This window comes from Pseudophryne corroboree, unplaced genomic scaffold (genome assembly GCF_028390025.1).
Source record: "Pseudophryne corroboree isolate aPseCor3 unplaced genomic scaffold, aPseCor3.hap2 scaffold_497, whole genome shotgun sequence".
In the NCBI taxonomy this organism is placed as follows: domain Eukaryota; kingdom Metazoa; phylum Chordata; class Amphibia; order Anura; family Myobatrachidae; genus Pseudophryne; species Pseudophryne corroboree.
The window spans coordinates 1-139,761 of NW_026970103.1; the positions used below are offsets into that span (position 1 = coordinate 1).

The 139,761-nt window shown below is 43.7% G+C and overlaps 40 non-coding genes and 3 pseudogenes across 40 annotated transcripts; 27 read left to right on the forward strand and 16 right to left on the reverse strand.

The window, feature by feature from the left end:
- Positions 1–2,809: 2,809 nt before the first annotated feature.
- On the forward strand, positions 2,810–2,883 carry TRNAN-AUU (transfer RNA asparagine (anticodon AUU)). Its single transcript has one exon. It is a non-coding gene; the product is annotated as a tRNA-Asn (tRNA).
- Positions 2,884–4,264: 1,381 nt separating this feature from the next.
- Positions 4,265–4,428, forward strand: LOC135030181 (U1 spliceosomal RNA). The gene has a single exon (XR_010226229.1). It is a non-coding gene; the product is annotated as a U1 spliceosomal RNA (small nuclear RNA).
- Positions 4,429–4,580: 152 nt separating this feature from the next.
- LOC135030264 (U1 spliceosomal RNA) lies at positions 4,581–4,743 on the forward strand. Its single transcript, XR_010226300.1, has one exon. It is a non-coding gene; the product is annotated as a U1 spliceosomal RNA (small nuclear RNA).
- Positions 4,744–5,417: 674 nt separating this feature from the next.
- Positions 5,418–5,581, forward strand: LOC135030190 (U1 spliceosomal RNA). The gene has a single exon (XR_010226238.1). It is a non-coding gene; the product is annotated as a U1 spliceosomal RNA (small nuclear RNA).
- Positions 5,582–5,733: 152 nt separating this feature from the next.
- LOC135030227 (U1 spliceosomal RNA) lies at positions 5,734–5,896 on the forward strand. Its single transcript, XR_010226272.1, has one exon. It is a non-coding gene; the product is annotated as a U1 spliceosomal RNA (small nuclear RNA).
- Positions 5,897–6,551: 655 nt separating this feature from the next.
- On the forward strand, positions 6,552–6,715 carry LOC135030395 (U1 spliceosomal RNA). Its single transcript, XR_010226415.1, has one exon. It is a non-coding gene; the product is annotated as a U1 spliceosomal RNA (small nuclear RNA).
- Positions 6,716–16,459: 9,744 nt separating this feature from the next.
- On the reverse strand, positions 16,460–16,622 carry LOC135030276 (U1 spliceosomal RNA). The gene has a single exon (XR_010226310.1). It is a non-coding gene; the product is annotated as a U1 spliceosomal RNA (small nuclear RNA).
- Positions 16,623–16,774: 152 nt separating this feature from the next.
- Positions 16,775–16,938, reverse strand: LOC135030206 (U1 spliceosomal RNA). Its single transcript, XR_010226253.1, has one exon. It is a non-coding gene; the product is annotated as a U1 spliceosomal RNA (small nuclear RNA).
- Positions 16,939–17,613: 675 nt separating this feature from the next.
- Positions 17,614–17,776, reverse strand: LOC135030280 (U1 spliceosomal RNA). Its single transcript, XR_010226313.1, has one exon. It is a non-coding gene; the product is annotated as a U1 spliceosomal RNA (small nuclear RNA).
- Positions 17,777–17,928: 152 nt separating this feature from the next.
- LOC135030376 (U1 spliceosomal RNA) lies at positions 17,929–18,092 on the reverse strand. Its single transcript, XR_010226397.1, has one exon. It is a non-coding gene; the product is annotated as a U1 spliceosomal RNA (small nuclear RNA).
- A 674-nt stretch (positions 18,093–18,766) lies between these two features.
- Positions 18,767–18,929, reverse strand: LOC135030236 (U1 spliceosomal RNA). Its single transcript, XR_010226281.1, has one exon. It is a non-coding gene; the product is annotated as a U1 spliceosomal RNA (small nuclear RNA).
- Positions 18,930–19,081: 152 nt separating this feature from the next.
- Positions 19,082–19,245, reverse strand: LOC135030394 (U1 spliceosomal RNA). The gene has a single exon (XR_010226414.1). It is a non-coding gene; the product is annotated as a U1 spliceosomal RNA (small nuclear RNA).
- A 593-nt stretch (positions 19,246–19,838) lies between these two features.
- Positions 19,839–19,966, reverse strand: LOC135030318 (U1 spliceosomal RNA; annotated as a pseudogene).
- A 144-nt stretch (positions 19,967–20,110) lies between these two features.
- Positions 20,111–20,226, forward strand: LOC135030349 (U5 spliceosomal RNA). The gene has a single exon (XR_010226370.1). It is a non-coding gene; the product is annotated as a U5 spliceosomal RNA (small nuclear RNA).
- Positions 20,227–20,508: 282 nt separating this feature from the next.
- On the forward strand, positions 20,509–20,624 carry LOC135030352 (U5 spliceosomal RNA). Its single transcript, XR_010226373.1, has one exon. It is a non-coding gene; the product is annotated as a U5 spliceosomal RNA (small nuclear RNA).
- Positions 20,625–20,910: 286 nt separating this feature from the next.
- Positions 20,911–21,026, forward strand: LOC135030358 (U5 spliceosomal RNA). The gene has a single exon (XR_010226379.1). It is a non-coding gene; the product is annotated as a U5 spliceosomal RNA (small nuclear RNA).
- A 6,748-nt stretch (positions 21,027–27,774) lies between these two features.
- Positions 27,775–27,938, forward strand: LOC135030330 (U1 spliceosomal RNA). The gene has a single exon (XR_010226352.1). It is a non-coding gene; the product is annotated as a U1 spliceosomal RNA (small nuclear RNA).
- Positions 27,939–28,090: 152 nt separating this feature from the next.
- On the forward strand, positions 28,091–28,232 carry LOC135030249 (U1 spliceosomal RNA; annotated as a pseudogene).
- A 695-nt stretch (positions 28,233–28,927) lies between these two features.
- LOC135030238 (U1 spliceosomal RNA) lies at positions 28,928–29,091 on the forward strand. The gene has a single exon (XR_010226283.1). It is a non-coding gene; the product is annotated as a U1 spliceosomal RNA (small nuclear RNA).
- A 152-nt stretch (positions 29,092–29,243) lies between these two features.
- LOC135030260 (U1 spliceosomal RNA) lies at positions 29,244–29,406 on the forward strand. The gene has a single exon (XR_010226297.1). It is a non-coding gene; the product is annotated as a U1 spliceosomal RNA (small nuclear RNA).
- An 8,079-nt stretch (positions 29,407–37,485) lies between these two features.
- On the reverse strand, positions 37,486–37,649 carry LOC135030396 (U1 spliceosomal RNA). The gene has a single exon (XR_010226416.1). It is a non-coding gene; the product is annotated as a U1 spliceosomal RNA (small nuclear RNA).
- A 655-nt stretch (positions 37,650–38,304) lies between these two features.
- On the reverse strand, positions 38,305–38,467 carry LOC135030229 (U1 spliceosomal RNA). Its single transcript, XR_010226274.1, has one exon. It is a non-coding gene; the product is annotated as a U1 spliceosomal RNA (small nuclear RNA).
- A 152-nt stretch (positions 38,468–38,619) lies between these two features.
- On the reverse strand, positions 38,620–38,783 carry LOC135030191 (U1 spliceosomal RNA). Its single transcript, XR_010226239.1, has one exon. It is a non-coding gene; the product is annotated as a U1 spliceosomal RNA (small nuclear RNA).
- Positions 38,784–39,457: 674 nt separating this feature from the next.
- Positions 39,458–39,620, reverse strand: LOC135030265 (U1 spliceosomal RNA). Its single transcript, XR_010226301.1, has one exon. It is a non-coding gene; the product is annotated as a U1 spliceosomal RNA (small nuclear RNA).
- Positions 39,621–39,772: 152 nt separating this feature from the next.
- Positions 39,773–39,936, reverse strand: LOC135030183 (U1 spliceosomal RNA). Its single transcript, XR_010226231.1, has one exon. It is a non-coding gene; the product is annotated as a U1 spliceosomal RNA (small nuclear RNA).
- A 1,381-nt stretch (positions 39,937–41,317) lies between these two features.
- Positions 41,318–41,391, reverse strand: TRNAN-AUU (transfer RNA asparagine (anticodon AUU)). The gene has a single exon. It is a non-coding gene; the product is annotated as a tRNA-Asn (tRNA).
- Positions 41,392–48,170: 6,779 nt separating this feature from the next.
- LOC135030184 (U1 spliceosomal RNA) lies at positions 48,171–48,334 on the forward strand. The gene has a single exon (XR_010226232.1). It is a non-coding gene; the product is annotated as a U1 spliceosomal RNA (small nuclear RNA).
- A 152-nt stretch (positions 48,335–48,486) lies between these two features.
- On the forward strand, positions 48,487–48,649 carry LOC135030266 (U1 spliceosomal RNA). The gene has a single exon (XR_010226302.1). It is a non-coding gene; the product is annotated as a U1 spliceosomal RNA (small nuclear RNA).
- Positions 48,650–49,322: 673 nt separating this feature from the next.
- Positions 49,323–49,486, forward strand: LOC135030192 (U1 spliceosomal RNA). The gene has a single exon (XR_010226240.1). It is a non-coding gene; the product is annotated as a U1 spliceosomal RNA (small nuclear RNA).
- A 152-nt stretch (positions 49,487–49,638) lies between these two features.
- On the forward strand, positions 49,639–49,801 carry LOC135030230 (U1 spliceosomal RNA). Its single transcript, XR_010226275.1, has one exon. It is a non-coding gene; the product is annotated as a U1 spliceosomal RNA (small nuclear RNA).
- A 655-nt stretch (positions 49,802–50,456) lies between these two features.
- Positions 50,457–50,620, forward strand: LOC135030398 (U1 spliceosomal RNA). Its single transcript, XR_010226417.1, has one exon. It is a non-coding gene; the product is annotated as a U1 spliceosomal RNA (small nuclear RNA).
- Positions 50,621–54,201: 3,581 nt separating this feature from the next.
- LOC135030301 (U1 spliceosomal RNA) lies at positions 54,202–54,364 on the reverse strand. Its single transcript, XR_010226330.1, has one exon. It is a non-coding gene; the product is annotated as a U1 spliceosomal RNA (small nuclear RNA).
- Positions 54,365–54,516: 152 nt separating this feature from the next.
- LOC135030246 (U1 spliceosomal RNA) lies at positions 54,517–54,680 on the reverse strand. Its single transcript, XR_010226291.1, has one exon. It is a non-coding gene; the product is annotated as a U1 spliceosomal RNA (small nuclear RNA).
- Positions 54,681–55,354: 674 nt separating this feature from the next.
- LOC135030323 (U1 spliceosomal RNA) lies at positions 55,355–55,510 on the reverse strand. Its single transcript, XR_010226345.1, has one exon. It is a non-coding gene; the product is annotated as a U1 spliceosomal RNA (small nuclear RNA).
- A 2,361-nt stretch (positions 55,511–57,871) lies between these two features.
- Positions 57,872–58,035, forward strand: LOC135030209 (U1 spliceosomal RNA). Its single transcript, XR_010226256.1, has one exon. It is a non-coding gene; the product is annotated as a U1 spliceosomal RNA (small nuclear RNA).
- Positions 58,036–58,187: 152 nt separating this feature from the next.
- Positions 58,188–58,322, forward strand: LOC135030306 (U1 spliceosomal RNA; annotated as a pseudogene).
- Positions 58,323–59,024: 702 nt separating this feature from the next.
- On the forward strand, positions 59,025–59,188 carry LOC135030391 (U1 spliceosomal RNA). The gene has a single exon (XR_010226411.1). It is a non-coding gene; the product is annotated as a U1 spliceosomal RNA (small nuclear RNA).
- Positions 59,189–59,340: 152 nt separating this feature from the next.
- Positions 59,341–59,503, forward strand: LOC135030312 (U1 spliceosomal RNA). The gene has a single exon (XR_010226338.1). It is a non-coding gene; the product is annotated as a U1 spliceosomal RNA (small nuclear RNA).
- A 670-nt stretch (positions 59,504–60,173) lies between these two features.
- Positions 60,174–60,337, forward strand: LOC135030384 (U1 spliceosomal RNA). Its single transcript, XR_010226404.1, has one exon. It is a non-coding gene; the product is annotated as a U1 spliceosomal RNA (small nuclear RNA).
- Positions 60,338–60,489: 152 nt separating this feature from the next.
- LOC135030283 (U1 spliceosomal RNA) lies at positions 60,490–60,653 on the forward strand. Its single transcript, XR_010226316.1, has one exon. It is a non-coding gene; the product is annotated as a U1 spliceosomal RNA (small nuclear RNA).
- A 668-nt stretch (positions 60,654–61,321) lies between these two features.
- On the forward strand, positions 61,322–61,485 carry LOC135030199 (U1 spliceosomal RNA). Its single transcript, XR_010226246.1, has one exon. It is a non-coding gene; the product is annotated as a U1 spliceosomal RNA (small nuclear RNA).
- Positions 61,486–61,637: 152 nt separating this feature from the next.
- LOC135030313 (U1 spliceosomal RNA) lies at positions 61,638–61,800 on the forward strand. The gene has a single exon (XR_010226339.1). It is a non-coding gene; the product is annotated as a U1 spliceosomal RNA (small nuclear RNA).
- Positions 61,801–62,471: 671 nt separating this feature from the next.
- On the forward strand, positions 62,472–62,635 carry LOC135030163 (U1 spliceosomal RNA). The gene has a single exon (XR_010226213.1). It is a non-coding gene; the product is annotated as a U1 spliceosomal RNA (small nuclear RNA).
- The last annotated feature ends 77,126 nt before the right edge of the window (positions 62,636–139,761 follow it).

Sequence of the window (139,761 nt, forward strand, 5' to 3'; positions counted from 1 at the left end):
CAAGCCCTGAGTGTTTGCCCTTGTGACTTGTTGATCATCATAGCGAAGCAGATGCTTACAGAAAACTGCAGGGGCTTAGATTGAAAATAAAAAAAATTGATGGGTATAAGGTAGAGAGGAGCGGGTTCGGTTCTCCGAGAACCGAATTCCCCACGAACTCCACGTGGTTTACACTGGTCTGAGGCAGGCTCGGTTGTTCCCGCCTGACTCGGAAAACCTGAACAAGGGAAAATGTCATCATCCCGCTGTCGGATTCTCGCGAGATTCGGATATTATATATAGAGCTGCGCGTTGCCGCCATTTTTACTCGTGCATTGAAGAGAGAGCGGAGAGGACGTGGCTATGTTCTCTCAGTGGAAATCTCAATATCAGTGCTCAGTATCAGTGGTTACTTATTGCTGCTCAGTAATACTAGTAGTGTGTCTCTCCTGCTCAGTGTCAGTTCTCAGTAGTATCCTCATCAGTGCTCAGTATCACTGCTCATTGTCTTGTGCTGCATTGTGGTGCTCAGCATACTACAGTACATTACTAATAGTCCAGTGCTGCATCTTGCTGCTCAGTGTCAGTTCTAGTATCCTCATCAGTGCTCACTATCACTGCTCATTGCATTGTGGTGTTCTGTATACTACAGTAATATAGTAACATATAGTAACATAGTTTTTGAGGTTGAATAGAGGCAAATTGCCCATCGTGTTCAACCTGTTTTAAGTTGTGATGATTCTACATACTTGCTGAATAATGTTTTATGACTAGTTAACTACTATAACTCATGTTACCCCCGGATTAACCATGTTGATATTTTAAGTATTATAACCTTGGATAGCTTTTTCATTCAGAAATGTATCCATTCCTTTTTTAAATCCAATTACAGAGTCCGCCATTACCACCTTCCCTGGCAGGGAATTCCACATCCTGATTGCCCTAACAGTGAAGAACCCTTTCCTCCATTGCATTCTGAATTTCCTCCAGTCGCAGCGAGTGACCACGTGTTCTTTTATTAAATAATTCCTCTGATAACTCTTTGTTATGTATCTTTACATATTTGAAGATATTAATAATATCTCCTCTTAGGCACCTCTTTTCTAGTGTATACATATTCAGCCTAGTAAGTCTTGGGTATGGGTGAAGATGTTTCTCACAAAATTGTTGCACCAAAGCATCATTGAAATTCAAGCTGGAAAGATGATTTTAATATATCACTTGTACATTTTGTACTGCTCTTCTGGTGACAATGTAGTTTGTTTTTGTCAATTACCATTTTAATAATAGGGTAAAGAAAATTAAGTGGATTTTTGAAAGAAAACAATACTGTCAATATACTATTAAAACAAATTAAAATGGTAAAAGTTATTGTACTTTAAGTAAAAATAAAAGAGCCAAAATATCAATCCCAGTTTTGGATTACTTTAATTAACAAAAAACAATGCATATAGCAGAGGATAGTTTCAATCTGCCTACCTCTGGGTTATGGGCCCAGCATGCTTCCGTTGCAGTACTCTGCTGCTCATGTAAGTGCAAGAGATCCTGAAGCACTCACTCATCATGGGAAAGTACCAATGTGTTTCTTACAAAAACTCTCCAGATTATTGACTTTTTAAAGTTTTTCTAGGAAACGTTCTAGATGAATGCTTATTAGCCTTTGTCAGTATATACTTTTACGAGGTGTCTCTGTGGTGCAATCGGTTAGCATGTTTGGCTATTAACCAAAAGGTTGGTGGTTCAATCCCACCCATGGATGTAATTGACCTTGTGATTAGATTTTGGTAATCTTTAAGTAGACAAGTCAAAATGTCAAACTCCCTTTTATGGTGTAGGGTACCTGGCCTTCTCTGATGTAATCAGAGTTAGATTTGATTAAGTGATTTTATAAAAAACAGCTAGGAAGCACAATTTAGCAGTGGGTTGCAGAGAAAAAAAACTATGCTGGCAGAAAAGTCCAATTGAGTGATTAAACAGCTCTTCATTTTCTGATTTTATGTTTATGCTAACAAATTTGCTCTCTGAAAAGTGTCCACAAAGTAAAGTCTCTGATTAACACCTTTGTAGGAATGGTTTTTCACCTATTACTGAATTAAACTTGCTTCATTGGAAAGGCAGCAAGATGCATCCTCATTTCAATGTCTACTGAAATAATACAGGTTGACACCAGGAAACATAAACGTCACTGCATCCTTGCTGCTTCCTCATGGGGAAGTCTGTTTAATGTGAAAACAAGGTGATATCTAATCAGCACACAGGTAAGGAATTAAGAAAATCTTTCTTTATGGGTGAAGATGTTTCTCACAAAATTGTTGCACCAAAGCATCATTGAAATTCAAGCTGGAATGATGATTTTAATATATCACTTGTACATTTTGTACTGCTCTTCTGGTGACAATGTAGTTTGTTTTTGTCAATTACCATTTTAATAATAGGGTAAAGAAAATTAAGTGGATTTTTGAAAGAAAACAATACTGTCAATATACTATTAAAACAAATTAAAATGGTAAAAGTTATTGTACTTTAAGTAAAAATAAAAGAGCCAAAATATCAATCCCAGTTTTGGATTACTTTAATTAACAAAAAACAATGCATATAGCAGAAGATAGTTTCAATCTGCCTACCTCTGGGTTATGGGCCCAGCATGCTTCCGTTGCAGTACTCTGCTGCTCATGTAAGTGCAAGAGATCCTGAAGCACTCACTCATCATGGGAAAGTAGCAATGTGTTTCTTACAAAAACTCTCCAGATTATTGACTTTTTAAAGTTTTTCTAGGAAACGTTCTAGATGAATGCTTATTAGCCTTTGTCAGAATGGACTTTTACGAGGTGTCTCTGTGGTGCAATCGGTTAGCATGTTTGGCTATTAACCAAAAGGTTGGTGGTTCAATCCCACCCAGGGATGTAATTGACCTTGTGATCAGATTTTGGTGATCTTTAAGTAGACAAGTCAAAATTTCAAACCCCCTCTTATGGTGTAGGGTACCTGGCCTTCTCTGATGTAATCAGAGTTAGATTTGATTAAGTGATTTTATAAAAAACAGCTAGGAAGCACAATTTAGCAGTGGGTTGCAGAGAAAAAAAAATTATGCTGGCAGAAAAGTCCAATTGAGTGATTAAACAGCTCTTCATTTTCTGACTTTATTTTTATGCTAACAAATTTGCTCTCTGAAAAGTGTCCACAAAGCCAAGTCTCTGATTAACACCTTTGTAGGAATGTTTTTTCACCTATTACTGAATTAAACTTGCTACATTGGAAAGGCAGCAAGATGCATCCTCATTTCAATGTCTACTGAAATAATACAGGTTGACACCAGGAAACATAAACGTTACTGCATCCTTGCTGCTTTCTCATGTGGAAGTCTGTTTAATGTGAAAACAAGGTAATATCTAATCAGCACACAGATAAGGAATTAAGAAAATCTTTCTTTATGGGTGAAGATGTTTCTCACAAAATTGTTGTCCCAATGCATCATTGAAATTCAAGATGGAAGATGATTTTAATATATCACTTGTACATTTTGCATTGCTCTTCTGGTGACAGATTTCCCCAAATGTGGGAAACTTGACTGCATAATTTGTGTTTCCCCTGGTCGGCTCTCGTATAATTCAGATCTCTTTGTCTCAGGTCTCTCTCCAGCCTAGTTTGCTGTCTGTTTCCACTTCTCTTTTCTTGAGCTGCTCCCTTCTATGCCCTTGCGCACTATCCTGACTTCTCCCGTCTGCTTACTTTGTGCCTTCCAATGCACAATGCAAACTACAGGTAGTGCTGCAGGGCCCACACCCTTTTACTTGCCGTACAGAGCAGCTCTAGAGCTGTTACAGTGCCCAGCTGCTGCAAGAAATCAGCTTGTATGCTTCAGGGGCTGGGGCATAGCCAACATGAGCCCCACACCGAAGGAGGGTGGAGGTGTTTAATGCGAACTAGGGGTCATCCAAGCGCCGCAAAAGGCCGCCATGCCCTGCACGCTCCTTTTCTCTTTTCATATGCAGACGAGGGTTGAAGCCAACTTTGACCCACTGCTTGGATGACATCACCATATGCAAATCCATCTGCTGCAGGCCTTCCCCCAGGAATGCTTGCACTAGTTGTTGCATTTGGTTTGTTGTTTGGGGGTGCTTCAGTATTAGGCAGCCTTCTTCCCTCCCATGTTCATCTGAAAATATGTGTTCTCCCTGCAGTTGTTGTCCCCAGATGAGAGTTCCCTTGTGCTGCCTCAGTTGAATCTCCTTTACTTGACAGAGATGTGCCTGAGCAGCGGCCCTCCCCAGCCCTATCCCAAATCATACTTATTTTGCATAGGAGATACCATGGTCATGAAGATTGTTCTCCCAGGGTGAGGTTCATTCATTGCATTCTGGGTATGCTGACCCCTGTGATTTCCCCAAATGTGGGTAACTCGACTGCATTATTTGTTGTAGTGGGGGACTGTGTTTGTGTTTTCCTCTGGTCAGCTCTGGTAAAAGTCAGATTTCTTTGTCTCAGATCTTCCTCTAGCCTTGTTCTTCTTTCGAGAGTTCCCTTGTGCTGCCTCAGTTGGATCTCCTTCACTTGACAGGGGGGTGCCCGAGCAGCGACCCTCCACAGCTCTAGCCCAACTCCTACTTACCTGCCAGGTGAGATACTATGATCATGAAGGTGCTTCTCCCAGGGCAAGGCTCACCCATTGCACTCTGGGTGTGCTGCCCCTGCGATTTCCCCAAATGTGGGAAACTTGACTGCAGAATTTGTGTTTCCCCTGGTCGGCTCTCGTATAATTCAGATCTCTTTGTCTCAGGTCTCTCTACAGCCTAGTTTGCTGTCTGTTTCCACTTCTTTTTTCTTGAGCCCCTCCCTTTTATACCCTTGTGCACTATCCTGACTTCTCCTCCTGTCTGCTTACTTTGTGCCTTCCAATGCACAATGCAAACTACAGGTAGTGCTGCAGGGCCCACACCCTTTTACTTGCCTTACAGAGCAGCTCTGGAGCTGTTACAGTGCCATGCTGCTGCAAGAAATCAGCTTGAATGCTTCAGGGGCTGGGGCATGGCCAACATGAGACCCACACCGAAGGAGGGTGGGGGTGTTTAATGCAAACTAAGGGTCATCCAAGCACCGCAAAAGGCCGCCATGCCCTGCACGCCCCTTTTCTCTTTTCATATGCAGACGAAGGTTGTAGCCAACTTTGACCCACTGCTTGGATGACATCACCATATGCAAATCCATCTGCGGCAGGCCTTCCCCCAGGAATGCTTGCACTAGTTGTTGCATTTGGTTTGTTGTTTGGGGGTGCTTCAGTATTAGGCAGCCTTCTGCCCTCCCATGTTCATCTGAAAATATGTGTTCTCCCTGCAGTTGTTGTCCCCAGATGAGAGTTCCCTTGTGCTGCCTCAGTTGAATCTCCTTTACTTGACAGAGATGTGCCTGAGCAGCGGCCCTCCCCAGCCCTATCCCAAATCATACTTATTTTGCATAGGAGATACCATGGTCATGAAGATTATTCTCCCAGGGTGAGGTTCATTCATTGCATTCTGGGTATGCTGACCCCTGTGATTTCCCCAAATGTGGGTAACTCGACTGCATTATTTGTGGTAGTGGGGGACTGTGTTTGTGTTTTCCTCTGGTCAGCTCTGGTAAAAGTCAGATTTCTTTGTTTCAGATCTTCCTCTAGCCTTGTTCTTCTTTCGAGAGTTCCCTTGTGCTGCCTCAGTTGGATCTCCTTCACTTGACAGGGGGGTGCCCGAGCAGCGACCCTCCCCAGCTCAAGCCCAACTCCTACTTACCTGCCAGGTGAGATACTATGATCATGAAGGTGCTTCTCCCAGGGCAAGGCTCACCCATTGCACTCTGGGTGTGCTGCCCCTGCGATTTCCCCAAATGTGGGAAACTTGACTGCATAATTTGTGTTTCCCCTGGTCGGCTCTCGTATAATTCAGATCTCTTTGTCTCAGGTCTCTCTCCAGCCTAGTTTGCTGTCTGTTTCCACTTCTTTTTTCTTGAGCCCCTCCCTTTTATACCCTTGTGCACTATCCTGACTTCTCCTCCTGTCTGCTTACTTTGTGCCTTCCAATGCACAATGCAAACTACACACCCTTTTACTTGCCTTACAGAGCAGCTCTGGAGCTGTTACAGTGCCAAGCTGCTGTAAGAAATCAGCTTGAATGCTTCAGGGGCTGGGGCATTGTCAACATGAGCCCCACACCGAAGGAGGGTGGGGGTGTTTAATGCGAACTAAGGGTCATCCAAGCGCCGCAAAAGGCCGCCATGCCCTGCATACCCCTTTTCTCTTTTCATATGCAGATGAGGGTTCCAGACAACTTTGGCCCACTGCTTGGATGACATCACCGTATGCAAATCCGTCTTCTGCAGAACTTCCCCCAGGAATGCTTGTACTAGTTGTTGCATTTGGTTTGTTGTTTGGGGGTGCTTCAGTATTAGGCAGCCTTCTGCCCTCCCATGTTCATCTGAAAATATGTGTTCTCCCTGCAGTTGTTGTCCCCAGATGAGAGTTCCCTTGTGCTGCCTCAGTTGAATCTCCTTTACTTGACAGAGATGTGCCTGAGCAGCGGCCCTCCCCAGCCCTATCCCAAATCATACTTATTTTGCATAGGCGATACCATGGTCATGAAGATTGTTCTCCCAGGGTGAGGTTCATTCATTGCATTCTGGGTATGCTGACCCCTGTGATTTCCCCAAATGTGGGAAACTCGACTGCATTATTTGTGGTAGTGGGGGACTGTGTTTGTGCTTTCCTCTGGTCAGCTCTGGTAAAAGTCAGATTTCTTTGTCTCAGATCTTCCTCTAGCCTTGTTCTTCTTTCGAGAGTTCCCTTGTGCTGCCTCAGTTGGATCTCCTTCACTTGACAGGGGGTGCCCGAGCAGCAATCCTCCACAGCTCTGGCCCAACTCCTACTTACCTGCCAGGTGAAATACTATGATCTTCACTGTTAGGGCAATCAGGATGTGGAATTCCCTGCCAGGGAAGGTGGTAATGGCGGACTCTGTAATTGGATTTAAAAAAGGAATGGATACATTTCTGAATGAAAAAGCTATCCAAGGTTATAATACTTAAAATATCAATATGGTTAATCCGGGGGTAACATGAGTTGTAGTAGCTAACTAGTCATAAAACATTATTCAGCAAGTATGTAGAATCATCACAACTTAAAACAGGTTGAACACGATGGGCAATTTGCCTCTATTCAACCTCAAAAACTATGTTACTATATGTTACTATATTACTATGTTACTGTAGTATACAGAACACCACAATGCAATGAGCAGTGATAGTGAGCACTGATGAGGATACTAGAACTGACACTGAGCAGCAAGATGCAGCACTGGACTATTAGTAATGTACTGTAGTATGCTGAGCACAACAATGCAGCACAAGACAATGAGCAGTGATACTGAGCACTGATGAGGATACTACTGAGAACTGACACTGAGCAGGAGAGACACACTACTAGTATTACTGAGCAGCAATAAGTATCCACTGATACTGAGCACTGATATTGAGATTTCCACTGAGAGAACATAGCCACGTCCTCTCCGCTCTCTCTTCAATGCACGAGTAAAAATGGCGGCAACGCGCAGCTCTTTATATGGAATCCGAATCTCGCGAGAATCCGACAGCGGGATGATGACATTTTCCCTTGTTCAGGTTTTCCGAGTCAGGCGGGAACAACCGAGCCTACCTCGTACCAGTGTAAACCACGTGGAGTTCGTGGGGAATTCGGTTCTCGGAGAACCGAACCCGCTCCTCTCTACCTTATACCCATCAATTTTTTTTATTTTCAATCTAAGCCCCTGCAGTTTTCTGTAAGCATCTGCTTTGCTATGATGATCAACAAGTCACAAGGGCAAACACTCAGGGCTTGAGGCGTAGATCTTAGGACCAGCTGCTACAAGCATGGCAGAGGTGTCACTATCACTGGTGACACCCAGAGAGGTGGCGAGGGAGATTGTAATGCAGTGCGCGCAGATAAGCAGCGCAATGGTAAAAAGGAGGCATGGTTTCATAGGTAGGGGCGTGGCCTGGTGGCCTGAATCTACATTTTGTTGCTCCGGGTGTCCCGGGGGTTGGGGGCTGCACCGGAGACTAGTGTGTGAGCGGTGCTGGCTCCTGCACAGTGACATGGCATGGCCACTAGAGATGTGCACCGGAAATTTTTCGGGTTTTGTGTTTTGGTTTTGGGTTCGGTTCCGCGGCCGTGTTTTGGGTTCGAACGCGTTTTGGCTAAACCTCACCGAATTTTTTTTGTCGGATTCGGGTGTGTTTTGGATTCGGGTGTTTTTTTCAAAAAACCCTAAAAAACAGCTTAAATCATAGAATTTGGGAGTCATTTTGATCCCAAAGTATTATTAACCTCAATAACCATAATTTCCACTCATTTTCAGTCTATTCTTAACACCTCACACCTCACAATATTATTTTTAGTCCTAAAATTTGCACCGAGGTCGCTGGATGACTAAGCTCAGTGACCCAAGTGGCCGACACAAACACCTGGCCCATCTAGGAGTGGCACTGCAGTGTCACGCATGATGGCCCTTCCAAAAAACACTCCCCAAACAGCACATGACGCAAAGAAAAAAAGAGGCGCAATGAGGTAGCTGTGTGACTAAGCTCAGCGACCCAAGTGGCCGACACAAACACCTGGCCCATCTAGGAGTGGCACTGCAGTGTCACGCAGGATGGCCCTTCCAAAAAACACTCCCCAAACAGCACATGACGCAAAGAAAAAAAGAGGTGCAATGAGGTAGCTGTGTGACTAAGCTCAGCGACCCAAGTGGCCGACACAAACACCTGGCCCATCTAGGAGTGGCACTGCAGTGTCACGCAGGATGGCCCTTCCAAAAACACTCCCCAAACAGCACATGACGCAAAGAAAAAAAGAGGCGCAATGAGGTAGCTGTGTGACTAAGCTCAGCGACCCAAGTGGCCGACACAAACACCTGGCCCATCTAGGAGTGGCACTGCAGTGTCACGCAGGATGGCCCTTCCAAAAAACACTCCCCAAACAGCACATGACGCAAAGAAAAAAAGAGGCGCAATGAGGTAGCTGTGTGACTAAGCTCAGCGACCCAAGTGGACGACACAAACACCTGGCCCATCTAGGAGTGTCACTGCAGTGTCACGCAGGATGGCCCTTCCAAAAAACACTCCCCAAACAGCACATGACGCAAAGAAAAAAAGAGGCGCAATGAGGTAGCTGTGTGACTAAGCTCAGCGACCCAAGTGGCCGACACAAACACCTGGCCCATCTAGGAGTGGCACTGCAGTGTCACGCAGGATGGCCCTTCCAAAAAACACTCCCCAAACAGCACATGACGCAAAGAAAAATAAAAGAAAAAAGAGGTGCAAGGTGGAATTGCCTTGGGCCCTCCCACCCACCCTTATGTTGTATAAACAGGACATGCACACTTTAACCAACCCATCATTTCAGTGACAGGGTCTGCCACACGACTGTGACTGAAATGACGGGTTGGTTTGGACCCCCACCAAAAAAGAAGCAATTAATCTCTCCTTGCACAAACTGGCTCTATAGAGGCAAGATGTCCACCTCATCATCATCCTCCGATTCATCACCGTGTACATCCCCCTCCTCACAGATTATCAATTCGTCCCCACTGGAATCCACCATCTCAGCTTCCTGTGTACTTTGTGGAGGCAATTGCTGCTGGTCAATGTCTCCACGGAGAAATTGATTATAATTCATTTTAATGAACATCATCTTCTCCACATTTTCTGGAAGTAACCTCGTACGCCGATTGCTGACAAGGTGAGCGGCGGCACTAAACACTCTTTCGGAGTACACACTTGTGGGAGGGCAACTTAGGTAGAATAAAGCCAGTTTGTGCAAGGGCCTCCAAATTGCCTCTTTTTCCTGCCAGTATACGTACGGACTGTCTGACATGCCTACTTGGATGCGGTCACTCATATAATCCTCCACCATTCTTTCAATGGTGAGAGAATCATATGCAGTGACAGTAGACGACATGTCCGTAATCGTTGGCAGGTCCTTCAGTCCGGACCAGATGTCAGCATCAGCAGTCGCTCCAGACTGCCCTGCATCACCGCCAGCGGGTGGGCTCGGAATTCTGAGCCTTTTCCTCGCACCCCCAATTGCGGGAGAATGTGAAGGAGGAGCTGTTGACCGATCAAGTTCCGCTTGACTTGATAATTTTCTCACCAGCAGGTCTTTGAACCCCTGCAGACTTGTGTCTGCCGGAAAGAGAGATACAACGTAGGTTTTAAATCTAGGATCGAGCACGGTGGCCAAAATGTAGTGCTCTGATTTCAACAGATTGACCACCCGTGAATCCTGGTTAAGCGAATGAAGGGCTCCATCCACAAGTCCCACATGCCTAGCGGAATCGCTCTGTCTTAGCTCCTCCTTCAATGTCTCCAGCTTCTTCTGCAAAAGCCTGATGACGGGAATGACCTGACTCAGGCTGGCAGTGTCTGAACTGACTTCACGTGTGGCAAGTTCAAAAGGTTGCAGAACCTTGCACAACGTTGAAATCATTCTCCACTGCGCTTGAGACAGGTGCATTCCACCTCCTATATCGTGGTCAGATGTATAGGCTTGAATGGCCTTTTGCTGCTCCTCCATCCTCTGAAGCATATAGAGGGTTGAATTCCACCTCGTTACCACTTCTTGCTTCAGATGATGGCAGGGCAGGTTCAGGCGTTTTTGGTGTTGCTCCAGTCTTCTGTACGTGGTGCCTGTACGCCGAAAGTGTCCCGCAATTCTTGTGGCCACCGACAGCATCTCTTGCACGCCCCTGTCGTTTTTTAAATAATTCTGCACCACCAAATTCAAGGTATGTGCAAAACATGGGACGTGCTGGAATTTGCCCAGATATAATGCACGCACAATATTGCTGGCGTTGTCCGATGCCACAAATCCACAGGAGAGTCCAATTGGGGTAAGCCATTCTGTGATGATCTTCCTTAGTTGCCGTAAGAGGTTTTCAGCTGTGTGCGTATTCTGGAAAGCGGTGATACAAAGCGTAGCCTGCCTAGGAAAGAGTTGGCGTTTGCGAGATGCTGCTACTGGTGCCGCCGCTGCTGTTCTTGCGGCGGGAGTCAATACATCTACCCAGTGGGCTGTCACAGTCATATAGTCCTGAGTCTGCCCTGCTCCACTTGTCCACATGTCCGTGGTTAAGTGGACATTGGGTACAACTGCATTTTTTAGGACACTGGTGAGTCTTTTTCTGAGGTCTGTGTACATTTTCGGTATCGCCTGCCTAGAGAAATGGAACCTAGATGGTATTTGGTACCGGGGACACAGTACCTCAATCAAGTCTATAGTTGGCTCTGAAGTAATGATGGATACCGGAACCACGTTTCTCACTGCCCAGGATGCCAAGGCCTCAGTTATCCGCTTTGCAGCAGGATGACTGCTGTGATATTTCATCTTCCTTGCAAAGGACTGTTGGACAGTCAATTGCTTGGTGGAAGTAGTAAAAGTGGTCTTACGACTTCCCCTCTGGGATGACCATCGACTCCCAGCAGCAACAACAGCAGCGCCAGCAGCAGTAGGCGTTACACTCAAGGATGCATCGGAGGAATCCCAGGCAGGAGAGAACTCGTCAGAATTGCCAGTGACATGGCCTGCAGGACTATTGGCATTCCTGGGGAAGGAGGAAATTGACACTGAGGGAGTTGGTGGGGTGGTTTGCGTGAGCTTGGTTACAAGAGGAAGGGATTTACTGGTCAGTGGACTGCTTCCGCTGTCGCCCAAAGTTTTTGAACTTGTCACTGACTTATGATGAATGCGCTGCAGGTGACGTATAAGGGAGGATGTTCCGAGGTGGTTAACGTCCTTACCCCTACTTATTACAGCTTGACAAAGGCAACACACGGCTTGACACCTGTTGTCCGCATTTCTGTTGAAATACTTCCACACCGAAGAGCTGATTTTTTTGGTATTTTCACCAGGCATGTCAATGGCCATATTCCTCCCACGGACAACAGGTGTCTCGCCGGGTGCCTGACTTAAACAAACCACCTCACCATCAGAATCCTCCTTGTCAATTTCCTCCCCAGCGCCAGCAACACCCATATCCTCCTCATCCTGGTGTACTTCAACACTGACATCTTCAATCTGACTATCAGGAACTGGACTGCGGGTGCTCCTTCCAGCACTTGCAGGGGGCGTGCAAATGGTGGAAGGTGCATGCTCTTCACGTCCAGTGTTGGGAAGGTCAGGCATCGCAACCGACACAATTGGACTCTCCTTGTGGATTTGTGATTTTGAAGAACGCACAGTTCTTTGCTGTGCTTTTGCCAGCTTAAGTCTTTTCATTTTTCTAGCGAGAGGCTGAGTGCTTCCATCCTCATGTGAAGCTGAACCACTAGCCATGAACATAGGCCAGGGCCTCAGCCGTTCCTTGCCACTCCGTGTGGTAAATGGCATATTGGCAAGTTTACGCTTCTCCTCCGACGATTTTTATTTAGATTTTTGAGTCCATTTTTTACTGATCTTTTGTGTTTTGGATTTTACATGCTCTGTACTATGACATTGGGCATCGGCCTTGGCAGACGACGTTGATGGAATTTCATCGTCTCGGCCATGACTAGTGGCAGCAGCTTCAGCACGAGGTGGAAGTGGATCTTGATCTTTCCCTATTTTTGGAACCTCAACATTTTTGTTCTCCATATTTTAATAGGCACAACTAAAAGGCACCTCAGGTAAACAATGGAGATGGATGGATACTAGTATACTTATGGATGACGAGTGACTGACGACACAGAGGTAGCTACAGCCGTGGACTACCGTACTGCGTCTGCTAGTATAGAGATGATAATTAATGATATAAAAAAATATATATATAACTACTGTAGGTATATATAATATAATGACGGACCTGGTGGACACTGTCAGCAGACTGCTAAACTACTAGTATGAAGAAGATAGAAAAAAACTTGCACCACAGGTAGGTAGGTATACAATTATGGACGAGCACTGACGACACAGAGATAGCCACAGCCGTGGCCTACCGTACTGCGTCTGCTAGTATAGAGATGATAATTAATGATATAAAAAAAAATATATATAACTACTGTAGGTATATATAATATAATGATGGACCTGGTGGACACTGTCAGCAGACTGCTAAACTACTAGTATGAAGAAGATAGAAAAAAAAACCCACCACAGTTAGGTATACAATTATGGACGAGTGACGACACAGAGGTAGGTACAGCCGTGCACTACCGTACTGCGTCTGCTAGTATAGATAATATACTAAATATATTACTACTGTAGGTATATAATATAATGACGGACCTGGTGGACACTGTCAGCAGACTCCTAAACTACTAGTATGAAGAAGATAGAAAAAAAAACCCCACCACAGGTAGGTATACAATTATGGACGAGCACTGACGACACAGAGGTAGGTACAGCCGTGGACTACCGTACTGCGTCTGCTAGTATAGATAATATAATAAATATATTACTACTGTAGGTATATAATATAATGACGGACCTGGTGGACACTGTCAGCAGACTGCTAAACTACTAGTATGAAGAAGATAAAAAAAAAACCCCACCACAGGTAGGTAGGTATACAATTATGGACGAGCACTGACGACACAGAGATAGCCACAGCCGTGGACTACCGTACTGCGTCTGCTAGTATAGATAATATAATAAATATATTACTACTGTAGGTATATAATATAATGATGGACCTGGTGGACACTGTCAGTAGACTCCTAAACTACTAGTATGAAGAAGATAGAAAAAAAAAAACCACCACAGGTAGGTAGGTATACAATTATGGACGAGCACTGACGACACAGAGATAGCCACAGCCGTGGACTACCGTACTGCGTCTGCTAATATAGAGATGATAAAGATGAAAAAAAAAATATAACACTACTGCAGATAAATATTTATATAATATATGTATGACGGACCTGCTGGACACTGTCAGCAGAATGCGTTTATAGAATAAAAAAAAAAACACCACAGGAGTGTTTAACTTTTTCAGGCAGACAATATACTGGTGGTCACACTGGCAGCAAAAGTGTGCACTGTACTCCTGCTATAACTGCTCCCCAGTCTCCCCCACAATTAAGCTGTGTGAGCAGTGAGCACTCAGCACAGTCAGATATACATAGATGATATATCATGCAGCACACTGAGGCTGAGCACAGATATGGTATGTGTATCGTTTTTTTTCAGGCAGAGAACGGATTATAAATAATAAAACTGGTGGTCACTATCAGCAAAACTCTGCACTACTGAGTACTCCTGACAAGTTCAACTGCTCCCCAAATTAGTAGTAAATCAAATGTCACTCGTCTCTATCTTCTAATCTAAACGGAGAGGACGCCAGCCACGTCCTCTCCCTATCAATCTCAATGCACGTGTGAAAATGGCGGCGACGCGCGGCTCCTTATATAGAATCCAAGTCTCGTGAGAATCCGACAGCGGGATGATGACGTTCGGGCGCGCTCGGGTTAACCGAGCAAGGCGGGAGGATCCGAGTCTGCTCGGACCCGTGCAAAAAAGGGTGAAGTTCGGGCGGGTTCGGATTCCGAGGAACCGAACCCGCTCATCTCTTATGGCCACCCAGCATGACGCCTCCCTTCTTGACCATGCTGTAATTGCAGTCGCACTGCAGTTCAGCGTGATCATAAAAAATGGTGTAGCCTCCTGCTGGTGCAGACTGTATGTGCGCGCAGGAAGCCGCCACCATTTTTGTGATCACAGCGGCTGAATGTGATGTCATACAGCCGCTGTGACCACGCCCCCTGTGTCTCCTCCATTGCAGACCCCATTTTGAAGCCTTGCCCCCGCACCGCTCCATCCCTGACTTGGAAATGGAGTGTTGCTGACCCCCCTCTCCCCCCCTGCCCCGATTGACAGGCAGAGGCGATCGCATTCTCTGCGGGGTGCCGCAGAAAATGCAGGCACATGCGTATGCTCTTAGCAATTTTTGCAGTTGGATCACTTATTGTGATTGCAATCCAACCTGAATCAGGCCCTATTACCTATCACAATGCGCTGCGGGCAGTACAAAATTGGTTTAATATAGGAGAAAAACCCCCAGACCTGTGCTCCTTAACTGTACCTGGTGGCTAGTGGAGCGGCTGCCCAGTAATCAGTGTCCACGCCAGTGCGCACACGGTCCACCCCCTACGGCCACGCTCCCCTTCATCAGCGGCCTCGTGATCCGGAAGGGCGGTGTGTGTGTGACTGACCTTAGGAAGAAACCGGAGCCTCCGCTGCAGTGACCCAGCAACCAGGGCACGGGAGTATACAGCGCCGCTGGGAGTGATGAAGCTGCAGTAAAGATGTCTATTAGACCTAGCCTGCTGCAGCCCTTGTAGATTCTCATAAAACAAGTTCTTCTTTTCTTGTCAAAATGAATAGCTAAGAATAGGCTGCCTGAGGCAGGCCCCTGTTAAGTGGCCTGCTACTGAAGGCACCAACTACAAACTGAGCTCCCTGTTCATGGAAGCGGAGTTATAGAGGAGGATGCACTGAGCATCTTGGGAACAGTCAAAAGCTTTGAGCCGGTTGGTGCCTCAGATCAAGATCCTACTCTACACCCCAATGTGAATCCTTGTGGAGTCCTGTGTACCCCACAGAAGAAATTAATGTGTCACACCCATTGGCAGCAACCTTAGAATAGCTGCTGATGGGCACAATTGAGAAAGGAAGGGGGGGGGGGACATTTGAATCCAGCACATAGATGCAATTCAAATATGTAATTTGTACCTTCCTATTTTAAAATATAATGGATGAACTTCACCCTGTGAGAACAATCTTCATGATCAAGAGATCTCATATGCAAAATAAGTATGAGTTGGGATAGGGCTGGGGAGGGTGGCTGCTCGGCCCCTCCCCCGTCAAGTTAAGGAGATTCAACTGAGGAAGCACAAGGGAACTCTCGTCTGGGGACAACAACTGCAGGGAGACCACATCTTTTCAGATGAACATGGGAGGGCAGAAGGCTGCCTAATACTGAAGCACCATCAAATATCAAACCATATGCAACAACTAGTACAAGCATTCCTGGGGGAAGGTCTGCAGCAGACGGATTTGCATACGGTGATGTCATCCAAGCAGTGGGCCAAAGTTGGCTGGAACCCTCATTTGCATATGAAAAGAGAAAAGGGGCATGCAGGGCATGGCGGCCTTTTGCGGTGCTTGGATGACCCCTAGTTCGCATTAAACACCCCCACCCTCCTTTGGTGTTGGGCTCATGTTGGCTATGCCCCAGCCCCTGAAGCATTCAAGCTGATTTCTTGCAGCAGCTGGGCACTGTAACAGCTCCAGAGCTGCTCTGTAAGGCAACTAAAAGGGTGTGGGCCCTGCAGCACTACCTGTAGTTCGCATTGTGTGTTGGAAGGCACAAAGTAAGCAGACGGGAGAAGTCAGGATAGTGCGCAAGGGCATAGAAGGCAGTGGCTCCAGAAAAGAGAAGTGGAAACAGACAGCAAACTAGGCTGGAGAGAGACCTGAGACAAAGAGATCTGAATTATACGAGAGCCGACCAGGGGAAACACAAATTATGCAATCAAGTTTCCCACATTTGGGGAAATCGCAGGAGCAGCACACCCAGAGTGCAATGGGTGAGCCTAGCCCTGGGAGAAGCACCTTCATGATCATAGTATCTCACCTGGCAGGTAAGTAGGAGTTGGGCTAGAGCTGGGGAGGGTCACTGCTCGGGCACCCCCCTGTCAAGTGAAGGAGATCCAACTGAGGCAGCACAAGGGAACTCTCGAAAGAAGAACAAGGCTAGAGGAATATATGAGACAAAGAAATCTGACTTTTACCAGAGCTGACCAGAGGAAAACACAAACACAGTCCCCCACTACCACAAAAAATGCAGGCGAGTTTCCCACATTTGGGGAAATCACAGGGGTCAGCATACCCAGAATGCAATGAATGAACCTCACCCTGGGTGAACAATCTTCATGACCATGGTGTCTCCTATGCAAAATAAGTATGATTTGGGATAGGGCTGGGAGGGCCGCTGCTCAGGCACATCTCTGTCAAGTAAAGGAGATTCAACTGAGGCAGCACAAGGGAACTCTCATCTGGGGACAACAACTGCAGGGAGAACACATATTTTCAGATGAACATGGGAGGGCAGAAGGCTGCCTAAAACTGAAGCACCCCCAAACAACAAACCAAATGCAACAACTAGTGCAAGCATTCCTGGGGGAAGGCCTGCCGCAGATGGATTTGCATATGGTGATGTCATCCAAGCAGTGGGTCAAAGTTGGCTTCAACCCTCATCTGCATATGAAAAGAGAAAAGGGGCGTGCAGGGCATGGCGGCCTTTTGCGGTGCTTGGATGACCCCTAGTTCGCATTAAACACCCCCACCCACCTTTGGTGTGGGGCTCATGTTGGCCATGCCCCATCCCCTGAAGCATTCAAGCTGATTTCTTGCAGCAGCTGGGCACTGTAACAGCTCCAGAGCTGCTCTGTAAGGCAAGTAAAAGATTGTGTGGGCCCTGCAGCACTACCTGTAGTTTGCATTGTGCATTGGAAGGCACAAAGTAAGCAGACGGGAGGAGAAGTCAGGATAGTGCACAAGGGTATAGAAGGGAGGGGCTCAAGATAAAAGAAGTGGAAACAGACAGCAAACTAGGCTGGAGAAAGACCTGAGACAAAGAGATCTGAATTATACGAGAGCCGACCAGAGGAAACACAAATTATGCAGTCAAGTGTCCCACATTTGGGGAAATCGTAGGAGCAGCACACCCAGAGTGCAATGGGTGAGCCTTGCCCTGGGAGAAGCAACTTCCTGATCATAGTATCTCACCTGGCAGGTAAGTAGGAGTTGGGCTAGAGCTGGGGAGGGTCGCTGCTCGGGCACCCCCCTGTCAAGTGAAGGAGATCCAACTGAGGCAGCACAAAGAAACTCTCGAAAGAAGAACAAGGCTAGAGGAAGATCTGAGACAAAGAAATCTGACTTTTACCAGAGCTGACCAGAGGAAAGCACAAACACAGTCCCCCACTACCACAAATAATGCAGTCGAGTTTCCCACATTTGGGGAAATCACAGGGGTCAGCATACCCAGAATGCAATGAATGAACCTCACCCTGGGAGAACAATCTTCATGACCATGGTAACTCCTATGCAAAATAAGTATGATTTGGGATAGGGCTGGGGAGGGCCGCTGCTCAGGCACATCTCTGTCAAGTAAAGGAGATTCAACTGAGGCAGCACAAGGGAACTCTCATCTGGGTACAACAACTGCAGGGAGAACACATATTTTCAGATGAACATGGGAGGGCAGAAGGCTGCCTAATACTGAAGCATCCCCAAACAACAAACCAAATGCAACAACTAGTAAAAGCATTCCAGGGTGAAGGTCTGCAGAAGACGGATTTGCATACGGTGATGTCATCCAAGCAGTGGGCCAAAGTTGGCTGGAACCCTCATCTGCATATAAAAAGAGAAAAGGGTTATGCAGGGCATGGCGGCCTTTTGCGGCACTTGGATGACCCCTAGTTTGCATTAAACACCTCCACCCTCCTTCGGTGTGGGGCTCATGTTGGCTATGCCCCAGCCCCTGAAGCATTCAAGCTGATTTCTTGCAGCAGCTGGGCACTGTAACAGCTCCAGAGCTGCTCTGTAAGGCAAGTAAAAGGGTGTGGGCCCTGCAGCACTACCTATAGTTCGCATTGTGCGTTGGAAGGCACAAAGTAAGCAGAAAGGAGGAGAAGTCAGGATAGTGCGCAAGGGCATAGAAGGGAGCGGCTCAAGAAAAGAGAAGTGGAAACAGACAGCAAACTAGGCTGGAGAGAGACCTGAGACAAAGAGATCTGAATTATACGAGAGCCGACCAGGGGAAACACAAATTATGCAGTCAAGTTTCCCACATTTGGGGAAATCGCAGGAGCAGCACACCCAGAGTGCAATGGGTGAGCCTTGCCCTGGGAGAAGCACCTTCATGATCATAGTATCTCACCTGGCAGGTAAGTAGGAGTTGGGCGAGAGCTGGGGAGGGTCGCTGCTCGGGTACTTCCCTGTAAAGTGAAGGAGATCCAACTGAGGCAGCACAAGGGAACTCTCGAAAGAAGAACAAGGCTAGAGGAAAATCTGAGACAAAGAAATCTGAGTTTTACCAGAGCTGACCAGAGGAAAGCACAAACACAGTCCCCCACTACCACAAATAATGCAGTTGAGTTTCCCACATTTGGGTAAATCACAGGGGTCAGCATACCCAAAATGCAATGAATGAACCTCACCCTGGGAGAACAATCTTCATGACCATGGTATCTCCTATGCAAAATAAGTATGATTTGGGATAGGGCTGGGGAGGGCCGCTGCTCATGCACATCTCTGTCAAGTAAAGGAGATTCAACTGAGGCAGCACAAGGGAACTCTCATCTGGGGACAACAACTGCAGGGAGAACACATTTTTTCAGATGAACATGGGAGGGCAGAAGGCTGCCTAATACTGAAGCACCCCCAAACAACAAACCAAATGCAACAACTAGTACAAGCATTCCTGGGGGAAGTTCTGCAGAAGACGGATTTGCATACGGTGATGTCATCCAAGCAGTGGGCCAAAGTTGGCTGGAACCCTCATCTGCATATGAAAAGAGAAAAGGGGTGTGCAGGGCATGGCGGCCTTTTGCGGCGCTTGGATGACCCTTAGTTCGCATTAAACACCCCCACCCTCCTTCGGTGTGGGGCTCATGTTGGCCATGCCCCATCCCCTGAAGCATTCAAGCTGATTTCTTGCAGCAGCTTGGCACTGTAACAGCTCCAGAGCTGCTCTGTAAGGCAAGTAAAAGGGTGTGGGCCCTGCAGCACTACCTGTAGTTTGCATTGTGCATTGGAAGGCACAAAGTAAGCAGACAGGAGGAGAAGTCAGGATAGTGCACAAGGGTATAAAAGCGAGTTTCCCACATTTGGGAAAATCACAGGGGTCAGCATACCCAGAATGCAATGAATGAACCTCACCCTGGGAGAACAATCTTCATGACCATGGTATCTCCTATGCAAAATAAGTATGATTTGGGATAGGGCTGGGGAGGGCCGCTGCTCAGGCACATCTCTGTCAAGTAAAGGAGATTCAACTGAGGCAGCACAAGGGAACTCTCATCTGGGGACAACAACTGCAGGGAGAACACATATTTTCAGATGAAAATCTTGGTCATGCTCTGGTTTCTCTTCAGAACGAACAAATCTTTCGCCTTTTACTAAAGATTTCTGTGGAGAGGAGCAAAACCGAGTTTTATCTCAATCTTTGCATGCCCCATATTATTGGGGTTTCTTTTATCAGTTTAAAGACAGAACGAGTGTGCTTTCTTGTTAGCTTTAATGTAAGCTCATTTGCATAGAAATGACAGTAAATGTTTGTTTCTTTTCAAACAGAACTTTCTTGACCATGCTACTTGCTTGAAAGATCTGGGAGCACATGGAATACAGTACAAACCATGCTTATAGCAAGGAGAAGCCAGGTGAGAAATCTGCTTTCTTTCAAGTTGGGCGCTCACTTTGATCTGAATGAGGACTGCTGGCACAGCATTTAGGCGACAGGTGGAATCTTGGTCATGCTCTGGTTTCTCTTCAGAACGAACAAATCTTTCGCCTTTTATTAAAGATTTCTGTGGAGAGGAGCAAAACTGAGTTTTATCTCAATTTTTGCATGCCCCATATTATTGGGGTTTCTTTTATCAGTTTAAAGACAGAACGAGTGTGCTTTCTTGTTAGCTTTAATGTAAGTTTATTTGCATAACAATGACTATAAATGTCTGTTTCTTTTCAAGCAGAACTTTCTTGACCATACTAATTGCTTGAAAGATCTGGGAGCACATGGAAAAGAGTACAAACCATGTTTATAGCAAGGGGAAGCCTGGTGAGAAATCTGCTTTCTTTCATTCAAATTGGGTGCTCACTTTGATCTGAATGAGAACTGCTGGCATGGCACTCAGGCGACAGGTGGAATCTTGGTCATGCTCTGGTTTCTCTTCAGAACTAACAAATATTTCGCCTTTTATTAAAGATTTCCGTGGAGAGGAGCAAAACTGAGTTTTATCTCAATTTTTGCATGCCCCATATTATTGGGGTTTCTTTTATCAGTTTAAAGACAGAACGAGTGTGCTTTCTTGTTAGCTTTAATGTAAGTTTATTTGCATAACAATGACAGTAAATGTTTGTTTCTTTTCAAACAGAACTTTCTTGACCATGCTACTTGCTTGAAAGATCTGGGAGCACATGGAAAACAGTACAAACCATGCAGTATCACAAGAGCCTTTATTTGATCTTTCATGAAGATAGAGCAGAATTGAGGACACGTCAACAATTTCTGCCGAAGGTGGTTCATCTTTCCACATGGTGCCTTTGGCCACTGACACCTTCGTTGAGTCAAAGTCTCTGGCTGTGGTCAGAACTTTGAAAATTTATGTCACCAGAACGGTTCAGATTAGGAAAACAGAGGCTCTGTTTGTCCTGTATGCTCCCATCAGGATTGGGTGTCCTGCTTCCATGTAGACCATTATGCGCTGGATCTGTGGTAAGATTCAGCATGCTCGTTCCACGGCAGGATTGCCGTTACTGAAGTAGGTGAAGACCCATTCTACTAGAAAGGTGGGTTCATCCTTGGCAGCTGGTCGGGGAGTCTCGGCATTGCAACTTTGCCGAGCAGCTATTTAGTAAACACTTTTGCTAAGTTTTACAAGTTTGATACCTTGGCTGATGATAACCTTAAGTTGGGTCATTCGGTGCTGCAGAGTCGTACGCACTCTCCCACCCGTTCAAGAGCTTTGGTATAACCCCATGGTTCTTAATGTGACCCCAGCATCCTCTAGGTCGTATGAGAAAATAGGATTTTAATACCTACCGGTAAATCCTTTTCTCTTAGTCTGTAGAGGATGCTGGGCACCCGTCCCAGTCCATACTGTGTCTGCAGTTATTACTTGTGGTTATACACATGTTGTGTTATGGTTCTGGTCAGCTTTTTGCTGCAATTGTTCATGCCGTTGGCTTGTGTTCTGTTGAATGCCACTTTCTGCGGCATGCTTAAGGTGTGAGCTGGTAAGATGCTCACCTTAGTTTAACAATAAATCCTTTCCTCGAAATGTCCGTCTCCCTGGGCACAGTTCCTATAACTGGAGTCTGGAGGAGGGGCATAGAGGGAGGAGCCAGTTCACACCCTTTGAAAGTCTTAAAGTGCCCATGTCTCTTGCGGATCCCGTCTATACCCCATGGTTCTTAATGTGACCCCAGCATCCTCTACGGACTAAGAGAAAAGAATGCCCTTGCGCACTATCCTGACTTCTCCTCCCGTCTGCTTACTTTGTGCCTTCCAACGCACAATGCGAACTACAGGTGGTGCTGCAGGGCCCACACCCTTTTACTTGCCTTACAGAACAGCTCTGGAGCTGTTACAGTGCCCAGCTGCTGCAAGAAATCAGCTTGAATGCTTCAGGGGATGGGGCATGGCCAACATGAGCCCCACACCAAAGGAGGGTGGGGGTGTTTAATGTGAACTAGGGGTCATCCAAGCACTGCAAAAGGCCGCCATGCCCTGCATGCCCTTTTTCTCTTTTCATATGCAGATGAGGGTTCCAGTCAACTTTGGCCCACTGCTTGGATAACATCACCGTATGCAAATCCGTCTGCTGCAGACCTTCCCCCAGGAATGCTTGTACTAGTTGTTGCATATGGTGCTTCAGTATTAGGCAGCCTTCCGCCCTCCCATGTTCATCTGAAAAGATGTGGTCTCCCTGCAGTTGTTGTCCCCAGACGAGAGTTCCCTTGTGCTTCCTCAGTTGAATCTCCTTAACTTGACGGGGGAGGGGCTGCCCGAGCAGCCACCCTCCCCAGCCCTATCCCAACTCATCCTTATTTTGCATATGAGATCTCTTGATCATGAAGATTGTTCTCACAGGGTGAGGTTCATCCATTATATTTTAAAATAGGAAGGTACAAATTACATATTTGAATTGCATCTATGTGCTGGATTCAAATGTCCCCCCCCCCCTTCCTTTCTCAATTGTGCCCGTCAGCAGCTATTCTAAGGTTGCTGCCAATGGGTGTGACATATTAATTTCTTCTGTGGGGTACACTGGACTCCACAAGGATTCACATTGGGGTGTAGAGTAGGATCTTGATCTGAGGCACCAACCGGCTCAAAGCTTTTGACTGTTCCCAAGAAGCTCAGTGCATTCTCCTCTATAACCCCGCTTCCATGAACAGGGAGCTCAGTTTGTAGTTGGTGCCTTCAGTAGCAGGCCGCTTAACAGGGGCCTGCCTCAGGCAGCCTATTCTTAGCTATTAATTTTGACAAGAAAAGAAGAACTTGTTTTATGAGAATCTACAAGGGCTGCAGCAGGCTAGGTCTAATAGACATCTTTACTGCAGCTTCATCACTCCCAGCGGCGCTGTATACTCCCGTGCCCTGGTTGCTGGGTCACTGCAGCGGAGGCTCCGGTTTCATCCTAAGGTCAGTCACACACACACCACCCTTCCGGATCACGAGGCCGCTGATGAAGGGGAGCGAGGCCGTAGGGGGTGGGCCGTGTGCGCACTGCGGTGGATACTGATTACTGGGCAGCCGCTCCACTAGCCACCAGGTACAGTTAAGGAGCACAGGTCTGGGGGTTTTTCTCCTATATTAACCCAATTTTGTACTGCCCGCAGCGCATTGTGATAGGTAATAGGGCCTGATTCAGGTTGGATTGCAATCACAATAAGCGATCCAACTGCAAAAATTGCTAAGAGCATACGCATGTGCCTGCATTTTCTGCGGCACCCCGCAGAGAATGTGATCGCCTCTGCCTGTCAATCGGGGCGGGGAAGGGGGGGAGAGGTGGGTCAGCAACACTCCATTTCCAAGTCAGAGATGGAGCGGTGCGGGGGCAAGGCTTCAAAATGGGGTCTGCAACAGAGGAGACACAGGAGGCATGGTCACAGCGGCTGTATGACATCACATTCAGCCGCTGTGATCACAAAAATGGTGGCGGCTTCCTGCGCGCACATACAGTCTGCCCCAGCAGGAGCCTACACCATTTTTTATGATCACGCTGAACTGCAGTGCGACTGCAATTACAGCATGGTCAAGAAGGGAGGCGTCATGCTGGGTGGCCATGCCCTGTCACTGTGCAGGAGCCAGCACCGCTCACACACTAGTCCCCGGGTGCAGCCCCCAACCCCCGGGACACCCGGAGCAACAAAATGTAGATTCAGGCCACCAGGCCACGCCCCTACCTATGAAACCATGCCTCCTTTTTACCATTGCGCTGCTTATCTGCGCGCACTGCATTACAATCTCCCTCGCCACCTCTCTGGGTGTCACCAGTGATAGTGACACCTCTGCCATGCTTGTAGCAGCTGGTCCTAAGATCTACGCCTCAAACCCTGAGTGTTTGCCCTTGTGACTTGTTGATCATCATAGCGAAGCAGATGCTTACAGAAAACTGCAGGGGCTTAGATTGAAAATAAAAAAATTGATGGGTATAAGGTAGAGAGGAGCAGGTTCGGTTCTCCGAGAACCGAATTCCCCACAAACTCCACGTGGTTTACACTGGTCCAAGGCAGGCTCGGTTGTTCCCGCCTGACTCGGAAAACCTGAACAAGGGAAAATGTCATCATCCCGCTGTCGGATTCTCGCGAGATTCGGATTCCATATAAAGAGCTGCGCGTTGCTGCCATTTTTACTCGTGCATTGAAGAGAGAGCGGAGAGGACGTGGCTATGTTCTCTCAGTGGAAATCTCAATATCAGTGCTCAGTATCAGTGGTTACTTATTGCTGCTCAGTAATACTAGTAGTGTGTCTCTCCTGCTCAGTGTCAGTTCTCAGTAGTATCCTCATCAGTGCTCAGTATCACTGCTCATTGTCTTGTGCTGCATTGTGGTGCTCAGCATACTACAGTACATTACTAATAGTCCAGTGCTGCATCTTGCTGCTCAGTGTCAGTTCTAGTATCCTCATCAGTGCTCACTATCACTGCTCATTGCATTGTGGTGTTCTGTATACTACAATAACATAGTAATATAGTAACATAGTTTTTGAGGTTGAATAGAGGCAAATTGCCCATCGTGTTCAACCTGTTTTAAGTTGTGATGATTCTACATACTTGCTGAATAATGTTTTATGACTAGTTAGCTACTATAACTCATGTTACCCCCGGATTAACCATGTTGATATTTTAAGTATTATAACCTTGGATAGCTTTTTCATTCAGAAATGTATCCATTCCTTTTTTAAATCCAATTACAGAGTCCGCCATTACCACCTTCCCTGGCAGGGAATTCCACATCCTGATTGCCCTAACAGTGAAGAATCCTTTCCTCCATTGCGTTCTGAACTTTCCTCCAGTCGCAGCGAGTGACCACGTGTTCTTTTAATAAATAATTCCTCTGATAACTCTTTGTTATGTATCTTTACATATTTGAAGATATTAATAATATCTCCTCTTAGGCACCTCTTTTCTAGTGTATAAATATTCAGCCTAGTAAGTCTTTCCTTATAGTCAAGTACTTTTAGGCCTTTAATCAATTTAGTCTTCAGGATCTCTTACACTTCCATGAGCAGCAGAGTAGTGCAATGGAAGCATGCTGGGCCCATACCCCAGAGGTCGATTGATCGAAACTATCCTCTGCTATGTGCATTTTTTTTTTTATAATTAAAGTAATCAAAAACTGGGATTGATATTTTGGCTCTTTTATTTTTACTTAAAGTACAATAACTTTTATCATTTTAATTTGTTTTAATAGTATATTGACAGCATTGTTTTCTTTAAAAAATCCACTTAATTTTCTTTACCCTATTACTGAAATGGTAATTGACAAAAACAAACTACATTGTCACCAGAAGAGCAATGCAAAATGTACAAGTGATATATGAAAATCATCTTCCATCTTGAATTTCAATGATGCATTGGGACAACAATTTGTGAGAAACATCTTCACCCATAAAGAAAGATTTTCTTAATTCCTTACCTGTGTGCTGATTAGATATCACCTTGTTTTCACATTAAACAGACTTCCCCATGAGGAAGCAGCAATGATGCAGTGACGTTTCCTGGTGTCAACCTGTATTATTTCAGTAGACATTGAAATGAGGATGCATCTTTGATGCCTTTCCAATGAAGCAAGTTTAATTCAGTAATAGGTGAAAAACCATTCCTACAAAGGTGTTAATCAGAGACTTGGCTTTGTGGACACTTTTCAGAGAGCAAATTTGTTAGCATAAACATAAAATCAGAAAATGAAGAGCTGTTTAATCACTCAATTGTACTTTTCTGCCAGCATAATTTTTTTTCTCTGCAACCCACTGCTAAATTGTGCTTCCTAGCTGTTTTTTTATAAAATCACTTAATCAAATCTAACTCTGATTACATCAGAGAAGGCCAGGTACCCTACACCATAAGGGGGGTTTTTGAAATTTTGACTTGTCTACTTAAAGATCACCAAAATCTGATTACAAGGTCAATTACATCCCTGGGTGGGATTGAACCACCAACCTTTTGGTTAATAGCCAAACATGCTAACCGATTGCGCCACAGAGACACCTTGCAAAAGTCAATACTGACAAAGGCTAATAAGCATTCATCTAGAACGTTTCCTAGAAAAACTTTAAAAAGTCAATAATCTGGAGAATTTTTGTAAGAAACACATTGGTACTTTCCCATGATGAGTGAGTGCTTCAGGATTTCTTGCACTTACATGGGCTATTAACCAAAAGGTTGGTGGTTCAATCCCACCCAGGGATGTAATTGACCTTGTCAACAGATTTTGGTGATCTTTAAGAAGACAAGTCAAAATTTCATACCCCCTCTTATGGTGTAGGGTACCTGGCCTTCTCTGACGTAATCAGAGTTAGATTTAATTAAGTGATTTTATAAAAAACAGCTAGGAAGCACAATTTAGCAGTGGGTTGCAGAGAAAAAAATAACATTTTAAACCTACCGGTAATTTTTTTTTCTCGTAGTCCGTAGAGGATGATGGGGACTCCGTAAGGACCATGGGGGATAGACGGGCTCCGCAGCAGACATGGGCACTTTAAGAAAGACTTTTGATCTGGGTGTGCACTGGCTCCTCCCTCTATGCCCCTCCTCCATACCTCAGTTAGAGAAACTGTGCCCAGAGGAGACGGACAGTACGAGGAAAGGATTTTTGTTAATCCAAGGTCAAGATTCATACCAGCCACACCAATCACACCGTATAACTTGTGATATACTACCCAGTTAACAGTATGAAAACAACATAGCATCAGTCCAAGACCGATGAAAACTAACATATAACCCTTATGTAAGCAATAACTATATACAAGTCTTGCAGAAGTAGACCGCACTTGGGACGGGCACCCAGCATCCTCTACGGACTACGAGAAAAAGATTTACCGGTAGGTTTAAAATCTTATTTTCTCTTACGTCCTAGAGGATGCTGGGGACTCCGTAAGGACCATGGGGATTATACCAAAGCTCCCAAACGGGCAGGAGAGTGCGGATGACTCTGCAGCACTGATTGAGCAAACAGGAGGTCCTCCTCAGCCAGGGTATCAAACTTATAGAACTTTGCAAAGGTGTTTGAACCAACTTTGACCCACTGCATGGATGACATCACCATATGCAAATCCATCTGCGGCAGGCCTTCCCCCAGGAATGCTTGAACTAGTTGTTGCATTTGGTTTGTTGTTTGGGGGTGCTTCAGTATTAGGCAGCCTTCTGCCCTCCCATGTTCATCTGAAAATATGTGTTCTCCCTGCAGTTGTTGTCCCCAGATGAGAGTTCCCTTGTGCTGCCTCAGTTGAATCTCCTTTACTTGACAGAGATGTGCCTGAGCAGCGGCCCTCCCCAGCCCTATCCCAAATCATACTTATTTTGCATAGGAGATACCATGGTCATGAAGATTGTTCTCCCAGGGTTAGGTTCATTCATTGCATTCTGGGTATGCTGACCCCTGTGATTTCCCCAAATGTGGGAAACTCAACTGCATTATTTGTGGTAGTGGGGGACTGTGTTTGTGCTTTCCTCTGGTCAGCTCTGGTAAAAGTCAGATTTCTTTGTCTCAGATCTTCCTCTAGCCTTGTTCTTCTTTCGAGAGTTCCCTTGTGCTGCCTCAGTTGGATCTCCTTCACTTGACAGGGGGGTGCCCGAGCAGCGACCCTCCCCAGCTCTAGCCCAACTCCTACTTACCTGCCAGGTGAGATACTATGATCATGAAGATGCTTCTCCCAGGGCAAGGCTCACCCATTGCACTCTGGGTGTGCTGCCCCTGCGATTTCCCCAAATGTGGGAAACTTGACTGCATAATTTGTGTTTCCCCTGGTCGGCTCTCATATAATTCAGATCTCTTTGTCTCAGGTCTCTCTCCAGCCTAGTTTGCTGTCTGTTTCCACTTCTTTTTTCTTGAGCCCCTCCCTTCTATACCCTTGTGCACTATCCTGACTTCTCCTCCCGTCTGCTTACTTTGTGCCTTCCAATGCACAATGCAAACTACAGGTAGTGCTGCAGGGCCCACACCCTTTTACTTGCCTTACAGAGCAGCTCTGGAGCTGTTACAATGCCCAGCTGCTGCAAGAAATCAGCTTGAATGCTTCATGGGATGGGGCATGGCCAACATGAGCCCCACACCAAAGGAGGGTGGGGGTGTTTAATGCGATCTAGGGGTCATCCAAGCACCGCAAAAGGCTGCCATGCCCTGCACGCCCCTTTTCTCTTTTCATAAGCAGATGAGGGTTGAAGCCAACTTTGACCCACTGCTTGGATAACATCACCATATGCAAATCCATCTGCTGCAGGCCTTCCCCCAGGAATGCTTGCACTAGTTGTTGCATTTGGTTTGTTGTTTGGGGGTGCTTCAGTATTAGGCAGCCTTCTGCCCTCCCATGTTCATCTGAAAATATGTGTTCTCCCTGCAGTTGTTGTCCCCAGATGAGAGTTCCCTTGTGCTGCCTCAGTTGAATCTCCTTTACTTGACAGAGATGTGCCTGAGCAGCGGCCCTCCCCAGCCCTATCCCAAATCATACTTATTTTGCATAGGAGACACCATGGTCATGAAAATTGTTCACCCAGGGTGAGTTTCATTCATTGCATTCTGGGTATGCTGACCCCTGTGATTTCCCCAAATGTGGGAAACTCGCCTGCATTATTTGTGGTAGTGGGGTACTGTGTTTGTGTTTTCCGCTGGTCAGCTCTGGTAAAAGTCAGATTTCTTTGTCTCAGATCTTCCTCTAGCCTTGTTCTTCTTTCGAGAGTTCCATTGTGCTGCCTCAGTTGGATCTCCTTCACTTGACAGGGGGGTGCCCGAGCAGCGACCCTCCCCAGCTCTAGCCCAACTCCTACTTACCTGCCAGGTGAGATACTATGATCTTGAAGGTGCTTCTCCCAGGGCAAGGCTCACCCATTGCACTCTGGGTGTGCTGCCCCTGCGATTTCCCCAAATGTGGGAAACTTGACTGCATAATTTGTGTTTCCCCTGGTCGGCTCTCGTATAATTCAGATCTCTTTGTCTCAGGTCTCTCTCCAGCCTAGTTTGCTGTCTGTTTCCACTTCTCTTTTCTTGAGCCGCTCCCTTCTATGCCCTTGCGCACTATCCTGACTTCTCCCGTCTGCTTACTTTGTGCCTTCCAACGCACAATGCGAACTACAGGTAGTGCTGCAGGGCCCACACCCTTTTATTTGCCTTACAGAGCAGCTCTGGAGCTGTTACAGTGCCCAGCTGCTGCAAGAAATCAGCTTGAATGCTTCAGGGGCTGGGGCATAGCCAACATGAGCCCCACACCGAAGGAGGGTGGAGGTGTTTAATGCGAACTAGGGGTCATCCAAGCGCCGCAAAAGGCCGCCATGCCCTGCATAACCCTTTTCTCTTTTCATATGCAGATGAGGGTACCAGCCAACTTTGGCCCACTGCTTGGATGACATCACCGTATGCAAATTCGTCTCCTGCAGACCTTCCCCCAGGAATGCTTGTACTAGTTATTGCATATGGTTTGATATTTGATGGTGCTTCAGTATTAGGCAGCCTTCCGCCCTCCCATGTTCATCTGAAAAGATGTGGTCTCCCTGCAGTTGTTGTCCCCAGACGAGAGTTCCCTTGTGCTTCCTCAGTTGAATCTCCTTAACTTGACGGGGGAGGGGCTTGCCCGAGCAGCCACCCTCCCCAGCCCTATCCCAACTCATGCTTATTTTGCATATGAGATCTCTATATCATGAAGATTGTTCTCACAGGGTGAGGTTCATCCATTATATTTTAAAATAGGAAGGTTCAAATTACATATTTGAATTGCATCTATGTGCTGGATTCAAATGTTCCTCCCCTTCCTTTCTCAATTGTGCCCGTCAGCAGCTATTCTAAGGTTGCTGCCAATGGGTGTGACACATTAATTTCTTCTGTGGGGTACACTGGACTCCACAAGGATTCACATTGGGGTGTAGAGTAGGATCTTGATCTGAGGCACCAACCGGCTCAAAGCTTTTGACTGTTCCCAAGATGCTCAGCGCATTCTCCTCTATAACCCCGCTTCCATGAACAGGGAGCTCAGTTTGTAGTTGGTGCCTTCAGTAGCAGGCCACTTAACAGGGGCCTGCCTCAGGCAGCCTATTCTTAGCTATTAATTTTGACAAGAAAATAAGAACTTTTTTTATGAGAATCTACAAGGGCTGCAGCAGGCTAGGTCTAATAGACATCTTTACTGCAGCTTCATCACTCCCAGCGGCGCTGTATACTCCCGTGCCCTGGTTGCTGGGTCACTGCAGCGGAGGCTCCGGTTTCTTCCTAAGGTCAGTCACACACACACCGCCCTTCCGGATCACGAGGCCGCTGATGAAGGGGAGCGTGGCCGTAGGGGGTGGACCGTGTGCGCACTGGCGTGGACACTGATTACTGGGCAGCCGCTCCACAAGCCACCAGGTACAGTTAAGGAGCACAGGTCTGGGGGTTTTTCTCCCATATTAAACCAATTTTGTACTGCCCGCAGCGCATTGCGATAGGTAATAGGGCCTGATTCAGGTTGGATTGCAATCACAATAAGCGATCCAACTGCAAAAATTGCTAAGAGCATACGCAAGTGCCTGCATTTTCTGCGGCACCCCGCAGAGAATGCGATCGCCTCTGCCTGTCAATCGGGGCAGGGGGGGAGAGGGGGGTCAGCAAAACTCCATTTCCAAGTCAGGGATGGAGCGGTGCGGGGGCAAGGCTTCAAAATGGGGTCTGCAACGGAGGAGACACAGGGGGCGTGGTCACAGCGGCTGTATGACATCACATTCAGCCGCTGTGATCACAAAAATGGTGGCGGCTTCCTGCGCGCACATACAGTCTGCACCAGCAGAAGGCTACACCATTTTTTATGATCACGCTGAACTGCAGTGCGACTGCAATTACAGCATGGTCAAGAAGGGAGGCGTCATGCTGGGTGGCCATGTCCTGTCACTGTGCAGGAGCCAGCACCGCTCACACACTAGTCCCCGGGTGCAGCCCCCAACCCCCGGGACACCCGGAGCAACAAAATGTAGATTCAGGCCACCAGGCCACGCCCCTACCTATGAAACCATGCCTCCTTTTTACCATTGCGCTGCTTATCTGCGCGCACTGCATTACAATCTCCTTCGCCACCTCTCTGGGTGTCACCAGTGATAGTGACACCTCTGCCATGCTTGTAGCAGCTGGTCCTAAGATCTACGCCTCAAGCCCTGAGTGTTTGCCCTTGTGACTTGTTGATCATCATAGCGAAGCAGATGCTTACAGAAAACTGCAGGGGCTTAGATTGAAAATAAAAAAAATTATGGGTATAAGGTAGAGAGGAGCGGGTTCGGTTCTCCGAGAACCGAATTCCCCACGAACTCCACGTGGTTTACACTGGTCCGAGGCAGGCTCGGTTGTTCCCGCCTGACTCGGAAAACCTGAACAAGGGAAAATGTCATCATCCCGCTGTCGGATTCTCGCGAGATTCGGATTTCATATAAAGAGCTGCGCGTTGCCGCCATTTTTACTCGTGCATTGAAGAGAGAGCGGAGAGGACGTGGCTATGTTCTCTCAGTGGAAATCTCAATATCAGTGCTCATTATCAGTGGTTACTTATTGCTGCTCAGTAATACTAGTAGTGTGTCTCTCCTGCTCAGTGTCAGTTCTCAGTAGTATCCTCATCAGTGCTCAGTATCACTGCTCATTGTCTTGTGCTGCATTGTGGTGCTCAGCATACTACAGTACATTACTAATAGTCCAGTGCTGCATCTTGCTGCTCAGTGTCAGTTCTAGTATCCTCATCAGTGCTCACTATCACTGCTCATTACATTGTGGTGTTCTGTATACTACAGTAACATAGTAATATAGTAACATATAGTAATATAGTTTTTGAGGTTGAAAAGAGGCAAATTGCCCATCGTGTTCAACCTGTTTTAAGTTGTGATGATTCTACATACTTGCTGAATAATGTTTTATGACTGGGAGTTTTTTTAAGGTCAGTGCGCTTAGTCTCGCGTCCAAATATTCCTTTAAAGCAAAGGGTCGTCAAACAGGTTCTACTGTTTGGATTCAGTCAGTTGTGGATGCTCCGTCAGAAAACACCTCTCCAAACTTCTTTGGTGGCTGCTCAGTTCTTCAGAATATGACTTGGGTATGTTCAGTCATGAAATTCTGTGAAGGCAGAGGAGAAGAACAAGCGCCATATGGTGTAGTATTTTGAATAAATTGGAGTGATAGATAGGTATATACGAAGTAAGTACCGGATAGATTCTTGAGATTAGGCCTGTCTGTCTCACTAAATTCTTTGTGGCTGTTCCCCACCTAGGAGACAAAAGATCATCGCCATATGGTGTAGTAACCTCAGATATATCTTGGGGTACCCTCCCCTCTATTTCATGCGTACCAAAAGGAAAATTCAATATAGCATATAGGATATATTTATATCCAGGTAGATCAAGTCGGTCCAATATGATGTAATGGCTGAATCAGTCGACTGTTGCTGCCTTATATAGTATTATCAATAAAAAATTTTAATCCACAAAATAATAATACAAATTCAGATAAAAAATAAATAAAACAAATCAGAAAATCTTAGCTGATTGGTGTAGGCAGTAGTTAGGTCAGTCTCAACGCGTTTCGCCTCCAGGGCTTCCTCAGGAGAATACATCATATCAAAAGATACACATATTTATAGTGCTTTCCACTTAACCACGGACATGTGGACAAGTGGAGCAGGGCAGACTCAGGACTATATGACTGTGACAGCCCACTGGGTAGATGTATTGACTCCCGCCGCAAGAACAGCAGCGGCGGCACCAGTAGCAGCATCTCGCAAACGCCAACTCTTTCCTAGGCAGGCTACGCTTTGTATCACCGCTTTCCAGAATACGCACACAGCTGAAAACCTCTTACGGCAACTAAGGAAGATCATCACAGAATGGCTTACCCCAATTGGACTCTCCTGTGGATTTGTGGCATCGGACAACGCCAGCAATATTGTGCGTGCATTATATCTGGGCAAATTCCAGCACGTCCCATGTTTTGCACATACCTTGAATTTGGTGGTGCAGAATTATTTAAAAAACGACAGGGGCGTGCAAGAGATGCTGTCGGTGGCCACAAGAATTGCGGGACACTTTCGGCGTACAGGCACCACGTACAGAAGACTGGAGCAACACCAAAAACGCCTGAACCTGCCCTGCCATCATCTGAAGCAAGAAGTGGTAACGAGGTGGAATTCAACCCTCTATATGCTTCAGAGGATGGAGGAGCAGCAAAAGGCCATTCAAGCCTATACATCTGACCACGATATAGGAGGTGGAATGCACCTGTCTCAAGCGCAGTGGAGAATGATTTCAACGTTGTGCAAGGTTCTGCAACCTTTTGAACTTGCCACACGTGAAGTCAGTTCAGACACTGCCAGCCTGAGTCAGGTCATTCCCGTCATCAGGCTTTTGCAGAAGAAGCTGGAGACATTGAAGGAGGAGCTAAGACAGAGCGATTCCGCTAGGCATGTGGGACTTGTGGATGGAGCCCTTCATTCGCTTAACCAGGATTCATGGGTGGTCAATCTGTTGAAATCAGAGCACTACATTTTGGCCACCGTGCTCGATCCTAGATTTAAAACCTACGTTGTATCTCTCTTTCCGGCAGACACAAGTCTGCAGGGGTTCAAAGACCTGCTGGTGAGAAAATTATCAAGTCAAGCGGAACTTGATCGGTCAACAGCTCCTCCTTCACATTCTCCCGCAATTGGGGGTGCGAGGAAAAGGCTCAGAATTCCGAGCCCACCCGCTGGCGGTGATGCAGGGCAGTCTGGAGCGACTGCTGATGCTGACATCTGGTCCGGACTGAAGGACCTGCCAACGATTACGGACATGTCGTCTACTGTCACTGCATATGATTCTCTCACCATTGAAAGAATGGTGGAGGATTATATGAGTGACCGCATCCAAGTAGGCATGTCAGACAGTCCGTACGTATACTGGCAGGAAAAAGAGGCAATTTGGAGGCCCTTGCACAAACTGGCTTTATTCTACCTAAGTTGCCCTCCCACAAGTGTGTACTCCGAAAGAGTGTTTAGTGCCGCCGCTCACCTTGTCAGCAATCGGCGTACGAGGTTACTTCCAGAAAATGTGGAGAAGATGATGTTCATTAAAATGAATTATAATCAATTTCTCCGTGGAGACATTGACCAGCAGCAATTGCCTCCACAAAGTACACAGGAAGCTGAGATGGTGGATTCCAGTGGGGACGAATTGATAATCTGTGAGGAGGGGGATGTACACGGTGATGAATCGGAGGATGATGATGAGGTGGACATCTTGCCTCTATAGAGCCAGTTTGTGCAAGGAGAGATTAATTGCTTCTTTTTTGGTGGGGGTCCAAACCAACCCGTCATTTCAGTCACAGTCGTGTGGCAGACCCTGTCACTGAAATGATGGGTTGGTTAAAGTGTGCATGTCCTGTTTATACAACATAAGGGTGGGTGGGAGGGCCCAAGGCAATTCCACCTTGCACCTCTTTTTTCTTTTATTTTTCTTTGCGTCATGTGCTGTTTGGGGAGTGTTTTTTGGAAGGGCCATCCTGCGTGACACTGCAGTGCCACTCCTAGATGGGCCAGGTGTTTGTGTCGGCCACTTGGGTCGCTGAGCTTAGTCACACAGCTACCTCATTGCGCCTCTTTTTTTCTTTGCGTCATGTGCTGTTTGGGGAGTGTTTTTTGGAAGGGCCATCCTGCGTGACACTGCAGTGACACTCCTAGATGGGCCAGGTGTTTGTGTCGTCCACTTGGGTCGCTGAGCTTAGTCACACAGCTACCTCATTGCGCCTCTTTTTTTCTTTGCGTCATGTGCTGTTTGGGGAGTGTTTTTTGGAAGGGCCATCCTGCGTGACACTGCAGTGCCACTCCTAGATGGGCCAGGTGTTTGTGTCGGCCACTTGGGTCGCTGAGCTTAGTCACACAGCTACCTCATTGCGCCTCTTTTTTTCTTTGCGTCATGTGCTGTTTGGGGAGTGTTTTTGGAAGGGCCATCCTGCGTGACACTGCAGTGCCACTCCTAGATGGGCCAGGTGTTTGTGTCGGCCACTTGGGTCGCTGAGCTTAGTCACACAGCTACCTCATTGCACCTCTTTTTTTCTTTGCGTCATGTGCTGTTTGGGGAGTGTTTTTTGGAAGGGCCATCCTGCGTGACACTGCAGTGCCACTCCTAGATGGGCCAGGTGTTTGTGTCGGCCACTTGGGTCGCTGAGCTTAGTCACACAGCTACCTCATTGCGCCTCTTTTTTTCTTTGCGTCATGTGCTGTTTGGGGAGTGTTTTTTGGAAGGGCCATCATGCGTGACACTGCAGTGCCACTCCTAGATGGGCCAGGTGTTTGTGTCGGCCACTTGGGTCACTGAGCTTAGTCATCCAGCGACCTCGGTGCAAATTTTAGGACTAAAAATAATATTGTGAGGTGTGAGGTGTTAAGAATAGACTGAAAATGAGTGGAAATTATGGTTATTGAGGTTAATAATACTTTGGGATCAAAATGACTCCCAAATTCTATGATTTAAGCTGTTTTTTAGGGTTTTTTGAAAAAAACACCCGAATCCAAAACACACCCGAATCCGACAAAAAAAATTCGGTGAGGTTTAGCCAAAACGCGTTCGAACCCAAAACACGGCCGCGGAACCGAACCCAAAACCAAAACACAAAACCCGAAAAATTTCCGGTGCACATCTCTAGTGGCCATGCCATGTCACTGTGCAGGAGCCAGCACCGCTCACACACTAGTCTCCGGTGCAGCCCCCAACCCCCGGGACACCCGGAGCAACAAAATGTAGATTCAGGCCACCAGGCCACGCCCCTACCTATGAAACCATGCCTCCTTTTTACCATTGCGCTGCTTATCTGCGCGCACTGCATTACAATCTCCCTCGCCACCTCTCTGGGTGTCACCAGTGATAGTGACACCTCTGCCATGCTTGTAGCAGCTGGTCCTAAGATCTACGCCTCAAGCCCTGAGTGTTTGCCCTTGTGACTTGTTGATCATCATAGCAAAGCAGATGCTTACAGAAAACTGCAGGGGCTTAGGTTGAAAATAAAAAAAATTGATGGGTATAAGGTAGAGAGGAGCGGGTTCGGTTCTCCGAGAACCGAATTCCCCACGAACTCCACGTGGTTTACACTGGTACGAGGTAGGCTCGGTTGTTCCCGCCTGACTCGGAAAACCTGAACAAGGGAAAATGTCATCATCCCGCTGTCGGATTCTCGCGAGATTCGGATTCCATATAAAGAGCTGCGCGTTGCCGCCATTTTTACTCGTGCATTGAAGAGAGAGCGGAGAGGACGTGGCTATGTTCTCTCAGTGGAAATCTCAATATCAGTGCTCAGTATCAGTGGATACTTATTGCTGCTCAGTAATACTAGTAGTGTGTCTCTCCTGCTCAGTGTCAGTTCTCAGTAGTATCCTCATCAGTGCTCAGTATCACTGCTCATTGTCTTGTGCTGCATTGTTGTGCTCAGCATACTACAGTACATTACTAATAGTCCAGTGCTGCATCTTGCTGCTCAGTGTCAGTTCTAGTATCCTCATCAGTGCTCACTATCACTGCTCATTGCATTGTGGTGTTCTGTATACTACAGTAACATAGTAATATAGTAACATATAGTAACATAGTTTTTGAGGTTGAATAGAGGCAAATTGCCCATCGTGTTCAACCTGTTTTAAGTTGTGATGATTCTACATACTTGCTGAATAATGTTTTATGACTAGTTAGCTACTACAACTCATGTTACCCCCGGATTAACCATGTTGATATTTTAAGTATTATAACCTTGGATAGCTTTTTCATTCAGAAATGTATCCATTCCTTTTTTAAATCCAATTACAGAGTCCGCCATTACCACCTTCCCTGGCAGGGAATTCCACATCCTGATTGCCCTAACAGTGAAGATCATAGTATCTCACCTGGCAGGTAAGTAGGAGTTGGGCCAGAGCTGTGGAGGATTGCTGCTCGGGCACCCCCTGTCAAGTGAAGGAGATCCAACTGAGGCAGCACAAGGGAACTCTCGAAAGAAGAACAAGGCTAGAGGAAGATCTGAGACAAAGAAATCTGACTTTTACCAGAGCTGACCAGAGGAAAGCACAAACACAGTCCCCCACTACCACAAATAATGCAGTCGAGTTTCCCACATTTGGGGAAATCACAGGGGTCAGCATACCCAGAATGCAATGAATGAACCTCACCCTGGGAGAACAATCTTCATGACCATGGTATCGCCTATGCAAAATAAGTATGATTTGGGATAGGGCTGGGGAGGGCCGCTGCTCAGGCACATCTCTGTCAAGTAAAGGAGATTCAACTGAGGCAGCACAAGGGAACTCTCATCTGGGGACAACAACTGCAGGGAGAACACATATTTTCAGATGAACATGGGAGGGCAGAAGGCTGCCTAATACTGAAGCACCCCCAAACAACAAACCAAATGCAACAACTAGTACAAGCATTCCTGGGGGAAGTTCTGCAGAAGACGGATTTGCATACGGTGATGTCATCCAAGCAGTGGGCCAAAGTTGTCTGGAACCCTCATCTGCATATGAAAAGAGAAAAGGGGTATGCAGGGCATGGCGGCCTTTTGCGGCGCTTGGATGACCCTTAGTTCGCATTAAACACCCCCACCCTCCTTCGGTGTGGGGCTCATGTTGACAATGCCCCAGCCCCTGAAGCATTCAAGCTGATTTCTTACAGCAGCTTGGCACTGTAACAGCTCCAGAGCTGCTCTGTAAGGCAAGTAAAAGGGTGTGTAGTTTGCATTGTGCATTGGAAGGCACAAAGTAAGCAGACAGGAGGAGAAGTCAGGATAGTGCACAAGGGTATAAAAGGGAGGGGCTCAAGAAAAAAGAAGTGGAAACAGACAGCAAACTAGGCTGGAGAGAGACCTGAGACAAAGAGATCTGAATTATACGAGAGCCGACCAGGGGAAACACAAATTATGCAGTCAAGTTTCCCACATTTGGGGAAATCGCAGGGGCAGCACACCCAGAGTGCAATGGGTGAGCCTTGCCCTGGGAGAAGCACCTTCATGATCATAGTATCTCACCTGGCAGGTAAGTAGGAGTTGGGCTTGAGCTGGGGAGGGTCGCTGCTCGGGCACCCCCCTGTCAAGTGAAGGAGATCCAACTGAGGCAGCACAAGGGAACTCTCGAAAGAAGAACAAGGCTAGAGGAAGATCTGAAACAAAGAAATCTGACTTTTACCAGAGCTGACCAGAGGAAAACACAAACACAGTCCCCCACTACCACAAATAATGCAGTCGAGTTACCCACATTTGGGGAAATCACAGGGGTCAGCATACCCAGAATGCAATGAATGAACCTCACCCTGGGAGAATAATCTTCATGACCATGGTATCTCCTATGCAAAATAAGTATGATTTGGGATAGGGCTGGGGAGGGCCGCTGCTCAGGCACATCTCTGTCAAGTAAAGGAGATTCAACTGAGGCAGCACAAGGGAACTCTCATCTGGGGACAACAACTGCAGGGAGAACACATATTTTCAGATGAACATGGGAGGGCAGAAGGCTGCCTAATACTGAAGCACCCCCAAACAACAAACCAAATGCAACAACTAGTGCAAGCATTCCTGGGGGAAGGCCTGCCGCAGATGGATTTGCATATGGTGATGTCATCCAAGCAGTGGGTCAAAGTTGGCTACAACCTTCGTCTGCATATGAAAAGAGAAAAGGGGCGTGCAGGGCATGGCGGCCTTTTGCGGTGCTTGGATGACCCTTAGTTTGCATTAAACACCCCCACCCTCCTTCGGTGTGGGTCTCATGTTGGCCATGCCCCAGCCCCTGAAGCATTCAAGCTGATTTCTTGCAGCAGCATGGCACTGTAACAGCTCCAGAGCTGCTCTGTAAGGCAAGTAAAAGGGTGTGGGCCCTGCAGCACTACCTGTAGTTTGCATTGTGCATTGGAAGGCACAAAGTAAGCAGACAGGAGGAGAAGTCAGGATAGTGCACAAGGGTATAAAAGGGAGGGGCTCAAGAAAAAAGAAGTGGAAACAGACAGCAAACTAGGCTGTAGAGAGACCTGAGACAAAGAGATCTGAATTATACGAGAGCCGACCAGGGGAAACACAAATTCTGCAGTCAAGTTTCCCACATTTGGGGAAATCGCAGGGGCAGCACACCCAGAGTGCAATGGGTGAGCCTTGCCCTGGGAGAAGCACCTTCATGATCATAGTATCTCACCTGGCAGGTAAGTAGGAGTTGGGCTAGAGCTGTGGAGGGTCGCTGCTCGGGCACCCCCCTGTCAAGTGAAGGAGATCCAACTGAGGCAGCACAAGGGAACTCTCGAAAGAAGAACAAGGCTAGAGGAAGATCTGAGACAAAGAAATCTGACTTTTACCAGAGCTGACCAGAGGAAAACACAAACACAGTCCCCCACTACAACAAATAATGCAGTCGAGTTACCCACATTTGGGGAAATCACAGGGGTCAGCATACCCAGAATGCAATGAATGAACCTCACCCTGGGAGAACAATCTTCATGACCATGGTATCTCCTATGCAAAATAAGTATGATTTGGGATAGGGCTGGGGAGGGCCGCTGCTCAGGCACATCTCTGTCAAGTAAAGGAGATTCAACTGAGGCAGCACAAGGGAACTCTCATCTGGGGACAACAACTGCAGGGAGAACACATATTTTCAGATGAACATGGGAGGGAAGAAGGCTGCCTAATACTGAAGCACCCCCAAACAACAAACCAAATGCAACAACTAGTGCAAGCATTCCTGGGGGAAGGCCTGCAGCAGATGGATTTGCATATGGTGATGTCATCCAAGCAGTGGGTCAAAGTTGGCTTCAACCCTCGTCTGCATATGAAAAGAGAAAAGGAGCGTGCAGGGCATGGCGGCCTTTTGCGGCGCTTGGATGACCCCTAGTTCGCATTAAACACCTCCACCCTCCTTCGGTGTGGGGCTCATGTTGGCTATGCCCCAGCCCCTGAAGCATACAAGCTGATTTCTTGCAGCAGCTGGGCACTGTAACAGCTCTAGAGCTGCTCTGTACGGCAAGTAAAAGGGTGTGGGCCCTGCAGCACTACCTGTAGTTTGCATTGTGCATTGGAAGGCACAAAGTAAGCAGACGGGAGAAGTCAGGATAGTGCGCAAGGGCATAGAAGGGAGCAGCTCAAGAAAAGAGAAGTGGAAACAGACAGCAAACTAGGCTGGAGAGAGACCTGAGACAAAGAGATCTGAATTATACGAGAGCCGACCAGGGGAAACACAAATTATGCAGTCAAGTTTCCCACATTTGGGGAAATCTGTCACCAGAAGAGCAATGCAAAATGTACAAGTGATATATTAAAATCATCTTCCATCTTGAATTTCAATGATGCATTGGGACAACAATTTTGTGAGAAACATCTTCACCCATAAAGAAAGATTTTCTTAATTCCTTATCTGTGTGCTGATTAGATATTACCTTGTTTTCACATTAAACAGACTTCCACATGAGAAAGCAGCAAGGATGCAGTAACGTTTATGTTTCCTGGTGTCAACCTGTATTATTTCAGTAGACATTGAAATGAGGATGCATCTTGCTGCCTTTCCAATGTAGCAAGTTTAATTCAGTAATAGGTGAAAAAACATTCCTACAAAGGTGTTAATCAGAGACTTGGCTTTGTGGACACTTTTCAGAGAGCAAATTTGTTAGCATAAAAATAAAGTCAGAAAATGAAGAGCTGTTTAATCACTCAATTGGACTTTTCTGCCAGCATAATTTTTTTTTCTCTGCAACCCACTGCTAAATTGTGCTTCCTAGCTGTTTTTTATAAAATCACTTAATCAAATCTAACTCTGATTACATCAGAGAAGGCCAGGTACCCTACACCATAAGAGGGGGTTTGAAATTTTGACTTGTCTACTTAAAGATCACCAAAATCTGATCACAAGGTCAATTACATCCCTGGGTGGGATTGAACCACCAACCTTTTGGTTAATAGCCAAACATGCTAACCGATTGCACCACAGAGACACCTCGTAAAAGTCCATTCTGACAAAGGCTAATAAGCATTCATCTAGAACGTTTCCTAGAAAAACTTTAAAAAGTCAATAATCTGGAGAGTTTTTGTAAGAAACACATTGCTACTTTCCCATGATGAGTGAGTGCTTCAGGATCTCTTGCACTTACATGAGCAGCAGAGTACTGCAACGGAAGCATGCTGGGCCCATAACCCAGAGGTAGGCAGATTGAAACTATCTTCTGCTATATGCATTGTTTTTTGTTAATTAAAGTAATCCAAAACTGGGATTGATATTTTGGCTCTTTTATTTTTACTTAAAGTACAATAACTTTTACCATTTTAATTTGTTTTAATAGTATATTGACAGTATTGTTTTCTTTCAAAAATCCACTTAATTTTCTTTACCCTATTATTAAAATGGTAATTGACAAAAACAAACTACATTGTCACCAGAAGAGCAGTACAAAATGTACAAGTGATATATTAAAATCATCATTCCAGCTTGAATTTCAATGATGCTTTGGTGCAACAATTTTGTGAGAAACATCTTCACCCATAAAGAAAGATTTTCTTAATTCCTTACCTGTGTGCTGATTAGATATCACCTTGTTTTCACATTAAACAGACTTCCCCATGAGGAAGCAGCAAGGATGCAGTGACGTTTATGTTTCCTGGTGTCAACCTGTATTATTTCAGTAGACATTGAAATGAGGATGCATCTTGCTGCCTTTCCAATGAAGCAAGTTTAATTCAGTAATAGGTGAAAAACCATTCCTACAAAGGTGTTAATCAGAGACTTTACTTTGTGGACACTTTTCAGAGAGCAAATTTGTTAGCATAAACATAAAATCAGAAAATGAAGAGCTGTTTAATCACTCAATTGGACTTTTCTGCCAGCATAGTTTTTTTTCTCTGCAACCCACTGCTAAATTGTGCTTCCTAGCTGTTTTTTATAAAATCACTTAATCAAATCTAACTCTGATTACATCAGAGAAGGCCAGGTACCCTACACCATAAAAGGGAGTTTGACATTTTGACTTGTCTACTTAAAGATTACCAAAATCTAATCACAAGGTCAATTACATCCATGGGTGGGATTGAACCACCAACCTTTTGGTTAATAGCCAAACATGCTAACCGATTGCACCACAGAGACACCTCGTAAAAGTATATACTGACAAAGGCTAATAAGCATTCATCTAGAACGTTTCCTAGAAAAACTTTAAAAAGTCAATAATCTGGAGAGTTTTTGTAAGAAACACATTGGTACTTTCCCATGATGAGTGAGTGCTTCAGGATCTCTTGCACTTACATGAGCAGCAGAGTACTGCAACGGAAGCATGCTGGGCCCATAACCCAGAGGTAGGCAGATTGAAACTATCCTCTGCTATATGCATTGTTTTTTGTTAATTAAAGTAATCCAAAACTGGGATTGATATTTTGGCTCTTTTATTTTTACTTAAAGTACAATAACTTTTACCATTTTAATTTGTTTTAATAGTATATTGACAGTATTGTTTTCTTTCAAAAATCCACTTAATTTTCTTTACCCTATTATTAAAATGGTAATTGACAAAAACAAACTACATTGTCACCAGAAGAGCAGTACAAAATGTACAAGTGATATATTAAAATCATCTTTCCAGCTTGAATTTCAATGATGCTTTGGTGCAACAATTTTGTGAGAAACATCTTCACCCATACCCAAGACTTACTAGGCTGAATATGTATACACTAGAAAAGAGGTGCCTAAGAGGAGATATTATTAATATCTTCAAATATGTAAAGATACATAACAAAGAGTTATCAGAGGAATTATTTAATAAAAGAACACGTGGTCACTCGCTGCGACTGGAGGAAATTCAGAATGCAATGGAGGAAAGGGTTCTTCACTGTTAGGGCAATCAGGATGTGGAATTCCCTGCCAGGGAAGGTGGTAATGGCGGACTCTGTAATTGGATTTAAAAAAGGAATGGATACATTTCTGAATGAAAAAGCTATCCAAGGTTATAATACTTAAAATATCAACATGGTTAATCCGGGGGTAACATGAGTTATAGTAGTTAACTAGTCATAAAACATTATTCAGCAAGTATGTAGAATCATCACAACTTAAAACAGGTTGAACACGATGGGCAATTTGCCTCTATTCAACCTCAAAAACTATGTTACTATATGTTACTATATTACTGTAGTATACAGAACACCACAATGCAATGAGCAGTGATAGTGAGCACTGATGAGGATACTAGAACTGACACTGAGCAGCAAGATGCAGCACTGGACTATTAGTAATGTACTGTAGTATGCTGAGCACCACAATGCAGCACAAGACAATGAGCAGTGATACTGAGCACTGATGAGGATACTACTGAGAACTGACACTGAGCAGGAGAGACACACTACTAGTATTACTGAGCAGCAATAAGTAACCACTGATACTGAGCACTGATATTGAGATTTCCACTGAGAGAACATAGCCACGTCCTCTCCGCTCTCTCTTCAATGCACGAGTAAAAATGGCGGCAACGCGCAGCTCTATATATAATATCCGAATCTCGCGAGAATCCGACAGCGGGATGATGACATTTTCCCTTGTTCAGGTTTTCCGAGTCAGGCGGGAACAACCGAGCCTGCCTCAGACCAGTGTAAACCACGTGGAGTTCGTGGGGAATTCGGTTCTCGGAGAACCGAACCCGCTCCTCTCTACCTTATACCCATCAATTTTTTTTATTTTCAATCTAAGCCCCTGCAGTTTTCTGTAAGCATCTGCTTCGCTATGATGATCAACAAGTCACAAGGGCAAACACTCAGGGCTTGAGGCATAGATCTTTGGACCAGCTGCTACAAGCATGGCAGAGGTGTCACTATCACTGGTGACACCCAGAGAGGTAACGAGGGAGATTGTAATGCAGTGCGTGCAAATAAGCAGCGCAATGGTAAAAAGGAGGCATGATTTCATAGGTAGGGGCGTGGCCTGGTGGCCTGAATCTACATTTTGTTGCTCCGGGTGTCCCGGGGGTTGGGGGCTGCACCCGGGGACTAGTGTGTAAGCGGTGCTGGCTCCTGCACAGTGACAGGGCATGGCCACCCAGTATGACACCTCCCTTCTTGACCATGCTGTAATTGCAGTCGCACTGCAGTTCAGCGTGATCATAAACAATGGTGTAGCCTCCTGCTGGTGCAGACTGTATGTGCGCGCAGGAAGCCGCCACCATTTTTGTGATCACAGCGGCTGAATGTGATGTCATACAGCCGCTGTGACCACGCCCCCTGTGTCTCCTCCATTGCAGACCCCATTTTGAAGCCTTGCCCCCGCACTGCTCCATCCCTGACTTGGAAATGGAGTGTTGCTGACCCCACTCTCCCCCCCTGCCCCGATTGACAGGCAGAGGCGATCGCATGCAGGCACATGCGTATGCTCTTAGCAATTTTTGCAGTTGGATTGCTTATTGTGATTGCAATCCAACCTGAATCAGGCCCTATTACCTATCACATAGCGCTGCGGGCAGTACAAAATTGGGTTAATATAGGAGAAAAACCCCCAGACCTGTGCTCCTTAACTGTACCTGGTGGCTAGTGGAGCGGCTGCCCAGTAATCAGTGTCCACCCCAGTGCGCACACGGCCCACCCCCTACGGCCACGCTCCCCTTAATCAGCGGCCTCGTGATCCGGAAGGGCGGTGTGTGTGTGACTGACCTTAGGAAGAAACCGGAGCCTCCGCTGCAGTGACCCAGCAACCAGGGCACGGGAGTATACAGCGCCGCTGGGAGTGATGAAGCTGCAGTAAAGATGTCTATTAGACCTAGCCTGCTGCAGCCCTTGTAGATTCTCATAAAACAAGTTCTTCTTTTCTTGTCAAAATTAATAGCTAAGAATAGGCTGCCTGAGGCAGGCCCCTGTTAAGTGGCCTGCTACTGAAGGCACCAACTACAAACTGAGCTCCCTGTTCATGGAAGCGGGGTTATAGAGGAGGATGCGCTGAGCATCTTGGGAACAGTCAAAAGCTTTGAGCCGGTTGGTGCCTCAGATCAAGATCCTACTCTACACCCCAATGTGAATCCTTGTGGAGTCCAGTGTACCCCACAGAAGAAATTAATGTGTCACACCCATTGGCAGCAACCTTAGAATAGCTGCTGACGGGCACAATTGAGAAAGGAAGGGGGGGGGCATTTGAATCCAGCACATAGATGCAATTCAAATATGTAATTTGTACCTTCCTATTTTAAAATATAATGGATGAACCTCACCCTGTGAGAACAATCTTCATGATCAAGAGATCTAATATGTAAAATAAGTATGAGTTGGGATAGGGCTGGGGAGGGTGGCAGCTCGGGCAGCCCCTCCCCCGTCAAGTTAAGGAGATTCAACTGAGGAAGCACAAGGGAACTCTCGTTTGGGGACAACAACTGCAGGGAGACCACATCTTTTCAGATGAACATGGGAGGGCGGAAGGCTGCCTAATACTGAAGCACCATCAAATATCAAACCATATCCAACAACTAGTACAAGCATTCCTGGGGGAAGGTCTGCAGCAGACGGATTTGCATACGGTGATGTCATCCAAGCAGTGGGCCAAAGTTGGCTGGAACCCTCATCTGCATATAAAAAGAGAAAAGGGGCATGCAGGGCATGGCGGCCTTTTGCAGTGCTTGGATGACCCCTAGTTCGCATTAAACACCCCCACCCTCCTTTGGTGTGGGGCTCATGTTGGCCATGCCCCATCCCCTGAAGCATTCATGCTGATTTCTTGCAGCAGCTGGGCACTGTAACAGCTCCAGAGCTGCTCTGTAAGGCAAGTAAAAGGGTGTGGGCCCTGCAGCACCACCTGTAGTTCGCATTGTGCGTTGGAAGGCACAAAGTAGGCAGACGGGAGGAGAAGTCAGGATAGTACACAAGGGCATCCTTTTCTCTTAGTCCGTAAAGGATGCTGGGGTCACATTAAGAACCATGGGGTATAGACGGGATCCGCAAGAGACATGGGCACTTTAAGACTTTCAAAGGGTGTGAACTGGCTCCTCCCTCTATGCCCCTCCTCCAGACTCCAGTTATAGGAACTGTGCCCAGGGAGACGGACATTTCGAGGAAAGGATTTATTGTTAAACTAAGGTGAGCATCTTACCAGCTCACACCTTAAGCATGCCGCAGAACGTGGCAGAACGTGGCATTCAACAGAACACAAGCCAACGGCATGAACAATTGCAGCAAGAAGGCCAGGTACCCTACACCATAACAGGGGTTTTCGAAATTTTGACTTGTCTACTTAAAGATCACCAAAATCTGATAACAAGGTCAATTACATCCCTGGGTGGGATTGAACCACAAACCTTTTGGTTAATAGCCGTACACACTAACTGATTGCGCCACAGCGACACTTTGCAAAAGTACTTACTGACAAAGGCTAATAAGCATTCTCATGCTGCTTTCTCATGTGGAAGTCTGTTTAATGTGAAAACAAGGTGATATCTAATTAGCACACAGGTAAGGAATTAAGAAAATCTTTATTTAAGGGTGAAGATGTTTCTCACAAAATTGTTGCCCCAATGCATCATTGAAATTCAAGCTGGAAAGATGATTTTAATATATCACTTGTACATTTTGTATTGCTCTTCTGGTGACAATGTAGTTTGTTTTTGTCAATTACCATTTTAATAATAGGGTAAAGAAAATTAAGTGGATTTTTGAAAGAAAACAATACTGTCAATATACTATTAAAACAAATTAAAATGGTAAAAGTTATTGTACTTTAAGTAAAAATAAAAGCTAAAATATCAATCCCAGTTTTGGATTACTTTAAATGGACTGCAGATCTCTCTTGGCCTGGACCTATGGGGGTCAAATGCAGGACATTGCATGTCAGCCATGTTGTCACATCTCGGCTGAAAGAATACAAAATTATATATATACAGTCACTTGAAAACATTATTGGTGATTATTCCTGCAGGTAATCACCACACCTTAGATCACATATAATTTGTGATCCTCCTTTCTCTATTCAAACGTGACAGCAAGGCTCACCCATTGCACTCTGGGTGTGCTGCTCCTGCGATTTCCCCAAATGTGGGAAACTTGACTGCATAATTTGTGTTTCCCCTGGTCGGCTCTCGTATAATTCAGATCTCTTTGTCTCAGGTCTCTCTCCAGCCTAGTTTGCTGTCTGTTTCCACTTCTCTTTTCTTGAGCTGCTCCCTTCTATGCCCTTGCGCACTATCCTGACTTCTCCCGTCTGCTTACTTTGTGCCTTCCAATGCACAATGCAAACTACAGGTAGTGCTGCAGGGCCCACACCCTTTTACTTGCCGTACAGAGCAGCTCTGGAGCTGTTACAGAGCCCAGCTACTGCAAGAAATCAGCTTGAATGCTTCAGGGGCTGAGGCATAGCCAACATGAGCCCCACACCGAAGGAGGGTGGAGGTGTTTAATGCGGACTAGGGGTCATCCAAGCGCCGCAAAAGGCCGCCATGCCCTGCACGCCCCTTTTCTTTTTTCACATGCAGACGAGGGTTGAAGCCAACTTTGACCCACTGCTTGGATGACATCACCATATGCAAATCCATCTGCTGCAGGCCTTCCCCCAGGAATGCTTGCACTAGTTGTTGCATTTGGTTTGTTGTTTGGGGGTGCTTCAGTATTAGGCAGCCTTCTTCCCTCCCATGTTCATCTGAAAATATGTGTTCTCCCTGCAGTTGTTGTCCCCAGATGAGAGTTCCCTTGTGCTGCCTCAGTTGAATCTCCTTTACTTGACAGAGATGTGCCTGAGCAGCGGCCCTCCCCAGCCCTATCCCAAATCATACTTATTTTGCATAGGAGATACCATGGTCATGAAGATTGTTCTCCCAGGGTGAGGTTCATTCATTGCATTCTGGGTATGCTGACCCCTGTGATTTCCCCAAATGTGGGTAACTCGACTGCATTATTTGTTGTAGTGGGGGACTGTGTTTGTGTTTTCCTCTGGTCAGCTCTGGTAAAAGTCAGATTTCTTTGTCTCAGATCTTCCTCTAGCCTTGTTCTTCTTTCGAGAGTTCCCTTGTGCTGCCTCAGTTGGATCTCCTTCACTTGACAGGGGGGTGCCCGAGCAGCGACCCTCCCCAGCTCTAGCCCAACTCCTACTTACCTGCCAGGTGAGATACTATGATCATGAAGGTGCTTCTCCCAGGGCAAGGCTCACCCATTGCACTCTGGGTGTGCTGCCCCTGCGATTTCCCCAAATGTGGGAAACTTGACTGCAGAATTTGTGTTTCCCCTGGTCGGCTCTCGTATAATTCAGATCTCTTTGTCTCAGGTCTCTCTACAGCCTAGTTTGCTGTCTGTTTCCACTTCTTTTTTCTTGAGCCCCTCCCTTTTATACCCTTGTGCACTATCCTGACTTCTCCTCCTGTCTGCTTACTTTGTGCCTTCCAATGCACAATGCAAACTACAGGTAGTGCTGCAGGGCCCACACCCTTTTACTTGCATTACAGAGCAGCTCTGGAGCTGTTACAGTGCCAAGCTGCTGCAAGAAATCAGCTTGAATGCTTCAGGGGCTGGGGCATGGCCAACATGAGACCCACACCGAAGGAGGGTGGGGGTGTTTAATGCAAACTAAGGGTCATCCAAGCACCGCAAAAGGCCGCCATGCCCTGCACGCCCCTTTTCTCTTTTCATATGCAGACGAAGGTTGAAGCCAACTTTGACCCACTGCTTGGATGACATCACCATATGCAAATCAATCTGCGGCAGGCCTTCCCCCAGGAATGCTTGCACTAGTTGTTGCATTTGGTTTGTTGTTTGGGGGTGCTTCAGTATTAGGCAGCCTTCTGCCCTCCCATGTTCATCTGAAAATATGTGTTCTCCCTGCAGTTGTTGTCCCAGATGAGAGTTCCCTTGTGCTGCCTCAGTTGAATCTCCTTTACTTGACAGAGATGTGCCTGAGCAGCGGCCCTCCCCAGCCCTATCCCAAATCATACTTATTTTGCATAGGAGATACCATGGTCATGAAGATTATTCTCCCAGGGTGAGGTTCATTCATTGCATTCTGGGTATGCTGACCCCTGTGATTTCCCCAAATGTGGGTAACTCGACTGCATTATTTGTGGTAGTGGGGGACTGTGTTTGTGTTTTCCTCTGGTCAGCTCTGGTAAAAGTCAGATTTCTTTGTTTCAGATCTTCCTCTAGCCTTGTTCTTCTTTCGAGAGTTCCCTTGTGCTGCCTCAGTTGGATCTCCTTCACTTGACAGGGGGGTGCCCGAGCAGCGACCCTCCCCAGCTCAAGCCCAACTCCTACTTACCTGCCAGGTGAGATACTATGATCATGAAGGTGCTTCTCCCAGGGCAAGGCTCACCCATTGCACTCTGGGTGTGCTGCCCCTGCGATTTCCCCAAATGTGGGAAACTTGACTGCATAATTTGTGTTTCCCCTGGTCGGCTCTCGTATAATTCAGATCTCTTTGTCTCAGGTCTCTCTCCAGCCTAGTTTGCTGTCTGTTTCCACTTCTTTTTTCTTGAGCCCCTCCCTTTTATACCCTTGTGCACTATCCTGACTTCTCCTCCTGTCTGCTTACTTTGTGCCTTCCAATGCACAATGCAAACTACACACCCTTTTACTTGCCTTACAGAGCAGCTCTGGAGCTGTTACAGTGCCAAGCTGCTGTAAGAAATCAGCTTGAATGCTTCAGGGGCTGGGGCATTGGCAACATGAGCCCCACACCGAAGGAGGGTGGGGGTGTTTAATGCGAACTAAGGGTCATCCAAGCGCCGCAAAAGGCCGCCATGCCCTGCATACCCCTTTTCTCTTTTCATATGCAGATGAGGGTTCCAGCCAACCTTGGCCCACTGCTTGGATGACATCACCGTATGCAAATCCGTCTTCTGCAGAACTTCCCCCAGGAATGCTTGTACTAGTTGTTGCATTTGGTTTGTTGTTTGGGGGTGCTTCAGTATTAGGCAGCCTTCTGCCCTCCCATGTTCATCTGAAAATATGTGTTCTCCCTGCAGTTGTTGTCCCCAGATGAGATTTCCCTTGTGCTGCCTCAGTTGAATCTCCTTTACTTGACAGAGATGTGCCTGAGCAGCGGCCCTCCCCAGCCCTATCCCAAATCATACTTATTTTGCATAGGCGATACCATGGTCATGAAGATTGTTCTCCCAGGGTGAGGTTCATTCATTGCATTCTGGGTATGCTGACCCCTGTGATTTCCCCAAATGTGGGAAACTCGACTGCATTATTTGTGGTAGTGGGGGACTGTGTTTGTGCTTTCCTCTGGTCAGCTCTGGTAAAAGTCAGATTTCTTTGTCTCAGATCTTCCTCTAGCCTTGTTCTTCTTTCGAGAGTTCCCTTGTGCTGCCTCAGTTGGATCTCCTTCACTTGACAGGGGGTGCCCGAGCAGCAATCCTCCACAGCTCTGGCCCAACTCCTACTTACCTGCCAGGTGAGATACTATGATCTTCACTGTTAGGGCAATCAGGATGTGGAATTCCCTGCCAGGGAAGGTGGTAATGGCGGACTCTGTAATTGGATTTAAAAAAGGAATGGATACATTTCTGAATGAAAAAGCTATCCAAGGTTATAATACTTAAAATATCAACATGGTTAATCCGGGGGTAACATGAGTTGTAGTAGCTAACTAGTCATAAAACATTATTCAGCAAGTATGTAGAATCATCACAACTTAAAACAGGTTGAACACGATGGGCAATTTGCCTCTATTCAACCTCAAAAACTTTGTTACTATATGTTACTATATTACTATGTTACTGTAGTATACAGAACACCACAATGCAATGAGCAGGGATAGTGAGCACTGATGAGGATACTAGAACTGACACTGAGCAGCAAGATGCAGCACTGGACTATTAGTAATGTACTGTAGTATGCTGAGCACAACAATGCAGCACAAGACAATGAGCAGTGATACTGAGCACTGATGAGGATACTACTGAGAACTGACACTGAGCAGGAGAGACACACTACTAGTATTACTGAGCAGCAATAAGTATCCACTGATACTGAGCACTGATATTGAGATTTCCACTGAGAGAACATAGCCACGTCCTCTCCGCTCTCTCTTCAATGCACGAGTAAAAATGGCGGCAACGCGCAGCTCTTTATATGGAATCCGAATCTCGCGAGAATCCGACAGCGGGATGATGACATTTTCCCTTGTTCAGGTTTTCCGAGTCAGGCGGGAACAACCGAGCCTGCCTCGTACCAGTGTAAACCACGTGGAGTTCGTGGGGAATTCGGTTCTCGGAGAACCGAACCCGCTCCTCTCTACCTTATACCCATCAAATTTTTTTATTTTCAATCTAAGCCCCTGCAGTTTTCTGTAAGCATCTGCTTTGCTATGATGATCAACAAGTCACAAGGGCAAACACTCAGGGCTTGAGGCGTAGATCTTAGGACCAGCTGCTACAAGCATGGCAGAGGTGTCACTATCACTGGTGACACCCAGAGAGGTGGCGAGGGAGATTGTAATGCAGTGCGCGCAGATAAGCAGCGCAATGGTAAAAAGGAGGCATGGTTTCATAGGTAGGGGCGTTGCCTGGTGGCCTGAATCTACATTTTGTTGCTCCGGGTGTCCCGGGGGTTGGGGGCTGCACCGGGGACTAGTGTGTGAGCGGTGCTGGCTCCTGCACAGTGACATGGCATGGCCACTAGAGATGTGCACCGGAAATTTTTCGGGTTTTGTGTTTTGGTTTTGGGTTCGGTTCCGCGGCCGTGTTTTGGGTTCGAACGCGTTTTGGCTAAACCTCACCGAATTTTTTTTGTCGGATTCGGGTGTGTTTTGGATTCGGGTGTTTTTTTCAAAAAACCCTAAAAAACAGCTTAAATCATAGAATTTGGGAGTCATTTTGATCCCAAAGTATTATTAACCTCAATAACCATAATTTCAACTCATTTTCAGTCTATTCTTAACACCTCACACCTCACAATATTATTTTTAGTCCTAAAATTTGCACCGAGGTCGCTGGATGACTAAGCTCAGTGACCCAAGTGGCCGACACAAACACCTGGCCCATCTAGGAGTGGCACTGCAGTGTCACGCATGATGGCCCTTCCAAAAAACACTCCCCAAACAGCACATGACGCAAAGAAAAAAAGAGGCGCAATGAGGTAGCTGTGTGACTAAGCTCAGCGACCCAAGTGGCCGACACAAACACCTGGCTCCATCCCTGACTTGGAAATGGAGTGTTGCTGACCCCCCTCTCCCCCCCTGCCCCGATTGACAGGCAGAGGCGATCGCATTCTCTGCGGGGTGCCGCAGAAAATGCAGGCACATGCGTATGCTCTTAGCAATTTTTGCAGTTGGATCGCTTACTGTGATTGCAATCCAACCTGAATCAGGCCCTATTACCTATCACAATGCGCTGCGGGCAGTACAAAATTGGTTTAATATGGGAGAAAAAACCCCAGACCTGTGCTCCTTAACTGTACCTGGTGGCTCGTGGAGCGGCTGCCCAGTAATCAGTGTCCACGCCAGTGCGCACACGGTCCACCCCCTACGGCCACGCTCCCCTTCATCAGCGGCCTCGTGATCCGGAAGGGCGGTGCGTGTGTGACTGACCTTAGGAAGAAACCGGAGCCTCCGCTGCAGTGACCCAGCAACCAGGGCACGGGAGTATACAGCGCCGCTGGGAGTGATGAAGCTGCAGTAAAGATGTCTATTAGACCTAGCCTGCTGCAGCCCTTGTAGATTCTCATAAAAAAAGTTCTTATTTTCTTGTCAAAATTAATAGCTAAGAATAGGCTGCCTGAGGCAGGCCCCTGTTAAGTGGCCTGCTACTGAAGGCACCAACTACAAACTGAGCTCCCTGTTCATGGAAGCGGGGTTATAGAGGAGAATGCGCTGAGCATCTTGGGAACAGTCAAAAGCTTTGAGCCGGTTGGTGCCTCAGATCAAGATCCTACTCTACACCCCAATGTGAATCCTTGTGGAGTCCAGTGTACCCCACAGAAGAAATTAATGTGTCACACCCATTGGCAGCAACCTTAGAATAGCTGCTGACGGGCACAATTGAGAAAGGAAGGGGGGGGGACATTTGAATCCAGCACATAGATGCAATTCAAATATGTAATTTGAACCTTCCTATTTTAAAATATAATGGATGAACTTCACCCTGTGATAACAATCTTCATGATCAAGAGATCTCATATGCAAAATAAGTATGAGTTGGGATAGGGCTGGGGAGGGTGGCTGCTCGGGCAAGCCCCTCCCCCGTCAAGTTAAGGAGATTCAACTGAGGAAGCACAAGGGAACTCTCGTCTGGGGACAACAACTGCAGGGAGACCACATTTTTTCAGATGAACATGGGAGGGCGGAAGGCTGCCTAATACTGAAGCACCATCAAATATCAAACCATATGCAATAACTAGTACAAGCATTCCTGGGGGAAGGTCTGCAGGAGACGAATTTGCATACGGTGATGTCATCCAAGCAGTGGGCCAAAGTTGGCTGGAACCCTCATCTGCATATGAAAAGAGAAAAGGGTTATGCAGGGCATGGCAGCCTTTTGCGGCGCTTGGATGACCCCTAGTTCGCATTAAACACCTCCACCCTCCTTCGGTGTGGGGCTCATGTTGGCTATGCCCCAGCCCCTGAAGCATTCAAGCTGATTTCTTGCAGCAGCTGGGCACTGTAACAGCTCCAGAGCTGCTCTGTAAGGCAAATAAAAGGGTGTGGGCCCTGCAGCACTACCTGTAGTTCGCATTGTGCGTTGGAAGGCACAAAGTAAGCAGACGGGAGAAGTCAGGATAGTGCGCAAGGGCATAGAAGGGAGCGGCTCAAGAAAAGAGAAGTGGAAACAGACAGCAAACTAGGCTGGAGAGAGACCTGAGACAAAGAGATCTGAATTATACGAGAGCCGACCAGGGGAAACACAAATTATGCAGTCAAGTTTCCCATATTTGGGGAAATCGCAGGGGCAGCACACCCAGAGTGCAATGGTTGAGCCTTGCCCTGGGAGAAGCACCTTCAAGATCATAGTATCTCACCTGGCAGGTAAGTAGGAGTTGGGCTAGAGCTGGGGAGGGTCGCTGCTCGGGCACCCCCCTGTCAAGTGAAGGAGATCCAACTGAGGCAGCACAATGGAACTCTCGAAAGAAGAACAAGGCTAGAGGAAGATCTGAGACAAAGAAATCTGACTTTTACCAGAGCTGACCAGCGGAAAACACAAACACAGTCCCCAACTACCACAAATAATGCAGGCGAGTTTCGCACATTTGGGTAAATCACAGGGGTCAGCATACCCAGAATGCAATGAATGAACCTCACCCTGGGTGAACAATTTTCATGACCATGGTGTCTCCTATGCAAAATAAGTATGATTTGGGATAGGGCTGGGGAGGGCCGCTGCTCAGGCACATCTCTGTCAAGTAAAGGAGATTCAACTGAGGCAGCACAAGGGAACTCTCATATGGGGACAACAACTGCAGGGAGAACACATATTTTCAGATGAACATGGGAGGGCAGAAGGCTGCCTAATACTGAAGCACCCCCAAACAACAAACCAAATGCAACAACTAGTGCAAGCATTCCTGGGGGAAGGCCTGCAGCAGATGGATTTGCATATGGTGATGTTATCCAAGCAGTGGGTCAAAGTTGGCTTCAACCCTCATCTGCATATGAAAAGAGAAAAGGGGCGTGCAGGGCATGGCAGCCTTTTGCGGTGCTTGGATGACCCCTAGATCGCATTAAACACCCCCACCCTCCTTTGGTGTGGGGCTCATGTTGGCCATGCCCCATCCCATGAAGCATTCAAGCTGATTTCTTGCAGCAGCTGGGCACTGTAACAGCTCCAGAGCTGCTCTGTAAGGCAAGTAAAAGGGTGTGGGCCCTGCAGCACTACCTGTAGTTTGCATTGTGCATTGGAAGGCACAAAGTAAGCAGACGGGAGGAGAAGTCAGGATAGTGCACAAGGGTATAGAAGGGAGGGGCTCAAGAAAAAAGAAGTGGAAACAGAGAGCAAACTAGGCTGGAGAGAGACCTGAGACAAAGAGATCTGAATTATACGAGAGCCGACCAGAGGAAACACAAATTATGCAGTCAAGTGTCCCACATTTGGGGAAATCGTAGGAGCAGCACACCCAGTGTGCAATGGGTGAGCCTTGCCCTGGGAGAAGCACCTTCCTGATTATAGTATCTCACCTGGGTGTGCTGCCCCTGCGATTTCCCCAAATGTGGGAAACTTGACTGCATAATTTATGTTTCCCCTGGTCGGCTCTCATATAATTCAGATCTCTTTGTCTCAGGTCTCTCTCCAGCCTAGTTTGCTGTCTGTTTCCACTTCTTTTTTCTTGAGCCCCTCCCTTCTATACCCTTGTGGACTATCCTGACTTCTCCTCCTGTCTGCTTACTTTGTGCCTTCCAATGCACAATGCAAACTACAGGTAGTGCTGCAGGGCCCACACCCTTTTACTTGCCTTACAGAGCAGCTCTGGAGCTGTTACAGTGCCAAGCTGCTGCAAGAAATCAGCTTGAATGCTTCAGGGGCTGGGGCATGGCCAACATGAGCCCCACACCGAAGGAGGGTGGGGGTGTTTAATGCGAACTAAGGGTCATCCAAGCGCCGCAAAAGGCCGCCATGCCCTGCATACCCCTTTTCTCTTTTCATATGCAGATGAGGGTTCCAGCCAACTTTGGCCCACTGCTTGGATGACATCACTATATGCATATCCGTCTTCTGCAGACCTTCCCCCAGGAATGCTTGTACTAGTTGTTGCATTTGGTTTGTTGTTTGGGGGTGCTTCAGTATTAGGCAGCCTTCTGCCCTCCCATGTTCATCTGAAAATATGTGTTCTCACTGCAGTTGTTGTCCCCAGATGAGAGTTCCCTTGTGCTGCCTCAGTTGAATCTCCTTTACTCTAAAACTTGTAAAACTTAGCAAAAGTGTTTACTAAATAGCTGCTCGGCAAAGTTGCAATGCCGAGACTCCCCGACCAGCTGCCCAGGATGAACCCACCTTTCTAGTAGAATGGGTCTTCACCTAATTCAGTAACGGCAATCCTGCCGTGGAATGAGCATGCTGAATCTTACCACAGATCCAGCGCATAATTGTCTACATGGAAGCAGGACACCCAATCCTGTTGGGAGCATACAGGACAAACAGAGCCTCTGTTTTCCTAATCTGAACCGTTCTGGTGACATAAATTTTCAAAGTTCTGACCACAGCCAGAGACTTTGACTCAACGAAGGTGTCAGTGGCCAAAGGCACCATGTGGAAAGATGAACCACCTTCGGCAGAAATAGTTGACGTGTCCTCAATTCTGCTCTATCTTCATGAAATATCAAATAAAGGCTCTTGTGATACTGCATGGTTTGTACTGTTTTCCATGTGCTCCCAGATCTTTCAAGCAAGAAGCATGGTCAAGAAAGTTCTGTTTGAAAAGAAACAACATTTACTGTCATTGTTATAGAATTTGGGAGAAAAAACAAGAAGAAATCTGCACTGTTGACGCACTGGACAGAATGAATGAATCATAAAATATAACCTTTATTAAGTATGTATTAAAATTGGATAAATATTAATATTATTATCCCAAACTGCAGTGAAACATAAAGGTTAAAATCACAGAACTAACATACATGTGCATAAGAAGAATAAAGAGATGTGAAAAAAAGGTTTAAAAAGCGTGTCCGTGTGTGATTATTTTTGAAGGCACAACCCTGGCGGGGTTGTTTATATAGATATATATGTTGCTAATAATCACTTTCTAGCGTAATGTTATTAAATAGCTGTTAGTATCTATGTCGTCAGGTACCACTGGGTCGTATCCTATATACTCCTGTGGGAAACTTGACTGCATAATTTGTGTTTCCCCTGGTCGGCTCTCGTATAATTCAGATCTCTTTGTCTCAGGTCTCTCTCCAGCCTAGTTTGCTGTCTGTTTCCACTTCTCTTTTCTTGAGCCGCTGCCTTCTATGCCCTTGTGCACTCTCCAGACTTCTCCTGTCTGCTTACTTTGTGCCTTCCAACGCACAATGCAAACTACAGGTAGTGCTGCAGGGCCCACACCCTTTTACTTGCCTTACAGAGCAGCTCTGGAGCTGTTACAGTGCCCAGCTGCAGCAAGAAATCAGCTTGAATGCTTCAGGGGCTGGGGCATAGCCAACATGAGCCCCACACCGACGGAGGGTGGAGGTGTTTAATGCAAACTAGGGGTCAGCCAAGCGCCGCAAAAGGCCGCCATGCCCTGCATGCCCCTTTTCTCTTTTCATATGCAGACGAGGGTTGAAGCCAACTTTGACCCACTGCTTGGATGACATCACCATATGCAAATCCATCTGCGGCAGGCCTTCCCCCAGGAATGCTTGCACTAGTTGTTGCATTTGGTTTGTTGTTTGGGGGTGCTTCAGTATTAGGCAGCCTTCTGCCCTCCCATGTTCATCTGAAAATATGTGTTCTCCCTGCAGTTGTTGTCCCCAGATGAGAGTTCCCTTGTGCTGCCTCAGTTGAATCTCCTTTACTTGACAGAGATGTGCCTGAGCAGCGGCCCTCCCCAGCCCTATCCCAAATCATACTTATTTTGCATAGGAGATACCATGGTCATGAAGATTGTTCTCCCAGGGTTAGGTTCATTCATTGCGTTCTGGGTATGCTGACCTCTGTGATTTCCCCAAATGTGTTAAACTCAACTGCATTATTTGTGGTAGTGGGGGACTGTGTTTGTGCTTTCCTCTGGTCAGCTCTGGTAAAAGTCAGATTTCTTTGTCTCAGATCTTCCTCTAGCCTTGTTCTTCTTTCAAGAGTTCCCTTGTGCTGCCTCAGTTGGATCTCCTTCACTTGACAGGGGGGTGCCCGAGCAGCGACCCTCCCCAGCTCTAGCCCAACTCCTACTTACCTGCCAGGTGAGATACTATGATCATGAAGTTGCTTCTCCCAGGGCAAGGCTCACCCATTGCACTCTGGGTGTGCTGCCCCTGCGATTTCCCCAAATATGGGAAACTTGATTGCATAATTTGTGTTTCCCCTAGTCGGCTCTCATATAATTCAGATCTCTTTGTCTCAGGTCTCTCTCCAGCCTAGTTTGCTGTCTGTTTCCACTTCTTTTTTCTTGAGCCCCTCCCTTCTATACCCTTGTGCACTATCCTGACTTCTCCTCCTGTCTGCTTACTTTGTGCCTTCCGATGCACAATGCAAACTACAGGTAGTGCTGCAGGGCCCACACCCTTTTACTTGCCTTACAGAGCAGCTCTGGAGCTGTTACAGTGCCCAGCTGCTGCAAGAAATCAGCTTGAATGCTTCAGGGGCTGGGGCATAGCCAACATGAGCCCCACACCGACGGAGGGTGGAGGTGTTTAATGCGAACTAAGGGTCATCCAAGCGCCGCAAAAGGCCGCCATGCCCTGCATACCCCTTTTCTCTTTTCATATGCAGATGAGGGTTCCAGCCAACTTTGGCCCACTGCTTGGATGACATCACTGTATGCAAATCCGTCTTCTGCAGACCTTCCCCCAGGAATGCTTGTACTAGTTGTTGCATTTGGTTTGTTGTTTGGGGGTGCTTCAGTATTAGGCAGCCTTCTGCCCTCCCATGTTCATCTGAAAATATGTGTTCTCCCGGCAGTTGTTGTCCCCAGATGAGAGTTCCCTTGTGCTGCCTCAGTTGAATCTCCTTTACTTGACAGAGATGTGCCTGAGCAACGGCCCTCCCCAGCCCTATCCCAAATCATACTTATTTTGCATAGGAGATACCATGGTCATAAAGATTGTTCTCCCAGGGTGAGGTTCATTCATTGCATTCTGTGTATGCTGACCCCTGTGATTTCCCCAAATGTGGGAAACTCAACTGCATTATTTGTGGTAGTGGGGGACTGTGTTTGTGTTTTCCTCTGGTCAGCTCTGGTAAAAGTCAGATTTCTTTGTCTCAGATCTTCCTCTAGCCTTGTTCTTCTTTCGAGAGTTCCATTGTGCTGCCTCAGTTTGATCTCCTTCACTTGACAGGGGGGTACCCGAGCAGCGACCCTCCCCAGCTCTAGCCCAACTCCTACATAACTGCCAGGTGAGATACTATGATCATGAAGGTGCTTCTCCCAGGGCAAGGCTCACCCATTGCACTCTGGGTGTGCTGCTCCTGCGATTTCCCCAAATGTGGGAAACTTGACTGCATAATTTGCGTTTCCCCTGGTCGGCTCTCGTATAATTCAGATCTCTTTGTCTCAGGTCTCTCTCCAGCCTAGTTTGCTGTCTGTTTCCACTTCTCTTTTCTTGAGCCGCTGCCTTCTATGCCCTTGTGCACTCTCCTGACTTCTCCTGTCTGCTTACTTTGTGCCTTCCAACGCACAATGCAAACTACAGGTAGTGCTGCAGGGCCCACACCCTTTTACTTGCCTTTCAGAGCAGCTCTGGAGCTGTTACAGTGCCCAGCTGCTGCAAGAAATCAGCTTGAATGCTTCAGGGGCTGGGGCATAGCCAACATGAGCCCCACACCGACGGAGGGTGGAGGTGTATAATGCGAACTAAGGGTCATCCAAGCGCCGCAAAAGGCCGCCATGCCCTGCATACCCCTTTTCTCTTTTCATATGCAGATGAGGGTTCCAGCCAACTTTGGCCCACTGCTTGGATGACATCACCGTATGCAAATACGTCTTCTGCAGACCTTCCCCCAGGAATGCTTGTACTAGTTGTTGCATTTGGTTTGTTGTTTGGGGTGCTTCAGTATTAGGCAGCCTTCTGCTCTCCCATGTTCATCTGAAAATATGTGTTCTCCCTGCAGTTGTTGTCCCCAGATGAGAGTTCTCTTGTGCTGCCTCAGTTGAATCTCCTTTACTTGACAGAGATGTGCCTGAGCAGCGGCCCTCCCCAGCCCTATCCCAAATCATACTTATTTTGCATAGGAGATACCATGGTCATGAAGATTGTTCTTCCAGGGTGAGGTTCATTCATTGCATTCTGGGTATGCTGACCCCTGTGATTTCCCCAAATGTGGGAAACTCGACTGCATTATTTGTGGTAGTGGGGGACTGTGTTTGTGCTTTCCTCTGGTCAGCTCTGGTAAAAGTCAGATTTCTTTGTCTCAGATCTTCCTCTAGCCTTGTTCTTTTTTTGAGAGTTTCCTTGTGCTGCCTCAGTTGGATTTCCTTCACTTGACAGGGGGGTGCCCGAGCAGCGACCCTCCCCAGCTCTAGCCCAACTCCTACTTACCTGCCAGGTGAGATACTATGATCAGGAAGGTGCTTCTCCCAGGGCAAGGCTCACCCATTGCACTCTGGGTGTGCTGCTCCTACGATTTCCCCAAATGTGGGACACTTGACTACATAATTTGTGTTTCCTCTGGTCGGCTACTCGTATAATTCAGATCTCTTTGTCTCAGGTCTCTCTCCAGCCTAGTTTGCTGTCTGTTTCCACTTCTCTTTTCTTGAGCCCCTGCCCTTGCCCTTGTGCACTCTCCTGACTTCTCCTGTCTGCTTACTTTGTGCCTTCCAACGCACAATGCAAATTACAGGTAGTGCTGCAGGGCCAACACCCTTTTACTTGCCTTACAGAGCAGCTCTGGAGCTGTTACAGTGCCCAGCTGCTGCAAGAAATCAGCTTGAATGCTTCAGGGGCTGGGGCATAGCCAACATGAGCCCCACACCGAAGGAAGGTGGAGGTGTTTAATGCGAACTAAGGGTCATCCAAGCGCCGCAAAAGGCCGCCATGCCCTGCATACCCCTTTTCTCTTTTCATATGCAGATGAGGGTTCCAGCCAACTGTGGCCCACTGCTTGGATGACATCACCGTATGCAAATCCGTCTTCTGCAGACCTTTTCCCAGGAATGCTTGTACTAGTTGTTGCATTTGGTTTGTTGTTTGGGGGTGCTTCAGTATTAGGCAGCCTTCTGCTCTCCCATGTTCATCTGAAAATATGTGTTCTCCCTGCAGTTGTTGTCCCCAGATGAGAGTTCCCTTGTGCTGCCTCAGTTGAATCTCCTTTACTTGACAGAGATGTGCCTGAGCAGCGGCCCTCCCCAGCCCTATCCCAAATCATACTTATTTTGCATAGGAGATACCATTGTCATGAAGATTGTTCTCCCAGGGTGAGGTTCATTCATTGCATTCTGGGTATGCTGACCCCTGTCATTTCCCCAAATGTGGGAAACTCGACTGCATTATTTGTGGTAGTGGGGGACTGTGTTTGTGCTTTCCTCTGGTCAGCTCTGGTAAAAGTCAGATTTCTTTGTCTCAGATCTTCCTCTAGCCTTGTTCTTTTTTCGAGAGTTTCCTTGTGCTGCCTCAGTTGGATCTCCTTCACTTGACAGGGGGGTGCCCGAACAGCGACCCTCCCCAGCTCTAGCCCAACTCCTACTTACCTGCCAGGTGAGATACTATGATCAGGAAGGTGCTTCTCCCAGGGCAAGGCTCACCCAATGCACTCTGGGTGTGCTGCTCCTACGATTTCCCCAAATGTGGGACACTTGATTACATAATTTGTGTTTCCTCTGGTCGGCTCTCGTATAATTCAGATCTCTTTGTCTCAGGTCTCTCTCCAGCCTAGTTTGCTGTCTGTTTCCACTTCTCTTTTCTTGAGCCGCTCCCTTCTATGCCCTTGTGCACTATCCTGACTTCTCCCGTCTGCTTACTTTGTGCCTTCCAACGCACAATGCAAACTACAGGTAGTGCTGCAGGGCCCACACCCTTTTACTTGCTTTACAGAGCAGCTCTGGAGCTGTTACAGTGCCCAGCTGCTGCAAGAAATCAGCTTGAATGCTTCAGGGGCTGGGGCATAGCCAACATGAGCCCCACACCGAAGGAAGGTGGAGGTGTTTAATGCAAACTAGGGGTCATCCAAGCGCCGCAAAAGGCCGCCATGCCCTGCACACCCCTTTTTTATTTTCATATGCAGACGAGGGTTGAAGCCAACTTTGACCCACTGCTTGGATGACATCACCATATGCAAATCCATCTGCTGCAGGCCTTCCCCCAGGAATGCTTGCACTAGTAGTTGCATTTGGTTTGTTGTTTGGGGGTGCTTCAGTGTTAGGCAGCCTTCTGCCCTCCCATGTTCATCTGAAAATATGTGTTCTCCCTGCAGTTGTTGTCCCCAGATGAGAGTTCCCTTGTGTTGCCTCAGTTGAATCTCCTTTACTTGACAGAGATGTGCCTGAGCAGCGGCCCTCCCCAGCCCTATCCCAAATCATACTTATTTTGCATAGGAGATACCATGGTCATGAAGATTGTTCTCCCAGGGTGAGGTTCATTCATTGCACTCTGGGTATGCTGACCCCTGTGATTTCCCCAAATGTGGGAAACTCGACTGCATTATTTGTGGTAGTGGGGGACTGCGTTTGTGCTTTCCTCTGGTCAGCTCTGGTAAAAGTCAGATTTCTTTGTCTCAGATCTTCCTCTAGCCTTGTTCTTCTTTCGAGAGTTCCCTTGTGCTGCCTCAGTTGGATCTCCTTCACTTGACAGGGGGTGCCCGAGCAGCAATCCTCCACAGCTCTAGCCCAACTCCTACTTACCTGCCAGGTGAGATACTATGATGTTCACTGTTAGGGCAATCAGGATGTGGAATTCCCTGCCAGGGAAGGTGGTAATGGCGGACTCTGTAATTGGATTTAAAAAAGGAATGGATACATTTCTGAATGAAAAAGCTATCCAAGGTTATAATACTTAAAATATCAACATGGTTAATCCGGGGGTAACATGAGTTATAGTAGCTAACTAGTCATAAAACATTATTCAGCAAGTATGTAGAATCATCACAACTTAAAACAGGTTGAACACGATGGGCAATTTGCCTCTATTCAACCTCAAAAACTATGTTACTATATGTTACTATATTACTATGTTACTGTAGTATACAGAACACCACAATGTAATGAGCAGTAATAGTGAGCACTGATGAGGATACTAGAACTGACACTGAGCAGCAAGATGCAGCACTGGACTATTAGTAATGTACTGTAGTATGCTGAGCACCACAATGCAGCACAAGACAATGAGCAGTGATACTGAGCACTGATGAGGATACTACTGAGAACTGACACTGAGCAGGAGAGACACACTACTAGTATTACTGAGCAGCAATAAGTAACCACTGATACTGAGCACTGATATTGAGATTTCCACTGAGAGAACATAGCCACGTCCTCTCCGCTCTTTCTTCAATGCACGAGTAAAAATGGCGGCAACGCGCAGCTCTTTATATGGAATCCGAATCTCGAGAGAATCCGACAGCGGGATGATGACATTTTCCCTTGTTCAGGTTTTCCGAGTCAGGCGGGAACAACCGAGCCTGCCTCGGACCAGTGTAAACCACATGGAGTTCGTCGGGAATTCGGTTCTCGGAGAACCGAACCCGCTCCTCTCTACCTTATACCCATCAATTTTTTTATTTTCAATCTAAGCCCCTGCAGTTTTCTGTAAGCATCTGCTTCGCTATGATGATCAACAAGTCACAAGGGCAAACACTCAGGGCTTGAGGCGTAGATCTTAGGACCAGCTGCTACAAGCATGGCAGAGGTGTCACTATCACTGGTGACACCCAGAGAGGTGGCGAAGGAGATTGTAATGCAGTGCGCGCAGATAAGCAGCGCAATGGTAAAAAGGAGGCATGGTTTCATAGGTAGGGGCGTGGCCTGGTGGCCTGAATCTACATTTTGTTGCTCCGGGTGTCCCGGGGGTTGGGGGCTGCACCCGGGGACTAGTGTGTGTGCGGTGCTGGCTCCTGCACAGTGACAGGGCATGGCCACCCAGCATGACGCCTCCATTCTTGACCATGCTGTAATTGCAGTCGCACTGCAGTTCAGCGTGATCATAAAAAATGGTGTAGCCTCCTGCTGGTGCAAACTGTATGTGCGCGCAGGAAGCCGCCACCATTTTTGTGATCACAGCGGCTGAATGTGATGTCATACAGCCGCTGTGACCACGCCCCCTGTGTCTCCTCCGTTGCAGACCCCATTTTGAAGCCTTGCCCCCGCACCGCTCCATCCCTGACTTGGAAATGGAGTGTTGCTGACCCCCCTCTCCCCCCCCCGCCCCGATTGACAGGCAGAGGCGATCGCATTCTCTGCGGGGTGCCGCAGAAAATGCAGGCACATGCGTATGCTGTTAGCAATTTTTGCAGTTGGATCGCTTATTGTGATTGCATTCCAACCTGAATCAGGCCCTATTACCTATCACAATGCGCTGCGGGCAGTACAAAATTGGGTTAATATAGGAGTAAAACTCCCAGACCTGTGCTCCTTAACTGTACCTGGTGGCTAGTGGAGCGGCTGCCCAGTAATCAGTGTCCACGCCAGTGCGCACACGGTCCACCCCCTACGGCCACGCTCCCCTTCATCAGCGGCCTCGTGATCCGGAAGGGCGGTGTGTGTGTGACTGACCTTAGGAAGAAACTGGAGCCTCCGCTGCAGTGACCCAGCAACCAGGGCACGGGAGTATACAGCGCCGCTGGGAGTGATGAAGCTGCAGTAAAGATGTCTATTAGACCTAGCCTGCTGCAGCCCTTGTAGATTCTCATAAAACAAGTTCTTCTTTTCTTGTCAAAATTAATAGCTAAGAATAGGCTGCCTGAGGCAGGCCCCTGTTAAGTGGCCTGCTACTGAAGGCACCAACTACAAACTGAGCTCCCTGTTCATGGAAGCGGGGTTATAGAGGAGGATGCGCTGAGCATCTTGGGAACAGTCAAAAGCTTTGAGCCGGTTGGTGCCTCAGATCAAGATCCTACTCTACACCCCAATGTGAATCCTTGTGGAGTCCAGTGTACCCCACAGAAGAAATTAATGTGTCACACCCATTGGCAGCAACCTTAGAATAGCTGCTGACGGGCACAATTGAGAAAGGAAGGGGGGGGGGGGACATTTGAATCCAGCACATAGATGCAATTCAAATATGTAATTTGTACCTTCCTATTTTAAAATATAATGGATGAACCTCACCCTGTGAGAACAATCTTCATGATCAAGAGATCTCATATGCAAAATAAGTATGAGTTGGGATAGGGCTGGGGAGGGTGGCTGCTCGGGCAGCCCCTCCCCCGTCAAGTTAAGGAGATTCAACTGAGGACGCACAAGGGAACTCTCGTCTGGGGACAACAACTGCAGGGAGACCACATCTGTTCAGATGAACATGGGAGGGTGGAAGGCTGCCTAATATTGAAGCACCATCAAATATCAAACCATATGCAACAACTAGTACAAGCATTCCTGGGGGAAGGTCTGCAGAAGACGGATTTGCATACGGTGATGTCATCCAAGATGTGGGCCAAAGTTGGCTGGAACCCTCATCTGCATATGAAAAGAGAAAAGGGGCATGCAGGGCATGGCGGCCTTTTGCGGTGCTTGGATGACCCCTAGTTCGCATTAAACACCCCCACCCTCCTTTGGTGTGGGGCTCATGTTGGCCATGCCCCATCCCCTGAAGCATTCAAGCTGATTTCTTGCAGCAGCTGGGCACTGTAACAGCTCCAGAGCTGTTCTGTAAGGCAAGTAAAAGGGTGTGGGCCCTGCAGCACCACCTGTAGTTCGCATTGTGCGTTGGAAGGCACAAAGTAAGCAGACGGGAGGAGAAGTCAGGATAGTGCGCAAGGGCATCCTTTTCTCTTAGTCCGTAGAGGATGCTGGGGTCACATTAAGAACCATGGGGTATAGACGGGATCCGCAAGAGACATGGGCACTTTAAGACTTTCAAAGGGTGTGAACTGGCTCCTCCCTCTATGCCCCTCCTCCAGACTCCAGTTATAGGAACTGTGCCCAGGGAGACGGACATTTCGAGGAAAGGATTTATTGTTAAACTAAGGTGAGCATCTTACCAGCTCACACCTTAAGCATGCCGCAGAACGTGGCATTCAACAGAACACAAGCCAACGGCATGAACAATTGCAGCAAAAAGCTGACCAGAACCATAACATAACATGTGTATAACCACAAGTAATAACTGCAGACACAGTATGGACTGGGACGGGTGCCCAGCATCCTCTACGGACTAAGAGAAAAGGATTTACCGGTAGGTATTAAAATCCTATTTTCTCATACGACCTAGAGGATGCTGGGGTCACATTAAGAACCATGGGGTTATACCAAAGCTCTTGAACGGGTGGGAGAGTGCGTACGACTCTGCAGTCGAATGACCCAACTTGAGGTTATCATCAGCCAAGGTATCAAACTTGTAAAACTTAGCAAAAGTGTTTACTAAATAGCTGCTCGGCAAAGTTGCAATGCCGAGACTCCCCGACCAGCTGCCCAGGATGAACCCACCTTTCTAGTAGAATGGGTCTTCACCTAATTCAGTAACGGCAATCCTGCCATGGAATGAGCATGCTGAATCTTACCACAGATCCAGCGCATAATGGTCTACATGGAAGCAGGACACCCAATCCTGTTGGGAGCATACAGGACAAACAGAGCCTCTGTTTTCCTAATCTGAACCGTTCTGGTGACATAAATTTTCAAAGTTCTGACCACAGCCAGAGACTTTGACTCAACGAAGGTGTCAGTGGCCAAAGGCACCATGTGGAAAGATGAACCACCTTCGGCAGAAATTGTTGACGTGTCCTCAATTCTGCTCTATCTTCATGAAAGATCAAATAAAGGCTTTTGTGATACTGCATGGTTTGTACTGTTTTCCATGTGCTCCCAGATCTTTCAAGCAAGTAGCATGGTCACGAAAGTTCTGTTTGAAAAGAAACAACATTTACTGTCATTGTTATAGAATTTGGGAGAAAAAACAAGAAGAAATCTGCACTGTTGACGCACTGGACAGAATGAATGAATCATAAAATATAACCTTTATTAAGTATGTATTAAAATTGGATAAATATTAATATTATTATCCCAAACTGCAGTGAAACATAAAGGTTAAAATCACAGAACTAACATACATGTGCATAAGAAGAATAAAGAGATGTGAAAAAAAGGTTTAAAAAGCGTGTCCGTGTGTGATTATTTTTGAAGGCACAACCCTGGCGGGGTTGTTTATATAGATATATATGTTGCTAATAATCACTTTCTAGCGTAATGTTATTAAATAGCTGTTAGTATCTATGTCGTCAGGTACCACTGGGTCGTATCCTATATACTCCCTTCACTCAATAGGGGTTACCTCCCGGGAAGCCATCCCCATTGGGAATGAAAATTTTAAAGCCTACTGTTAGTGCTTCATCTACACGTTATAGCCCTGAATTTTCCAATGCCTAGCTCTTTGCAAAAGAGAGATATCGGCAAGGAAAAGCTGTATTGTACCTTTGCATTTTTCTCCCAAACGAAAGACACTAGAATGAAAATTTTAAAGCCTCCTGTTAGTGCTTCATCTACACGTTATAGCCCTGAATTTTCCAATGCCTATTTCTTTGCAAAAGAGAGATATCGGCAAGGAAAAGCTTTATTGTACCTTTGCATTTTTCTCCCAAACGAAGGACACTAGAATGAAAATTTTAAAGCCTCCTATTAGTGCTTCATCTACACGTTATAGCCCTGAATTTTCCAATGCCTATTTCTTTGCAAAAGAGAGATATCGGCAAGGAAAAGCTGTATTGTACCTTTGCATTTTTCTCCCAAACGAAGGACACTAGAATGAAAATTTTAAAGCCTCCTGTTAGTGCTTCATCTACACGTTATAGCCCAGAATTTTCCAATGCCTATCTCTTTGCAAAAGAGAGATATCGGCAAGGAAAAGCTGTATTGTACCTTTGCATTTTTCTCCCAAACGAAAGACACTAGAATGAAAATTTTAAAGCCTCCTGTTAGTGCTTCATCTACACGTTATAGCCCTGAATTTTCCAATGCCTATCTCTTTGCAAAAGAGAGATATCGGCAAGGAAAAGCTGTATTGTACCTTTGCATTTTTCTCCCAAACGAAAGACACTAGAATGAAAATTTTAAAGCCTCCTGTTAGTGCTTCATCTACACGTTATAGCCCTGAATTTTCCAATGCCTATCTCTTTGCAAAAGAGAGATATCGGCAAGGAAAAGCTGTATTGTACCTTTGCATTTTTCTACCAAACGAAGGACACTAGAATGAAAATTTAAAAGCCTCCTGTTAGTGCTTCATCTACACGTTATAGCCCTGAATTTTCCAATGCCTATCTCTTTGCAAAAGAGAGATATCGGCAAGGAAAAGCAGCATTGTACCTTTGCATTTTTCTCCCAAACGAAAGACACTAGAATGAAAATTGTAAAGCCTCCTGTTAGTGCTTCATCTACACGTTATAGCCCTGCATTTTCCAATGCCTAGCTCTTTGCAAAAGAGAGATATTGGCAAGGAAAAGCTGTATTGTACCTTTGCATTTTTCTCCCAAACGAAAGACACTAGAATGAAAATTTTAAAGCCTCCTGTTAGTGCTTCATCTACACGTTATAGCCCTGAATTTTCCAATGCTTATCTCTTTGCAAAAGAGAGATATCGGCAAGGAAAAGCAGCATTGTACTTTTGCATTTTTCTCCCAAACGAAAGACACTAGAATGAAAATTTTAAAGCCTCCTGTTAGTCCTTCATCTACACGTTATAGCCCTGAATTTTCCAATGCCTAGCTCTTTGCAAAAGAGAGATATTGGCAAGGAAAAGCTGTATTGTACCTTTGCATTTTTCTCCCAAACGAAGGACACTAGATTGAAAATTTTTAAGCCTCCTATTAGTGCTTCATCTACACGTTATAGCCCTGAATTTTCCAATGCCTAGCTCTTTGCAAAAGAGAGATATCGGCAAGGAAAAGCGGTATTGTACCTTTGCATTTTTCTCCCAAACGAAATACACTAGAATGAAAATTTTAAAGCCTCCTGTTAGTGCTTCATCTACACGTTATAGCCCTGAATTTTCCAATGCCTATCTCTTTGCAAAAGAGAGATATCGGCAAGGAAAAGCTGTATTGCAGGGCCGGCTCCAGGCCTACTAGCACCCTGAGCGAGAAAATGTAAAAGTGCCCCCCCCCCCCATGCGCGCGCCGAAGGCGCGCGCGCGTTCCTGGAAAAGTGGGTGTGGCCTCTGGAAAAGTGGGCGTGGCATCGTAACTTCATATCATCAAACTATAAACATATTTTCACACAATTAGCAGCCTTACACATAGCCACAGTAGTGTTCCTTACACACAATGTCTCCAGTATAGTGCCAGATACACATAATGTGCAGTGCCAGCTACACATGACATGCAGCGCAGCAGTGCCAGCTACACATGACATGCCCCGCAGCAGTGCCAGCTACACATGACATGCCCCGCAGCAGTGCCAGCTACACATGACATGCCCCGCAGCAGTGCCAGCTACACATGACATGCCCCGCACCAGTGCCAGCTACACATGACATGCCCCGCAGCAGTGCCAGCTACACATGACATGCCCCGCAGCAGTGCCAGCTACACATGATAGTGTTCACTTTTTAGGGCATGGTGCTGATCACAGGGAGGGCACATTTTTAAGTTAGGAGGGCAAAATGATGTACATACTGCTTGTTGTTCTCATACCTATATGTCAAAGCATGGACAGTGCGCGCCGAAGGCGCGCAGCAAAAATTAAGGGGAGTTACTTCGTGGGGAAGGTACGTGGCCACATAATAGTGGCAATTTGCATTACACCACACAGTAGTGCAGCTAATACACACTGCACCAGGTAGAACCTCCTATACACTTTGCGCCAGGCACAGCACTGAGACACATTGCCTAGCCACAGACGCCTAGCGGGAACACTACATGACATGCTCCCCAGCAGTGCCAGCTACACGTGACATGCCCCCCAGCAGTGCCAGCTACACGTGACATGCTCCCCAGCAGTGCCAGCTACACGCGACATGCTCCCCAGCAGTGCCAGCTACACGCGACATGCTCCCCAGCAGTGCCAGCTACACGCGACATGCTCCCCAGCAGTGCCAGCTACACGCGACATGCTCCCCAGCAGTGCCAGCTACACGCGACATGCTCCCCAGCAGTGCCAGCTACACGTGACATGCCCCCCCCAGCAGTGCCAGCTACACGTGACATGCCCCCCAGCAGTGCCAGCTACATAAATGGCCACACAGTGCCAGATATGCACCCACAGTGCCATATATAAAAATGCCCCCACAGTGCCAGATATGCCCCCAAAGGGCCAGATACATAAATGCCCCCAGTGCCAGATACATAAATGCCCACACATTGCCAGATGCATAAATGCCCCCAGTGCCAGATGCATAAGTGCCCACACAGTGCCAGATGCATTATTGCCCCTCACAGTGTCAGATACATTAATGCCCCCAGTGCCAGATATGCCCCCACAGTGCCAGATACATTAATGCCCCCAGTGCCAGATATGTCCCCACAGTACCAGATAAATAAATGCCCCCCACAGTGCCAGATAAATAAATGCCCCCACAGTGCCAGATAAATAAATGCCCCCAGTGCCAGATAAATAAGTGCCCCCACAGTGCAGATATACCCCCACAGTGCCAGATACATAAATACCCCCACAGTGCCGATATGCCCTCCCAGTGCCAGATACAGAAATGCCCCCACAGTGCCAGATACATACATGCCCCCACAGTGCAGATACATAAATGCCCCCACAGCGCAGATACATAAATGCCCCCACAGTGCAGATATGCCCCCACAGTGCCAGAAATGCCCCCACAGTGCCAGATAAATGCCCCCACAGTGCCAGATAAATAAATGCCCCCAGTGCCAGATAAATAAGTGCCCCCACAGTGCCAGATAAATAAATGCCCCCAGTGCCAGATAAATGAATGCCCCCCAGTGCCAGATAAATAAGTGCCCCCACAGTGCAGATATACCCCCACAGTGCCAGATACATAAATACCCCCACAGTGCCGATATGCCCCCCCAGTGCCAGATAAATAAATGCCCCCACAGTGCCAGATAAATAAATGCCCCCAGTGCCAGATAAATAAATGCCCCCAGTGCCAGATAAATAAGTGCCCCCACAGTGCAGATATACCCCCCCAGTGCCAGATACAGAAATGCCCCCACAGTGCCAGATACATACATGCCCCCACAGTGCCAGATACAGTAATGCCCCCTCACAGTGCACAGATAAATGTCCCCCCCCCCCACAGTGCCAGATAAATGAATGCCCCCCAGTGCCCCCACAGTGCCAGATAAATGCCCCCCACAGTGCCACATGTGCCCCCAGTACCTGCTGTGCCGAGGCCGAGGGAGGGTGAGTGCTGCTGTGCTGCCGAGGGAGGGTGAGTGCTGCTGTGCGCGCCCGCTGTCTGTGCGGCGCCGGTGTCTGACATCAGACGCCGGCGCCGCATAGCGCACAGTGCCAGCCGGGACTCGGAGGACAGCAGGGGAGATCAGGGCCGGCTCCAGGCTCCGACATGGCGGCGCCAGCGCACGGCGCCCATTAAGGGTGGCGCCCTGCGCGGCCGCTCGAGTCGAACATGCCTCGAGCCGGCCCTGCTGTATTGTACCTTTGCATTTTTCTCCCAAACGAAGGACACTAGAATGAAAATTTTAAAGCCTCCTATTAGTGCTTCATCTACACGTTATAGCCCTGAATTTTTCAATGCCTATCTCTTTGCAAAAGAGAGCTATCGGCAAGGAAAAGCTGTATTGTACCTTTGCAGTTTTCTCCCAAACGAAGGACACTAGAATGAAAATTTTAAAGCCCACTGTTAGTGCTTCATCTACACGTTATAGCCCTGAATTTTCCAATGCCTATCTCTTTGCAAAAGAGAGATATCGGCAAGGAAAAGCTGTATTGTACCTTTGCATTTTTCTCCCAAACGAAAGACACTAGAATGAAAATTTTAAAGCCTCCTGTTAGTGCTTCATCTACACGTTATAGCCCTGAATTTTCCAATGCCTATCTCTTTGCAAAAGAGAGATATCGGCAAGGAAAAGCTGTATTGTACCTTTGCATTTTTCTCCCAAACGAAAGACACTAGAATGAAAATTTTAAAGCCTCCTGTTAGTGCTTCATCTACACGTTATAGCCCTGCATTTTCCAATGCCTATCTCTTTGCAAAAGAGAGATATCGGCAAGGAAAAGCAGCATTGTACCTTTGCATTTTTCTCCCAAACGAAAGACACTAGAATGAAAATTGTAAAGCCTCCTGTTAGTGCTTCATCTACACGTTATAGCCCTGCATTTTCCAATGCCTAGCTCTTTGCAAAAGAGAGATATTGGCAAGGAAAAGCTGTATTGTACCTTTGCATTTTTCTCCCAAACGAAAGACACTAGAATGAAAATTTTAAAGCCTCCTGTTAGTGCTTCATCTACACGTTATAGCCCTGAATTTTCCAATGCTTATCTCTTTGCAAAAGAGAGATATTGGCAAGGAAAAGCAGCATTGTACTTTTGCATTTTTCTCCCAAACGAAAGACACTAGAATGAAAATTTTAAAGCCTCCTGTTAGTGCTTCATCTACACGTTATAGCCCTGAATTTTCCAATGCCTAGCTCTTTGCAAAAGAGAGATATTGGCAAGGAAAAGCTGTATTGTACCTTTGCATTTTTCTCCCAAACGAAGGACACTAGATTGAACATTTTAAAGCCTCCTATTAGTGCTTCATCTACACGTTATAGCCCTGAATTTTCCAATGCCTAGCTCTTTGCAAAAGAGAGATATCGGCAAGGAAAAGCGGTATTGTACCTTTGCATTTTTCTCCCAAACGAAATACACTAGAATGAAAATTTTATAGCCTCCTGTTAGTGCTTCATCTACACGTTATAGCCCTGAATTTTCCAATGCCTATCTCTTTGCAAAAGAGAGATATCGGCAAGGAAAAGCTGTATTGTACCTTTGCATTTTTCTCCCAAACGAAGGACACTAGAATGAAAATTTTAAAGCCTCCTATTAGTGCTTCATCTACACGTTATAGCCCTGAATTTACCAATGCCTATCTCTTTGCAAAAGAGAGATATCGGCAAGGAAAAGCTGTATTGTACCTTTGCAGTTTTCTCCCAAACGAAGGACACTAGAATGAAAATTTTAAAGCCTCCTGTTAGTGCTTCATCTACACGTTATAGCCCTGAATTTTCCAATGCCTATCTCTTTGCAAAAGAGAGATATCGGCAAGGAAAAGCTGTATTGTACCTTTGCATTTTTCTCCCAAACGAAAGACACTAGAATGAAAATTTTAAAGCCTCCTATTAGTGCTTCATCTACACGTTATAGCCCTGAATTTACCAATGCCTATCTCTTTGCAAAAGAGAGATATCGGCAAGGAAAAGCTGTATTGTACCTTTGAATTTTTCTCCCAAACGAAAGACACTAGAATGAAAATTTTAAAGCCTCCTGTTAGTGCTTCATCTACACGTTATAGCCCTGAATTTTCCAATGCCTATCTCTTTGCAAAAGAGAGATATCGGCAAGGAAATGCTGTATTGTACCTTTGCATTTTTCTCCCAAACGAAAGACACTAGAATGAAAATTTTAAAGCCTCCTGTTAGTGCTTCATCTACACGTTATAGCCCTGAATTTTCCAATGCTTATCTCTTTGCAAAAGAGAGATATTGGCAAGGAAAAGCAGCATTGTACTTTTGCATTTTTCTCCCAAACGAAAGACACTAGAATGAAAATTTTAAAGCCTCCTGTTAGTGCTTCATCTACACGTTATAGCCCTGAATTTTCCAATGCCTAGCTCTTTGCAAAAGAGAGATATTGGCAAGGAAAAGCTGTCTTGTACCTTTGCATTTTTCTCCCAAACGAAGGACACTAGATTGAACATTTTAAAGCCTCCTATTAGTGCTTCATCTACACGTTATAGACCTGAATTTTCCAATGCCTAGCTCTTTGCAAAAGAGAGATATCGGCAAGGAAAAGCGGTATTGTACCTTTGCATTTTTCTCCCAAACGAAATACACTAGAATGAAAATTTTAAAGCCTCCTGTTAGTGCTTCATCTACACGTTATAGCCCTGAATTTTCCAATGCCTATCTCTTTGCAAAAGAGAGATATCGGCAAGGAAAAGCTGTATTGTACCTTTGCATTTTTCTCCCAAACGAAGGACACTAGAATGAAAATTTTAAAGCCTCCTATTAGTGCTTCATCTACACGTTATAGCCCTGAATTTACCAATGCCTATCTCTTTGCAAAAGAGAGATATCGGCAAGGAAAAGCTGTATTGTACCTTTGCAGTTTTCTCCCAAACGAAGGACACTAGAATAAAAATTTTAAAGCCTCCTGTTAGTGCTTCATCTACACGTTATAGCCCTGAATTTTCCAATGCCTATCTCTTTGCAAAAGAGAGATATCGGCAAGGAAAAGCTGTATTGTACCTTTGCATTTTTCTCCCAAACGAAAGACACTAGAATGAAAATTTTAAAGCCTCCTATTAGTGCTTCATCTACACGTTATAGCCCTGAATTTACCAATGCCTATCTCTTTGCAAAAGAGAGATATCGGCAAGGAAAAGCTGTATTGTACCTTTGCATTTTTCTCCCAAACGAAAGACACTAGAATGAAAACTTTAAAGCCTCCTGTTAGTGCTTCATCTACACGTTATAGCCCTGAACTTTCCAATGCCTATCTCTTTGCAAAAGAGAGATATCGGCAAGGAAATGCTGTATTGTACCTTTGCATTTTTCTCCCAAACGAAAGACACTAGAATGAAAATTTTAAAGCCTCTTGTTAGTGCTTCATCTACACGTTATAGCCCTGCATTTTCCAATGCCTATCTCTTTGCAAAAGAGAGATATCGGCAAGGAAAAGCTGCATTGTACCTGTGCATTTTTCTCCCAAACGAAAGACACTAGAATGAAAATTTTAAAGCCTACTGTTAGTGCTTCATCTACACGTTAATGCCCTGAATTTTCCAATGCCTAGCTCTTTGAAAAAGAGAGATATCGGCAAGGAAAAGCTGTATTGTACCTTTGCATTTTTCTCCCAAACGAAGGACACTAGAATGAAAATTTTAAAGCCTCCTATTAGTGCTTCATCTACACGTTATAGCCCTGAATTTTCCAATGCCTATCTCTTTGCAAAAGAGAGATATCGGCAAGGAAAAGCTGTATTGTACCTTTGCATTTTTCTCCCAAACGAAGGACACTAGAATGAAAATTTTAAAGCCTCCTGTTAGTGCTTCATCTACACGTTATAGCCCAGAATTTTCCAATGCCTATCTCTTTGCAAAAGAGAGATATCGGCAAGGAAAAGCTGTCTTGTACCTTTGCATTTTTCTCCCAAACGAAGGACACTAGAAAGAAAATTTTAAAGCCTCCTGTTAGGCCATCATCTACACGACATAGCCCTGAATTTTCCAATGCGTAGCTCTTTGCAAAAGAGAGATATTGGCAAGGAAAAGCTGTCTTGTACCTTTGCATTTTTCTCCCAAACGAAGGACACTAGAAAGAAAATTTTAAAGCCTCCTGTTAGGCCATCATCTACACGACATAGCCCTGAATTTTCCAATGCGCAGCTCTTTGCAAAAGAGAGATATTGGCAAGGAAAAGCTGTCTTGTACCATTGCATTTTTCTCCCAAACGAAGGACACTAGAAAGAAAATTTTAAAGCCTCCTGTTAGGCCATCATCTACACGACATAGCCCTGAATTTTCCAATGCGTAGCTCTTTGCAAAAGAGAGATATTGGCAAGGAAAAGCTGTCTTGTACCTTTGCATTTTTCTCCCAAACGAAGGACACTAGAAAGAAAATTTTAAAGCCTCCTGTTAGGCCATCATCTACACGACATAGCCCTGAATTTTCCAATCCGTAGCTCTTTGCAAAAGAGAGATATTGGCAAGGAAAAGCTGTATTGTACCTTTGCATTTTTCTCCCAAACGAAAGACACTAGAATGAAAATTTTAAAGCCTCCTGTTAGTGCTTCATCTACACGTTATAGCCCTGAATTTTCCAATGCCTATCTCTTTGCAAAAGAGAGATATCGGCAAGGAAAAGCTGTATTGTACCTTTGCATTTTTCTCCCAAACGAAAGACACTAGAATGAAAATTTTAAAGCCTCCTGTTAGTGCTTCATCTACACGTTATAGCCCTGCATTTTCCAATGCCTATCTCTTTGCAAAAGAGAGATATCGGCAAGGAAAAGCAGCATTGTACTTTTGCATTTTTCTCCCAAACGAAAGACACTAGAATGAAAATTTTAAAGCCTCCTGTTAGGCCATCATCTACACGACATAGCCCTGAATTTTCCAATGCGCAGCTCTTTGCAAAAGAGAGATATTGGCAAGGAAAAGCTGTCTTGTACCTTTACATTTTTCTCCCAAACGAAGGTCACTAGAAAGAAAATTTTAAAGCCTCCTGTTAGGCCATAATCTACACGACATAGCCCTGAATTTTCCAATGCGCAGCTCTTTGCAAAAGAGAGATATTGGCAAGGAAAAGCTGTCTTGTACCATTGCATTTTTCTCCCAAATGAAGGACACTAGAAAGAAAATTTTAAAGCCTCCTGTTAGGCCATCATCTACACGACATAGCCCTGAATTTTCCAATGCGCAGCTCTTTGCAAAAGAGAGATATTGGCAAGGAAAAGCTGTCTTGTACCTTTGCATTATTCTCCCAAACGAAGGTCACTAGAAAGAAAATTTTAAAGCCTCCTGTTAGGCCGTCATCTACACGACATAGCCCTGAATTTTCCAATGAGTAGCTCTTTGCAAAAGAGAGATATTGGCAAGGAAAAGCTGTCTTGTACCTTTGCATTTTTCTCCCAAACGAAGGACACTAGAAAGAAAATTTTAAAGCCTCCTGTTAGGCCATCATCTACACGACATAGCCCTGAATTTTCCAATGCGCAGCTCTTTGCAAAAGAGAGATATTGGCAAGGAAAAGCTGTCTTGTACCATTGCATTTTTCTCCCAAACGAAGGACACTAGAAAGAAAATTTTAAAGCCTCCTGTTAGGCCATCATCTACACGACATAGCCCTGAATTTTCCAATGCGCAGCTCTTTGCAAAAGAGAGATATTGGCAAGGAAAAGCTGTCTTGTACCTTTGCATTTTTCTCCCAAACGAAGGTCACTAGAAAGAAAATTTTAAAGCCTCCTGTTAGGCCATCATCTACACGACATAGCCCTGAATTTTCCAATGAGTAGCTCTTTGCAAAAGAGAGATATTGGCAAGGAAAAGCTGTCTTGTACCTTTGCATTTTTCTCCCAAACGAAGGACACTAGAAAGAAAATTTTAAAGCCTCCTGTTAGGCCATCATCTACACGACATAGCCCTGAATTTTCCAATGCGCAGCTCTTTGCAAAAGAGAGATATTGGCAAGGAAAAGCTGTCTTGTACCATTGCATTTTTCTCCCAAACGAAGGACACTAGAAAGAAAATTTTAAAGCCTCCTGTTAGGCCATCATCTACACGACATAGCCCTGAATTTTCCAATGCGTAGCTCTTTGCAAAAGAGAGATATTGGCAAGGAAAAGCTGTCTTGTACCTTTGCATTTTTCTCCCAAACGAAGGACACTAGAAAGAAAATTTTAAAGCCTCCTGTTAGGCCATCATCTACACGACATAGCCCTGAATTTTCCAATGCGCAGCTCTTTGCAAAAGAGAGATATTGGCAAGGAAAAGCTGTCTTGTACCATTGCATTTTTCTCCCAAACGAAGGACACTAGAAAGAACATTTTAAAGCCTCCTGTTAGGCCATCATCTACACGACATAGCCCTGAATTTTCCAATGCGCAGCTCTTTGCAAAAGAGAGATATTGGCAAGGAAAAGCTGTCTTGTACCATTGCATTTTTCTCCCAAACGAAGGACACTAGAAAGAAAATTTTAAAGCCTCCTGTTAGGCCATCATCTACACGACATAGCCCTGAATTTTCCAATGCGCAGCTCTTTGCAAAAGAGAGATATTGGCAAGGAAAAGCTGTCTTGTACCTTTGCATTTTTCTCCCAAACGAAGGTCACTAGAAAGAAAATTTTAAAGCCTCCTGTTAGGCCATCATCTACACGACATAGCCCTGAATTTTCCAATGAGTAGCTCTTTGCAAAAGAGAGATATTGGCAAGGAAAAGCTGTCTTGTACCTTTGCATTTTTCTCCCAAACGAAGGACACTAGAAAGAAAATTTTAAAGCCTCCTGTTAGGCCATCATCTACACGACATAGCCCTGCATTTTCCAATGCGCAGCTCTTTGCAAAAGAGAGATATTGGCAAGGAAAAGCTGTCATGTACCATTGCAGTTTTCTCCCAAACGAAGGACACTAGAAAGAACATTTTAAAGCCTCCTGTTAGGCCATCATCTACACGACATAGCCCTGAATTTTCCAATGCGCAGCTCTTTGCAAAAGAGAGATATTGGCAAGGAAAAGCTGTCTTGTACCTTTGCATTTTTCTCCCAAACGAAGGACACTAGAAAGAAAATTTTAAAGCCTCCTGTTAGGCCATCATCTACACGACATAGCCCTGAATTTTCCAATGCGCAGCTCTTTGCAAAAGAGAGATATTGGCAAGGAAAAGCTGTCTTGTACCATTGCATTTTTCTCCCAAACGAAGGACACTAGAAAGAAAATTTTAAAGCCTCCTGTTAGGCCATCATCTACACGACATAGCCCTGAATTTTCCAATGCGTAGCTCTTTGCAAAAGAGAGATATTGGCAAGGAAAAGCTGTCTTGTACCTTTGCATTTTTCTCCCAAACGAAGGACACTAGAAAGAAAATTTTAAAGCCTCCTGTTAGGCCATCATCTACACGACATAGCCCTGAATTTTCCAATGCGCAGCTCTTTGCAAAAGAGAGATATTGGCAAGGAAAAGCTGTCTTGTACCATTGCATTTTTCTCCCAAACGAAGGACACTAGAAAGAACATTTTAAAGCCTCCTGTTAGGCCATCATCTACACGACATAGCCCTGAATTTTCCAATGCGCAGCTCTTTGCAAAAGAGAGATATTGGCAAGGAAAAGCTGTCTTGTACCTTTGCATTTTTCTCCCAAACGAAGGTCACTAGAAAGAAAATTTTAAAGCCTCCTGTTAGGCCATCATCTACACGACATAGCCCTGAATTTTCCAATGCGTAGCTCTTTGCAAAATAGAGATATTGGCAAGGAAAAGCTGTCTTGTACCTTTGCATTTTTCTCCCAAACGAAGGACACTAGAAAGAAAATTTTAAAGCCTCCTGTTAGGCCATCATCTACACGACATAGCCCTGAATTTTCCAATGCGTAGCTCTTTGCAAAAGAGAGATATTGGCAAGGAAAAGCTGTCTTGTACCTTTGCATTTTTCTCCCAAACGAAGGTCACTAGAAAGAAAATTTTAAAGCCTCCTGTTAGGCCATCATCTACACGACATAGCCCTGAATTTTCCAATGCGCAGCTCTTTGCAAAAGAGAGATATTGGCAAGGAAAAGCTGTCTTGTACCTTTGCATTTTTCTCCCAAACGAAGGTCACTAGAAAGAAAATTTTAAAGCCTCCTGTTAGGCCATCATCTACACGACATAGCCCTGAATTTTCCAATGAGTAGCTCTTTGCAAAAGAGATATTGGCAAGGAAAAGCTGTCTTGTACCATTGCATTTTTCTCCCAAACGAAGGACACTAGAAAGAAAATTTTAAAGCCTCCTGTTAGGCCATCATCTACACGACATAGCCCTGAATTTTCCAATGCACAGCTCTTTGCAAAAGAGAGATATTGGCAAGGAAAAGCTGTCTTGTACCATTGCATTTTTCTCCCAAACGAAGGACACTAGAAAGAACATTTTAAAGCCTCCTGTTAGGCCATCATCTACACGACATAGCCCTGAATTTTCCAATGCGCAGCTCTTTGCAAAAGAGAGATATTGGCAAGGAAAAGCTGTCTTGTACCTTTGCATTTTTCTCCCAAACGAAAGACACTAGAATGAAAATTTTAAAGCCTCCTGTTAGTGCTTCATCTACACGTTATAGCCCTGAATTTTCCAATGCCTATCTCTTTGCAAAAGAGATATATTGGCAAGGAAAAGCTGTATTGTACCTTTGCATTTTTCTCCCAAACGAAGGACACTAGAATGAAAATTTTAAAGCCTCCTGTTAGTGCTTCATCTACACGTTATAGCCCTGAATTTTCCAATGCCTATCTCTTTGCAAAAGAGAGATATCGGCAAGGAAAAGCTGTATTGTACCTTTGCATTTTTCTCCCAAACGAAAGACACTAGAATGAAAATTTTAAAGCCTCCTGTTAGTGCTTCATCTACACGTTATAGCCCTGCATTTTCCAATGCCTATCTCTTTGCAAAAGAGAGATATCGGCAAGGAAAAGCAGCATTGTACTTTTGCATTTTTCTCCCAAACGAAAGACACTAGAATGAAAATTTTAAAGCCTCCTGTTAGGCCATCATCTACACGACATAGCCCTGAATTTTCCAATTCGCAGCTCTTTGCAAAAGAGAGATGTTGGCAAGGAAAAGCTGTCTTGTACCTTTGCATTTTTCTCCCAAACGAAGGTCACTAGAAAGAAAATTTTAAAGCCTCCTGTTAGGCCATAATCTACACGACATAGCCCTGAATTTTCCAATGCGCAGCTCTTTGCAAAAGAGAGATATTGGCAAGGAAAAGCTGTCTTGTACCATTGCATTTTTCACCCAAACGAAGGACACTAGAAAGAAAATTTTAAAGCCTCCTGTTAGGCCATCATCTACACGACATAGCCCTGAATTTTCCAATGCGCAGCTCTTTGCAAAAGAGAGATATTGGCAAAGAAAAGCTGTCTTGTACCTTTGCATTTTTCTCCCAAACGAAGGTCACTAGAAAGAAAATTTTAAAGCCTCCTGTTAGGCCATCATCTACACGACATAGCCCTGAATTTTCCAATGAGTAGCTCTTTGCAAAAGAGAGATATTGGCAAGGAAAAGCTGTCTTGTACCTTTGCATTTTTCTCCCAAACGAAGGACACTAGAAAGAAAATTTTAAAGCCTCCTGTTAGGCCATCATCTACACGACATAGCCCTGAATTTTCCAATGCGCAGCTCTTTGCAAAAGAGAGATATTGGCAAGGAAAAGCTGTCTTGTACCATTGCATTTTTCTCCCAAACGAAGGACACTAGAAAGAAAATTTTAAAGCCTCCTGTTAGGCCATCATCTACACGACATAGCCCTGAATTTTCCAATGCGCAGCTCTTTGCAAAAGAGAGATATTGGCAAGGAAAAGCTGTCTTGTACCATTGCATTTTTCTCCCAAACGAAGGACACTAGAAAGAAAATTTTAAAGCCTCCTGTTAGGCCATCATCTACACGACATAGCCCTGAATTTTCCAATGCGCAGCTCTTTGCAAAAGAGAGATATTGGCAAGGAAAAGCTGTCTTGTACCTTTGCATTTTTCTCCCAAACGAAGGTCACTAGAAAGAAAATTTTAAAGCCTCCTGTTAGGCCATCATCTACACGACATAGCCCTGAATTTTCCAATGAGTAGCTCTTTGCAAAAGAGATATTGGCAAGGAAAAGCTGTCTTGTACCATTGCATTTTTCTCCCAAACGAAGGACACTAGAAAGAAAATTTTAAAGCCTCCTGTTAGGCCATCATCTACACGACATAGCCCTGAATTTTCCAATGCACAGCTCTTTGCAAAAGAGAGATATTGGCAAGGAAAAGCTGTCTTGTACCATTGCATTTTTCTCCCAAACGAAGGACACTAGAAAGAACATTTTAAAGCCTCCTGTTAGGCCATCATCTACACGACATAGCCCTGAATTTTCCAATGCGCAGCTCTTTGCAAAAGAGAGATATTGGCAAAGAAAAGCTGTCTTGTACCTTTGCATTTTTCTCCCAAACGAAGGTCACTAGAAAGAAAATTTTAAAGCCTCCTGTTAGGCCATCATCTACACGACATAGCCCTGAATTTTCCAATGAGTAGCTCTTTGCAAAAGAGAGATATTGGCAAGGAAAAGCTGTCTTGTACCTTTGCATTTTTCTCCCAAACGAAGGACACTAGAAAGAAAATTTTAAAGCCTCCTGTTAGGCCATCATCTACACGACATAGCCCTGAATTTTCCAATGCGCAGCTCTTTGCAAAAGAGAGATATTGGCAAGGAAAAGCTGTCTTGTACCATTGCATTTTTCTCCCAAACGAAGGACACTAGAAAGAAAATTTTAAAGCCTCCTGTTAGGCCATCATCTACACGACATAGCCCTGAATTTTCCAATGCGCAGCTCTTTGCAAAAGAGAGATATTGGCAAGGAAAAGCTGTCTTGTACCATTGCATTTTTCTCCCAAACGAAGGACACTAGAAAGAAAATTTTAAAGCCTCCTGTTAGGCCATCATCTACACGACATAGCCCTGAATTTTCCAATGCGTAGCTCTTTGCAAAAGAGAGATATTGGCAAGGAAAAGCTGTCTTGTACCTTTGCATTTTTCTCCCAAACGAAGGTCACTAGAAAGAAAATTTTAAAGCCTCCTGTTAGGCCATAATCTACACGACATAGCCCTGAATTTTCCAATGCGCAGCTCTTTGCAAAAGAGAGATATTGGCAAGGAAAAGCTGTCTTGTACCATTGCATTTTTCTCCCAAACGAAGGACACTAGAAAGAAAATTTTAAAGCCTCCTGTTAGGCCATCATCTACACGACATAGCCCTGAATTTTCCAATGCGCAGCTCTTTGCAAAAGAGAGATATTGGCAAAGAAAAGCTGTCTTGTACCTTTGCATTTTTCTCCCAAACGAAGGTCACTAGAAAGAAAATTTTAAAGCCTCCTGTTAGGCCATCATCTACACGACATAGCCCTGAATTTTCCAATGAGTAGCTCTTTGCAAAAGAGAGATATTGGCAAGGAAAAGCTGTCTTGTACCTTTGCATTTTTCTCCCAAACGAAGGACACTAGAAAGAAAATTTTAAAGCCTCCTGTTAGGCCATCATCTACACGACATAGCCCTGAATTTTCCAATGCGCAGCTCTTTGCAAAAGAGAGATATTGGCAAGGAAAAGCTGTCTTGTACCATTGCATTTTTCTCCCAAACGAAGGACACTAGAAAGAAAATTTTAAAGCCTCCTGTTAGGCCATCATCTACACGACATAGCCCTGAATTTTCCAATGCGCAGCTCTTTGCAAAAGAGAGATATTGGCAAGGAAAAGCTGTCTTGTACCATTGCATTTTTCTCCCAAACGAAGGACACTAGAAAGAAAATTTTAAAGCCTCCTGTTAGGCCATCATCTACACGACATTGCCCTGAATTTTCCAATGCGTAGCTCTTTGCAAAAGAGAGATATTGGCAAGGAAAAGCTGTCTTGTACCTTTGCATTTTTCTCCCAAACGAAGGACACTAGAAAGAAAATTTTAAAGCCTCCTGTTAGGCCATCATCTACACGACATAGCCCTGAATTTTCCAATGCGCAGCTCTTTGCAAAAGAGAGATATTGGCAAGGAAAAGCTGTCTTGTACCATTGCATTTTTCTCCCAAACGAAGGACACTAGAAAGAACATTTTAAAGCCTCCTGTTAGGCCATCATCTACACGACATAGCCCTGAATTTTCCAATGCGCAGCTCTTTGCAAAAGAGAGATATTGGCAAGGAAAAGCTGTCTTGTACCTTTGCATTTTTCTCCCAAACGAAGGTCACTAGAAAGAAAATTTTAAAGCCTCCTGTTAGGCCATCATCTACACGACATAGCCCTGAATTTTCCAATGCGTAGCTCTTTGCAAAATAGAGATATTGGCAAGGAAAAGCTGTCTTGTACCTTTGCATTTTTCTCCCAAACGAAGGACACTAGAAAGAAAATTTTAAAGCCTCCTGTTAGGCCATCATCTACACGACATAGCCCTGAATTTTCCAATGCGTAGCTCTTTGCAAAAGAGAGATATTGGCAAGGAAAAGCTGTCTTGTACCTTTGCATTTTTCTCCAAAACGAAGGTCACTAGAAAGAAAATTTTAAAGCCTCCTGTTAGGCCATCATCTACACGACATAGCCCTGAATTTTCCAATGCGCAGCTCTTTGCAAAAGAGAGATATTGGCAAGGAAAAGCTGTCTTGTACCTTTGCATTTTTCTCCCAAACGAAGGTCACTAGAAAGAAAATTTTAAAGCCTCCTGTTAGGCCATCATCTACACGACATAGCCCTGAATTTTCCAATGAGTAGCTCTTTGCAAAAGAGATATTGGCAAGGAAAAGCTGTCTTGTACCATTGCATTTTTCTCCCAAACGAAGGACACTAGAAAGAAAATTTTAAAGCCTCCTGTTAGGCCATCATCTACACGACATAGCCCTGAATTTTCCAATGCACAGCTCTTTGCAAAAGAGAGATATTGGCAAGGAAAAGCTGTCTTGTACCATTGCATTTTTCTCCCAAACGAAGGACACTAGAAAGAACATTTTAAAGCCTCCTGTTAGGCCATCATCTACACGACATAGCCCTGAATTTTCCAATGCGCAGCTCTTTGCAAAAGAGAGATATTGGCAAGGAAAAGCTGTCTTGTACCTTTGCATTTTTCTCCCAAACGAAGGTCACTAGAAAGAAAATTTTAAAGCCTCCTGTTAGGCCATCATCTACACGACATAGCCCTGAATTTTCCAATGCGTAGCTCTTTGCAAAATAGAGATATTGGCAAGGAAAAGCTGTCTTGTACCTTTGCATTTTTCTCCCAAACGAAGGACACTAGAAAGAAAATTTTAAAGCCTCCTGTTAGGCCATCATCTACACGACATAGCCCTGAATTTTCCAATGCGTAGCTCTTTGCAAAAGAGAGATATTGGCAAGGAAAAGCTGTCTTGTACCTTTGCATTTTTCTCCCAAACGAAGGTCACTAGAAAGAAAATTTTAAAGCCTCCTGTTAGGCCATCATCTACACGACATAGCCCTGAATTTTCCAATGCGCAGCTCTTTGCAAAAGAGAGATATTGGCAAGGAAAAGCTGTCTTGTACCTTTGCATTTTTCTCCCAAACGAAGGTCACTAGAAAGAAAATTTTAAAGCCTCCTGTTAGGCCATCATCTACACGACATAGCCCTGAATTTTCCAATGAGTAGCTCTTTGCAAAAGAGATATTGGCAAGGAAAAGCTGTCTTGTACCATTGCATTTTTCTCCCAAACGAAGGACACTAGAAAGAAAATTTTAAAGCCTCCTGTTAGGTCATCATCTACACGACATAGCCCTGAATTTTCCAATGCACAGCTCTTTGCAAAAGAGAGATATTGGCAAGGAAAAGCTGTCTTGTACCATTGCATTTTTCTCCCAAACGAAGGACACTAGAAAGAACATTTTAAAGCCTCCTGTTAGGCCATCATCTACACGACATAGCCCTGAATTTTCCAATGCGCAGCTCTTTGCAAAAGAGAGATATTGGCAAGGAAAAGCTGTCTTGTACCTTTGCATTTTTCTCCCAAACGAAGGTCACTAGAAAGAAAATTTTAAAGCCTCCTGTTAGGCCATCATCTACACGACATAGCCCTGAATTTTCCAATGAGTAGCTCTTTGCAAAAGAGAGATATTGGCAAGGAAAAGCTGTCTTGTACCATTGCATTTTTCTCCCAAACGAAGGACACTAGAAAGAACATTTTAAAGCCTCCTGTTAGGCCATCATCTACACGACATAGCCCTGAATTTTCCAATGCGCAGCTCTTTGCAAAAGAGAGATATTGGCAAGGAAAAGCTGTCTTGTACCTTTGCATTTTTCTCCCAAACGAAGGTCACTAGAAAGAAAATTTTAAAGCCTCCTGTTAGGCCATCATCTACACGACATAGCCCTGAATTTTCCAATGCTTAGCTCTTTGCAAAATAGAGATATTGGCAAGGAAAAGCTGTCTTGTACCTTTGCATTTTTCTCCCAAACGAAGGACACTAGAAAGAAAATTTTAAAGCCTCCTGTTAGGCCAGCATCTACACGACATAGCCCTGAATTTTCCAATGCGTAGCTCTTTGCAAAAGAGAGATATTGGCAAGGAAAAGCTGTCTTGTACCTTTGCATTTTTCTCCCAAACGAAGGTCACTAGAAAGAAAATTTTAAAGCCTCCTGTTAGGCCATCATCTACACGACATAGCCCTGAATTTTCCAATGCGCAGCTCTTTGCAAAAGAGAGATATTGGCAAGGAAAAGCTGTCTTGTACCTTTGCATTTTTCTCCCGAACGAAGGTCACTAGAAAGAAAATTTTAAAGCCTCCTGTTAGGCCATCATCTACACGACATAGCCCTGAATTTTCCAATGAGTAGCTCTTTGCAAAAGAGATATTGGCAAGGAAAAGCTGTCTTGTACCATTGCATTTTTCTCCCAAACGAAGGACACTAGAAAGAAAATTTTAAAGCCTCCTGTTAGGCCATCATCTACACGACATAGCCCTGAATTTTCCAATGCACAGCTCTTTGCAAAAGAGAGATATTGGCAAGGAAAAGCTGTCTTGTACCATTGCATTTTTCTCCCAAACGAAGGACACTAGAAAGAACATTTTAAAGCCTCCTGTTAGGCCATCATCTACACGACATAGCCCTGAATTTTCCAATGCGCAGCTCTTTGCAAAAGAGAGATATTGGCAAGGAAAAGCTGTCTTGTACCTTTGCATTTTTCTCCCAAACGAAAGACACTAGAATGAAAATTTTAAAGCCTCCTGTTAGTGCTTCATCTACACGTTATAGCCCTGAATTTTCCAATGCCTATCTCTTTGCAAAAGAGATATATTGGCAAGGAAAAGCTGTATTGTACCTTTGCATTTTTCTCCCAAACGAAGGACACTAGAATGAAAATTTTAAAGCCTCCTGTTAGTGCTTCATCTACACGTTATAGCCCTGAATTTTCCAATGCCTATCTCTTTGCAAAAGAGAGATATCGGCAAGGAAAAGCTGTATTGTACCTTTGCATTTTTCTCCCAAACGAAAGACACTAGAATGAAAATTTTAAAGCCTCCTGTTAGTGCTTCATCTACACGTTATAGCCCTGCATTTTCCAATGCCTATCTCTTTGCAAAAGAGAGATATCGGCAAGGAAAAGCAGCATTGTACTTTTGCATTTTTCTCCCAAACGAAAGACACTAGAATGAAAATTTTAAAGCCTCCTGTTAGGCCATCATCTACACGACATAGCCCTGAATTTTCCAATTCGCAGCTCTTTGCAAAAGAGAGATATTGGCAAGGAAAAGCTGTCTTGTACCTTTGCATTTTTCTCCCAAACGAAGGTCACTAGAAAGAAAATTTTAAAGCCTCCTGTTAGGCCATAATCTACACGACATAGCCCTGAATTTTCCAATGCGCAGCTCTTTGCAAAAGAGAGATATTGGCAAGGAAAAGCTGTCTTGTACCATTGCATTTTTCTCCCAAACGAAGGACACTAGAAAGAAAATTTTAAAGCCTCCTGTTAGGCCATCATCTACACGACATAGCCCTGAATTTTCCAATGCGCAGCTCTTTGCAAAAGAGAGATATTGGCAAGGAAAAGCTGTCTTGTACCTTTGCATTTTTCTCCCAAACGAAGGTCACTAGAAAGAAAATTTTAAAGCCTCCTGTTAGGCCATCATCTACACGACATAGCCCTGAATTTTCCAATGAGTAGCTCTTTGCAAAAGAGAGATATTGGCAAGGAAAAGCTGTCTTGTACCATTGCATTTTTCTCCCAAACGAAGGACACTAGAAAGAACATTTTAAAGCCTCCTGTTAGGCCATCATCTACACGACATAGCCCTGAATTTTCCAATGCGCAGCTCTTTGCAAAAGAGAGATATTGGCAAGGAAAAGCTGTCTTGTACCTTTGCATTTTTCTCCCAAACGAAGGTCACTAGAAAGAAAATTTTAAAGCCTCCTGTTAGGCCATCATCTACACGACATAGCCCTGAATTTTCCAATGCTTAGCTCTTTGCAAAATAGAGATATTGGCAAGGAAAAGCTGTCTTGTACCTTTGCATTTTTCTCCCAAACGAAGGACACTAGAAAGAAAATTTTAAAGCCTCCTGTTAGGCCAGCATCTACACGACATAGCCCTGAATTTTCCAATGCGTAGCTCTTTGCAAAAGAGAGATATTGGCAAGGAAAAGCTGTCTTGTACCTTTGCATTTTTCTCCCAAACGAAGGTCACTAGAAAGAAAATTTTAAAGCCTCCTGTTAGGCCATCATCTACACGACATAGCCCTGAATTTTCCAATGCGCAGCTCTTTGCAAAAGAGAGATATTGGCAAGGAAAAGCTGTCTTGTACCTTTGCATTTTTCTCCCAAACGAAGGTCACTAGAAAGAAAATTTTAAAGCCTCCTGTTAGGCCATCATCTACACGACATAGCCCTGAATTTTCCAATGAGTAGCTCTTTGCAAAAGAGATATTGGCAAGGAAAAGCTGTCTTGTACCATTGCATTTTTCTCCCAAACGAAGGACACTAGAAAGAAAATTTTAAAGCCTCCTGTTAGGCCATCATCTACACGACATAGCCCTGAATTTTCCAATGCACAGCTCTTTGCAAAAGAGAGATATTGGCAAGGAAAAGCTGTCTTGTACCATTGCATTTTTCTCCCAAACGAAGGACACTAGAAAGAACATTTTAAAGCCTCCTGTTAGGCCATCATCTACACGACATAGCCCTGAATTTTCCAATGCGCAGCTCTTTGCAAAAGAGAGATATTGGCAAGGAAAAGCTGTCTTGTACCTTTGCATTTTTCTCCCAAACGAAAGACACTAGAATGAAAATTTTAAAGCCTCCTGTTAGTGCTTCATCTACACGTTATAGCCCTGAATTTTCCAATGCCTATCTCTTTGCAAAAGAGATATATTGGCAAGGAAAAGCTGTATTGTACCTTTGCATTTTTCTCCCAAACGAAGGACACTAGAATGAAAATTTTAAAGCCTCCTGTTAGTGCTTCATCTACACGTTATAGCCCTGAATTTTCCAATGCCTATCTCTTTGCAAAAGAGAGATATCGGCAAGGAAAAGCTGTATTGTACCTTTGCATTTTTCTCCCAAACGAAAGACACTAGAATGAAAATTTTAAAGCCTCCTGTTAGTGCTTCATCTACACGTTATAGCCCTGCATTTTCCAATGCCTATCTCTTTGCAAAAGAGAGATATCGGCAAGGAAAAGCAGCATTGTACTTTTGCATTTTTCTCCCAAACGAAAGACACTAGAATGAAAATTTTAAAGCCTCCTGTTAGGCCATCATCTACACGACATAGCCCTGAATTTTCCAATTCGCAGCTCTTTGCAAAAGAGAGATATTGGCAAGGAAAAGCTGTCTTGTACCTTTGCATTTTTCTCCCAAACGAAGGTCACTAGAAAGAAAATTTTAAAGCCTCCTGTTAGGCCATAATCTACACGACATAGCCCTGAATTTTCCAATGCGCAGCTCTTTGCAAAAGAGAGATATTGGCAAGGAAAAGCTGTCTTGTACCATTGCATTTTTCTCCCAAACGAAGGACACTAGAAAGAAAATTTTAAAGCCTCCTGTTAGGCCATCATCTACACGACATAGCCCTGAATTTTCCAATGCGCAGCTCTTTGCAAAAGAGAGATATTGGCAAGGAAAAGCTGTCTTGTACCTTTGCATTTTTCTCCCAAACGAAGGTCACTAGAAAGAAATTTTTAAAGCCTCCTGTTAGGCCATCATCTACACGACATAGCCCTGAATTTTCCAATGAGTAGCTCTTTGCAAAAGAGAGATATTGGCAAGGAAAAGCTGTCTTGTACCATTGCATTTTTCTCCCAAACGAAGGACACTAGAAAGAACATTTTAAAGCCTCCTGTTAGGCCATCATCTACACGACATAGCCCTGAATTTTCCAATGCGCAGCTCTTTGCAAAAGAGAGATATTGGCAAGGAAAAGCTGTCTTGTACCTTTGCATTTTTCTCCCAAACGAAGGTCACTAGAAAGAAAATTTTAAAGCCTCCTGTTAGGCCATCATCTACACGACATAGCCCTGAATTTTCCAATGCTTAGCTCTTTGCAAAATAGAGATATTGGCAAGGAAAAGCTGTCTTGTACCTTTGCATTTTTCTCCCAAACGAAGGACACTAGAAAGAAAATTTTAAAGCCTCCTGTTAGGCCAGCATCTACACGACATAGCCCTGAATTTTCCAATGCGCAGCTCTTTGCAAAAGAGAGATATTGGCAAGGAAAAGCTGTCTTGTACCTTTGCATTTTTCTCCCAAACGAAGGACACTAGAAAGAAAATTTTAAAGCCTCCTGTTAGGCCATCATCTACACGACATAGCCCTGAATTTTCCAATGCGTAGCTCTTTGCAAAAGAGAGATATTGGCAAGGAAAAGCTGTCTTGTACCTTTGCATTTTTCTCCCAAACGAAGGACACTAGAAAGAAAATTTTAAAGCCATCATCTACACGACATAGCCCTGAATTTTCCAATGCGTAGCTCTTTGCAAAAGAGAGATATTGGTTTCTCCCAAACGAAGGACACTAGAAAGAAAATTTTAAAGCCTCCTGTTAGGCCATCATCTACACGACATAGCCCTGAATTTTCCAATCCGTAGCTCTTTGCAAAAGAGAGATATTGGCAAGGAAAAGCTGAATTGTACCTTTGCATTTTTCTCCCAAACGAAGGACACTAGAAAGAAAATTTTAAAGCCTCCTGTTAGGCCATCATCTACACGACATAGCCCTGAATTTTCAAATGCGCAGCTCTTTGCAAAAGAGAGATATTGGCAAGGAAAAGCTGTCTTGTACCATTGCATTTTTCTCCCAAACGAAGGACACTAGAATGAAAATTTTAAAGCCTCCTGTTAGTGCTTCATCTAAACGTAATAGCCCTGAATTTTCCTATGCCTATCTCTTTGCAAAAGAGAGATATCGGCAAGGAAATGCTGTATTGTACTTTTGCATTTTTCTCCCAAACGAAAGACACTAGAATGAAAATTTTAAAGCCTACTGTTAGTGCTTCATCTACACGTTATAGCCCTGCATTTTCCAATGCCTATCTCTTTGCAAAAGAGAGATATCGGCAAGGAAAAGCTTCATTGTACTTTTGCATTTTTCTCCCAAACGAAAGACACTAGAATGAAAATTTTAAAGCCTCCTGTTAGTGCTTCATCTACACGTTATAGCCCTGAATTTTCCAATGCCTAGCTCTTTGCAAAAGAGAGATATTGGCAAGGAAAAGCTGTATTGTACCTTTGCATTTTTCTCCCAAACGAAAGACACTAGAATGAAAATTTTAAAGCCTCCTGTTAGTGCTTCATCTACACGTTATAGCCCTGAATTTTCCAATGCCTATCTCTTTGCAAAAGAGAGATATCGGCAAGGAAAAACTGTATTGTACCTTTGCATTTTTCTCCCAAACGAAAGACACTAGAATGAAAATTTTAAAGCCTCCTGTTAGTGCTTCAACTACACGTTATAGCCCTGAATTTTCCAATGCCTATCTCTTTGCAAAAGAGAGATATCGGCAAGGAAAAGCTGTGTTGTACCTTTGCATTTTTCTCCCAAACGAAGGACACTAGAATGAAAATTTAAAAGCCTCCTGTTTAGTGCTTCATCTACACGGTATAGCCCTGAATTTTCCAATGCCTAGCTCTTTGCAAAAGAGAGATATTGGCAAGGAAAAGCTGTATTGTACCTTTGCATTTTTCTCCCAAACGAAGGACACTAGAATGAAAATTTTAAAGCCTCCTGTTAGTGCTTCATCTACACGTTATAGCCCTGAATTTTCCAATGCCTATCTCTTTGCAAAAGAGAGATATCGGCAAGGAAAAACTGTATTGTACCTTTGCATTTTTCTCCCAAACGAAAGACACTAGAATGAAAATTTTAAAGCCTCCTGTTAGTGCTTCATCTACACGTTATAGCCCTGAATTTTCCAATGCCTATCTCTTTGCAAAAGAGAGATATCGGCAACGAAATGCTGTATTGTACCTTTGCATTTTTCTCCCAAACGAAAGACACTAGAATGAAAATTTTAAAGCCTCCTGTTAGTGCTTCATCTACACGTTATAGCCCTGCATTTTCCAATGCCTATCTCTTTGCAAAAGAGAGATATCGGCAAGGAAAAGCTGCATTGTACTTTTGCATTTTTCTCCCAAACGAAAGACACTAGAATGAAAATTTTAATGCCTCCTTTTAGTGTTTCATCTACACGTAATAGCCCTGAATTTTCCAATGCCTATCTCTTTGCAAAAGAGAGATATCGGCAAGGAAAAGCTGTATTGTACCTTTGCATTTTTCTCCCAAACGAAGGACACTAGAATGAAAATTTAAAAGCCTCCTGTTTAGTGCTTCATCTACACGGTATAGCCCTGAATTTTCCAATGCCTAGCTCTTTGCAAAAGAGAGATATTGGCAAGGAAAAGCTGTATTGTACCTTTGCATTTTTCTCCCAAACGAAGGTCACTAGAAAGAAAATTTTAAAGCCTCCTGTTAGGCTATCATCTACACGACATAGCCCTGAATTTTCCAATGAGTAGCTCTTTGCAAAATAGAGATATTGGCAAGGAAAAGCTGTCTTGTACCTTTGCATTTTTCTCCCAAACGAAGGACACTAGAAAGAAAATTTTAAAGCCTCCTGTTAGGCCATCATCTACACGACATAGCCCTGAATTTTCCAAAGCGCAGCTCTTTGCAAAAGAGAGATATTGGCAAGGAAAAGCTGTCTTGTACCTTTGCATTTTTCTCCCAAACGAAGGACACTAGAAAGAAAATTTTAAAGCCTCCTGTTAGGCCATCGTCTACACGACATAGCCCTGAATTTTCCAATGCGCAGCTCTTTGCAAAAGAGAGATATTGGCAAGGAAAAGCTGTCTTGTACCATTGCATTTTTCTCCCAAACGAAGGACACTAGAAAGAAAATTTTAAAGCCTCCTGTTAGGCCATCATCTACACGACATATCCCTGAATTTTCCAATGCGTAGCTCTTTGCAAAAGAGAGATATTGGCAAGGAAAAGCTGTCTTGTACCTTTGCATTTTTCTCCCAAACGAAGGACACTAGAAAGAAAATTTTAAAGCCTCCTGTTAGGCCATCATCTACACGACATAGCCCTGAATTTTCAAATGCGCAGCACTTTGCAAAAGAGAGATATTGGCAAGGAAAAGCTGTCTTGTACCATTGCATTTTTCTCCCAAACGAAGGACACTAGAATGAAAATTTTAAAGCCTCCTGTTAGTGCTTCATCTACACGTTATAGCCCTGAATTTTCCAATGCCTATCTCTTTGCAAAAGAGAGATATCGGCAAGGAAATGCTGTATTGTACCTTTGCATTTTTCTCCCAAACGAAAGACACTAGAATGAAAATTTTAAATCCTCCTGTTAGTGCTTCATCTACACGTTATAGCCCTGCATTTTCCAATGCCTATCTCTTTGCAAAAGAGAGATATCGGCAAGGAAAAGCTGCATTTTACTTTTGCATTTTTCTCCCAAATGAAAGACACTAGAATGAAAATTTTAAAGCCTCCTTTTAGTGCTTCATCTACACGTAATAGCCCTGAATTTTCCTATGCCTATCTCTTTGCAAAAGAGAGATATCGGCAAGGAAATGCTGTATTGTACCTTTGCATTTTTCTCCCAAACGAAAGACACTAGAATGAAAATTTTAAAGCCTACTGTTAGTGCTTCATCTACACGTTATAGCCCTACATTTTCCAATGCCTATCTCTTTGCAAAAGAGAGATATCGGCAAGGAAAAGCTTCATTGTACTTTTGCATTTTTCTCCCAAACGAAAGACACTAGAATGAAAATTTTAAAGCCTCCTGTTAGTGCTTCATCTACACGTTATAGCCCTGAATTTTCCAATGCCTAGCTCTTTGCAAAAGAGAGATATTGGCAAGGAAAAGCTGTATTGTACCTTTGCATTTTTCTCCCAAACGAAAGACACTAGAATGAAAATTTTAAAGCCTCCTGTTAGTGCTTCATCTACACGTTATAGCCCTGAATTTTCCAATGCCTATCTCTTTGCAAAAGAGAGATATCGGCAAGGAAAAACTGTATTGTACCTTTGCATTTTTCTCCCAAACGAAAGACACTAGAATGAAAATTTTAAAGCCTCCTGTTAGTGCTTCAACTACACGTTATAGCTCTGAATTTTCCAATGCCTATCTCTTTGCAAAAGAGAGATATCGGCAAGGAAAAGCTGTATTGTACCTTTGCATTTTTCTCCCAAACGAAGGACACTAGAATGAAAATTTAAAAGCCTCCTGTTTAGTGCTTCATCTACACGGTATAGCCCTGAATTTTCCAATGCCTAGCTCTTTGCAAAAGAGAGATATTGGCAAGGAAAAGCTGTATTGTACCTTTGCATTTTTCTCCCAAACGAAGGACACTAGAATGAAAATTTTAAAGCCTCCTGTTAGTGCTTCATCTACACGTTATAGCCCTGAATTTTCCAATGTCTATCTCTTTGCAAAAGAGAGATATCGGCAAGGAAAAACTGTATTGTACCTTTGCATTTTTCTCCCAAACGAAAGACACTAGAATGAAAATTTTAAAGCCTCCTGTTAGTGCTTCATCTACACGTTATAGCCCTGAATTTTCCAATGCCTAGCTCTTTGCAAAAGAGAGATATTGGCAAGGAAAAGCTGTATTGTACCTTTGCATTTTTCTCCCAAACTAAAGACACTAGAATGAAAATTTTAAAGCCTACTGTTAGTGCTTCATCTACACGTTATAGCCCTGAATTTTCCAATGCCTATCTCTTTGCAAAAGAGAGATATCGGCAACGAAATGCTGTATTGTACCTTTGCATTTTTCTCCCAAACGAAAGACACTAGAATGAAAATTTTAAAGCCTCCTGTTAGTGCTTCATCTACCCGTTATAGCCCTGCATTTTCCAATGCCTATCTCTTTGCAAAAGAGAGATATCGGCAAGGAAAAGCTGCATTGTACTTTTGCATTTTTCTCCCAAACGAAAGACACTAGAATGAAAATTTTAAAGCCTCCTTTTAGTGCTTCATCTACACGTAATAGCCCTGAATTTTCCAATGCCTATCTCTTTGCAAAAGAGAGATATCGGCAAGGAAAAGCTGTATTGTACCTTTGCATTTTTCTCCCAAACGAAGGACACTAGAATGAAAATTTAAAAGCCTCCTGTTTAGTGCTTCATCTACACGGTATAGCCCTGAATTTTCCAATGCCTAGCTCTTTGCAAAAGAGAGATATTGGCAAGGAAAAGCTGTATTGTACCTTTGCATTTTTCTCCCAAACGAAGGACACTAGAATGAAAATTTTAAAGCCTCCTGTTAGTGCTTCATCTACACGTTATAGCCCTGAATTTTCCAATGTCTATCTCTTTGCAAAAGAGAGATATCGGCAAGGAAAAACTGTATTGTACCTTTGCATTTTTCTCCCAAACGAAAGACACTAGAATGAAAATTTTAAAGCCTCCTGTTAGTGCTTCATCTACACGTTATAGCCCTGAATTTTCCAATGCCTATCTCTTTGCAAAAGAGAGATATCGGCAACGAAATGCTGTATTGTACCTTTGCATTTTTCTCCCAAACGAAAGACACTAGAATGAAAATTTTAAAGCCTCCTGTTAGTGCTTCATCTACCCGTTATAGCCCTGCATTTTCCAATGCCTATCTCTTTGCAAAAGAGAGATATCGGCAAGGAAAAGCTGCATTGTACTTTTGCATTTTTCTCCCAAACGAAAGACACTAGAATGAAAATTTTAAAGCCTCCTTTTAGTGCTTCATCTACACGTAATAGCCCTGAATTTTCCAATGCCTATCTCTTTGCAAAAGAGAGATATCGGCAAGGAAAAGCTGTATTGTACCTTTGCATTTTTCTCCCAAACGAAGGACACTAGAATGAAAATTTAAAAGCCTCCTGTTTAGTGCTTCATCTACACGGTATAGCCCTGAATTTTCCAATGCCTAGCTCTTTGCAAAAGAGAGATATTGGCAAGGAAAAGCTGTATTGTACCTTTGCATTTTTCTCCCAAACGAAGGACACTAGAATGAAAATTTTAAAGCCTCCTGTTAGTTCTTCATCTACACGTTATAGCCCTGAATTTTCCAATGCCTATCTCTTTGCAAAAGAGAGATATCGGCAAGGAAAAACTGTATTGTACCTTTGCATTTTTCTCCCAAACGAAAGACACTAGAATGAAAATTTTAAAGCCTCCTGTTAGTGCTTCATCTACACGTTATAGCCCTGAATTTTCCAATGCCTATCTCTTTGCAAAAGAGAGATATCGGCAACGAAATGCTGTATTGTACCTTTGCATTTTTCTCCCAAACGAAAGACACTAGAATGAAAATTTTAAAGCCTCCTGTTAGTGCTTCATCTACACGTTATAGCCCTGCATTTTCCAATGCCTATCTCTTTGCAAAAGAGAGATATCGGCAAGGAAAAGCTGCATTGTACTTTTGCATTTTTCTCCCAAACGAAGGACACTAGAATGAAAATTTAAAAGCCTCCTGTTTAGTGCTTCATCTACACGGTATAGCCCTGAATTTTCCAATGCCTAGCTCTTTGCAAAAGAGAGATATTGGCAAGGAAAAGCTGTATTGTACCTTTGCATTTTTCTCCCAAACGAAGGACACTAGAATGAAAATTTTAAAGCCTCCTGTTAGTGCTTCATCTACACGTTATAGCCCTGAATTTTCCAATGTCTATCTCTTTGCAAAAGAGAGATATCGGCAAGGAAAAACTGTATTGTACCTTTGCATTTTTCTCCCAAACGAAAGACACTAGAATGAAAATTTTAAAGCCTCCTGTTAGTGCTTCATCTACACGTTATAGCCCTGAATTTTCCAATGCCTAGCTCTTTGCAAAAGAGAGATATTGGCAAGGAAAAGCTGTATTGTACCTTTGCATTTTTCTCCCAAACTAAAGACACTAGAATGAAAATTTTAAAGCCTACTGTTAGTGCTTCATCTACACGTTATAGCCCTGAATTTTCCAATGCCTATCTCTTTGCAAAAGAGAGATATCGGCAACGAAATGCTGTATTGTACCTTTGCATTTTTCTCCCAAACGAAAGACACTAGAATGAAAATTTTAAAGCCTCCTGTTAGTGCTTCATCTACCCGTTATAGCCCTGCATTTTCCAATGCCTATCTCTTTGCAAAAGAGAGATATCGGCAAGGAAAAGCTGCATTGTACTTTTGCATTTTTCTCCCAAACGAAAGACACTAGAATGAAAATTTTAAAGCCTCCTTTTAGTGCTTCATCTACACGTAATAGCCCTGAATTTTCCAATGCCTATCTCTTTGCAAAAGAGAGATATCGGCAAGGAAAAGCTGTATTGTACCTTTGCATTTTTCTCCCAAACGAAGGACACTAGAATGAAAATTTAAAAGCCTCCTGTTTAGTGCTTCATCTACACGGTATAGCCCTGAATTTTCCAATGCCTAGCTCTTTGCAAAAGAGAGATATTGGCAAGGAAAAGCTGTATTGTACCTTTGCATTTTTCTCCCAAACGAAGGACACTAGAATGAAAATTTTAAAGCCTCCTGTTAGTGCTTCATCTACACGTTATAGCCCTGAATTTTCCAATGTCTATCTCTTTGCAAAAGAGAGATATCGGCAAGGAAAAACTGTATTGTACCTTTGCATTTTTCTCCCAAACGAAAGACACTAGAATGAAAATTTTAAAGCCTCCTGTTAGTGCTTCATCTACACGTTATAGCCCTGAATTTTCCAATGCCTATCTCTTTGCAAAAGAGAGATATCGGCAACGAAATGCTGTATTGTACCTTTGCATTTTTCTCCCAAACGAAAGACACTAGAATGAAAATTTTAAAGCCTCCTGTTAGTGCTTCATCTACCCGTTATAGCCCTGCATTTTCCAATGCCTATCTCTTTGCAAAAGAGAGATATCGGCAAGGAAAAGCTGCATTGTACTTTTGCATTTTTCTCCCAAACGAAAGACACTAGAATGAAAATTTTAAAGCCTCCTTTTAGTGCTTCATCTACACGTAATAGCCCTGAATTTTCCAATGCCTATCTCTTTGCAAAAGAGAGATATCGGCAAGGAAAAGCTGTATTGTACCTTTGCATTTTTCTCCCAAACGAAGGACACTAGAATGAAAATTTAAAAGCCTCCTGTTTAGTGCTTCATCTACACGGTATAGCCCTGAATTTTCCAATGCCTAGCTCTTTGCAAAAGAGAGATATTGGCAAGGAAAAGCTGTATTGTACCTTTGCATTTTTCTCCCAAACGAAGGACACTAGAATGAAAATTTTAAAGCCTCCTGTTAGTTCTTCATCTACACGTTATAGCCCTGAATTTTCCAATGCCTATCTCTTTGCAAAAGAGAGATATCGGCAAGGAAAAACTGTATTGTACCTTTGCATTTTTCTCCCAAACGAAAGACACTAGAATGAAAATTTTAAAGCCTCCTGTTAGTGCTTCATCTACACGTTATAGCCCTGAATTTTCCAATGCCTATCTCTTTGCAAAAGAGAGATATCGGCAACGAAATGCTGTATTGTACCTTTGCATTTTTCTCCCAAACGAAAGACACTAGAATGAAAATTTTAAAGCCTCCTGTTAGTGCTTCATCTACACGTTATAGCCCTGCATTTTCCAATGCCTATCTCTTTGCAAAAGAGAGATATCGGCAAGGAAAAGCTGCATTGTACTTTTGCATTTTTCTCCCAAACGAAAGACACTAGAGTGAAAATTTTAAAGCCTCCTTTTAGTGTTTCATCTACACGTAATAGCCCTGAATTTTCCAATGCCTATCTCTTTGCAAAAGAGAGATATCGGCAAGGAAAAGCTGTATTGTACCTTTGCATTTTTCTCCCAAACGAAGGACACTAGAATGAAAATTTAAAAGCCTCCTGTTTAGTGCTTCATCTACACGGTATAGCCCTGAATTTTCCAATGCCTAGCTCTTTGCAAAAGAGAGATATTGGCAAGGAAAAGCTGTATTGTACCTTTGCATTTTTCTCCCAAACGAAGGTCACTAGAATGAAAATTTTAAAGCCTCCTGTTAGTGCTTCATCTACACGTTATAGCCCTGAATTTTCCAATGCCTATCTCTTTGCAAAAGAGAGATATCGGCAAGGAAAAACTGTATTGTACCTTTGCATTTTTCTCCCAAACGAAAGACACTAGAATGAAAATTTTAAAGCCTCCTGTTAGTGCTTCATCTACACGTTATAGCCCTGCATTTTCCAATGCGCAGCTCTTTGCAAAAGAGAGATATTGGCAAGGAAAAGCTGTCTTGTACCTTTGCATTTTTCTCCCAAACGAAGGACACTAGAAAGAAAATTTTAAAGCCTCCTGTTAGGCCATCATCTACACGACATAGCCCTGAATTTTCCAATGCGCAGCTCTTTGCAAAAGAGAGATATTGGCAAGGAAAAGCTGTCTTGTACCTTTGCATTTTTCTCCCAAACGAAGGACACTAGAAAGAAAATTTTAAAGCCTCCTGTTAGGCCATCATCTACACGACATAGCCCTGAATTTTCCAATGCGTAGCTCTTTGCAAAAGAGAGATATTGGCAAGGAAAAGCTGTCTTGTACCTTTGCATTTTTCTCCCAAACGAAGGACACTAGAAAGAAAATTTTAAAGCCTCCTGTTAGGCCATCATCTACACGACATAGCCCTGAATTTTCCAATGCGCAGCTCTTTGCAAAAGAGAGATATTGGCAAGGAAAAGCTGTCTTGTACCATTGCATTTTTCTCCCAAAGGAAGGACACTAGAAAGAAAATTTTAAAGCCTCCTGTTAGGCCATCATCTACACGACATAGCCCTGAATTTTCCAATGCGTAGCTCTTTGCAAAAGAGAGATATCGGCAAGGAAAAGCTGCATTGTACTTTTGCATTTTTCTCCCAAATGAAAGACACTAGAATGAAAATTTTAAAGCCTCCTTTTAGTGCTTCATCTACACGTAATAGCCCTGAATTTTCCTATGCCTATCTCTTTGCAAAAGAGAGATATCGGCAAGGAAATGCTGTATTGTACCTTTGCATTTTTCTCCCAAACGAAAGACACTAGAATGAAAATTTTAAAGCCTACTGTTAGTGCTTCATCTACACGTTATAGTCCTGCATTTTCCAATGCCTATCTCTTTGCAAAAGAGAGATATCGGCAAGGAAAAACTGTATTGTACCTTTGCATTTTTCTCCCAAACGAAAGACACTAGAATGAAAATTTAAAAGCCTCCTGTTTAGTGCTTCATCTACACGGTATAGCCCTGAATTTTCCAATGCCTAGCTCTTTGCAAAAGAGAGATATTGGCAAGGAAAAACTGTATTGTACCTTTGCATTTTTCTCCCAAACGAAGGACACTAGAATGAAAATTTTAAAGCCTCCTGTTAGTGCTTCATCTACACGTTATAGCCCTGAATTTTCCAATGCCTATCTCTTTGCAAAAGAGAGATATCGGCAAGGAAAAACTGTATTGTACCTTTGCATTTTTCTCCCAAACGAAAGACACTAGAATGAAAATTTTAAAGCCTCCTGTTAGTGCTTCATCTACACGTTATAGCCCTGAATTTTCCAATGCCTAGCTCTTTGCAAAAGAGAGATATTGGCAAGGAAAAGCTGTATTGTACCTTTGCATTTTTCTCCCAAACTAAAGACACTAGAATGAAAATTTTAAAGCCTACTGTTAGTGCTTCATCTACACGTTATAGCCCTGAATTTTCCAATGCCTATCTCTTTGCAAAAGAGAGATATCGGCAACGAAATGCTGTATTGTACCTTTGCATTTTTCTCCCAAACGAAAGACACTAGAATGAAAATTTTAAAGCCTCCTGTTAGTGCTTCATCTACACGTTATAGCCCTGAATTTTCCAATGCCTATCTCTTTGCAAAAGAGAGATATCGGCAAGGAAAAACTGTATTGTACCTTTGCATTTTTCTCCCAAACGAAAGACACTAGAATGAAAATTTTAAAGCCTCCTGTTAGTGCTTCATCTACACGTTATAGCCCTGAATTTCCCAATGCCTAGCTCTTTGCAAAAGAGAGATATTGGCAAGGAAAAGCTGTATTGTACCTTTGCATTTTTCTCCCAAACTAAAGACACTAGAATGAAAATTTTAAAGCCTACTGTTAGTGCTTCATCTACACGTTATAGCCCTGAATTTTCCAATGCCTATCTCATTGCAAAAGAGAGATATCGGCAAGGAAAAGCTGCATTGTACTTTTGCATTTTTTTCCCAAACGAAAGACACTAGAATGAAAATTTTAAAGCCTCCTTTTAGTGCTTCATCTACACGTAATAGCCCTGAATTTTCCAATGCCTATCTCTTTGCAAAAGAGAGATATCGGCAAGGAAATGCTGTATTGTACCTTTGCATTTTTCTCCCAAACGAAAGACACTAGAATGAAAATTTTAAAGCCTACTGTTAGTGCTTCATCTACACGTTATAGCCCTGCATTTTCCAATGCCTATCTCTTTGCAAAAGAGAGATATCGGCAAGGAAAAGCTGCATTGTACTTTTGCATTTTTCTCCCAAACGAAAGACACTAGAATGAATATTTTAAAGCCTCCTGTTAGTGCTTCATCTACACGGTATAGCCCTGAATTTTCCAATGCCTAGCTCTTTGCAAAAGAGAGATATTGGCAAGGAAAAGCTGTATTGTACCTTTGCATTTTTCTCCCAAACGAAGGACACTAGAATGAAAATTTTAAAGCCTCCTGTTAGTGCTTCATCTACACGTTATAGCCCTGAATTTTCCAATGCGCAGCTCTTTGCAAAAGAGAGATATTGGCAAGGAAAAGCTGTCTTGTACCTTTGCATTTTTCTCCCAAACGAAGGACACTAGAAAGAAAATTTTAAAGCCTCCTGTTAGGCCATCATCTACACGACATAACCCTGAATTTTCCAATGCGCAGCTCTTTGCAAAAGAGAGATATTGGCAAGGAAAAGCTGTCTTGTTCCATTGCATTTTTCTCCCAAACGAAGGACACTAGAAAGAACATTTTAAAGCCTCCTGTTAGGCCATCATCTACACGACATAGCCCTGAATTTTCCAATGCGCAGCTCTTTGCAAAAGAGAGATATTGGCAAGGAAAAGCTGTCTTGTACCTTTGCATTTTTCTCCCAAACGAAGGTCACTAGAAAGAAAATTTTAAAGCCTCCTGTTAGGCCATCATCTACACGACATAGCCCTGAATTTTCCAATGCGCAGCTCTTTGCAAAAGAGAGATATTGGCAAGGAAAAGCTGTCTTGTACCATTGCATTTTTCTCCCAAACGAAGGACACTAGAAAGAAAATTTTAAAGCCTCCTGTTAGGCCATCATCTACACGACATAGCCCTGAATTTTCCAATGCGCAGCTCTTTGCAAAAGAGAGATATTGGCAAGGAAAAGCTGTCTTGTACCATTGCATTTTTCTCCCAAACGAAGGGCACTAGAAAGAAAATTTTAAAGCCTCCTGTTAGGCCATCATCTACACGACATAGCCCTGAATTTTCCAATGCGCAGCTCTTTGCAAAAGAGAGATATTAGCAAGGAAAAGCTGTCTTGTACCATTGCATTTTTCTCCCAAACGAAGGGCACTAGAACGAAAATTTTAAAGCCTCCTGTTAGGCCATCATCTACACGACATAGCCCTGAATTTTCCAATGCGCAGCTCTTTGCAAAAGAGAGATATTGGCAAGGAAAAGCTGTCTTGTACCTTTGCATTTTTCTCCCAAACGAAGGTCACTAGAAAGAAAATTTTAAAGCCTCCTGTTAGGCCATCATCTACACGACATAGCCCTGAATTTTCCAATGCGCAGCTCTTTGCAAAAGAGAGATATTGGCAAGGAAAAGCTGTCTTGTACCATTGCATTTTTCTCCCAAACGAAGGACACTAGAAAGAAAATTTTAAAGCCTCCTGTTAGGCCATCATCTACACGACATAGCCCTGAATTTTCCAATGCGCAGCTCTTTGCAAAAGAGAGATATTGGCAAGGAAAAGCTGTCTTGTACCTTTGCATTTTTCTCCCAAACGAAGGACACTAGAAAGAAAATTTTAAAGCCTCCTGTTAGGCCATCATCTACACGACATAGCCCTGAATTTTCCAATGCGCAGCTCTTTGCAAAAGAGAGATATTGGCAAGGAAAAGCTGTCTTGTACCATTGCATTTTTCTCCCAAACGAAGGACACTAGAAAGAAAATTTTAAAGCCTCCTTTTAGGCCATCATCTACACGACATAGCCCTGAATTTTCCAATGCGCAGCTCTTTGCAAAAGAGAGATATTGGCAAGGAAAAGCTGTCTTGTACCATTGCATTTTTCTCCCAAACGAAGGACACTAGAAAGAAAATTTTAAAGCCTCCTGTTAGGCCATCATCTACACGACATAGCCCTGAATTTTCCAATGCGCAGCTCTTTGCAAAAGAGAGATATTGGCAAGGAAAAGCTGTCTTGTACCATTGCATTTTTCTCCCAAACGAAGGACACTAGAAAGAACATTTTAAAGCCTCCTGTTAGGCCATCATCTACACGACATAGCCCTGAATTTTCCAATGCGCAGCTCTTTGCAAAAGAGAGATATTGGCAAGGAAAAGCTGTCTTGTACCTTTGCATTTTTCTCCCAAACGAAGGACACTAGAAAGAAAATTTTAAAGCCTACTGTTAGGCCATCATCTACACGACATAGCCCTGAATTTTCCAATGCGCAGCTCTTTGCAAAAGAGAGATATTGGCAAGGAAAAGCTGTCTTGTACCTTTGCATTTTTCTCCCAAACGAAGGTCACTAGAAAGAAAATTTTAAAGCCTCCTGTTAGGCCATCATCTACACGACATAGCCCTGAATTTTCCAATGCGCAGCTCTTTGCAAAAGAGAGATATTGGCAAGGAAAAGCTGTCTTGTACCATTGCATTTTTCTCCCAAACGAAGGACACTAGAAAGAATATTTTAAAGCCTCCTGTTAGGCCATCATCTACACGACATAGCCCTGAATTTTCCAATGCGCAGCTCTTTGCAAAAGAGAGATATTGGCAAGGAAAAGCTGTCTTGTACCTTTGCATTTTTCTACCAAACGAAGGTCACTAGAAAGAAAATTTTAAAGCCTCCTGTTAGGCCATCATCTACACGACATAGCCCTGAATTTTCCAATGCGTAGCTCTTTGCAAAAGAGAGATATTGGCAAGGAAAAGCTGTCTTGTACCTTTGCATTTTTCTCCCAAACGAAGGACACTAGAAAGAAAATTTTAAAGCCTCCTGTTAGGCCATCATCTACACGACATAGCCCTGAATTTTCCAATGCGCAGCTCTTTGCAAAAGAGAGATATTGGCAAGGAAAAGCTGTCTTGTACCATTGCATTTTTCTCCCAAACGAAGGGCACTAGAAAGAAAATTTTAAAGCCTCCTGTTAGGCCATCATCTACACGACATAGCCCTGAATTTTCCAATGCGCAGCTCTTTGCAAAAGAGAGATATTGGCAAGGAAAAGCTGTCTTGTACCTTTGCATTTTTCTCCCAAACGAAGGTCACTAGAAAGAAAATTTTAAAGCCTCCTGTTAGGCCATCATCTACACGACATAGCCCTGAATTTTCCAATGCGCAGCTCTTTGCAAAAGAGAGATATTGGCAAGGAAAAGCTGTCTTGTACCTTTGCATTTTTCTCCCAAACGAAGGTCACTAGAAAGAAAATTTTAAAGCCTCCTGTTAGGCCATCATCTACACGACATAGCCCTGAATTTTCCAATGCGCAGCTCTTTGCAAAAGAGAGATATTGGCAAGGAAAAGCTGTCTTGTACCATTGCATTTTTCTCCCAAACGAAGGACACTAGAAAGAAAATTTTAAAGCCTCCTGTTAGGCCATCATCTACACGACATAGCCCTAAATTTTCCAATGCGCAGCTCTTTGCAAAAGAGAGATATTGGCAAGGAAAAGCTGTCTTGTACCTTTGCATTTTTCTCCCAAACGAAGGTCACTAGAAAGAAAATTTTAAAGCCTCCTGTTAGGCCATCATCTACACGACATAGCCCTGAATTTTCCAATGCGCAGCTCTTTGCAAAAGAGAGATATTGGCAAGGAAAAGCTGTCTTGTACCATTGCATTTTTCTCCCAAACGAAGGGCACTAGAAAGAAAATTTTAAAGCCTCCTGTTAGGCCATCATCTACACGACATAGCCCTGAATTTTCCAATGCGCAGCTCTTTGCAAAAGAGAGATATTGGCAAGGAAAAGCTGTCTTGTACCTTTGCATTTTTCTCCCAAACGAAGGTCACTAGAAAGAAAATTTTAAAGCCTCCTGTTAGGCCATCATCTACACGACATAGCCCTGAATTTTCCAATGCGCAGCTCTTTGCAAAAGAGAGATATTGGCAAGGAAAAGCTGTCTTGTACCTTTGCATTTTTCTCCCAAACGAAGGTCACTAGAAAGAAAATTTTAAAGCCTCCTGTTAGGCCATCATCTACACGACATAGCCCTGAATTTTCCAATGCGCAGCTCTTTGCAAAAGAGAGATATTGGCAAGGAAAAGCTGTCTTGTACCATTGCATTTTTCTCCCAAACGAAGGACACTAGAAAGAAAATTTTAAAGCCTCCTGTTAGGCCATCATCTACACGACATAGCCCTAAATTTTCCAATGCGCAGCTCTTTGCAAAAGAGAGATATTGGCAAGGAAAAGCTGTCTTGTACCTTTGCATTTTTCTCCCAAACGAAGGTCACTAGAAAGAAAATTTTAAAGCCTCCTGTTAGGCCATCATCTACACGACATAGCCCTGAATTTTCCAATGCGCAGCTCTTTGCAAAAGAGAGATATTGGCAAGGAAAAGCTGTCTTGTACCATTGCATTTTTCTCCCAAACGAAGGGCACTAGAAAGAAAATTTTAAAGCCTCCTGTTAGGCCATCATCTACACGACATAGCCCTGAATTTTCCAATGCGCAGCTCTTTGCAAAAGAGAGATATTGGCAAGGAAAAGCTGTCTTGTACCTTTGCATTTTTCTCCCAAACGAAGGTCACTAGAAAGAAAATTTTAAAGCCTCCTGTTAGGCCATCATCTACACGACATAGCCCTGAATTTTCCAATGCGCAGCTCTTTGCAAAAGAGAGATATTGGCAAGGAAAAGCTGTCTTGTACCATTGCATTTTTCTCCCAAACGAAGGACACTAGAAAGAAAATTTTAAAGCCTCCTGTTAGGCCATCATCTACACGACATAGCCCTGAATTTTCCAATGCGAGCTCTTTGCAAAAGAGAGATATTGGCAAGGAAAAGCTGTCTTGTACCATTGCATTTTTCTCCCAAACGAAGGACACTAGAAAGAACATTTTAAAGCCTCCTGTTAGGCCATCATCTACACGACATAGCCCTGAATTTTCCAATGCGCAGCTCTTTGCAAAAGAGAGATATTGGCAAGGAAAAGCTGTCTTGTACCATTGCATTTTTCTCCCAAACGAAGGACACTAGAAAGAATATTTTAAAGCCTCCTGTTAGGCCATCATCTACACGACATAGCCCTGAATTTTCCAATGCGCAGCTCTTTGCAAAAGAGAGATATTGGCAAGGAAAAGCTGTCTTGTACCTTTGCATTTTTCTCCCAAACGAAGGACACTAGAAAGAATATTTTAAAGCCTCCTGTTAGGCCATCATCTACACGACATAGCCCTGAATTTTCCAATGCGCAGCTCTTTGCAAAAGAGAGATATTGGCAAGGAAAAGCTGTCTTGTACCATTGCATTTTTCTCCCAAACGAAGGACACTAGAAAGAAAATTTTAAAGCCTCCTGTTAGGCCATCATCTACACGACATAGCCCTGAATTTTCCAATGCGCAGCTCTTTGCAAAAGAGAGATATTGGCAAGGAAAAGCTGTCTTGTACCATTGCATTTTTCTCCCAAACGAAGGACACTAGAAAGAACATTTTAAAGCCTCCTGTTAGGCCATCATCTACACGACATTGCCCTGAATTTTCCAATGCGCAGCTCTTTGCAAAAGAGAGATATTGGCAAGGAAAAGCTGTCTTGTACCTTTGCATTTTTCTCCCAAACGAAGGTCACTAGAAAGAAAATTTTAAAGCCTCCTGTTAGGCCATCATCTACACGACATAGCCCTGAATTTTCCAATGCGCAGCTCTTTGCAAAAGAGAGATATTGGCAAGGAAAAGCTGTCTTGTACCATTGCATTTTTCTCCCAAACGAAGGACACTAGAAAGAATATTTTAAAGCCTCCTGTTAGGCCATCATCTACACGACATAGCCCTGAATTTTCCAATGCGCAGCTCTTTGCAAAAGAGAGATATTGGCAAGGAAAAGCTGTCTTGTACCTTTGCATTTTTCTACCAAACGAAGGTCACTAGAAAGAAAATTTTAAAGCCTCCTGTTAGGCCATCATCTACACGACATAGCCCTGAATTTTCCAATGCGTAGCTCTTTGCAAAAGAGAGATATTGGCAAGGAAAAGCTGTCTTGTACCTTTGCATTTTTCTCCCAAACGAAGGACACTAGAAAGAAAATTTTAAAGCCTCCTGTTAGGCCATCATCTACACGACATAGCCCTGAATTTTCCAATGCGCAGCTCTTTGCAAAAGAGAGATATTGGCAAGGAAAAGCTGTCTTGTACCATTGCATTTTTCTCCCAAACGAAGGGCACTAGAAAGAAAATTTTAAAGCCTCCTGTTAGGCCATCATCTACACGACATAGCCCTGAATTTTCCAATGCGCAGCTCTTTGCAAAAGAGAGATATTGGCAAGGAAAAGCTGTCTTGTACCTTTGCATTTTTCTCCCAAACGAAGGTCACTAGAAAGAAAATTTTAAAGCCTCCTGTTAGGCCATCATCTACACGACATAGCCCTGAATTTTCCAATGCGCAGCTCTTTGCAAAAGAGAGATATTGGCAAGGAAAAGCTGTCTTGTACCTTTGCATTTTTCTCCCAAACGAAGGTCACTAGAAAGAAAATTTTAAAGCCTCCTGTTAGGCCATCATCTACACGACATAGCCCTGAATTTTCCAATGCGCAGCTCTTTGCAAAAGAGAAATATTGGCAAGGAAAAGCTGTCTTGTACCATTGCATTTTTCTCCCAAACGAAGGACACTAGAAAGAAAATTTTAAAGCCTCCTGTTAGGCCATCATCTACACGACATAGCCCTAAATTTTCCAATGCGCAGCTCTTTGCAAAAGAGAGATATTGGCAAGGAAAAGCTGTCTTGTACCTTTGCATTTTTCTCCCAAACGAAGGTCACTAGAAAGAAAATTTTAAAGCCTCCTGTTAGGCCATCATCTACACGACATAGCCCTGAATTTTCCAATGCTCAGCTCTTTGCAAAAGAGAGATATTGGCAAGGAAAAGCTGTCTTGTACCATTGCATTTTTCTCCCAAACGAAGGACACTAGAAAGAACATTTTAAAGCCTCCTGTTAGGCCATCATCTACACGACATAGCCCTGAATTTTCCAATGCGCAGCTCTTTGCAAAAGAGAGATATTGGCAAGGAAAAGCTGTCTTGTACCATTGCATTTTTCTCCCAAACGAAGGGCACTAGAAAGAAAATTTTAAAGCCTCCTGTTAGGCCATCATCTACACGACATAGCCCTGAATTTTCCAATGCGCAGCTCTTTGCAAAAGAGAGATATTGGCAAGGAAAAGCTGTCTTGTACCTTTGCATTTTTCTCCCAAACGAAGGTCACTAGAAAGAAAATTTTAAAGCCTCCTGTTAGGCCATCATCTACACGACATAGCCCTGAATTTTCCAATGCGCAGCTCTTTGCAAAAGAGAGATATTGGCAAGGAAAAGCTGTCTTGTACCTTTGCATTTTTCTCCCAAACGAAGGTCACTAGAAAGAAAATTTTAAAGCCTCCTGTTAGGCCATCATCTACACGACATAGCCCTGAATTTTCCAATGCGCAGCTCTTTGCAAAAGAGAGATATTGGCTAGGAAAAGCTGTCTTGTACCATTGCATTTTTCTACCAAACGAAGGACACTAGAAAGAAAATTTTAAAGCCTCCTGTTAGGCCATCATCTACACGACATAGCCCTAAATTTTCCAATGCGCAGCTCTTTGCAAAAGAGAGATATTGGCAAGGAAAAGCTGTCTTGTACCTTTGCATTTTTCTCCCAAACGAAGGTCACTAGAAAGAAAATTTTAAAGCCTCCTGTTAGGCCATCATCTACACGACATAGCCCTGAATTTTCCAATGCGCAGCTCTTTGCAAAAGAGAGATATTGGCAAGGAAAAGCTGTCTTGTACCATTGCATTTTTCTCCCAAACGAAGGGCACTAGAAAGAAAATTTTAAAGCCTCCTGTTAGGCCATCATCTACACGACATATCCCTGAATTTTCCAATGCGCAGCTCTTTGCAAAAGAGAGATATTGGCAAGGAAAAGCTGTCTTGTACCTTTGCATTTTTCTCCCAAACGAAGGTCACTAGAAAGAAAATTTTAAAGCCTCCTGTTAGGCCATCATCTACACGACATAGCCCTGAATTTTCCAATGCGCAGCTCTTTGCAAAAGAGAGATATTGGCAAGGAAAAGCTGTCTTGTACCATTGCATTTTTCTCCCAAACGAAGGACACTAGAAAGAAAATTTTAAAGCCTCCTGTTAGGCCATCATCTACACGACATAGCCCTGAATTTTCCAATGCGCAGCTCTTTGCAAAAGAGAGATATTGGCAAGGAAAAGCTGTCTTGTACCATTGCATTTTTCTCCCAAACGAAGGACACTAGAAAGAAAATTTTAAAGCCTCCTGTTAGGCCATCATCTACACGACATAGCCCTGAATTTTCCAATGCGCAGCTCTTTGCAAAAGAGAGATATTGGCAAGGAAAAGCTGTCTTGTACCATTGCATTTTTCTCCCAAACGAAGGACACTAGAAAGAACATTTTAAAGCCTCCTGTTAGGCCATCATCTACACGACATTGCCCTGAATTTTCCAATGCGCAGCTCTTTGCAAAAGAGAGATATTGGCAAGGAAAAGCTGTCTTGTACCTTTGCATTTTTCTCCCAAACGAAGGTCACTAGAAAGAAAATTTTAAAGCCTCCTGTTAGGCCATCATCTACACGACATAGCCCTGAATTTTCCAATGCGCAGCTCTTTGCAAAAGAGAGATATTGGCAAGGAAAAGCTGTCTTGTACCTTTGCATTTTTCTCCCAAACGAAGGTCACTAGAAAGAAAATTTTAAAGCCTCCTGTTAGGCCATCATCTACACGACATAGCCCTGAATTTTCCAATGCGCAGCTCTTTGCAAAAGAGAGATATTGGCAAGGAAAAGCTGTCTTGTACCATTGCATTTTTCTCCCAAACGAAGGACACTAGAAAGAATATTTTAAAGCCTCCTGTTAGGCCATCATCTACACGACATAGCCCTGAATTTTCCAATGCGCAGCTCTTTGCAAAAGAGAGATATTGGCAAGGAAAAGCTGTCTTGTACCTTTGCATTTTTCTACCAAACGAAGGTCACTAGAAAGAAAATTTTAAAGCCTCCTGTTAGGCCATCATCTACACGACATAGCCCTGAATTTTCCAATGCGTAGCTCTTTGCAAAAGAGAGATATTGGCAAGGAAAAGCTGTCTTGTACCTTTGCATTTTTCTCCCAAACGAAGGACACTAGAAAGAAAATTTTAAAGCCTCCTGTTAGGCCATCATCTACACGACATAGCCCTGAATTTTCCAATGCGCAGCTCTTTGCAAAAGAGAGATATTGGCAAGGAAAAGCTGTCTTGTACCATTGCATTTTTCTCCCAAACGAAGGGCACTAGAAAGAAAATTTTAAAGCCTCCTGTTAGGCCATCATCTACACGACATAGCCCTGAATTTTCCAATGCGCAGCTCTTTGCAAAAGAGAGATATTGGCAAGGAAAAGCTGTCTTGTACCTTTGCATTTTTCTCCCAAACGAAGGTCACTAGAAAGAAAATTTTAAAGCCTCCTGTTAGGCCATCATCTACACGACATAGCCCTGAATTTTCCAATGCGCAGCTCTTTGCAAAAGAGAGATATTGGCAAGGAAAAGCTGTCTTGTACCTTTGCATTTTTCTCCCAAACGAAGGTCACTAGAAAGAAAATTTTAAAGCCTCCTGTTAGGCCATCATCTACACGACATAGCCCTGAATTTTCCAATGCGCAGCTCTTTGCAAAAGAGAAATATTGGCAAGGAAAAGCTGTCTTGTACCATTGCATTTTTCTCCCAAACGAAGGACACTAGAAAGAAAATTTTAAAGCCTCCTGTTAGGCCATCATCTACACGACATAGCCCTAAATTTTCCAATGCGCAGCTCTTTGCAAAAGAGAGATATTGGCAAGGAAAAGCTGTCTTGTACCTTTGCATTTTTCTCCCAAACGAAGGTCACTAGAAAGAAAATTTTAAAGCCTCCTGTTAGGCCATCATCTACACGACATAGCCCTGAATTTTCCAATGCGCAGCTCTTTGCAAAAGAGAGATATTGGCAAGGAAAAGCTGTCTTGTACCATTGCATTTTTCTCCCAAACGAAGGACACTAGAAAGAACATTTTAAAGCCTCCTGTTAGGCCATCATCTACACGACATAGCCCTGAATTTTCCAATGCGCAGCTCTTTGCAAAAGAGAGATATTGGCAAGGAAAAGCTGTCTTGTACCATTGCATTTTTCTCCCAAACGAAGGGCACTAGAAAGAAAATTTTAAAGCCTCCTGTTAGGCCATCATCTACACGACATAGCCCTGAATTTTCCAATGCGCAGCTCTTTGCAAAAGAGAGATATTGGCAAGGAAAAGCTGTCTTGTACCTTTGCATTTTTCTCCCAAACGAAGGTCACTAGAAAGAAAATTTTAAAGCCTCCTGTTAGGCCATCATCTACACGACATAGCCCTGAATTTTCCAATGCGCAGCTCTTTGCAAAAGAGAGATATTGGCAAGGAAAAGCTGTCTTGTACCTTTGCATTTTTCTCCCAAACGAAGGTCACTAGAAAGAAAATTTTAAAGCCTCCTGTTAGGCCATCATCTACACGACATAGCCCTGAATTTTCCAATGCGCAGCTCTTTGCAAAAGAGAGATATTGGCTAGGAAAAGCTGTCTTGTACCATTGCATTTTTCTACCAAACGAAGGACACTAGAAAGAAAATTTTAAAGCCTCCTGTTAGGCCATCATCTACACGACATAGCCCTAAATTTTCCAATGCGCAGCTCTTTGCAAAAGAGAGATATTGGCAAGGAAAAGCTGTCTTGTACCTTTGCATTTTTCTCCCAAACGAAGGTCACTAGAAAGAAAATTTTAAAGCCTCCTGTTAGGCCATCATCTACACGACATAGCCCTGAATTTTCCAATGCGCAGCTCTTTGCAAAAGAGAGATATTGGCAAGGAAAAGCTGTCTTGTACCATTGCATTTTTCTCCCAAACGAAGGGCACTAGAAAGAAAATTTTAAAGCCTCCTGTTAGGCCATCATCTACACGACATATCCCTGAATTTTCCAATGCGCAGCTCTTTGCAAAAGAGAGATATTGGCAAGGAAAAGCTGTCTTGTACCTTTGCATTTTTCTCCCAAACGAAGGTCACTAGAAAGAAAATTTTAAAGCCTCCTGTTAGGCCATCATCTACACGACATAGCCCTGAATTTTCCAATGCGCAGCTCTTTGCAAAAGAGAGATATTGGCAAGGAAAAGCTGTCTTGTACCATTGCATTTTTCTCCCAAACGAAGGACACTAGAAAGAAAATTTTAAAGCCTCCTGTTAGGCCATCATCTACACGACATAGCCCTGAATTTTCCAATGCGCAGCTCTTTGCAAAAGAGAGATATTGGCAAGGAAAAGCTGTCTTGTACCATTGCATTTTTCTCCCAAACGAAGGACACTAGAAAGAACATTTTAAAGCCTCCTGTTAGGCCATCATCTACACGACATAGCCCTGAATTTTCCAATGCGCAGCTCTTTGCAAAAGAGAGATATTGGCAAGGAAAAGCTGTCTTGTACCATTGCATTTTTCTCCCAAACGAAGGACACTAGAAAGAAAATTTTAAAGCCTCCTGTTAGGCCATCATCTACACGACATAGCCCTGAATTTTCCAATGCGCAGCTCTTTGCAAAAGAGAGATATTGGCAAGGAAAAGCTGTCTTGTACCTTTGCATTTTTCTCCCAAACGAAGGTCACTAGAAAGAAAATTTTAAAGCCTCCTGTTAGGCCATCATCTACACGACATAGCCCTGAATTTTCCAATGCGCAGCTCTTTGCAAAAGAGAGATATTGGCAAGGAAAAGCTGTCTTGTACCATTGCATTTTTCTCCCAAACGAAGGACACTAGAAAGAAAATTTTAAAGCCTCCTGTTAGGCCATCATCTACACGACATAGCCCTGAATTTTCCAATGCGCAGCTCTTTGCAAAAGAGAGATATTGGCAAGGAAAAGCTGTCTTGTACCATTGCATTTTTCTCCCAAACGAAGGACACTAGAAAGAACATTTTAAAGCCTCCTGTTAGGCCATCATCTACACGACATAGCCCTGAATTTTCCAATGCGCAGCTCTTTGCAAAAGAGAGATATTGGCAAGGAAAAGCTGTCTTGTACCTTTGCATTTTTCTCCCAAACGAAGGACACTAGAAAGAAAATTTTAAAGCCTACTGTTAGGCCATCATCTACACGACATAGCCCTGAATTTTCCAATGCGCAGCTCTTTGCAAAAGAGAGATATTGGCAAGGAAAAGCTGTCTTGTACCTTTGCATTTTTCTCCCAAACGAAGGTCACTAGAAAGAAAATTTTAAAGCCTCCTGTTAGGCCATCATCTACACGACATAGCCCTGAATTTTCCAATGCGCAGCTCTTTGCAAAAGAGAGATATTGGCAAGGAAAAGCTGTCTTGTACCTTTGCATTTTTCTCCCAAACGAAGGTCACTAGAAAGAAAATTTTAAAGCCTCCTGTTAGGCCATCATCTACACGACATAGCCCTGAATTTTCCAATGCGCAGCTCTTTGCAAAAGAGAGATATTGGCAAGGAAAAGCTGTCTTGTACCATTGCATTTTTCTCCCAAACGAAGGACACTAGAAAGAAAATTTTAAAGCCTCCTGTTAGGCCATCATCTACACGACATAGCCCTGAATTTTCCAATGCGCAGCTCTTTGCAAAAGAGAGATATTGGCAAGGAAAAGCTGTCTTGTACCATTGCATTTTTCTCCCAAACGAAGGACACTAGAAAGAACATTTTAAAGCCTCCTGTTAGGCCATCATCTACACGACATAGCCCTGAATTTTCCATTGCGCAGCTCTTTGCAAAAGAGAGATATTGGCAAGGAAAAGCTGTCTTGTACCTTTGCATTTTTCTCCCAAACGAAGGTCACTAGAAAGAAAATTTTAAAGCCTCCTGTTAGGCCATCATCTACACGACATAGCCCTGAATTTTCCAATGCGCAGCTCTTTGCAAAAGAGAGATATTGGCAAGGAAAAGCTGTCTTGTACCATTGCATTTTTCTCCCAAACGAAGGACACTAGAAAGAAAATTTTAAAGCCTCCTGTTAGGCCATCATCTACACGACATAGCCCTGAATTTTCCAATGCGCAGCTCTTTGCAAAAGAGAGATATTGGCAAGGAAAAGCTGTCTTGTACCATTGCATTTTTCTCCCAAACGAAGGACACTAGAAAGAACATTTTAATGCCTCCTGTTAGGCCATCATCTACACGACATAGCCCTGAATTTTCCAATGCGCAGCTCTTTGCAAAAGAGAGATATTGGCAATGAAAAGCTGTCTTGTACCTTTGCATTTTTCTCCCAAACGAAGGTCACTAGAAAGAAAATTTTAAAGCCTTCTGTTAGGCCATCATCTACACGACATAGCCCTGAATTTTCCAATGCGCAGCTCTTTGCAAAAGAGAGATATTGGCAAGGAAAAGCTGTCTTGTACCATTGCATTTTTCTCCCAAACGAAGGTCACTAGAAAGAAAATTTTAAAGCCTTCTGTTAGGCCATCATCTACACGACATAGCCCTGAATTTTCCAATGCGCAGCTCTTTGCAAAAGAGAGATATTGGCAAGGAAAAGCTGTCTTGTACCATTGCATTTTTCTCCCAAACGAAGGGAACTAGAAAGAAAATTTTAAAGCCTCCTGTTAGGCCATCATCTACACGACATAGCCCTGAATTTTCCAATGCGCAGCTCTTTGCAAAAGAGAGATATTGGCAAGGAAAAGCTGTCTTGTACCTTTGCATTTTTCTCCCAAACGAAGGTCACTAGAAAGAAAATTTTAAAGCCTCCTGTTAGGCCATCATCTACACGACATAGCCCTGAATTTTCCAATGCGCAGCTCTTTGCAAAAGAGAGATATTGGCAAGGAAAAGCTGTCTTGTACCTTTGCATTTTTCTCCCAAACGAAGGTCACTAGAAAGAAAATTTTAAAGCCTCCTGTTAGGCCATCATCTACACGACATAGCCCTGAATTTTCCAATGCGCAGCTCTTTGCAAAAGAGAGATATTGGCAAGGAAAAGCTGTCTTGTACCATTGCATTTTTCTCCCAAACGAAGGACACTAGAAAGAACATTTTAAAGCCTCCTGTTAGGCCATCATCTACACGACATAGCCCTGAATTTTCCAATGCGCAGCTCTTTGCAAAAGAGAGATATTGGCAAGGAAAAGCTGTCTTGTACCTTTGCATTTTTCTCCCAAACGAAGGACACTAGAAAGAAAATTTTAAAGCCTACTGTTAGGCCATCATCTACACGACATAGCCATGAATTTTCCAATGCGCAGCTCTTTGCAAAAGAGAGATATTGGCAAGGAAAAGCTGTCTTGTACCTTTGCATTTTTCTCCCAAACGAAGGTCACTAGAAAGAAAATTTTAAAGCCTCCTGTTAGGCCATCATCTACACGACATAGCCCTGAATTTTCCAATGCGCAGCTCTTTGCAAAAGAGAGATATTGGCAAGGAAAAGCTGTCTTGTACCATTGCATTTTTCTCCCAAACGAAGGGCACTAGAAAGAAAATTTTAAAGCCTCCTGTTAGGCCATCATCTACACGACATAGCCCTGAATTTTCCAATGCGCAGCTCTTTGCAAAAGAGAGATATTGGCAAGGAAAAGCTGTCTTGTACCATTGCATTTTTCTCCCAAACGAAGGACACTAGAAAGAACATTTTAATGCCTCTTGTTAGGCCATCATCTACACGACATAGCCCTGAATTTTCCAATGCGCAGCTCTTTGCAAAAGAGAGATATTGGCAAGGAAAAGCTGTCTTGTACCTTTGCATTTTTCTCCCAAACGAAGGTCACTAGAAAGAAAATTTTAAAGCCTTCTGTTAGGCCATCATCTACACGACATAGCCCTGAATTTTCCAATGCGCAGCTCTTTGCAAAAGAGAGATATTGGCAAGGAAAAGCTGTCTTGTACCATTGCATTTTTCTCCCAAACGAAGGGAACTAGAAAGAAAATTTTAAAGCCTCCTGTTAGGCCATCATCTACACGACATAGCCCTGAATTTTCCAATGCGCAGCTCTTTGCAAAAGAGAGATATTGGCAAGGAAAAGCTGTCTTGTACCTTTGCATTTTTCTCCCAAACGAAGGTCACTAGAAAGAAAATTTTAAAGCCTCCTGTTAGGCCATCATCTACACGACATAGCCCTGAATTTTCCAATGCGCAGCTCTTTGCAAAAGAGAGATATTGGCAAGGAAAAGCTGTCTTGTACCTTTGCATTTTTCTCCCAAACGAAGGTCACTAGAAAGAAAATTTTAAAGCCTCCTGTTAGGCCATCATCTACACGACATAGCCCTGAATTTTCCAATGCGCAGCTCTTTGCAAAAGAGAGATATTGGCAAGGAAAAGCTGTCTTGTACCATTGCATTTTTCTCCCAAACGAAGGACACTAGAAAGAACATTTTAAAGCCTCCTGTTAGGCCATCATCTACACGACATAGCCCTGAATTTTCCAATGCGCAGCTCTTTGCAAAAGAGAGATATTGGCAAGGAAAAGCTGTCTTGTACCTTTGCATTTTTCTCCCAAACGAAGGACACTAGAAAGAAAATTTTAAAGCCTACTGTTAGGCCATCATCTACACGACATAGCCCTGAATTTTCCAATGCGCAGCTCTTTGCAAAAGAGAGATATTGGCAAGGAAAAGCTGTCTTGTACCTTTGCATTTTTCTCCCAAACGAAGGTCACTAGAAAGAAAATTTTAAAGCCTCCTGTTAGGCCATCATCTACACGACATAGCCCTGAATTTTCCAATGCGCAGCTCTTTGCAAAAGAGAGATATTGGCAAGGAAAAGCTGTCTTGTACCATTGCATTTTTCTCCCAAACGAAGGGCACTAGAAAGAAAATTTTAAAGCCTCCTGTTAGGCCATCATCTACACGACATAGCCCTGAATTTTCCAATGCGCAGCTCTTTGCAAAAGAGAGATATTGGCAAGGAAAAGCTGTCTTGTACCTTTGCATTTTTCTCCCAAACGAAGGTCACTAGAAAGAAAATTTTAAAGCCTCCTGTTAGGCCATCATCTACACGACATAGCCCTGAATTTTCCAATGCGCAGCTCTTTGCAAAAGAGAGATATTGGCAAGGAAAAGCTGTCTTGTACCATTGCATTTTTCTCCCAAACGAAGGACACTAGAAAGAAAATTGTAAAGCCTCCTGTTAGGCCATCATCTACACGACATAGCCCTGAATTTTCCAATGCGCAGCTCTTTGCAAAAGAGAGATATTGGCAAGGAAAAGCTGTCTTGTACCATTGCATTTTTCTCCCAAACGAAGGACACTAGAAAGAACATTTTAAAGCCTCCTGTTAGGCCATCATCTACACGACATAGCCCTGAATTTTCCAATGCGCAGCTCTTTGCAAAAGAGAGATATTGGCAAGGAAAAGCTGTCTTGTACCTTTGCATTTTTCTCCCAAACGAAGGTCACTAGAAAGAAAATTTTAAAGCCTCCTGTTAGGCCATCATCTACACGACATAGCCCTGAATTTTCCAATGCGCAGCTCTTTGCAAAAGAGAGATATTGGCAAGGAAAAGCTGTCTTGTACCATTGCATTTTTCTCCCAAACGAAGGACACTAGAAAGAATATTTTAAAGCCTCCTGTTAGGCCATCATCTACACGACATAGCCCTGAATTTTCCAATGCGCAGCTCTTTGCAAAAGAGAGATATTGGCAAGGAAAAGCTGTCTTGTACCTTTGCATTTTTCTACCAAACGAAGGTCACTAGAAAGAAAATTTTAAAACCTCCTGTTAGGCCATCATCTACACGACATAGCCCTGAATTTTCCAATGCGTAGCTCTTTGCAAAAGAGAGATATTGGCAAGGAAAAGCTGTCTTGTACCTTTGCATTTTTCTCCCAAACGAAGGACACTAGAAAGAAAATTTTAAAGCCTCCTGTTAGGCCATCATCTACACGACATAGCCCTGAATTTTCCAATGCGCAGCTCTTTGCAAAAGAGAGATATTGGCAAGGAAAAGCTGTCTTGTACCATTGCATTTTTCTCCCAAACGAAGGACACTAGAAAGAAAATTTTAAAGCCTCCTGTTAGGCCATCATCTACACGACATAGCCCTGAATTTTCCAATGCGCAGCTCTTTGCAAAAGAGAGATATTGGCAAGGAAAAGCTGTCTTGTACCATTGCATTTTTCTCCCAAACGAAGGACACTAGAAAGAACATTTTAATGCCTCCTGTTAGGCCATCATCTACACGACATAGCCCTGAATTTTCCAATGCGCAGCTCTTTGCAAAAGAGAGATATTGGCAATGAAAAGCTGTCTTGTACCTTTGCATTTTTCTCCCAAACGAAGGTCACTAGAAAGAAAATTTTAAAGCCTTCTGTTAGGCCATCATCTACACGACATAGCCCTGAATTTTCCAATGCGCAGCTCTTTGCAAAAGAGAGATATTGGCAAGGAAAAGCTGTCTTGTACCATTGCATTTTTCTCCCAAACGAAGGGAACTAGAAAGAAAATTTTAAAGCCTCCTGTTAGGCCATCATCTACACGACATAGCCCTGAATTTTCCAATGCGCAGCTCTTTGCAAAAGAGAGATATTGGCAAGGAAAAGCTGTCTTGTACCTTTGCATTTTTCTCCCAAACGAAGGTCACTAGAAAGAAAATTTTAAAGCCTCCTGTTAGGCCATCATCTACACGACATAGCCCTGAATTTTCCAATGCGCAGCTCTTTGCAAAAGAGAGATATTGGCAAGGAAAAGCTGTCTTGTACCTTTGCATTTTTCTCCCAAACGAAGGTCACTAGAAAGAAAATTTTAAAGCCTCCTGTTAGGCCATCATCTACACGACATAGCCCTGAATTTTCCAATGCGCAGCTCTTTGCAAAAGAGAGATATTGGCAAGGAAAAGCTGTCTTGTACCATTGCATTTTTCTCCCAAACGAAGGACACTAGAAAGAACATTTTAAAGCCTCCTGTTAGGCCATCATCTACACGACATAGCCCTGAATTTTCCAATGCGCAGCTCTTTGCAAAAGAGAGATATTGGCAAGGAAAAGCTGTCTTGTACCTTTGCATTTTTCTCCCAAACGAAGGTCACTAGAAAGAAAATTTTAAAGCCTCCTGTTAGGCCATCATCTACACGACATAGCCCTGAATTTTCCAATGCGCAGCTCTTTGCAAAAGAGAGATATTGGCAAGGAAAAGCTGTCTTGTACCATTGCATTTTTCTCCCAAACGAAGGACACTAGAAAGAAAATTGTAAAGCCTCCTGTTAGGCCATCATCTACACGACATAGCCCTGAATTTTCCAATGCGCAGCTCTTTGCAAAAGAGAGATATTGGCAAGGAAAAGCTGTCTTGTACCATTGCATTTTTCTCCCAAACGAAGGACACTAGAAAGAACATTTTAAAGCCTCCTGTTAGGCCATCATCTACACGACATAGCCCTGAATTTTCCAATGCGCAGCTCTTTGCAAAAGAGAGATATTGGCAAGGAAAAGCTGTCTTGTACCTTTGCATTTTTCTCCCAAACGAAGGTCACTAGAAAGAAAATTTTAAAGCCTCCTGTTAGGCCATCATCTACACGACATAGCCCTGAATTTTCCAATGCGCAGCTCTTTGCAAAAGAGAGATATTGGCAAGGAAAAGCTGTCTTGTACCATTGCATTTTTCTCCCAAACGAAGGACACTAGAAAGAATATTTTAAAGCCTCCTGTTAGGCCATCATCTACACGACATAGCCCTGAATTTTCCAATGCGCAGCTCTTTGCAAAAGAGAGATATTGGCAAGGAAAAGCTGTCTTGTACCTTTGCATTTTTCTACCAAACGAAGGTCACTAGAAAGAAAATTTTAAAACCTCCTGTTAGGCCATCATCTACACGACATAGCCCTGAATTTTCCAATGCGTAGCTCTTTGCAAAAGAGAGATATTGGCAAGGAAAAGCTGTCTTGTACCTTTGCATTTTTCTCCCAAACGAAGGACACTAGAAAGAAAATTTTAAAGCCTCCTGTTAGGCCATCATCTACACGACATAGCCCTGAATTTTCCAATGCGCAGCTCTTTGCAAAAGAGAGATATTGGCAAGGAAAAGCTGTCTTGTACCATTGCATTTTTCTCCCAAACGAAGGACACTAGAAAGAAAATTTTAAAGCCTCCTGTTAGGCCATCATCTACACGACATAGCCCTGAATTTTCCAATGCGCAGCTCTTTGCAAAAGAGAGATATTGGCAAGGAAAAGCTGTCTTGTACCATTGCATTTTTCTCCCAAACGAAGGACACTAGAAAGAACATTTTAATGCCTCCTGTTAGGCCATCATCTACACGACATAGCCCTGAATTTTCCAATGCGCAGCTCTTTGCAAAAGAGAGATATTGGCAATGAAAAGCTGTCTTGTACCTTTGCATTTTTCTCCCAAACGAAGGTCACTAGAAAGAAAATTTTAAAGCCTTCTGTTAGGCCATCATCTACACGACATAGCCCTGAATTTTCCAATGCGCAGCTCTTTGCAAAAGAGAGATATTGGCAAGGAAAAGCTGTCTTGTACCTTTGCATTTTTCTCCCAAACGAAGGTCACTAGAAAGAAAATTTTAAAGCCTCCTGTTAGGCCATCATCTACACGACATAGCCCTGAATTTTCCAATGCGCAGCTCTTTGCAAAAGAGAGATATTGGCAAGGAAAAGCTGTCTTGTACCTTTGCATTTTTCTCCCAAACGAAGGTCACTAGAAAGAAAATTTTAAAGCCTCCTGTTAGGCCATCATCTACACGACATAGCCCTGAATTTTCCAATGCGCAGCTCTTTGCAAAAGAGAGATATTGGCAAGGAAAAGCTGTCTTGTACCATTGCATTTTTCTCCCAAACGAAGGACACTAGAAAGAACATTTTAAAGCCTCCTGTTAGGCCATCATCTACACGACATAGCCCTGAATTTTCCAATGCGCAGCTCTTTGCAAAAGAGAGATATTGGCAAGGAAAAGCTGTCTTGTACCTTTGCATTTTTCTCCCAAACGAAGGACACTAGAAAGAAAATTTTAAAGCCTACTGTTAGGCCATCATCTACACGACATAGCCATGAATTTTCCAATGCGCAGCTCTTTGCAAAAGAGAGATATTGGCAAGGAAAAGCTGTCTTGTACCTTTGCATTTTTCTCCCAAACGAAGGTCACTAGAAAGAAAATTTTAAAGCCTCCTGTTAGGCCATCATCTACACGACATAGCCCTGAATTTTCCAATGCGCAGCTCTTTGCAAAAGAGAGATATTGGCAAGGAAAAGCTGTCTTGTACCATTGCATTTTTCTCCCAAACGAAGGGCACTAGAAAGAAAATTTTAAAGCCTCCTGTTAGGCCATCATCTACACGACATAGCCCTGAATTTTCCAATGCGCAGCTCTTTGCAAAAGAGAGATATTGGCAAGGAAAAGCTGTCTTGTACCATTGCATTTTTCTCCCAAACGAAGGACACTAGAAAGAACATTTTAATGCCTCTTGTTAGGCCATCATCTACACGACATAGCCCTGAATTTTCCAATGCGCAGCTCTTTGCAAAAGAGAGATATTGGCAAGGAAAAGCTGTCTTGTACCTTTGCATTTTTCTCCCAAACGAAGGTCACTAGAAAGAAAATTTTAAAGCCTTCTGTTAGGCCATCATCTACACGACATAGCCCTGAATTTTCCAATGCGCAGCTCTTTGCAAAAGAGAGATATTGGCAAGGAAAAGCTGTCTTGTACCATTGCATTTTTCTCCCAAACGAAGGGAACTAGAAAGAAAATTTTAAAGCCTCCTGTTAGGCCATCATCTACACGACATAGCCCTGAATTTTCCAATGCGCAGCTCTTTGCAAAAGAGAGATATTGGCAAGGAAAAGCTGTCTTGTACCTTTGCATTTTTCTCCCAAACGAAGGTCACTAGAAAGAAAATTTTAAAGCCTCCTGTTAGGCCATCATCTACACGACATAGCCCTGAATTTTCCAATGCGCAGCTCTTTGCAAAAGAGAGATATTGGCAAGGAAAAGCTGTCTTGTACCTTTGCATTTTTCTCCCAAACGAAGGTCACTAGAAAGAAAATTTTAAAGCCTCCTGTTAGGCCATCATCTACACGACATAGCCCTGAATTTTCCAATGCGCAGCTCTTTGCAAAAGAGAGATATTGGCAAGGAAAAGCTGTCTTGTACCATTGCATTTTTCTCCCAAACGAAGGACACTAGAAAGAACATTTTAAAGCCTCCTGTTAGGCCATCATCTACACGACATAGCCCTGAATTTTCCAATGCGCAGCTCTTTGCAAAAGAGAGATATTGGCAAGGAAAAGCTGTCTTGTACCTTTGCATTTTTCTCCCAAACGAAGGACACTAGAAAGAAAATTTTAAAGCCTACTGTTAGGCCATCATCTACACGACATAGCCCTGAATTTTCCAATGCGCAGCTCTTTGCAAAAGAGAGATATTGGCAAGGAAAAGCTGTCTTGTACCTTTGCATTTTTCTCCCAAACGAAGGTCACTAGAAAGAAAATTTTAAAGCCTCCTGTTAGGCCATCATCTACACGACATAGCCCTGAATTTTCCAATGCGCAGCTCTTTGCAAAAGAGAGATATTGGCAAGGAAAAGCTGTCTTGTACCATTGCATTTTTCTCCCAAACGAAGGGCACTAGAAAGAAAATTTTAAAGCCTCCTGTTAGGCCATCATCTACACGACATAGCCCTGAATTTTCCAATGCGCAGCTCTTTGCAAAAGAGAGATATTGGCAAGGAAAAGCTGTCTTGTACCTTTGCATTTTTCTCCCAAACGAAGGTCACTAGAAAGAAAATTTTAAAGCCTCCTGTTAGGCCATCATCTACACGACATAGCCCTGAATTTTCCAATGCGCAGCTCTTTGCAAAAGAGAGATATTGGCAAGGAAAAGCTGTCTTGTACCATTGCATTTTTCTCCCAAACGAAGGACACTAGAAAGAAAATTGTAAAGCCTCCTGTTAGGCCATCATCTACACGACATAGCCCTGAATTTTCCAATGCGCAGCTCTTTGCAAAAGAGAGATATTGGCAAGGAAAAGCTGTCTTGTACCATTGCATTTTTCTCCCAAACGAAGGACACTAGAAAGAACATTTTAAAGCCTCCTGTTAGGCCATCATCTACACGACATAGCCCTGAATTTTCCAATGCGCAGCTCTTTGCAAAAGAGAGATATTGGCAAGGAAAAGCTGTCTTGTACCTTTGCATTTTTCTCCCAAACGAAGGTCACTAGAAAGAAAATTTTAAAGCCTCCTGTTAGGCCATCATCTACACGACATAGCCCTGAATTTTCCAATGCGCAGCTCTTTGCAAAAGAGAGATATTGGCAAGGAAAAGCTGTCTTGTACCATTGCATTTTTCTCCCAAACGAAGGACACTAGAAAGAATATTTTAAAGCCTCCTGTTAGGCCATCATCTACACGACATAGCCCTGAATTTTCCAATGCGCAGCTCTTTGCAAAAGAGAGATATTGGCAAGGAAAAGCTGTCTTGTACCTTTGCATTTTTCTCCCAAACGAAGGTCACTAGAAAGAAAATTTTAAAGCCTCCTGTTAGGCCATCATCTACACGACATAGCCCTGAATTTTCCAATGCGCAGCTCTTTGCAAAAGAGAGATATTGGCAAGGAAAAGCTGTCTTGTACCTTTGCATTTTTCTCCCAAACGAAGGTCACTAGAAAGAAAATTTTAAAGCCTCCTGTTAGGCCATCATCTACACGACATAGCCCTGAATTTTCCAATGCGCAGCTCTTTGCAAAAGAGAGATATTGGCTAGGAAAAGCTGTCTTGTACCATTGCATTTTTCTACCAAACGAAGGACACTAGAAAGAAAATTTTAAAGCCTCCTGTTAGGCCATCATCTACACGACATAGCCCTAAATTTTCCAATGCGCAGCTCTTTGCAAAAGAGAGATATTGGCAAGGAAAAGCTGTCTTGTACCATTGCATTTTTCTCCCAAACGAAGGGCACTAGAAAGAAAATTTTAAAGCCTCCTGTTAGGCCATCATCTACACGACATAGCCCTGAATTTTCCAATGCGCAGCTCTTTGCAAAAGAGAGATATTGGCAAGGAAAAGCTGTCTTGTACCTTTGCATTTTTCTCCCAAACGAAGGTCACTAGAAAGAAAATTTTAAAGCCTCCTGTTAGGCCATCATCTACACGACATAGCCCTGAATTTTCCAATGCGCAGCTCTTTGCAAAAGAGAGATATTGGCAAGGAAAAGCTGTCTTGTACCATTGCATTTTTCTCCCAAACGAAGGACACTAGAAAGAAAATTTTAAAGCCTCCTGTTAGGCCATCATCTACACGACATAGCCCTGAATTTTCCAATGCGCAGCTCTTTGCAAAAGAGAGATATTGGCAAGGAAAAGCTGTCTTGTACCATTGCATTTTTCTCCCAAACGAAGGACACTAGAAAGAACATTTTAAAGCCTCCTGTTAGGCCATCATCTACACGACATAGCCCTGAATTTTCCAATGCGCAGCTCTTTGCAAAAGAGAGATATTGGCAAGGAAAAGCTGTCTTGTACCTTTGCATTTTTCTCCCAAACGAAGGTCACTAGAAAGAAAATTTTAAAGCCTCCTGTTAGGCCATCATCTACACGACATAGCCCTGAATTTTCCAATGCGCAGCTCTTTGCAAAAGAGAGATATTGGCAAGGAAAAGCTGTCTTGTACCATTGCATTTTTCTCCCAAACGAAGGACACTAGAAAGAATATTTTAAAGCCTCCTGTTAGGCCATCATCTACACGACATAGCCCTGAATTTTCCAATGCGCAGCTCTTTGCAAAAGAGAGATATTGGCAAGGAAAAGCTGTCTTGTACCTTTGCATTTTTCTACCAAACGAAGGTCACTAGAAAGAAAATTTTAAAGCCTCCTGTTAGGCCATCATCTACACGACATAGCCCTGAATTTTCCAATGCGTAGCTCTTTGCAAAAGAGAGATATTGGCAAGGAAAAGCTGTCTTGTACCTTTGCATTTTTCTCCCAAACGAAGGACACTAGAAAGAAAATTTTAAAGCCTCCTGTTAGGCCATCATCTACACGACATAGCCCTGAATTTTCCAATGCGCAGCTCTTTGCAAAAGAGAGATATTGGCAAGGAAAAGCTGTCTTGTACCATTGCATTTTTCTCCCAAACGAAGGGCACTAGAAAGAAAATTTTAAAGCCTCCTGTTAGGCCATCATCTACACGACATAGCCCTGAATTTTCCAATGCGCAGCTCTTTGCAAAAGAGAGATATTGGCAAGGAAAAGCTGTCTTGTACCTTTGCATTTTTCTCCCAAACGAAGGTCACTAGAAAGAAAATTTTAAAGCCTCCTGTTAGGCCATCATCTACACGACATAGCCCTGAATTTTCCAATGCGCAGCTCTTTGCAAAAGAGAGATATTGGCAAGGAAAAGCTGTCTTGTACCTTTGCATTTTTCTCCCAAACGAAGGTCACTAGAAAGAAAATTTTAAAGCCTCCTGTTAGGCCATCATCTACACGACATAGCCCTGAATTTTCCAATGCGCAGCTCTTTGCAAAAGAGAAATATTGGCAAGGAAAAGCTGTCTTGTACCATTGCATTTTTCTCCCAAACGAAGGACACTAGAAAGAAAATTTTAAAGCCTCCTGTTAGGCCATCATCTACACGACATAGCCCTAAATTTTCCAATGCGCAGCTCTTTGCAAAAGAGAGATATTGGCAAGGAAAAGCTGTCTTGTACCTTTGCATTTTTCTCCCAAACGAAGGTCACTAGAAAGAAAATTTTAAAGCCTCCTGTTAGGCCATCATCTACACGACATAGCCCTGAATTTTCCAATGCGCAGCTCTTTGCAAAAGAGAGATATTGGCAAGGAAAAGCTGTCTTGTACCATTGCATTTTTCTCCCAAACGAAGGACACTAGAAAGAACATTTTAAAGCCTCCTGTTAGGCCATCATCTACACGACATAGCCCTGAATTTTCCAATGCGCAGCTCTTTGCAAAAGAGAGATATTGGCAAGGAAAAGCTGTCTTGTACCATTGCATTTTTCTCCCAAACGAAGGGCACTAGAAAGAAAATTTTAAAGCCTCCTGTTAGGCCATCATCTACACGACATAGCCCTGAATTTTCCAATGCGCAGCTCTTTGCAAAAGAGAGATATTGGCAAGGAAAAGCTGTCTTGTACCTTTGCATTTTTCTCCCAAACGAAGGTCACTAGAAAGAAAATTTTAAAGCCTCCTGTTAGGCCATCATCTACACGACATAGCCCTGAATTTTCCAATGCGCAGCTCTTTGCAAAAGAGAGATATTGGCAAGGAAAAGCTGTCTTGTACCATTGCATTTTTCTCCCAAACGAAGGGCACTAGAAAGAAAATTTTAAAGCCTCCTGTTAGGCCATCATCTACACGACATATCCCTGAATTTTCCAATGCGCAGCTCTTTGCAAAAGAGAGATATTGGCAAGGAAAAGCTGTCTTGTACCTTTGCATTTTTCTCCCAAACGAAGGTCACTAGAAAGAAAATTTTAAAGCCTCCTGTTAGGCCATCATCTACACGACATAGCCCTGAATTTTCCAATGCGCAGCTCTTTGCAAAAGAGAGATATTGGCAAGGAAAAGCTGTCTTGTACCATTGCATTTTTCTCCCAAACGAAGGACACTAGAAAGAAAATTTTAAAGCCTCCTGTTAGGCCATCATCTACACGACATAGCCCTGAATTTTCCAATGCGCAGCTCTTTGCAAAAGAGAGATATTGGCAAGGAAAAGCTGTCTTGTACCATTGCATTTTTCTCCCAAACGAAGGACACTAGAAAGAACATTTTAAAGCCTCCTGTTAGGCCATCATCTACACGACATAGCCCTGAATTTTCCAATGCGTAGCTCTTTGCAAAAGAGAGATATTGGCAAGGAAAAGCTGTCTTGTACCTTTGCATTTATCTCCCAAACGAAGGTCACTAGAAAGAAAATTTTAAAGCCTCCTGTTAGGCCATCATCTACACGACATAGCCCTGAATTTTCCAATGCGCAGCTCTTTGCAAAAGAGAGATATTGGCAAGGAAAAGCTGTCTTGTACCTTTGCATTTTTCTACCAAACGAAGGTCACTAGAAAGAAAATTTTAAAACCTCCTGTTAGGCCATCATCTACACGACATAGCCCTGAATTTTCCAATGCGTAGCTCTTTGCAAAAGAGAGATATTGGCAAGGAAAAGCTGTCTTGTACCTTTGCATTTTTCTCCCAAACGAAGGACACTAGAAAGAAAATTTTAAAGCCTCCTGTTAGGCCATCATCTACACGACATAGCCCTGAATTTTCCAATGCGCAGCTCTTTGCAAAAGAGAGATATTGGCAAGGAAAAGCTGTCTTGTACCATTGCATTTTTCTCCCAAACGAAGGGCACTAGAAAGAAAATGTTAAAGCCTCCTGTTAGGCCATCATCTACACGACATAGCCCTGAATTTTCCAATGCGCAGCTCTTTGCAAAAGAGAGATATTGGCAAGGAAAAGCTGTCTTGTACCTTTGCATTTTTCTCCCAAACGAAGGTCACTAGAAAGAAAATTTTAAAGCCTCCTGTTAGGCCATCATCTACACGACATAGCCCTGAATTTTCCAATGCGCAGCTCTTTGCAAAAGAGAGATATTGGCAAGGAAAAGCTGTCTTGTACCTTTGCATTTTTCTCCCAAACGAAGGTCACTAGAAAGAAAATTTTAAAGCCTCCTGTTAGGCCATCATCTACACGACATAGCCCTGAATTTTCCAATGCGCAGCTCTTTGCAAAAGAGAAATATTGGCAAGGAAAAGCTGTCTTGTACCATTGCATTTTTCTCCCAAACGAAGGACACTAGAAAGAAAATTTTAAAGCCTCCTGTTAGGCCATCATCTACACGACATAGCCCTAAATTTTCCAATGCGCAGCTCTTTGCAAAAGAGAGATATTGGCAAGGAAAAGCTGTCTTGTACCTTTGCATTTTTCTCCCAAACGAAGGTCACTAGAAAGAAAATTTTAAAGCCTCCTGTTAGGCCATCATCTACACGACATAGCCCTGAATTTTCCAATGCGCAGCTCTTTGCAAAAGAGAGATATTGGCAAGGAAAAGCTGTCTTGTACCATTGCATTTTTCTCCCAAACGAAGGACACTAGAAAGAACATTTTAAAGCCTCCTGTTAGGCCATCATCTACACGACATAGCCCTGAATTTTCCAATGCGCAGCTCTTTGCAAAAGAGAGATATTGGCAAGGAAAAGCTGTCTTGTACCATTGCATTTTTCTCCCAAACGAAGGGCACTAGAAAGAAAATTTTAAAGCCTCCTGTTAGGCCATCATCTACACGACATAGCCCTGAATTTTCCAATGCGCAGCTCTTTGCAAAAGAGAGATATTGGCAAGGAAAAGCTGTCTTGTACCTTTGCATTTTTCTCCCAAACGAAGGTCACTAGAAAGAAAATTTTAAAGCCTCCTGTTAGGCCATCATCTACACGACATAGCCCTGAATTTTCCAATGCGCAGCTCTTTGCAAAAGAGAGATATTGGCAAGGAAAAGCTGTCTTGTACCTTTGCATTTTTCTCCCAAACGAAGGTCACTAGAAAGAAAATTTTAAAGCCTCCTGTTAGGCCATCATCTACACGACATAGCCCTGAATTTTCCAATGCGCAGCTCTTTGCAAAAGAGAGATATTGGCTAGGAAAAGCTGTCTTGTACCATTGCATTTTTCTACCAAACGAAGGACACTAGAAAGAAAATTTTAAAGCCTCCTGTTAGGCCATCATCTACACGACATAGCCCTAAATTTTCCAATGCGCAGCTCTTTGCAAAAGAGAGATATTGGCAAGGAAAAGCTGTCTTGTACCATTGCATTTTTCTCCCAAACGAAGGGCACTAGAAAGAAAATTTTAAAGCCTCCTGTTAGGCCATCATCTACACGACATAGCCCTGAATTTTCCAATGCGCAGCTCTTTGCAAAAGAGAGATATTGGCAAGGAAAAGCTGTCTTGTACCTTTGCATTTTTCTCCCAAACGAAGGTCACTAGAAAGAAAATTTTAAAGCCTCCTGTTAGGCCATCATCTACACGACATAGCCCTGAATTTTCCAATGCGCAGCTCTTTGCAAAAGAGAGATATTGGCAAGGAAAAGCTGTCTTGTACCATTGCATTTTTCTCCCAAACGAAGGACACTAGAAAGAAAATTTTAAAGCCTCCTGTTAGGCCATCATCTACACGACATAGCCCTGAATTTTCCAATGCGCAGCTCTTTGCAAAAGAGAGATATTGGCAAGGAAAAGCTGTCTTGTACCATTGCATTTTTCTCCCAAACGAAGGACACTAGAAAGAACATTTTAAAGCCTCCTGTTAGGCCATCATCTACACGACATAGCCCTGAATTTTCCAATGCGCAGCTCTTTGCAAAAGAGAGATATTGGCAAGGAAAAGCTGTCTTGTACCTTTGCATTTTTCTCCCAAACGAAGGTCACTAGAAAGAAAATTTTAAAGCCTCCTGTTAGGCCATCATCTACACGACATAGCCCTGAATTTTCCAATGCGCAGCTCTTTGCAAAAGAGAGATATTGGCAAGGAAAAGCTGTCTTGTACCATTGCATTTTTCTCCCAAACGAAGGACACTAGAAAGAATATTTTAAAGCCTCCTGTTAGGCCATCATCTACACGACATAGCCCTGAATTTTCCAATGCGCAGCTCTTTGCAAAAGAGAGATATTGGCAAGGAAAAGCTGTCTTGTACCTTTGCATTTTTCTACCAAACGAAGGTCACTAGAAAGAAAATTTTAAAGCCTCCTGTTAGGCCATCATCTACACGACATAGCCCTGAATTTTCCAATGCGTAGCTCTTTGCAAAAGAGAGATATTGGCAAGGAAAAGCTGTCTTGTACCTTTGCATTTTTCTCCCAAACGAAGGACACTAGAAAGAAAATTTTAAAGCCTCCTGTTAGGCCATCATCTACACGACATAGCCCTGAATTTTCCAATGCGCAGCTCTTTGCAAAAGAGAGATATTGGCAAGGAAAAGCTGTCTTGTACCATTGCATTTTTCTCCCAAACGAAGGGCACTAGAAAGAAAATTTTAAAGCCTCCTGTTAGGCCATCATCTACACGACATAGCCCTGAATTTTCCAATGCGCAGCTCTTTGCAAAAGAGAGATATTGGCAAGGAAAAGCTGTCTTGTACCTTTGCATTTTTCTCCCAAACGAAGGTCACTAGAAAGAAAATTTTAAAGCCTCCTGTTAGGCCATCATCTACACGACATAGCCCTGAATTTTCCAATGCGCAGCTCTTTGCAAAAGAGAGATATTGGCAAGGAAAAGCTGTCTTGTACCTTTGCATTTTTCTCCCAAACGAAGGTCACTAGAAAGAAAATTTTAAAGCCTCCTGTTAGGCCATCATCTACACGACATAGCCCTGAATTTTCCAATGCGCAGCTCTTTGCAAAAGAGAAATATTGGCAAGGAAAAGCTGTCTTGTACCATTGCATTTTTCTCCCAAACGAAGGACACTAGAAAGAAAATTTTAAAGCCTCCTGTTAGGCCATCATCTACACGACATAGCCCTAAATTTTCCAATGCGCAGCTCTTTGCAAAAGAGAGATATTGGCAAGGAAAAGCTGTCTTGTACCTTTGCATTTTTCTCCCAAACGAAGGTCACTAGAAAGAAAATTTTAAAGCCTCCTGTTAGGCCATCATCTACACGACATAGCCCTGAATTTTCCAATGCGCAGCTCTTTGCAAAAGAGAGATATTGGCAAGGAAAAGCTGTCTTGTACCATTGCATTTTTCTCCCAAACGAAGGACACTAGAAAGAACATTTTAAAGCCTCCTGTTAGGCCATCATCTACACGACATAGCCCTGAATTTTCCAATGCGCAGCTCTTTGCAAAAGAGAGATATTGGCAAGGAAAAGCTGTCTTGTACCATTGCATTTTTCTCCCAAACGAAGGGCACTAGAAAGAAAATTTTAAAGCCTCCTGTTAGGCCATCATCTACACGACATAGCCCTGAATTTTCCAATGCGCAGCTCTTTGCAAAAGAGAGATATTGGCAAGGAAAAGCTGTCTTGTACCTTTGCATTTTTCTCCCAAACGAAGGTCACTAGAAAGAAAATTTTAAAGCCTCCTGTTAGGCCATCATCTACACGACATAGCCCTGAATTTTCCAATGCGCAGCTCTTTGCAAAAGAGAGATATTGGCAAGGAAAAGCTGTCTTGTACCTTTGCATTTTTCTCCCAAACGAAGGTCACTAGAAAGAAAATTTTAAAGCCTCCTGTTAGGCCATCATCTACACGACATAGCCCTGAATTTTCCAATGCGCAGCTCTTTGCAAAAGAGAGATATTGGCTAGGAAAAGCTGTCTTGTACCATTGCATTTTTCTACCAAACGAAGGACACTAGAAAGAAAATTTTAAAGCCTCCTGTTAGGCCATCATCTACACGACATAGCCCTAAATTTTCCAATGCGCAGCTCTTTGCAAAAGAGAGATATTGGCAAGGAAAAGCTGTCTTGTACCTTTGCATTTTTCTCCCAAACGAAGGTCACTAGAAAGAAAATTTTAAAGCCTCCTGTTAGGCCATCATCTACACGACATAGCCCTGAATTTTCCAATGCGCAGCTCTTTGCAAAAGAGAGATATTGGCAAGGAAAAGCTGTCTTGTACCATTGCATTTTTCTCCCAAACGAAGGGCACTAGAAAGAAAATTTTAAAGCCTCCTGTTAGGCCATCATCTACACGACATATCCCTGAATTTTCCAATGCGCAGCTCTTTGCAAAAGAGAGATATTGGCAAGGAAAAGCTGTCTTGTACCTTTGCATTTTTCTCCCAAACGAAGGTCACTAGAAAGAAAATTTTAAAGCCTCCTGTTAGGCCATCATCTACACGACATAGCCCTGAATTTTCCAATGCGCAGCTCTTTGCAAAAGAGAGATATTGGCAAGGAAAAGCTGTCTTGTACCATTGCATTTTTCTCCCAAACGAAGGACACTAGAAAGAAAATTTTAAAGCCTCCTGTTAGGCCATCATCTACACGACATAGCCCTGAATTTTCCAATGCGCAGCTCTTTGCAAAAGAGAGATATTGGCAAGGAAAAGCTGTCTTGTACCATTGCATTTTTCTCCCAAACGAAGGACACTAGAAAGAACATTTTAAAGCCTCCTGTTAGGCCATCATCTACACGACATAGCCCTGAATTTTCCAATGCGTAGCTCTTTGCAAAAGAGAGATATTGGCAAGGAAAAGCTGTCTTGTACCTTTGCATTTTTCTCCCAAACGAAGGTCACTAGAAAGAAAATTTTAAAGCCTCCTGTTAGGCCATCATCTACACGACATAGCCCTGAATTTTCCAATGCGCAGCTCTTTGCAAAAGAGAGATATTGGCAAGGAAAAGCTGTCTTGTACCTTTGCATTTTTCTCCCAAACGAAGGTCACTAGAAAGAAAATTTTAAAGCCTCCTGTTAGGCCATCATCTACACGACATAGCCCTGAATTTTCCAATGCGCAGCTCTTTGCAAAAGAGAGATATTGGCAAGGAAAAGCTGTCTTGTACCATTGCATTTTTCTCCCAAACGAAGGGCACTAGAAAGAAAATTTTAAAGCCTCCTGTTAGGCCATCATCTACACGACATAGCCCTGAATTTTCCAATGCGCAGCTCTTTGCAAAAGAGAGATATTGGCAAGGAAAAGCTGTCTTGTACCTTTGCATTTTTCTCCCAAACGAAGGTCACTAGAAAGAAAATTTTAAAGCCTCCTGTTAGGCCATCATCTACACGACATAGCCCTGAATTTTCCAATGCGCAGCTCTTTGCAAAAGAGAGATATTGGCAAGGAAAAGCTGTCTTGTACCATTGCATTTTTCTCCCAAACGAAGGACACTAGAAAGAAAATTTTAAAGCCTCCTGTTAGGCCATCATCTACACGACATATCCCTGAATTTTCCAATGCGCAGCTCTTTGCAAAAGAGAGATATTGGCAAGGAAAAGCTGTCTTGTACCATTGCATTTTTCTCCCAAACGAAGGACACTAGAAAGAACATTTTAAAGCCTCCTGTTAGGCCATCATCTACACGACATAGCCCTGAATTTTCCAATGCGCAGCTCTTTGCAAAAGAGAGATATTGGCAAGGAAAAGCTGTCTTGTACCTTTGCATTTTTCTCCCAAACGAAGGTCACTAGAAAGAAAATTTTAAAGCCTCCTGTTAGGCCATCATCTACACGACATAGCCCTGAATTTTCCAATGCGCAGCTCTTTGCAAAAGAGAGATATTGGCAAGGAAAAGCTGTCTTGTACCATTGCATTTTTCTCCCAAACGAAGGACACTAGAAAGAAAATTTTAAAGCCTCCTGTTAGGCCATCATCTACACGACATAGCCCTGAATTTTCCAATGCGCAGCTCTTTGCAAAAGAGAGATATTGGCAAGGAAAAGCTGTCTTGTACCATTGCATTTTTCTCCCAAACGAAGGACACTAGAAAGAACATTTTAAAGCCTCCTGTTAGGCCATCATCTACACGACATAGCCCTGAATTTTCCAATGCGCAGCTCTTTGCAAAAGAGAGATATTGGCAAGGAAAAGCTGTCTTGTACCTTTGCATTTTTCTCCCAAACGAAGGACACTAGAAAGAAAATTTTAAAGCCTACTGTTAGGCCATCATCTACACGACATAGCCCTGAATTTTCCAATGCGCAGCTCTTTGCAAAAGAGAGATATTGGCAAGGAAAAGCTGTCTTGTACCTTTGCATTTTTCTCCCAAACGAAGGTCACTAGAAAGAAAATTTTAAAGCCTCCTGTTAGGCCATCATCTACACGACATAGCCATGAATTTTCCAATGCGCAGCTCTTTGCAAAAGAGAGATATTGGCAAGGAAAAGCTGTCTTGTACCTTTGCATTTTTCTCCCAAACGAAGGTCACTAGAAAGAAAATTTTAAAGCCTCCTGTTAGGCCATCATCTACACGACATAGCCCTGAATTTTCCAATGCGCAGCTCTTTGCAAAAGAGAGATATTGGCAAGGAAAAGCTGTCTTGTACCATTGCATTTTTCTCCCAAACGAAGGACACTAGAAAGAAAATTTTAAAGCCTCCTGTTAGGCCATCATCTACACGACATAGCCCTGAATTTTCCAATGCGCAGCTCTTTGCAAAAGAGAGATATTGGCAAGGAAAAGCTGTCTTGTACCATTGCATTTTTCTCCCAAACGAAGGACACTAGAAAGAACATTTTAAAGCCTCCTGTTAGGCCATCATCTACACGACATAGCCCTGAATTTTCCATTGCGCAGCTCTTTGCAAAAGAGAGATATTGGCAAGGAAAAGCTGTCTTGTACCTTTGCATTTTTCTCCCAAACGAAGGTCACTAGAAAGAAAATTTTAAAGCCTCCTGTTAGGCCATCATCTACACGACATAGCCCTGAATTTTCCAATGCGCAGCTCTTTGCAAAAGAGAGATATTGGCAAGGAAAAGCTGTCTTGTACCATTGCATTTTTCTCCCAAACGAAGGACACTAGAAAGAAAATTTTAAAGCCTCCTGTTAGGCCATCATCTACACGACATAGCCCTGAATTTTCCAATGCGCAGCTCTTTGCAAAAGAGAGATATTGGCAAGGAAAAGCTGTCTTGTACCATTGCATTTTTCTCCCAAACGAAGGACACTAGAAAGAACATTTTAATGCCTCCTGTTAGGCCATCATCTACACGACATAGCCCTGAATTTTCCAATGCGCAGCTCTTTGCAAAAGAGAGATATTGGCAATGAAAAGCTGTCTTGTACCTTTGCATTTTTCTCCCAAACGAAGGTCACTAGAAAGAAAATTTTAAAGCCTTCTGTTAGGCCATCATCTACACGACATAGCCCTGAATTTTCCAATGCGCAGCTCTTTGCAAAAGAGAGATATTGGCAAGGAAAAGCTGTCTTGTACCATTGCATTTTTCTCCCAAACGAAGGGAACTAGAAAGAAAATTTTAAAGCCTCCTGTTAGGCCATCATCTACACGACATAGCCCTGAATTTTCCAATGCGCAGCTCTTTGCAAAAGAGAGATATTGGCAAGGAAAAGCTGTCTTGTACCTTTGCATTTTTCTCCCAAACGAAGGTCACTAGAAAGAAAATTTTAAAGCCTCCTGTTAGGCCATCATCTACACGACATAGCCCTGAATTTTCCAATGCGCAGCTCTTTGCAAAAGAGAGATATTGGCAAGGAAAAGCTGTCTTGTACCTTTGCATTTTTCTCCCAAACGAAGGTCACTAGAAAGAAAATTTTAAAGCCTCCTGTTAGGCCATCATCTACACGACATAGCCCTGAATTTTCCAATGCGCAGCTCTTTGCAAAAGAGAGATATTGGCAAGGAAAAGCTGTCTTGTACCATTGCATTTTTCTCCCAAACGAAGGACACTAGAAAGAACATTTTAAAGCCTCCTGTTAGGCCATCATCTACACGACATAGCCCTGAATTTTCCAATGCGCAGCTCTTTGCAAAAGAGAGATATTGGCAAGGAAAAGCTGTCTTGTACCTTTGCATTTTTCTCCCAAACGAAGGTCACTAGAAAGAAAATTTTAAAGCCTTCTGTTAGGCCATCATCTACACGACATAGCCCTGAATTTTCCAATGCGCAGCTCTTTGCAAAAGAGAGATATTGGCAAGGAAAAGCTGTCTTGTACCATTGCATTTTTCTCCCAAACGAAGGGAACTAGAAAGAAAATTTTAAAGCCTCCTGTTAGGCCATCATCTACACGACATAGCCCTGAATTTTCCAATGCGCAGCTCTTTGCAAAAGAGAGATATTGGCAAGGAAAAGCTGTCTTGTACCTTTGCATTTTTCTCCCAAACGAAGGTCACTAGAAAGAAAATTTTAAAGCCTCCTGTTAGGCCATCATCTACACGACATAGCCCTGAATTTTCCAATGCGCAGCTCTTTGCAAAAGAGAGATATTGGCAAGGAAAAGCTGTCTTGTACCATTGCATTTTTCTCCCAAACGAAGGACACTAGAAAGAACATTTTAAAGCCTCCTGTTAGGCCATCATCTACACGACATAGCCCTGAATTTTCCAATGCGCAGCTCTTTGCAAAAGAGAGATATTGGCAAGGAAAAGCTGTCTTGTACCTTTGCATTTTTCTCCCAAACGAAGGACACTAGAAAGAAAATTTTAAAGCCTACTGTTAGGCCATCATCTACACGACATAGCCCTGAATTTTCCAATGCGCAGCTCTTTGCAAAAGAGAGATATTGGCAAGGAAAAGCTGTCTTGTACCTTTGCATTTTTCTCCCAAACGAAGGTCACTAGAAAGAAAATTTTAAAGCCTCCTGTTAGGCCATCATCTACACGACATAGCCCTGAATTTTCCAATGCGCAGCTCTTTGCAAAAGAGAGATATTGGCAAGGAAAAGCTGTCTTGTACCATTGCATTTTTCTCCCAAACGAAGGGCACTAGAAAGAAAATTTTAAAGCCTCCTGTTAGGCCATCATCTACACGACATAGCCCTGAATTTTCCAATGCGCAGCTCTTTGCAAAAGAGAGATATTGGCAAGGAAAAGCTGTCTTGTACCTTTGCATTTTTCTCCCAAACGAAGGTCACTAGAAAGAAAATTTTAAAGCCTCCTGTTAGGCCATCATCTACACGACATAGCCCTGAATTTTCCAATGCGCAGCTCTTTGCAAAAGAGAGATATTGGCAAGGAAAAGCTGTCTTGTACCATTGCATTTTTCTCCCAAACGAAGGACACTAGAAAGAAAATTTTAAAGCCTCCTGTTAGGCCATCATCTACACGACATAGCCCTGAATTTTCCAATGCGCAGCTCTTTGCAAAAGAGAGATATTGGCAAGGAAAAGCTGTCTTGTACCTTTGCATTTTTCTCCCAAACGAAGGTCACTAGAAAGAAAATTTTAAAGCCTCCTGTTAGGCCATCATCTACACGACATAGCCCTGAATTTTCCAATGCGCAGCTCTTTGCAAAAGAGAGATATTGGCAAGGAAAAGCTGTCTTGTACCATTGCATTTTTCTCCCAAACGAAGGACACTAGAAAGAAAATTTTAAAGCCTCCTGTTAGGCCATCATCTACACGACATAGCCCTGAATTTTCCAATGCGCAGCTCTTTGCAAAAGAGAGATATTGGCAAGGAAAAGCTGTCTTGTACCATTGCATTTTTCTCCCAAACGAAGGACACTAGAAAGAACATTTTAATGCCTCCTGTTAGGCCATCATCTACACGACATAGCCCTGAATTTTCCAATGCGCAGCTCTTTGCAAAAGAGAGATATTGGCAAGGAAAAGCTGTCTTGTACCTTTGCATTTTTCTCCCAAACGAAGGACACTAGAAAGAAAATTTTAAAGCCTACTGTTAGGCCATCATCTACACGACATAGCCCTGAATTTTCCAATGCGCAGCTCTTTGCAAAAGAGAGATATTGGCAAGGAAAAGCTGTCTTGTACCATTGCATTTTTCTCCCAAACGAAGGACACTAGAAAGAAAATTTTAAAGCCTCCTGTTAGGCCATCATCTACACGACATAGCCCTGAATTTTCCAATGCGCAGCTCTTTGCAAAAGAGAGATATTGGCAAGGAAAAGCTGTCTTGTACCATTGCATTTTTCTCCCAAACGAAGGACACTAGAAAGAACATTTTAATGCCTCTTGTTAGGCCATCATCTACACGACATAGCCCTGAATTTTCCAATGCGCAGCTCTTTGCAAAAGAGAGATATTGGCAAGGAAAAGCTGTCTTGTACCTTTGCATTTTTCTCCCAAACGAAGGACACTAGAAAGAAAATTTTAAAGCCTACTGTTAGGCCATCATCTACACGACATAGCCCTGAATTTTCCAATGCGCAGCTCTTTGCAAAAGAGAGATATTGGCAAGGAAAAGCTGTCTTGTACCTTTGCATTTTTCTCCCAAACGAAGGTCACTAGAAAGAAAATTTTAAAGCCTTCTGTTAGGCCATCATCTACACGACATAGCCCTGAATTTTCCAATGCGCAGCTCTTTGCAAAAGAGAGATATTGGCAAGGAAAAGCTGTCTTGTACCATTGCATTTTTCTCCCAAACGAAGGGAACTAGAAAGAAAATTTTAAAGCCTCCTGTTAGGCCATCATCTACACGACATAGCCCTGAATTTTCCAATGCGCAGCTCTTTGCAAAAGAGAGATATTGGCAAGGAAAAGCTGTCTTGTACCTTTGCATTTTTCTCCCAAACGAAGGTCACTAGAAAGAAAATTTTAAAGCCTCCTGTTAGGCCATCATCTACACGACATAGCCCTGAATTTTCCAATGCGCAGCTCTTTGCAAAAGAGAGATATTGGCAAGGAAAAGCTGTCTTGTACCTTTGCATTTTTCTCCCAAACGAAGGTCACTAGAAAGAAAATTTTAAAGCCTCCTGTTAGGCCATCATCTACACGACATAGCCCTGAATTTTCCAATGCGCAGCTCTTTGCAAAAGAGAAATATTGGCAAGGAAAAGCTGTCTTGTACCATTGCATTTTTCTCCCAAACGAAGGACACTAGAAAGAAAATTTTAAAGCCTCCTGTTAGGCCATCATCTACACGACATAGCCCTAAATTTTCCAATGCGCAGCTCTTTGCAAAAGAGAGATATTGGCAAGGAAAAGCTGTCTTGTACCTTTGCATTTTTCTCCCAAACGAAGGTCACTAGAAAGAAAATTTTAAAGCCTCCTGTTAGGCCATCATCTACACGACATAGCCCTGAATTTTCCAATGCGCAGCTCTTTGCAAAAGAGAGATATTGGCAAGGAAAAGCTGTCTTGTACCATTGCATTTTTCTCCCAAACGAAGGACACTAGAAAGAAAATTTTAAAGCCTCCTGTTAGGCCATCATCTACACGACATAGCCCTGAATTTTCCAATGCGCAGCTCTTTGCAAAAGAGAGATATTGGCAAGGAAAAGCTGTCTTGTACCATTGCATTTTTCTCCCAAACGAAGGACACTAGAAAGAAAATTTTAAAGCCTCCTGTTAGGCCATCATCTACACGACATAGCCCTGAATTTTCCAATGCGCAGCTCTTTGCAAAAGAGAGATATTGGCAAGGAAAAGCTGTCTTGTACCTTTGCATTTTTCTCCCAAACGAAGGACACTAGAAAGAAAATTTTAAAGCCTACTGTTAGGCCATCATCTACACGACATAGCCCTGAATTTTCCAATGCGTAGCTCTTTGCAAAAGAGAGATATTGGCAAGGAAAAGCTGTCTTGTACCTTTGCATTTTTCTCCCAAACGAAGGACACTAGAAAGAAAATTTTAAAGCCTCCTGTTAGGCCATCATCTACACGACATAGCCCTGAATTTTCCAATGCGCAGCTCTTTGCAAAAGAGAGATATTGGCAAGGAAAAGCTGTCTTGTACCATTGCATTTTTCTCCCAAACGAAGGGCACTAGAAAGAAAATTTTAAAGCCTCCTGTTAGGCCATCATCTACACGACATAGCCCTGAATTTTCCAATGCGCAGCTCTTTGCAAAAGAGAGATATTGGCAAGGAAAAGCTGTCTTGTACCTTTGCATTTTTCTCCCAAACGAAGGTCACTAGAAAGAAAATTTTAAAGCCTCCTGT